Source organism: Alosa sapidissima, chromosome 14 (assembly GCF_018492685.1).
Source record: "Alosa sapidissima isolate fAloSap1 chromosome 14, fAloSap1.pri, whole genome shotgun sequence".
NCBI lineage: Eukaryota > Metazoa > Chordata > Actinopteri > Clupeiformes > Clupeidae > Alosa > Alosa sapidissima.
Window position 1 is genome coordinate 35,012,044 of NC_055970.1, and position 144,179 is coordinate 35,156,222.

At 39.5% G+C, this 144,179-nt stretch overlaps 2 protein-coding genes and 1 long non-coding RNA gene across 7 annotated transcripts; 1 reads left to right on the forward strand and 2 right to left on the reverse strand.

Moving 5' to 3' along the window:
* Positions 1-2,385: 2,385 nt before the first annotated feature.
* cenpt (centromere protein T) lies at positions 2,386-73,632 on the reverse strand. Of its 2 annotated transcripts, XM_042061051.1 has the most exons (13): positions 73,465-73,632; positions 73,172-73,301; positions 42,312-42,438; positions 42,088-42,217; positions 41,221-41,363; positions 36,265-36,310; positions 31,841-31,983; positions 28,182-28,907; positions 27,134-27,259; positions 25,869-25,962; positions 20,965-21,123; positions 5,472-5,576; positions 2,386-2,630 (listed from the first exon to the last, which is right to left on the reverse strand). In XM_042061051.1, the coding sequence occupies exons 1-13, from the start codon at positions 73,548-73,550 to the stop codon at positions 2,501-2,503; spliced, it is 2,145 nt and encodes a 714-aa protein (XP_041916985.1). In that variant the 5' UTR covers positions 73,551-73,632; the 3' UTR covers positions 2,386-2,500. The 2 variants fall into 2 exon arrangements, with proteins under 2 accessions (XP_041916985.1, XP_041916986.1); XM_042061052.1 differs by lacking the exon at positions 20,965-21,123.
* Positions 56,175-70,128, reverse strand: LOC121681372. The gene is made up of 3 exons (XR_006022093.1): positions 70,118-70,128; positions 66,139-66,148; positions 56,175-56,330 (listed from the first exon to the last, which is right to left on the reverse strand). It is a non-coding gene; the product is annotated as an uncharacterized LOC121681372 (long non-coding RNA).
* Positions 73,633-75,807: 2,175 nt separating the features above from the next.
* On the forward strand, positions 75,808-97,009 carry LOC121681350 (zinc finger BED domain-containing protein 4). 4 transcript variants are annotated; one of them, XM_042061056.1, is made up of 5 exons: positions 75,808-76,056; positions 82,950-83,447; positions 89,071-89,279; positions 89,397-89,562; positions 96,380-97,009. In XM_042061056.1, exons 1-5 carry the CDS (start codon positions 75,813-75,815, stop codon positions 96,712-96,714), a joined length of 1,452 nt encoding a protein of 483 aa, XP_041916990.1. In that variant the 5' UTR covers positions 75,808-75,812; the 3' UTR covers positions 96,715-97,009. The 4 variants fall into 4 exon arrangements, with proteins under 4 accessions (XP_041916990.1, XP_041916987.1, XP_041916989.1 ...); XM_042061053.1 differs by having other exon boundaries at positions 89,071-89,562; XM_042061055.1 differs by having other exon boundaries at positions 89,074-89,562.
* The last annotated feature ends 47,170 nt before the right edge of the window (positions 97,010-144,179 follow it).

A 144,179-nucleotide genomic window follows, 5' to 3' on the forward strand; every position in this document is an offset into this window, starting at 1 on the left:
CCTACCCAATTTTTTTTCTACAAAGTAGGCCTAAACGTAGGCTACTAAATGTTGATTATTCACATTACTGCAAACAAAAGGACTGAAAGTGAGCAGAGGACAATGGACATGGATGCATACGATCTCTTTCCAGAAAGCTTTGCTGGAAAAAAACATAATTAGTTAAGCTATTCGAACTGACGCATATAGGCTAGTTAACATCACATGGCATAGGCCTATACAATGTTTTCAATATATAATTTTACATAGGCTACAGCTTTTAGGCTATTGATTTCATTAAAACATATGTTAATGATATTGATGAGGGGGTATTACAAGGCGGAGACCTAAAACCATCCGGCTGCACACAAGTTGACGGTAATTTGTGATATATATTGGGCACATCTGGAAGGGTGGCGTACGTTCGTTTTCTATGAATCACACGTACGATCATTTCAGAAATGATCTAAGATCAAATGAAGGATGTTTTCTACGCAACACTTTTATAAATGAGGCCCCAGATGACAGTACGTGAGTTGAATAATGTAGGCTAAAATATAAAGGTAGGCCTAAAGCAAACAATGAAGGAAATGTTTAAGCCATTGGACATTATTGAAAGAAAACAATAGCAAAGACATGCAGAATGAATGAATAATGACCGGCGAACTAGGCTACTTTTTCAGCAAAAACATAAAAGAAACGTTAAGCCTACATGACATATCACGCTTAATTTAGTCCTCTGTTTTGTAGACTAAATCAGCATACCCTGGGTCATATTGGAAACCTACAGTAGCCTGTACCATAACGTACAGGATTATGCTGTAGGCCTAGAGGTCTTTCCTTCATAAGGTAGGCCTACCCAATTTTCTTTCTACAAAGTAGGCCTAAACATACTAAATGTTGATTATTCACATTACTGGGGCAATCCACTATCCATGCACTACAACTAGTCTTGCTGATCCTAGCACTTACCACCTGACTAGAACTGATTCTCGATTGTTTTTAAAAAAAAACAGCACTCACTGATGCACTTACATGTATTCTTATTTTTTAAATGGTCTTAGAATTGTTGAGAAAATTGCTTTAAAAAGCTTAAACTGTTAACCATGTTGTTAGTCACTTTGGTTAAAAATGCCTCAGCCAAATGTAATGCAATTCCATTCCAATCCATTTAATAAACTAGACATGTTTAAGAAACATAGTTGTGCTTTGTTCTACCTCGGGTGGAGGCATCTCAAAAACAAAGGCCTTTTTGGGGCTGTGCATGAAAGGCTTTCTGTGTGCTCTGGTGGAGCCAGCTGTGTTTGAACCTGCTACTATTATTAATGTAATTAGTGTCAGTTGGGTGTTGCACTAGACTAGGGAATCAGCATGTTACTATAAAGAAGGATTTATGCGTGTGTTCAAATTGTCGGAGTGTCGGAGTCAAAAATGTAAGGAGCAGAATATAACAAGATGCCGTTACAACACAGTTAACTATCCACTGGAATTAAATGTCAATTTATTTGTATAGCACATTTAAACAGTTGACCAAAGTGCTGTAAAAATAAATATAAAATTATAATGAATAATACAAAGTAGATCCCAGATCAAAACAATAATGATAACAATAAGAATATATACAAGGTAATAATCTACGGTATATGGTAGTGGTGTGTGTATAGAGTTTGGGGGCAGCAAAAGCACGGTCTCCTTCACATTTATATTTGTTTTTAGGAACAGTCAGCAGAAATAGATCATTAAGACTTGTGCACATGTATTTCAGTGTTTTTCATGATTGTTACACTTTTCCCTGTTTGTTTTGATTGATAACTGAGGTGATTCAAATCAGAGGAAGGTTTAAAATAAGTGTTTAAATTTAACTTTTTTTCCTTCTGGTCCTTATCTGAAAAAGGTCAAAAAAAAAAAAAAAAAAAATCAATAATTATCAATATCGATTGATATGAAACACTTATATCATGATTTACTTTTCAGCCATATCGCCCAGCCCTAATTGTAAATGTCATGTTTCATAGAAATGATAGATTAAAATTTAAATGATAATTCACAATCGGTGTTAGCTGTGAAATCATTTAAATATTATAAACATGAAATACACTTACGCATTTAAATTATATAAACATTTAAACAGTTAACTAGATGTATTTGTAAACCATGGGCAGATTCAATTAAGGATTTTAAATATGTGTGCTCAAGAATAGTAGATGTACTCAGTTTTATATATTATATTAAAACTTTTTAAAAAAAATCATACCTACTTTTTTTTTTAAAGTGTTGCATCAATAAAATTGAGTAGACCCTAGTATAAGGTTTTACAGTGTACATAACATCTCAAGTTACCACCATCTGAGTATAAAGTAATATGTAACATTCAGGATAAAAACAAATTTGTTTGATTTTAATGCATTTTTTTCTTGATGTGGTATAAGTCTTTTATTAAGAGCTTTTATAAAAATGTATACATTAAACAAATTTCAACAAAGGGTTAACATTAAACAAACAGAAAAGGGAACTGGAATCTTTAGTATCGTTCTTTTGGGATAACTTTGTTACCACTGGTTGCTATTGGAACAAGAAGTTTCCGATACTCCAGAGGGAGGAACTTCTCAATTAGAACATTCACCTGGGAACAGTCAATCATAAATCCCTGCCTGTGAAGAAAAAAAACATAATGAACACACCCAATCAATGAAAACACTTCACACAGTATAGCATCACAAACAAGCTTAACCTTTTGGTGCCTATATCAAACATTCAATTTTTAGTGCTGGATGACCAACAAACACACAAACACAAAGCATTTCTCAAGTAGGCCTAGAGGGTAGGTACTACATCCCATATTACATATCCCCAATTTGTGACTGGTCAAAAACTTTTCAGCTGGCTCAAAGCTCACTGGCAAGCCAACTGTGCATCAGATCAAACTTACAAAAGAGGGGGAAAGCGTACTAGCCAAAAAGCACAATCTGAATATAGGATAAACAACAATCATTCTGCTCCAGATCAAATTTAATGCCTGCCCTTATACAATTCCAGGCATTTTAAGGTCTTAAAATGTCTTCTATTTCATTTCTGATATTTAAGACTTTTTAAGGATCCATGAGGACCCTGCTTACAACCTTTTGGCATTTTCAGCTAGAACAAACATATTGGTCAAGAGAAAGTCAACATTAAATATTAATATTTGCCACGGGTATGAATAATTTTGCTCTAAACTATATGTATATAATAGATTTTGGAACTCATATTACTTGGAGTTTATATTTTTGATTATTAATAGTATTTTATGATCTGCATAATTACTTTTGTAGGTAATTTGAATATTTGGATAGGCGTTTCATAATGCTTTTTGAACCATGCACTTTATTAATGTCATTATGACGTATCAGTGGTAAATCTAATTAGGTGCCTTTCACTTTGAGTGTTGTAGTCTACGCTAATTTTCTCTGTGAGGACTTGTAGATTTCTGTGCCACCGTCCATGTTATTTAGGCCACTAGTGGAAATTACTTGTACATAAGGATATGTGGATGCAATTCATTAGGCTTTGTTTTTCTATGTTGAAATGTTGAAAAACCAAATAAATCAAAGACAACCTATCTCTTCTGTGATCCAAAAAGATTAAGTGTGGGATAAGTGTTTATTTCTGGTGAGCATTACATGAATGACAAGCAGACTTGATGTAGCTAACTGGATAGCAAAAAAAGATCAAGTTATTTCCAGATGAAACATCTGCCAATTATAGCCCAAGCCTAGGTTGTGTAGCCTTTTACTTGTGTCATTTAGTAGGCTAAATCAGTTGATGAGCTTAACAATGCTATTTGTTGACATTAATCCTGAGGAAGAACACCAAAATTTACTCGATTGCTGTTCCCGCAGTTTACAGTTCTCAATGTATTTTTTTCTTCTCACGTCCGGATCTTACGGAGCCCCTAAGGGGACATGAGCAAAAAAAATCTAAAGTTTGGTTTCATGTGCTCACGTGAAACTTTCATGTGCTCATCTGAAACTTTCATGTGCTCACGTGAAACTTTCATGTGCGCACGTGAAACTTTCACGTGAGCACATGAACGTTTCGTGTGCGCACGCAAAACCTTTTCACATGAAACTTTCACGTGAGCACATGAAACTAAACTTTAGATTTTCTTTTGCTCAAGTCCCCTTAGGGGCTCCGTAGGATCTCCTAATCAACAATAAAAACACGCTAACTTCATGCAAAGGAAAGGTGAGGGGCCTTGTTTAATTTTTGGGTCCCTACACACACACACACACACACACACACACACACACACACACACACAAGAAATGAATTAGTTTGACAGGACCTAACGTGCGTGCTGTCAAACTAATTCATTTCTGATTCTAAGTCATCACGAGTAAAATATCTCAGGAGATCCCCACTCAGCTTTACAGCTAGTAATCACAACTAGTAGCTACAGGTTACAGCTAGTAACTACTTGTCAGACGCAAACTAACGTGGATGAATTAACCACAAAATATTTCCACATGTGTAATATCAGAGAAGCAGCAAACGTTCGATTGATGGGTCTTAACTGGTTTCTGCTGAGGAGATCATGTTGACTCGCTACACATCAACGTGTGTGTGTGTGTGTGTTCTTGTTGGGGTTTTCCCTCTTGGAATACCTGCCAGACATAACATTGGCTACATCCTCAATTCCACCTTTGAAGTTTGAGATTGCATAGTAATTTTCATCGATATCCGACTTACAACCACCCTAATACTAATACACCAAGAAATAGTTCAAACCTGAAATATGTATTGTGGCTGTAACATGCTTCAGATGTTTAGGAACATGATTTTAGAAATTTTTACAAAGGAGGAACATAATTGGCTTAGACTTTTTAGATTACAAAACCGAAAGTCACCTCTATTCAGAACAGGTTAAATTTTAAAATAATATTCAGCATTTCCAGTAGCCTGGAAATCTAGACACAACCTAGCGGCAGAAAATGTCATTTGCAGCCAGGGTCGTCTAGCAACTCTCTCAACTTTGGAAAAACCAAACTCTGGTCAATCACATCGTGTATAGAGTCGGTGGGCGGGCTTAACACAGAGTTGCGACGGTTCTGTGTGAATTCCCTGCTACTTGAAATCAAAGATGATGGCTGCTGCTGCTGCTGGCGAACAGCAGTCTTTCAAATCAGCTTTCTGCGCGACTCTTAAAGACTTGGAGTTAAGCTTTACTTTACTTTGAGAAAAGAGAACAAAGTACGCCACTGAAGTCATTCCTAAAAAAGAAAGATTGGTTGTAGTGCCATCCTATTGCATGCAGAGGGAATTTGAAAGACAACCGTTTATCCCACCCCTTGGATTGAGCCCTGCCAATGGTGTGTTCCCAGACCCAACGTCTTGATGTGGGTCTGGCTTGTCAGACTACATTTCCAGACCTTATTATTGTTTCCCAGAAAATATTGTTTCGATGGGGGTGGAGGGCATCTGGTGGATGCACCTGGACCATGGCCTACACTGACCTTCTCATCAGGAGCTCCACATCGTCCTTTTCAATAGTTTTCCTCTTAGCATGGCTTGCAAAAGCCTCCAAGTCCTCAGCCACACGTCCAAAATACCTCTGCAGACTTAAAACAAATACAACAATATTTTCTGTGATATTCTGAACATACTTTTCATTTTGTTGTGCTAAAAGTACCCAAAAGTCAAAGGAAAGTCATCATGAGAAAAAGCATGTTACACAAATGTAGCTGTTTAAAATAGTCTGTAGTTCAAGGGAGAGAGTATCATTTGAATGGGGGGGGAAAAACAGTGCAATTAAACCCTTCCAATAGTGATGGGGACGAGACCGCCTATGCCGAGTCCGAGTCAAGACCGAGTCTTTGAAGGGTCGAGACCGAGTCGAGACAGAGCCTGTTGGTTTTCAAATACAGTCGAGTCCGAGTCAAGACCGAGTCTTTGAGGAAGCAAGTCCGAGTCGAGACCGAGTCCTTTAGGAGTCGAGACCAAGACCATAAAACAATTTCAGTTTTAATATTCATAATTTAATATCACCCCAGTTAATAATCAACAGTTAGGCCTACAGACTAAGCTAGATTGGGAATTGTTTAGAGGAGCAGTCTTAACGTCTTAATATGGACTATGCTGACCTACAGACACTCACCGGCAGCAGATCCATAGAGATAAATAAACGGCTCTGACGGCAGTATCTTTGCATTGCACCATGGGATGTCATTTTCAAATAATGCCGGTCAACATTGCATTTTATTATTATTGTTGTTATGTGTTGTCTGTTTTTTTATATGAACATAAAAAATGCGTTGGTCTCGAGGACTCGGTCTGAAATTACGAGTCCTTCTCCTCCCACTGTGGTCCGAGACCGAGTCAAGGCCGAGTCTTTGAAGGAACGAGTCCGAGACGAGACCGAGAAAGCAGAAATTGGTCTCGAGACCGGACTCGAGTACTACATCACTACCTTCCAAAGTAAGCCTTCAATGCTCCTGAACATTATTGATACAAAATAATGTATGCCTCAGTGCAAGCCTCTTTCTGTTTCACATTTACAGACCAGCCAGACTGAACAGTATAAGGATTGAGAAGACTAATTAGTTGAATTTAATGAAAACTGTGTTGGATTGATTCTTCAAATTCAAGATTTTTATTTTTTACAAAAACTCACATACAACAATTAAGAAGGGAAAGTGGCTTGAATGCATTAGGGACATTATATGAAACGGGTGTCATTTGATGAGATGCATAAGGCACAAACTAGAGCCAAAGTGTGTTTCTAAAGCCTAAAGCTAATAATGCAAGGGCTCTTGTTAACATGATGTACAAGAACATATTATTCTTAAAGAGTATCACACTATTTTTAACCATTTCTCACAAGTACATGACCATTTCTATGTGTCCGGGTTGACTAAAATATCACCACGTAAATGTTATATTCTTATCAAACTTTTGTTATTTTCAGAATTAAATGTATTTTCCTGATGACATTACACATATTTATTAAGAATAAAATCATGTTGTTTGGTAAATATCTTATGATTTTTTTTTGCGTCCCCTGGTTTCACTTACCACCCTGTCATATTAACTTATTTTGTCTGTAAATAGCATAGTTACTTGCAGGGATGCAAACACATGTGGTGAAAAAAGAGAGTAACACGACTGATTCTTTCAAGTCAACAATTTGATTATTTTCAATACTTCAAAATTTGTAATGATGCAATTCAATGTGATACTGGGGTCTGTTGTCGATAGGAAATTAGATATTTTTAAATTTCATGGATTCAAAAATGGCAATAATAGGCTAAACTATAGGCCTGTGACTTTGGAATCAGGTAGGTTACAGAGTTTGTTCTCCTTTTCTCCCTAAAACTTCTTGTCACTAGCTTCAGTAGATGCTTTAGAATTTAATAGAGGTGCACCGATTGATCGACTGGTAACCGTAATTGGCCGATTTACACATGATCGGTCATGACCGGCGACTGGCCGGTCAGTCTGAGAGATGCTGGTTTTATTCTGGTCAAATGCACTCGGGCGCTGCAGAAACAAAATCTCCCACTCAGGGCTGGATGTACAAAGAAAGTGCTAATACGCTAATACTAAAGCGCTAATCATTTTTCTATCCGCACCTGCTTTTAACAGGCAGATGTTTTTCACCGTATAGGCTACATATGGAGTACCTCCTCCTCTGTGTTTGCATATGCATCAATGCATATGGAAAACATGTTCCATGGCAGCAAGTTCAAATGAATCATTCAAATGAATTGTTTTTGTATTTTAGTTGGATATTGGATGTGAGAACAAGAAAATGGTTGTTCCATAATAACACAGTGCATTTATTAGTGTGTGAATGTCCCACACGGCATTATAGTTTGATACTGCAGCTGAAGTTCGGCTAAAATTGGTATCGGCAGGTCAAACTGAAAAATCGTAAATTTAACATGGTTTAAAACTCATATGTTGCAGAAGTGACATTTCTGACACTGTAAAAGGAAACTAGCCTATTTGGAATATTCTGTAGGCCTGTTGCTCCTTTATGAGAACACTTTAACTGACTAATCAAGCTTTCATTAGACTATTGAATGCTTAAAACGTGAATGCCATCTGTACTTAATTCACCATTAACTAAATTGGTGTGGCTCCTTTAAGTGCATGGAGCGAGTGGCTACTCAATGAGAGAGGAAAAGAGAGAAGAAGCTGCTGCAGAGCCCGTCTGATTGCTGCCAAAGCAGAGTTAGTGAAGGAGACTTTTAACTTTCTTCTTTTGATACAAATCTTATCATTATTTTCTTTATTAACCAAGCAACTGAAATTAATAGGTCATTTGTTTGATCCAAAATACTCTTTCCTGTAGAATTACAACTAATATAAACATATTTTTGAGCAGGGGTGCTGAATAACAAAATAATGGATGTCCAACGATTTCTCCCCTAGCATGATATTGTAACAATCTTGCAAAGTTGTTTTAGAAAGGTCTTTATTGGTTAAGAACCAAAACACACGAACCATAATGCCGGGCCAGACCTGGCCCTTATGCTCCAGCACTAAACATCATGTGAGGCTGTATCTACAACACACACTAGTTAGACCCGGTTATGAACACTGTAATCAACTATAAACATAAACACGACAGTCAGGACTCACAACATTGGTAACTTGCATGGTTAACATTAACATCCAACATAACACATCAACCGAACAGCATCATGGGAGCACAGTCATCAACAGCTAGGCTCAGCTCATTACACAGCCCCCCGAGACTTAGTCCATGTCCCCTTGACTCAAGTCTTACCCTACGTCAGTCCATGAGTCTGGCTGGGACGCGACGCTGGCATTGGGGGCGCCCCGCTGTCGCGGCGGTGACTTCCGGTGAAGGCTGCACGGTGATCGGTGTTAGAGCCACAGCTCCATTGTCACCAAGTTCCACAGAGTCAGTGTCAAAGTCTCCACGACCCTCAGCTGAGGCCAGGGGTCGATACGGGGCCAGTCGATCACGGTGGAGAGCCACAACTCTCCGACGCTTAATCAGTCTCACACGATAGAGAAGCTGTCTGATGTGGTCTAAGACATCGCACGGCCCGATCCACTGGCTAGTGAGTTTCGGGGAAATGCCTTTCTTTCTCTCCGGGCAGTACACCCACACTTTATCGCCGGTCTGGAACTCCTGGCCGCGACAGCGCGTATCGTAAGCTCGCTTTTGACGTATTCCAGCTTCACTCCAACTCGTGTACTCCGACATCGACAGCTACCCGCTCCATGGGAGCCCCGACTGCGTATTGCTGCAGCGGAGCGTGCGAGCGTCGCGTGGGGCCCTTCTTCGCTGTACAGGAGTCACAGCAGTGAACATGCAGTTCAACGTCCAGCCTGCATCCCGGCCAATAGAAGTGGCCTCTCAGCCGACGAAGAGTCTTTGCAATGCCGAAATGAGCCGCCCCCACTGCCCCATGCACATGTTCCAGTACACAGGCTCGTAATCCAGCTGGAACCAGCAACTGGAAAATGTCAGATTGTCTATCGGGAGCTCGCCAGTGTCTATACAACAGTCCTTGACGTGCTACTATTCCCGGCCACTGTGAATAAATCGCTTTGGTCTCTGGATCGAGTGCTGACACGTCAGTCCATGGCGGTCGCAGACCGGCTTCGATCCATGACCACACTCGGCCGAGCGTGGCGTCTTCCGATTGCGCCTTCCGGATCTCCTCCCTCGACATCACGTCCACCGGCGACTGCGCATCCGTGGCCCCAGCTGCCGCTCTGCAGTGCTGCGTTGTGGTGTTGGGCTGAGGTGCGTTGTCTCCAGTCTCTCGATCACTGTAGCTGGTAGCGGAAGGCGGCGAGACAACCTCGGGGTGCTGCTGGCGAGCGTTGACTCTCTCGCTGGCGTGCTGCTGACGAGCGTTGGCTCCCTCACTGGCATTCTGTTGGCGAGCGTTGACCCTCTCGTTGGCGCGACGCTGGCTAGCGTTGAAAACAGCGACTCTCTCTCTCTCTGCCAGCGGTGATGCAGCCTGTAGCCGACGAGCGGGCTCCGGTTGAGCCGCGGCCAGGCTCCTCTCCTCCCTCCGGTGGCAGTGTTGGCCCTGGTCTGCTGCACACGGACGCCTGGACAGGGCGTCCGCGTTGCCGTGAAGGCGACCCGCCCGGTGTCGAATCTCCATGTCGTAGTCCTGGAGCACCTCCAACCAGCGAGCCAGCTGGCCCTCTGGTTCTTTGAAGTTCAGCAGCCAGGTGAGCGACGCGTGGTCCGTTCTCAGCAGGAACCGTTTGCCGTAGAGGTAGGTTCGGAAATGGCGCACTGCCACCACCACAGCCAACAGTTCTCTGCGGGTCACGCAGTAATTCTTCTCCGCTCGGTCCAGTGAACGGCTGAAGTATGCGACCACTTGCTCGCCTGCTTGTGAGAGGATGGCGCCAACGCCCACGTCGCTGGCGTCGGTGTCCAGGATAAACGGCAGTCGAGGGTCAGGGAAAGCGAGCACTGGGGCCTCACATAGCGCCCTCCGCAGCCGCCGGAATGCCGCGTCGCACTCCCGTGTCCACTCAAAGAGTCGGCCCTTGTGCGTCAATTGATGCAGCGGGCTGGCGACTGTAGCAAAGTCCCGAATGAAGCGCCGGTAATATGACGCCAGGCCCAGGAAGCTCCGCAGCTCAGCACCGTCACGTGGAACAGGCCAACGTCTCACCGTCTCCACCTTAGCTGGGTCAGTGGCCACTCCGGCAGCCCCCACGACATGGCCCAGGAACCCGGTTTGCCTCCGGAACAGGTGGCACTTTTTCGGGTGCAGTTTGAGCCCAGCACCTCGTATGGCGTCGAACACCTTCTCCAGATGTCCTATGGCACCGGTGAAGTCCGTTGCATGACACAGGATGTCGTCCAGGTAAACCACGCAGCATGTTCGTGGAATGCCCGCCAGGACACGCTCCATCAACCGCTCCAAGTTCGCTGGCCCGTTGCATAGGCCGAACGGAAGTACCCGGAACTGCCACAGCCCTTGCCCGATGGTGAACGCTGTCTTCGGCCGAGCTTCCGGGGGTAGCTCAATCTGCCAGTAGCCACTGCGCAAGTCCAGCGAACTAAACCAGCAGGAGCCGGCAATGGTGTCCAGCGCATCGTCAATGCGGGGGAGCGGGTAGGAGTCTTTCCGGGTTACCTGGTTGAGGCGCCTGTAGTCAACACAGAACCGCCACGAGCCGTCCTTCTTCCGGACGAGTACAGCTGGCGCAGCCCAGGGACTACTGCTTGGCTCTATTACTCCTGCCGCGGACATCTCCTTTATCTTTTCTTCAGCTGCTTGTCGTTTGGCGAACGGCAAGCGATGAGGTTGAAGTCGGATGGGCCGGGCATTTCCGGTGTCGATATCGTGTTGGACCAGGCTCGTTCGGGTGCAGTCCTCATCTCTTGCGGCAAAGATGTTGGTGTACGCTGCTAGTAGCCTCCGCACCTGGCTACCCTGTGCTTCACTCAGCCCCTCACAGCTACGAGTGCAGAGTTCATTTACGGCTTGCTTTGTCTCTAGAGGGCCGCGCTCTCTGAGCGGAGAGTGGTGATTGCTCAACCCGCTCACCTGGCTCCTCTCTGGTGGGCGTGAACTGAGCAGTGGCGGACTCAGCAAGCGGACCTGGATGAGGCCTGTTGTTTTCGCGGGCTTGAGTTTCGCGGGCTTGTGTGGGGAGGGGCGGTGTCTTGGATGGCGAGCACTCTTTGCGAGTTTGTTTTCTGCGGGCTTGTGTGGAGCGAGTTGGTGGGTTCTTCGTCGCGCCAGCTCTCCGCACTTCGTTCTCTGTCTTCCCCGCCGTGTGCAACACTACGCTGCTCGTCCCTAAGTGTAGTGTGAACCGGGAAATGTCCACCACAGCCCCCCATTTCTCTAGCACGTCCAGGCCGAGAATGCAATCATCCTGAATGCTAGCCAACCAAAGCTGGCGGCTCGCCATCTCACCATTGATGCACACACACACACCACTTTTTGTCCATACAGTTCCGCTCGCTCTCCGGTAACTGTGGTGATACGTGTTTTTGTCTCTTCCCAGCCTCGGGGTCTGACTACCAGCGTGCCGGGTAAGAGACCGGGGTGCACCAGCAAGATGGTGGAGCCAGTATCGATCAAGGCGCGACACCGAGTCCCGTCTAGCGTACAGTCCACATAGAGTCCTCTTGTTTGGCCGAGCCGGCCCAGCCGTATGCAGTCCATAGCCAGGGAGGTAGTGAAACTCGAAGGTGGCATCCCTCCCGCCATGCCACCTCCCTCTAGTTTGACTGGGGCGCACGCTTAAGGGGTGCTGGGGCGGGACAGTACCTCGCAATGTGCCCCGGCTCGCCACACCGGTAGCATCCGTCTCCGCTGGCCGGCCTATTCTATTCGCGTGGGCGGCGTTGTGGTGGCTGTGCTGTGGTCTGGGGGCGCTCAGGCGAAGGTGTTCTCTCAGCCGCTCCGGGTGGATGCCTCGCACAAACGCTTCCAGTGCCATCTCTTCATGTAGACTCTGGCTGTACGTTGGGTAGCCCCGCCGGGCATACAGCTGCAGGTCAGCCGCGAACTTGCCCAGTCTCTCGCCCTTGTGGCGCCGTCTGGAAGAGAGTTGTTCGCGAGCATCGCTGGTGAAGATCCTCTGGCCGAATCGTCGTTGCAGAGCGGCCTCGATTGCAGTCCAGGTTGCTTGCTCTGCCGGAGGCAGGTCTTCTAATACTTGTAGCGCTTCCCCCTCCAGAGCCAATGCCACCTGTACGCCCGTTCTCTCCGCCGACCAGCCATTCAGCTCGGCTGCCAGCTGGACCTGCACCAGGTATGTCGCCAGCGGCCTCTCACCATTGTAGCGGGGCAATTTGGCGTTGGAGCACCCTTCTGCCGCCGTCGCACCGGGGACCAGCCGATTTCCATCGCTCCCGTGTGGAGCGGGTTCCAGTGGCGGAATGCTGCCATTAGCCCGGTTCGTCTCCTCCTGTGGCCGGGGGCAGGTTTCTTCGTTACGGTCACACTGCAAGCTGGCTCCGTCTGCTGGGCCCAGCAGGTGGCCACGGGCGAAGAGCCGTCTTCTCATCATCGCCGGGGTATCGGTTGCAACTTTCTCCTCCCGTCCAGTAGGGGTCGGCATCCCACTTCTGACACCAATGTAACAATCTTGCAAAGTTGTTTTAGAAAGGTCTTTATTGGTTACGCACCAAAACACACGAACCATAATGCCGGGCCAGACCTGGCCCTTATGCTCCAGCACTAAACATCTATGTGAGGCTGTATCTACAACACACACTAGTTAGACCCGGTTATGAACACTAATCAACTATAAACATAAACATGACAGTCAGGACGCACAACATTGGTAATTTGCATGGTTAACATTAACATTCAACATAACACATCAACCGAACAGCATCATGGGAGCAGTCATCAACAGCTAGGCTCAGATCATTACAATATGATTCGAATTTAGACAGCTAAATACGCCATTTCAGCGCCGTGTATGAGTAGACCTAAGAGCGAGAACAGCCACATTCCACTACAACTATGGGCAGCACTTGCCACTCAGACTCATCAATAAAAACTGCGCGCACACGCACACGCACACACACACACACACACACACACACCAGACCCATAGAAGCGCACTTGACTTTACATCATTAAACTATTTCAGTATATTGCTTTTCTGATTGTCAAAGCCACACCAGAGATGTTTGGCTTGAAAATATAATTAGGCTGCAATAACCTACAATGGCAAACAATTTCTGAGTAGCCCATCTTATTACCTGTTGAGGAGTACGGTCACAAATATGTGATCAGATGCAGCTGGGCCCCTGGGAGTACGATCACAAATATGTGATTAGAACGTTTTAGAAACGTTTTAGAAAAAGGTTCTATAACATGATGCAACAATTACCCTCAGGGACTTTTCTGCTATTAAACGATTTTAACACTGAAACTATAGAACGTTCATGTAGAATTCTAGAAGGAGCCAGGAAAATAATTCACTCTCTGGGGAACGGCATTGTCTTAAAGAATTCACTCCTCAACAGGTTAACCACCAATTACAGCGGTTTCTATCTGAGCGACTCCAATAGTGAAATGATTTCAGTGTCATATTTCGGTGGCACTAGCTAGCTAAGCTGTCGTGGAACTCGAGATGACATGTCTACTTATAGGCAACAGGTCTCACCAACACGAAATTCATGGATTTGGGCTAGATCAGCCACATTGCCTGACACTAACAGAAACTGAGCCGTAGGCCTACGTGAGGTCGTGGGCTTGCCAAAGACTAATTGCAAAAGATGCATCCTACCTCATCTGTTGTTGTTTGGTATTCGAAATTGGGCTTTTCACAATCCAACGATATATCCATCCAAAGTGCAAACTAGTTGGTGATGGTATATGTAACTGGCAGTATGCATGCTACACGGAGTTCTAACAGGGCAGTGCATGGCCTAATAAGCAGGCAAGATATAACCCACGATCGCCATGGTTTCGTTATCAATTCGTGTTCGTGGTAATAATGACAGCAACAATAAAACCATCTTGATCATCATTTTTGACAGATCAGCAGCCTGCTCTGGATGGTCATATGCATAGTTAGCCTATCTAGTTTACATTTTAAAACACTGAATCTACGGTCTTTACTGCCGGGAGAGAAAAAAAAAATCCTGTATTCTTTTCTGTAGCCTAGGCCTAATATTCTTTTCTCGAAGTCAACTAGCCTGGTTGCAACGTCTCTCCTTAGCGAGTCACGTCACTTTCACTTCTATAGCTAGACTATAACGTTTAATCTATGGTAGGGATGTCCCGATCCGATATTTGGATTGGATCGGCCGCCGATATTAGCAAAAAATGTGGAATCGGCCTGCACGGGAAAATCCCGATCCGGACAACCGATCCAGTTTGTTTTCAAAACTCCGGTCCGTGTTTTCCATTCCAGTTTTTTTTTTTTCAGCTTTTCCCCCCAAATCCGGTCCGCGTTTTTCAGCACACCTAGCGACCTGTCTAGCATCCCACTTGTCTGTGCATGTCCCACTAAGAATTTAAAGTTATCGAGCAAATATTTCATGTCACAGTTGAATTAATATAGCCTAATGTTAACCGCGACCGCGAGTGTCCGCGAGACCCTTTTACATTATTAAGGCTCTTATGCATGTTGCTGCTGACAGCTTTGCCTGTCTAACGAGTGTTATCTCTGCGATTTAAGATTGTTTGAGTAATGTATAGGCACAGCACGCACTTTAATTTCCCTATTTTTACAATCGGCTAGCCTAACAAACGCATTTCATTTCAAAAAGCAACCTGGTCAATCGCTAACAACTAAGTGCACCTAGGCCTACAACTCTACACATCCAAAAGGGTAGAAGCTTCCAGTAGGCCATCATAACTTTTTTTACCGTTTAGTCTGTGCATCAGCGCAGCCTACGACGATATGAATTAGTGACAGCTGTTGTCGCGGTAAACTTAATTAAGCTCCTGTCACTAAATAGTGTAGATAGGCCTACGTGCTATGTTGCTTGATTTTCTGTAATAAATGCAGCCTGTAGCCTAGGTTACTTCAGCAAACCCAGACCAGTTGTGGCATCAGTTTCGCTTTTAAAACGCAACAGGCTTTTTAGCGCAGTCTCACTTATCATTGATGAGCACAGGAGCAGGCTGACACCTGAGCATGTTGAAATGATCACCTTTGTGAATAGAAGAAGAATCTCCCCATCATGCTCAGACTGCAGCCAGGGCAAACAGTAGAAATTGAAGGGAGTATGGAGATGGAGCAGTAAAGTGTGGAGGAGATAGCAATACTGTAGAAGGCGTGACAGTTATTTGGGTTGTTATAGCCAATTCAGTGTGTGTGTGGTAATTTGACTATTTTCTTCTCAGGTTTTGTGTGTGTTGCTTTTATATATCATTTTATATTGTTTACAATATTGTTTACACTGATGGCTTTTTTAAGCCTTGGTTTACACTCTTGAGCAGAGCACTGATGCCAATTCAGTTTGTGTGGTTAATTGGGGGCCAAGCAGCGAAGCTGCGAAGGCACCCATTGTGTTTCTACCTTTTCTTATTATTATTACGCTTCCGCCAATGGAAGTCAATGGCAGCCCATAGAACCGTCTGGTGAAAAGTTGTGAAATTTGGCACACTGATTAGGGACAGTCCCATGATTAATGTCACCAAGTTTCATGATGGGACCTCAAGCACTCTAGCGCCACCAATAGGTCAAAATTGGACGTGCGTTCACGCACGTAACTTTTGACCCGTATGGCCGATTATCAAAAATGAAGTATCGTTGGAATCCTTGGACCAAGCCGAGTTCAACGCACCCTATGACGTCATTTTCCGCCATGATGGATTTTCCGCCATTTTGGATTTAATCAAAAACACTTAAAATGTATCAGGGGTCACATATTTTCTCTGATTCCCACCAAATTTGACACAGATCATCCTCAGACCAAGCCTCATTCAGCTCGTGCTTTTCGTCTTCGGAACTATTACCGTTCTCCCATAACAGCCTATCGAAATTTGCGGCGAAGCCGCCAAACAGGAAGTGAGCTCATATCTCAGCAATCCTTGCAGTTATCAAAACCAAACTTGGTAGGTAGACTTATGACCCCATCAGGAGAACACTTAAGAAATTTGGTGACCTTTGACTTCTAGAGGGCGCTGTAATTAAGAAACATGCTTTTTGGCCTGTAGCTGCAGTTGTGCTTAGAATTAAAACGCACTAGTGGTGTCTGGTAATACTGTTGGAGGTCCTTAGGCCGACCCAAGCCAACTTGTGATGTCATCGTAATTGATTCGGCCGCCACGTACAAGTTTTCTCAGGTCACAAATTTCATCTGTTCTTCACCAAAATTGGCAGAGACCATCTTCAGACCATGCCTGATGAGTGCATTGCTTTCTGGAACAATTGACAGAAGCATTGACCTGTACCAGCCAATCAAAATGTGCGGCAAAGCTGCCAAACAGGAAGTGATTTCATATCTCAGCAACGCTTTCATGTATCAAAACCAAACTTAGTACATGTACCTCAGACCACATCAGGAGGACGCTCAAGAAATTTGGTGACATTTGACCTCTAGGGGGCTCCGTAATTGACAAAAATGCATTTTGGCCAGTAGTTGCTGATGCGCATTATTTTGCAATGGAAGTCAATGGCAGCCCATAGAACCGTCTGGTAAAAAGTTATACAATTTTGCACACTAATTGGGGACAGTCCAATAATTCATTTCACCAAGTTTCATGCTGGCACCTCAAGCGGTCTAGCGCCACCAACAGGCCAAAGTTGGACTTGCGTTCATGCATGTTACTTCTGACCCCTTGACCCGATTGTCAAAAATGAGGTATCATTGGAATACTTGGGCCAAGCCGAGTTCAACACACCCTATGATGTAAATTTTTGACCTCTGTGTTTAAATCACAGCAAGTGTGATCATATCTCAGTCAATCTTTTATTTTTGATGTGAAACTGATGACAGCAAGTTCCATCTAGTTCATTCTAATGTGTGCGTGCAAGGGTGGGACGGGGTGGGATGGGCAGGGGCGGTTGCGGCGGTGGGCTGGCTGGGTGAGGGGGCAGCGACACTCAGCCCTGGTTCAGCCCCACAAAATCAGTTATGTTTTGATGTGAAACTTGACCTTGTAACTCAGCCAATCTTGGGTTGTATGGCATGGAACTTGCTGTGACTGCTTAAGGCTATATGTCTGATGCAACGGCATTGACTTACATGGTTAATCTGGCCTGCTGAACTGCCTGCTTGGCCCCCTCATTGCTGCTTGCAGCTATATTTGACTATTTATTTTCTACTCAGCTTTTCTGTGTGTTTTGCTTTTTTTATACAGTTTACAATATTGTTTGCACTAATGGCTTTTTAAGCCTTGGTTTACACTCTTGTTGTTCAAGAGCAGAGCACTGATGCCAATTCAGTTTGTGTGGTTAATTGACTATTTATTATTTTGTGTTTATTTAACCCTGTTAAGAATAAACAGGTCAGCTTCTCATTACCAACCACTGTGGATTATTCAAACTAACCTAATTAAGTTGGCTAGTTGTTCTTAAGAGTAAAACCTTTTTCAACATGAGTATAACAACAAAATAAGTAAATATCTTTCATCTTTAATACATGCTTGGATCGGCCGGTATCGGCCGATGCTAAAAGCTACAATATCGGTATCGGATCGGAAGTGCAAAAAGCTGGATCGGGACATCCCTAATCTATGGATAGCTATATTCAAAGCTATCCATAATCTTTTTTGCTATTTGCCTATTTGATATACAACAAATATAATGAAAAACTGCGAATTTGTAGGCCTATATTGACAAAAAGCAAGGGGTGCTGCAGCACCCTCAGCATCCACCTTCCCGCGCCCTTGTCTGACATGGAACCGTTCCTTCAAATTTCTTATTGGATACTGAGCAGCAGAGTCAGCTCCAGTGACTGGTTCATTGATCTAAGCGCTAAACCCAGAACTTCTGACTGCCATTTATTATGGTTATGGAATTTAGAAGACAGTTTCGTCCGAAGCGACTTACAAAATAAATCAATACAATAGTTACAAATTAACAGTAAACCGTTTTAAAAAGTTGATAAGACTACATTAAGGACAATAGCAATAATAACAATAATGTCAATGCAATATCAACATTGCAATATTAACATAAACAAATAAAATAAACATACAAACCATAACTTATAAGAACCACTTCAGTGTAATTAATTAATTTACCCCCATGTTACTCACAAGCCGCTGTGGGTTCGGAGTGTTTATACTGGATGTATATAATTGTGAGACATGCAGTAATTTTTAATTATGAAAAGAATAAAAAAAGAAAAAACTATTTGGTAAAGCTTAATGCACCAATTTCAGTGTACCATCGCTGCTGGTTGCACTCCTGAAGTCGTAAAACAGGAAGTTCAGAAACATGTGTCAATGGGGATCTTTCTAGCTGAAAATCCCCTTCCTCAATGGAAAAGTCTCGTCTGTTACTACATACGGCTCATTCTAATGTCACTCAGCAACTGTAGGATGACCTCAGAAAACATGTGCAGTAGTCTCTTATTTTTTTCCGGAGCTGTAGTATCAAATGGTTACAATTACTTACTACATTATCTATGGGCATTAAGTCACAGGACCAGATGGAGGGTGGGCGATATGGACAAAAAATAATATCTCAATATTTTTTGTGATTTTGACGATAACAATAATTAGTCGATATCCAAAATACAAAAAAATTTAAAAGTCTAAGTCTTACTTTACAGTTCATTATTTATGAATAGCATCAATATAATAATAACCAATAACTTAACCTGTGATTTTTTAACCAGATCAACCAATGCATTGTCAGTTTATGACACATTTCTAATTCTGCCCCCACTTGTGTGTGTGGCAATGACATGGTCTAGCCAGCTACATAAGAGAAGATGAATAGGCCTAACAGTTTCCCAAGAGAAAGTCTGAAGCTGACGTTCCTTTCAAAAACCTTTACTTAGAATTCACTGTAAAACTAAGCAGACCAACAGAGCACATCTCAGTTATTTCCTTTGAGGTTTTGTTTAAGAGCAATCTTGTAGGTATATATAGGTGCATGGGTGTATGCGTAACAGAATGTGAATACCATGCCTGAGTAGGATTGTAAATTGATAATAGTTAATATGTCTGTACTGGTATAAGCAATTTCTGTTACATGTATGAAATCAAATAAATATAATAAAAAATAAATAAATAAAAAATAAAAAAAAGAGCAATCTTGTAGGCTAGTATTCCAAGTTGCAGAATAGAAACTAATGTGTTAGCTTATGGCTAATGTATATGAGAAATCATCCCATAGAGATGCTAACGGTTAGCATAATCGATAAATGTAGATATTTAGAGCAAACTTCAGTCCATTTACAAAAGGGTTACATGAGAAGAGTCCTTTGTTTACAACTGACTATTAAAATACTCAAAGGCTAGCCTAATGTTTACATATAATACCGTGTAGGAAAAATGTGACTAACTCATCTATGCTACTTGAACAGAAGTACGCGCACAAAATCCCAAGTATGTCTCGCTGCACAAAATAAACATTATAGGCGTGCGTGTGACAACGTGGACCCACTAGCGATCATGTGACACTTGATCTGCTGCAGCCAGGGGCTTCTCTCGCATACACATCATGGATTTAGTGAATGTATGGGGTTTCAATACGTGATAAGTGTTTTTTCCCCATAAGTAATTTAAAATACTCGATAATGTCAATTTGCACATCGTTAAAGCAACAATCACGATATTATCGCAGATGATATATATCGCCCACCCCTAATGTGAACAAAAACTATAATTATAGCTGAAAGCAGCAATGAGGGGGCCAAGCAGGCAGATCAGCAGGCCAGATTTGCCATGTAACTCAAGGCCGTTGCATCAGACATATAGCATTAAGCTGTCACAGCAAGTTCAATGCCAAACAACCCAAGATTGGCTGAGTTACAAGTTCAAGTTTCACATCAAAACATAGCTGATTTTGTGGGGCTGAACGTCGGCGCCCCCTCCCCCAGCCAGCCCACCGCCGCAACCGCCCCTGCCCATCCCACCCCGCCCCACCCACCCTTGCACGCGCGCATTAGAATGAACTCTATAGAACTTGCTGTAATCAGTTTCACATCAAAAATAAAAGATCGACTGAGATATGATCACACTTGCTGTGATTTAAACATAGAGGTCAAAGATTGACGTCATAGGGTGTGTTGAACTCGGCTTGACCCAAGGATTCCAATGATACCTCATTTTGACATTCGGGTCAACGAGTCAAAAGTTACGTCCATGAACACACGTCCAAATTTGGCCTGTTGGTGGCGCTAGAGCGCTTGAGGTGCCGCCATGAAACTTGGTGAAATTAATTATTTGACTGTCCTGAATCAGTGTGCAAAATTGTATAACTTTTTACCAGACGGTTCTATGGGCTGCCATTGACTTCAATGACAGAAGCGTAATAATAATAATAGGGAAGAAAACATAGAAACACAATGGGTGCCTTCGAAGCTTCGCCCCCAATAAAATTACTCACATGTCATTGACAACAGGATAGACATCACTGGAGACCTTGGTCTTTGCAAAGTGTCTGAACATGGTCAGAACATAGGTTTTAGGAAGGATGGCTCTTCTGAGGATTCGATCAACAGCAGGTCTTCTTTTTTGGTGAGGTTGGGATTTACCAGCAACTGGTCTGACAAGCAAAAACATTATTTATGTAAAGTTAAGTCATGAACGTCAACAATTGGTCATTAAAAGCAACAAAATGGGACAGGCCAATTTAGTAACTAGTCCAGTCATTTTAAGCCAAAATCCCGATAGGGCAAAGTTTCGAAAAATATACCCTATTCATGCGCCTATACAGTATTTTTCTCACGCAAATAGGGGAAAAAAAAAAATTAACTTTCACATATCACCATGAAAATTACTGAGTTGATTACTTACATCAAGACAAACAAAAAATGTATTATACGTTTTTTGAAATTGTTTGTTAACATGGGCAAACAGGGCATAATGTAATTATGTATAGTTAATTTGTATACATACTACAACAGAGCTAATAGTCCAGGCAAAGGTCTGACTCAAAACTAATTGCAACAGAATTTATTTTCACATTTTAATATTTCAATTGCTGATCTTTACACCATAGTAAAAGACCATGAAAATCCAGTTGGTTGAAATATGTTAAAATGAGGGTTGTTTTATGCATTATTATTCAGCAAATACTGACAAAACTGTAATTAGAATGTTGTAGAATACACATTCTAAAGAATATCTGACCCCATCCAACTTAAAGGTGCGATTTATAGGATTGTTACCGAACGTTCTGTAGGCCAAAATCAAAACACTGTTTAACGTTCTCAAGACTACCAGACGCGAGCCTCTTCTGGGTTGCCAGATGTAATGAAGACTTAGCTAGTGGACCTGCAGCTGCTTTAACGTTTCTCCAACCATGTCCCAGCTACACATTACGGAAACAGTGAAAACAAAAAATACCTCGTAACATATTTAGCTGAAGTTAGCGATGCAGATGAAGTTTAGCCTAGTCTGTTGTGGAGAAATATGGCCAGCTCTGCGTCAGACTTGATATTCTTCGTTTGACCAAGACGTTACCATCTCAGGAAGCTCCTCCGATGTCCACTTAATTTGTTTCTTGTTTTAATTTTGGAAATTAAAATTTGCCTGCCTCTCGTGGGCGTTCATGACTACTGACAGCTGTTGACAGTTGGCCTTTGCTAATTTGGCAACCCAAATAGGACGACGCGCTAGCCCATTATTAATACGCTATTCTAGAATTAATCGTTCAAAACATAAACGAAAATTCCAAGAAATTCCGCCCCGTAACTCATTTTTTTTTCATGGGTTTTACGGGGTTTTACGGGTTAGAGTAATGTTGTCAAATAAGCCATTACTTCAATTCATCGTGTTTCCTTACTCTCTGACAACATATGGTGATCATTTTTGGAATGGTTACAGTTTATTTTCCATTATTTCCTACATACTGGACCTTTAACATGGAATTTTAGAATCTTGCATTGTTGAGGAACATTTTTTTTATTTTCAAAGAGTGAATTCCTTTGGCTTATTTCATACTGGTTTGTTGCAAAATTGGTGTCTATTTTTACATTGTGGCCCTTTGAATCAGTGGAAATGGTTGTTGAATCTTTAAATAGAGCCAAGTGGGTTTTTGCATGTAAGTGTTCCACAATGTGTAATCTGTACAAACACATAGTTAGGCATTATTCAGCCTAGGAAAGTGGTTTTGGTCACTGAAACATACAGTATATCACACTAGTATCAGTCCATTTTGCAAGTCTTATAGTAATTGACCTCTTGCCCAGGGGTTGACTGATATACTGTCTGTCCAATCAGAGGGGCCTGTATGATGCACCTTTACTTTGCACAATTTTTGTCTAAAACAATAATCGGACAGCACAGTATGTTTATGTTAGTGAACGCAGGAAAATTGTGAAGGCAAAGTTGAAGATGGACATGATAATGTCCTAATTCGACAGAAGGGTGCAGACGGGATAACTGCAGTTAGCCTCCAAGTGTGACTATTGTTGTGACATCTGGCAAAAATGCTATACTAATAAATATAGTTTAAAATTAATAATTAACAATGCATGCCTATGCATGGATCATGGTTTTACCAAAGTCATAGAACAGTCAAAACTATACATATTCTAAAAGTATATGCACTGTACATGAAATATAGCATCAATCAATTTATGTCCCATCTTCTTCCATACCATGCATAACACATACTCCTCTATTCTGTATAGGCGAATCAAGTGAACAGCTGATACATTTTGGCCTGCACTATTAAGGGAAACAAATTAAACACCCTAAACTATATATTTTCTGAAAGCATATACCCTCCGGAGGAGATATAACATCATTTAAGACATTTCCCATCTTCCTCTATGCCATGCACAATACATTGCCCTCTATTCTGTAAAGGCAAATCTAGTGTAAAGTGGATACATTTTGGCCTATACTGTCCAGGGAAAACAAATTAAACACCATAAAGTACATATTTTCTATAAGCATATTGTAGCGGACCGCTCCATATTCTTGATAATAAAAATGTATTACTTTAGGCTTATCCAACCGGGTTGCTTAAACGCCAATTAGGTTAACTTCACGCAGTCAGCTGACGATAAAAGGCTGCTTGGCCTAACCTGCAGAGGGAGAGCGCTAATTACAGGAAGCTCTATCGGAGAGAGTAGTTACCGAGGGCATGTGAGACATGGCGGGAGCATTTTAAAACAGAACATTCACACTGGATAAGTTACATTGGATTCCTTGGATCGTACCGTTGTGGATTAATCCCTTTGAGGAATTACTATGAAGCAGCGCGGATCCTGAGCAAAATAGGACCGGCTCAAACTACTTTGTGTTGCGCACGACGGAATGGATCGGCAGCATGGCAAGATGTTTTCCTTTCTCTTGTCGCGGTGTTGCGAAGATCCCTGGTTCAAGTCGTAGGCCTACTCTGCAGCTCCCCTGGCTAGTCTCCCGCTGGTAACTCAACACTCATCTCCGAGTTCACGTTTCCCTTCCACCAGTATACAACTAATTCAACATATTCCACAACTCACTTTCCTTCAGTGACTCAGACTTTCATACTTTCCCTTTTTGTTTAAATAGCATTTTTGTTTTTGATTGTATGGAGGGATATCGATTATTTAAGTTGTGTATGAATATTTTTGGTTTAATTTAAACTATCACAATATATGATTTGAAACTTATAAAACGTGTTTGTGTTGTTTGATTTGTGTGATAGTTTCGCTCTACCGGTGACCTACATTTGAATCGGCAGCAAATACTGCCTGGCACCCCAGAGACAATTGAATCTCTAAATTTAAAAATAAAAGATTCAGATTAGTCACGTTACAATATACACTCTAGAGGGGATATAACACCATTTAAGACATTTCCCATCTTCCTCTATGCCATGCACAATACATTGCCCTCTATTCTGTAAAGGCGAATCTAGTGTAAAGTGGATACATTTTGGCCTATACTGTCCAGGGAAAACAAATTAAACACCATTATCTATATATTTTCTATAAGCATATACCTTCTAGATGATATATAATACCAGTTAAGACATGTATTATCTTCCTCCATGTCTTGGACAATTTGTTTGTCAAATGTTGCAATTAGTTTTGAGTCACTATACATTAGCTATACTATGTATAGTGACTCAAAGCTAATTACATTATGCCCTGTTTGCCCATGTTAACAAACAATTTCAAAAAACTTATAATACATTTTTTGTTTGTCTTGATGTAAGTAATCAACTCAGTAATTTTCATGGTGATATGTGAAGGTTAATTTTTTTCCCCCCTATTTGCGTGAGAAAAATACTGTATAGGCGCATGAATAGGGTATATTTAGGTCTTTTTCTAAACTTTCCCCTATTGGGATTCTTCGGGGCTTTTTTTCCCTTACTCAGGACATATTGAGGATACAAAATCAGTTAAGTTTGCTTGTGTTGCAATTTGTTCAACCCTTTCTCCTAAAATGACTGGACTAAACCTCTTCAAATTCATTTTGATGGTATATACTATACTGCTCAAAAAAATTAAGGGAACCCTTAGGTTTTCCACAATTGTTAAAACACATATTTTGAAACCTCCATTCTCAAACTACATTCACAGAATGTCTGACAGTTCTTGCAAAATAAAACACTCGCCTCAAAAAGTTTTACTTGTGCTCAGAACCAAACAGTGTCAGAGTACCGATCCAGTGTATGATTGCAGTGTTCCCTTTTGAGCAGTATATATAGTCATGTGTAGGACTGAAATGTGTGGTTTCCAACAGCCATCCAAAATATCCACTATGCAGTTCTGCGTTCCGTACAGAACACACTGCAAAAATGACAACATAGCTGACTATATTGGCAAAAGACACCAGTTAGTAAATTAGGGGCAGCCGTGGCCTACTGGTTAGCGCTTCGGACTTGTAACCGGTTGCCGGTTCGAATCCCGACCAGTAGGCACGGCTGAAATGCCCTTGAGCAAGGCACCTAACCCCTCACTGCTCCCCGAGCAGCCACTGTTGTTGCAGGCAGCTCACTGCGCCGGGATTAGTGTGTGCTTCACCTCACAGTGTGGGCCGAGTGTGTTTCACTAATTAACGGATTGGGATAAATGCAGACACCAAATTTCCCTCACGGGATCAAAAGAGTATATATACACACACAATACTATACTACTACTATATTGGTAGTGCAAATAAGGCTGTGAGTAGTATATCTATGATTTTCTGTATCTGGCGTGCTAGTGTAAGACCAAAAATTGCATAGTGCTGACCTAGTAACAAAAAAAGTACATGAAAACATTCAGGGAGATGGGACATCACTGGCCCTTTCCAGAAACTGGCAAGTTTACACCTCAAGTCTTCGGTGATCCCACTTGATCAATTTACCTGGGATTCCCGCTGTTAACAACTGGAGGGGACAGGGCAATAGTTGGCTCCTCCTTCCTCTGTCTCACAAAAACAGGTGTTTGTTGAGCCAACTCTACACACATTTAGAAACATAGTTTTTAGTTCAGTGTTTCACAAAATGCTTTAGTTATTTCACAGAAATGTATTTATGCATAACTATTTTTAACATATCATGCAATAATAACTGTTATACCAGTGTTATTCCGGGAATTTTCAAAGTTGGAAACTTTCCATGGGAATTAACGGGAATAAATAGGAATAAACTGGGAATTTTTAATATGGCAAGTTAGTCTATAACAGGGTACTTTCTACCCTGTATACGTCAATCACATGCACACAGCGATCAACATAGGCTACTAGACATAATGGAAACCTATGGTGTGTTCATGTGCATAGGAAAAACAATTCCCAGCGAAAAAGTCACCTCATGTGGGAATAACTGGTGTGAAACTGAGGGAAGTTTGCGAACAGAGTTGCCCAGTTATGAGCTTGTCATTTTCTTTCATTTAAATGGGTGTACGCCATTTTGCATAAGCTCTAATGGGACGATTAATCATATTGCCTCTCTCATTAAGCTTAACAACTTCATAAATAATCATAATCTATGAGGTTTGGGGTATTATGTGGTGTCATTATTTTGTATATATTGTTTTACTTGTTTTACCATTTTCTGAGATTCTAACTGGACAAAGTGATGTTCCAACCAATCGGATTTTGTTGTTGAGTGGTGTCGTGTATCTTGGGCAGTTCAGTGGTTTCAGAGTTGCTAACTTAACACGCTAGTAAACCATATATAGGCAGATAATGGGATTCCCGTTAACATGCTAGCTAGTTTTGTATGCCAAGCGAAAATACGAACAAACAAATCATATTGCTTATTATGAAACAAAATGTTAATGTTTGTTTATGAAACAGTCTGTATGAATTACCCAAAATTACCAGTTAATTCCTGAAAACTCCAAATAAATCCCATAATTTCTTTTAATTCCATTAAACTTTCCAATTTGGAATATTTTCAAAATTCCCCATCTTTACTTCCCATGGAAAGTTTCCGGAAATTTACCAGAAATGTTCTGCCCCTTTGCAACCCTAGGTAATGGTGATGGTTTTGGTGTCCCAATGAAGTATTGCAATAACAGTCACTGCACATGCATAAAACACTGCCATAATTTCCTGTATATTAGACACACTGTAAATTAAACAAATGGCAATCAGCACAAATAGCTGTGTGGAATGCATCTAACCTTGGCAATCATTCTCCTCTTCTAACTCCTCATTAGTCCTCTCAGACAGCATAGAAGGCAGAGCAGAGTCAGGATCCAAAACATGATCTGATTGCCTTCCAGTTTTACATTTCAATTGCACATAATCTATGAAAGGAAATACCTCATTAACACAATACAGAAACATTGCTATTAGACAACAACAATACATTCCCAATGCTATGAAAAGGCCAAAAAGCATGTAAAGTTATTTATCTACCAATAATTATTTATTTACCATTAACAATTCGTAGACATGTTCTTTCCTTTCTATAGTTTACAAAAAGTGTTTTGAATTTAATTAGATTAAACTGAATTTCAATGATATGCTGATGACATCCAGTGATCTCTCAGCATGTATTCCCCATGGGTTCCCCTTCCAACACATTGTAGACTGTACACTTGTACACCCGGACGCAGTGTTGATCGTAAGAGGCAAATTTCAATAACTGCAATTTACTATGCTAATGAGGCAACTATGAAACTGAAATATCCCAACCAAAAACCCTGGATAAAGTCTGGTCCATGTTACAATGCCTATGAAAAAGTATTCACAACCCTGGACATCTTCCCCCTTTATAAATGGAATCATGGTAATTATGACATCACACATGCACGTATAGTGGGCCCTTTAGGTCCTCCTCCTAAGAACTATTTTCTGTCCCCTATTTACTTGGCTTCTTTTATTCAGATCTATGCTCCATCTCTGCCATTGCTTTCCTCAAGTGAAAGACGCTACTATCTCTCCATTTACACCTACTGCGCTATCCGGGGCCCAGAGCGCTTGGATGATGTTCCAGGAATGCATGTTTTGATGGCAGCTTTTTTTGTATATTGATGTACAGATGACTGAGGCTCATTTCCCTCACTATACGTCATAAGCACTTCTTGTATTAAGGGATGTCTAACCATTAATAAATAAAACCTGTGGATAAGCACTAACGCTATGATTTCCTCTTCCTACAAAGAAGCTGTGCAGGTACAAATAAAATGTGGTGAAACCTCAGAGAGCATAAATCATATGACTTACCCTTTTCTGCTCCAACATTAAACATGCAACCGCTTTTCCTTGTTTTTGTAGATACTTCAGACGTGGCCCCATGTTCAGAAAAGTACACACTATTGTGGACAACTTGCTCTGGGTACTGTAGGGTGTCCATCTCCTTATCATCAGGCAAACCCCTAGCCATTTGTACTACCTCAGATCCATTCTCAATTTCTTCTGACTCAATGGCCGGTGTCAGAGTTGTTCCATCATAGCACTCCACAATCTTAGCTTGTAACTCCTCAACCACCAGACTCAGAGATTCAGGGATCACACCACTCGAGTTGGCAGTTGACTTGTCCAACTGCTGTTTCTCAGCCTCCTGCCCGCTATCCTGGACCTTGCATTCGGACATAGGCTCTACCCTCACATGATCCGGGTCATCCATATGTGTAATCTCAGATGTCGTCCCAGACACAAATTCCTCCTCCTCTTGGGTCTCAGGAACCATCTCATTAGGATATGTACAGCCCACTTCTGTAATGGTAGTCTGTTTCATATATTCCAACTCTTCTTTCTCAGAGGGATTTGTCTGTAACTCTTCCACACAGTCAACTGTGGCTGGTCGGGAGAGGGATTGGGTGTAAAGTGCAGTTTTGTTCATTATGATATCAGTAGTTAAGTCAGGAACAGTGACATCACTCATGCCAAGAGTAAATCCTTGCCAGGAAGAGTCTCTTTCCATTTTGCTTGCAAGTATCCCAGATGGCTCTACAAGACAGAGAAATATAATATAATATAATATAATATAATATAATATAAATATATATATATATATATATATATATATATATATATATATATATATATATATATATATATATATATATTTTTTTTTTTTTTTTTTTTTTCCAGAAACGCGCAACAAAACATTAACAGATTTCCCTAACATTAGTTATTTGTAGTTATTTATGAGTATTGACTAAAATAATATGATAATGCATTTTTTTTTAAAAACTTGATTATTTTTAAATATTGTCACAGTGGAACAGAGGAACATCAAAATTGATCAAAGACTTGGTAAGCTTCATAAATATAACTTTGAACGACTTAGTAATAATGTCATCATTATTTTTTGTAATTATCATCATCATTTGTATTATCATTAAACAAGATAAAGGTCACTCCTAAATGTTTGAGTGTGCGTGTGTAATAATTAGTCCCTATTGCCTTATAAGCTACCTTATAATTACAATGTCAGCTTGCTTATCCCTTTACCTGCACTTTTAAAATTATTTCCATCAAGCTACATCAAACCATTTTCAATCATCAGTTGCTGCCTGCCTTCTAAAAACTACTATTTAGTGATCTAAATCCATTATGTAACTCGTTAATGCTGCGGCTGAACGACAGTCTGAAACGCACACTTGGCGTCATTGGATTTCACACACGTGTAAAAGAAAAGCTAACTTTTATGCACAAGCTACGTTTGATACTTTTTCTCTATGTATAAATGTTCAATACAGTTCAATACAGTAATGATTACTTTATTTAGGCAGAATAGAATAGAATAGAATAGAAAAGTTCGTTGTGGTTTCCAAGCTCATTAATGTTAACGTTAGGGGTCTTCCACTGATAGCTAGCTTTGTGGTTAGCTAGTCTATGATGAGCCATAATTTAGCAATGGATAACGTCATACTGCAAATTGTAAACATACGCGTTCAAAATAACAGGCCGGGGAGAGATGATACGTCTCACTGCTATAACCGTCACGCTATTAAAGAAATACATCTTCAGTCACATTGTCAAAAGTTAAAAGGACAGACAGTCAACTACACTGTAACAACGTAACGTAATTACTACCGTTCGGGCTCTATAAGCAAGTGTAAAGGGGACATCGAGATCCGTGGGCCATCAGAAAAAAAAAATATTGGGCACATACAGGGCTCTACAGTGCGCCCATTTCACTCGCGAGTAAAAATGATTGCGAATGACTTCTAACCATGTCAATGTTTGTCTACAAAATACAACGCAATATCGAGAAACATTACTGTGCAAACCATAGAATCACGTCGCGAATGCAGCATAAAAACTACACCTCCCGTTAACGCTAGCAGTTTCGCGTTGTGACTTGCTAGTAGTCGCTTCTATCAAATCCAAGAGCGCGCAGAAAAAGCGGAAAGTTAGACTAGCCAGCCAAGATGCAAAGATTGAAGAAATTAGTTCTTCTATCCACCGAATTCATCTTATATAGGAGGAACAGGATGATATTCTGAGAATGCAGTGAGAGAAGGAAAGGTAACCTAACATGCCTTTTAGCCCAGTTGACGTATTGGCTGCAATATACAAATTATAGCTGTAGCGAACATGCAGACCGAAGCTGCAGCAAACAGGTGATATTTAGAAATTTATTTCACAAAAACCAAGAACAGACAGACTATGTAACTGGACACATGCAATGCAATCAAGCATTTTGAACTACTGTATATATTGGCACAAGCTGGCAGCAGAACAAATGCTCGGCTAGCCACCTCCGAGAAAGCGAGAGAAAAAAAGATGCACATTTAAAACCAGGGCCTACATTTCAGCGTGGGATTGCGGGTACTGCGCATAAGTTATTAAGTATTGACCATAATAATAAAAGTCCATGGCTTGTATTCGAAGCAGCTATAGGCCTTTATTTCTTACGTGGTGCGTTTTATTGTGAGACATAGGCCTACTTTTCGTTTAGAGCGGTATACCGGTAGGCTATCAAAAGCAGATGTTCAATTTGGGATTTAATTTACGTTTGGACTGTTTGATTATATTGATAAATATCGGGACTGATGACCACTGAAATCTGTGGGGTATTTGATGGTTCACTATTAAGTTTGATGTATAAAAAAGTGTGTCGGGATTTCCATCCGCTAATTGCGAGATAAGGCATCCGCTTTCATTTATCCATGGAACGTGTGCTGTGCTGCAATGGAAACCTTATTCCGTATAGCCAAAGAGGTCTACGATAGCCTAAATTTAGTTTTTTTTTTTTTAATTATGCATGATTTACTTTTTTATAAAATTCCTGGCAGCAACAATTATGTTTAAATGTAGGTTACTGCTTCAGCCTTTGGCAAGCTCAGAAGTGGGCGGCATGCGACTGCAACTGTTGGAGACTTATGGTGTAGGACAATTTTCAAGACTTTTCATTGGCAACAATATTAAACCAACCAACAATATAAAATATTAAGAAGAGCTCTTTTATGAGTTATATTGAAACAAAATTATTACTGGTCTTTATTTGTCAGAATCTGAGGCCCGGCTATAAATAGAATCCCGGACATAATTTGAGGATTTAGGTATGCACGTGTGTTTCAGGCATAGCGCAAGCACTAATCTCTGATTGAAAGTGCACAGAACTTGTGCATTTGAGAGCGCCCTCTCGCGGCTGTAGACGGTAATGTTTCAAGTAGGGTTCATGCCAGTTAATATGAATTAACATTTAATAACATGTTCAATTATATATTTTTTCATATATAAGTCGCACCTGACTATAAGTCACCAACCAAACTATAAAAAAAGTGCTTATAGTCCAGAAAATACGGTACTTATACTCCGGAGCGACTTATACTCGGAAAAACGTTAAATAACTAAAACACAAATCTTACATATTTACTGTATAAAATAAATTTTCTTAATTATACCAAAGCATAAGATGATTGACCTACCAGGACATTCTTGCAAACGGATGTGGACAGCTTTATCAAACACCTCCTCAGTAACTAGTTCCCGACTGACTGGTTTTCGCTGCAGGTGCCCTCTTTGAGCGGTCACGTGAAGGCTTGGTGTATTTAGAGTAAGACTGGGTGAACTAAAACAGAGGAAAAAAGGTGAACACTATAAAACATGGAACACTGAAAATACGCTCACATTCCCCTTGTTATGCCAAAACCGTGCATATTTTTAGGGGCCCTTAATTACAGTGCATGAAAATGCACCGTTCTGTTATCTGAAGTCTTCTTATTATTCTTCTTCTTCTAACCAAAATTTCTGTGTCTAATTCAGTTTCAACTGTTTAATGTAGAGACTCTACAAAGTTCAAACTTTGCACAGGTGTCATTTTTAAGACCAACATTACAATGTACTTTTCATTTCTGTAAACTTTATACGTTTGAGATATTAACAAAAAAACAAGCTTATTTTCCCCCCATAGACTTTGCATTGGAACTAAGACATCAAAAAGTATAAGTATATATACTCTTTTGATCCTGTGAGGGTAAATTGATCTCTGCATTTATCCCAATCCGTGAATTAGTGAAACACACTCAGCACACAGTGAACACACAGTGAGGTGAAGCACACACTAATCCCGGCGCAGTAAGCTGCCTGCAACAACAACAGCGGCACTCGGGGAGCAGTGAGGGGTTAGGTGCCTTGCTCAAGGGCACTAAAGCCGTGCCTACTGGTCGGGGTTCGAACAGACAACCCTCCGGTAACAAGTCCGAAGCGCTAACCAGTAGGCCACGGCTTCCCCAAAAAAAGGGCTAATTAAACTGATTCGCAGCTGTATAAACTGCCAGCTGCTCAAGTAGGCCCTCTCAAAAAGCCAATTAAACTGACTGCACCTGGATCAACTGCTTTCTACTCAACTAGGCCAACTCTCTCCCTGTGTCTCTCCATTCTACAAGGATATAAGGCACATTCTTTCCAACTTTCTACCCATCCATCTTCTTCAGACAATTCACTCGTCCACCCTTTATACTATCTATTAACATCCATTAAACAATCTGCCCATCAACATCCATTAAACTTTCTGTCCATCAACATCCATTACACTATCTACATTCAACTTTTAAACTATCTACATTCAACTTTTAAACTATCTACTCGGTCTCAGGATTTAAGCATTCAATCTGGCTCTCTTAAGACTACAGATCATGTTCAATTGTTTCCTCTGCCCACAACTGTTTCAAAATAAAAGTCATCACTACAATATTTCACTATTAAATAATTTAACTATTTAAACTATCCAACTATTTTGATGCACTCTAAAAATGAGAGTTGGTCTAGTTGAGCAGAAAGCAGTTGATACAGGTGCAATTAGTTTAACTGGCTCTTTGAGGGGGCATAGTTGAGCAGCTGACAGTTGGTACAGGTGCTAATCAGTTTAATTAGCCCTTTATGACGTCATAGTGCCCATGCAAAGTCTATGGGAAAAAACTAGATGTACCGCATATCGGTACGACATATGACCGCCGCTCAGTCCTGTACATCCGTTCCGCGAAAATAAATCATACTATTATCATACAATTTGTCTCCATCTTTTACTTCATCCCCCACTCTTGAAACTTTTGTGTATGCTTGTTTGGCATGCCTGTGTGTGTGTGTGCAGCTGCACAGAAAGTAGCCTACTGGCGCTGAAAAGGTGAATAGATTTTATTTATTTATTTTTCCCCCCCCACCCCACACCGGTGCACATGAAATTTCGTGGGTATGTAGCCCCAGGGTATGTAGAATAGCCAAAGAAGTTGTAGCATTGTTATAAAACCTTTAAAATTTCTAAACAATCACAAGTAGGGCAGTTCATCACAGTTCATCCATTGCAACTGGATTGATGAAAGGTCACTTACACCTGTAGGCTACATTGTATTCGGGAAAAGCAAAAGGTATCAGCATAATGTTATATTTTTATTTATTTATTAATAAACAAAAACATCTCTGTCAGTTCCATGCAGTTTTCAACAGCTATCAAAAACAAAAGGTAATTTTTGGATGGATGGATTTTTTGTGAATGTTTCTTCTTCTACATAAGATTTTAGTCATCTTTAGTTCATGTGATAATTTGTGCATTGACAATAAAGTAAGTTACAGTAGTCTGAAACAAAATGCCGTTTTACATCTAACCAGTGGTGCAAATAACTGACATGTCCAAATGGGCCTTGATGAAATGCGTTGCTAGACTGTTCATAGGCCTACACATTTTAAGGGGCCAAAGTTGAAGAGCTGTTGTCCGTTATTGTTCGTGCAAATATAGGCTGATTCATGTTCCCTTGCACTGTGTAACTGAGGTCCATGGCTAGTCTGGCTTTCACCAGACCAAGCTCAATCTTAAGAAATCAAAAAATAAATAGCGGGCAGATCAGGCTGGGTTCACCCAGCCTAGTCCATAGGCACCCGATATTGTTTAATTTTCCGATTGAGATATCCACTCTCTGGCTATTCTAAATGAAAAAATGCATCAGGGAGTTATGACAAAACTGTAACTATCAAACTAGATTCTTATAGAAAGCTGTTAGCTTCCCTAAGCTACAGGTAGGCCTATAAGGTAGGCCTATTTACAACATAAATTGTCAATAGGCTATGCTGGCGACACAAATAAAATCTCCTTTGGAAACCAATGGCTTACGCCTTACAGCATCAAGTGGACTTAAACTGCCATATCGTGGCGAAAAGTTGTAATAAAATTCACGCAGCTCCAGGAGTCAAGGAAAGCGCGAATGAAGTAGCCACTTCTAAATGGGACCCACTACACAGTAGCTTAAGGTATGTTGCTAAAGCAGCCATAATGAAATGAAGGTGTCATTGTTTGGATACTTCACACACACGTGCTTTTTAATCTCACAGACTACAACTACCAAGCTGGAATCAAAGCACATTGATTCCCCTCGCACACCCTGCATGCACTTAAAACAAATAAACAGGCGTCTCAGTCTCACGCATGTATAGGCAAAACTGTATCAGACCGGTGTAACGTTGGTAAATCTTCCATTGCACAGAATGATTTTTGTAGCACGTGCAACAAATGACAGTCGAAAGATACAATTACAGTGCTGCTATCAATTTTCTTGGTATAATAGCATTTATAGTTTTCCACAAATGCAAGCAATCAAATTGGCCTCCATCACTCAACCAACGCTAACGGTAACATTATTGTACCTAGGTCCTTATTGATATAAGATTAACGTACCTGTAGTAAAAAAATTCTCAGATTTATTTCGGCTTCAAGAAGAAATGGGAATTATATTTCATGTGTACATCTTCCTATCCTTATTAGACGTTCTCTGCGGTAAACTACGGTCCTTGTAGGAAGCGTCCATTGTTTTTCCAACCCACTTTTAACTTCCAACAAAATTACGTCTCACTGCAACGATGCGCCATCTAGTAGACAAACGACTACGTATCGCCAAATAATGGAAATGCAGCCATGATGATGAAGAGTATTTGGCTTTCTTTTAATCCTACTGAATTTGTAATTATGTATCGGCCATTCTAATACCGATAGTATGTGCGTGCCTCTGTGTGTGTGCGCATGTGTATACCGTCATCTACAATGGCAAATCAGAAATGAGTGATTATGGGCCAGGTTGATGTGGGCCCTTGAGACCAACATACCATAAAAGATTCTTCATCCTCAGTGCCACGGTTCAGGTAGTCATTTAGGAAAAACTGCTTTTTTTGCGGTTCGGCGGCCCCCGGGGACGAAACGAAATTTTTCCGTAAAAGTCTAGTGGGGCTACATACCCACGAAATTTCATGTGCACCGGTGTGGGGTGGGGGAAAAAAAATAAATAAATACAAATTTAAAAATTTAACAATCATTATATGACCGCTTCGCTAGCAGCGGTCATAATAAGCTTGATTTATGTTAATCTCAAAAAGTAGTTTCTGCATTAAACGGTTGAAGCTCAATTAGACGCAGAAATTTTGGTAGAAGACGACGACGACGACATTTTCATGCATTGTAATAAACATGTAAGCACTTTTTGATGATGAACCCAGAATTGACCGGCACACAACAAAAGTGCACCAAATTCAACAGAAATGACCCAATACACCTGGATCCTTTCTTTTCCAGATAATTATGGTATCATGACTATGGTATGGTATCAACACTAGTGCCATTTTATGAGAAACTAAGCATGAAAACAGATTAAATTTAGGCCAAGAACCCCCCTCCCCATTATTTACTTACCACCTAACCACTCCCATCAGAAATCCCAGGAATAAACCGAACCGTGGCTCAAAAATAGAGCAGCACAGTTTCAGGCATCTCATTTACAAGAGAGACATGTCTACAATTGACGGCTACCACCACATGTATAATTCAGATCTGTGGGAAACACTGGACTCCTAATTTTATGAAAGGGATCACCTGTTTGAAGAGAAATCCTCCAGTACATCAGGTTCTGCTACTGCTTCTGCAAACAAACAGGCCATGAAATAAGTAATAAGAACATATTTAAGATTTCAATTGTATGCAAAAGTATAGCAGACTGATCAAGAAACCGGTGCTGCCTTAAAGTGTAATTCCGGAGTAAAAACAACCTAGGGTCTATTTACAGTAACTTAGTTAACAACTTTTCATTGAAGGCAAAATTACGTTAATTGGTACCGTTTATTTGCATCATCACTGAATAGACTTACAGTGAATGCTAAAAGAGCAGGGAGCACGTCGCTGACAATGCTCAAATCAGCAGGCGCATTTTCTATCTCTATGGCAAAGCATGTTCATAATCCGGTTTTGAGATCCTAGCAAATTCTTGCACGGCATCCAATTCAAGGCTCACATTGCATCCCAATTTGTTCAACAAAGAAACACCTTTTTTGCCTTTACTTTGTTCATGGCAATGCATTAAAAAGCTGAGGATCATTATGAGTGCATACACCACAGGCTAACACGCAAACTCGGGTCAAGTCAGGTCAGATCAGTTCGTGTCACAGATATGGAGCGCAGAAAGGTCATTTTTCCATCACTAAATAAAAAATGGCATTTATTTCCGTAAATCACACACCACATATTTCTGTAAATTGCTCAGCCCCACAGTATCCCTCCAACATGGCAATGATATTGCCCGATTCAGGACAGTCTGCCCTACACACACATGAAATGCATGTAGAGCTATGAGCTTGCTGTGGTGAAATATGTCAAAATATAACAAGTTTTATAATACGCTTTTTGTATTTTAATTCTTTAAAAATCAAAATAAAATCAATGCCAGTACTAATACATGCTATCCATGATAGCAGATCTGGATAGCCTAGACTCTGCTGAAAAAAAAACAATATATAATAGGCCCTATGTGTGTGTGGCACGTGCAATGACCAGAATAAATCCTTATGAATAAAGGTAGTGAAAATGCCCTAAAAACAGCTTAGGGTGCTAAGGGTTAGAAGAACTGGTTAGAACCACAACATGGATCGATGGATGGCAACAGGTTCTCTGAAGAGAAAAGAGGCAGATGTTAACTCTAGTTCTACTAATAATAAGGAGATTGACAGTGGAGTGTGAAAAGAAAACTTATTCTCTTTCTCTGTCTCTCTCTCCCCATTCTCCATCTCTCTCGCTCTCAGACAGACAGATGTTCTTATTACTGTAACGTTATACATTTAATAATATATTAAGGAAATACGTTGTTGAAATTAACTTGATTATGCCATCGGGCGCTTGAGTAAATAAATAAATTAAATACGTGGCAACCGTTGTGTGCAGTAAACTTTCTTTTAACAAGCCTGTTGTATCCGCCCTTTTACGAGTAGCCTATGCGTCAATTAATATGTACAGTGATTCGAAGAGTAAAAACCGCTTGGAGCTCCAGTGGAATTTTTTATTTCACGACGAGAATTCAAACTCCGAGCAATTTCTTGGGCAGTAAAAGCTCACGCTAAGAACCAACCCAGATTTTGTTCAAATCTACACACATATGGCTAAATGGCTAAAATGTAAGGTTAATTTATCAAATGCTATTTTGAAGTATTAAAAAACATTTTTGTTTTAGACATATTGGTGCTTTTACGATAGCCTACTGATGTGATGCCCAGTTATAGGCCTAGTTTTAGTGCTAGTAGGCCTATTAAGAGGTGCAGATTAATTCAGGAATCGGGTACAGTAGGGCTGTGTATAGAATTTTCGTGGACCACCTCAGAATACCCTTAATAAAATATTAAGGGTATTATGAGGTGGTCCGGGAAAATTCTTTATTACAAATAGTGGTCCACACACACAAAAAGTTTGAAAACCCCTGGTCTAGGTTGGCTTGTCCCATTGATGTGGACAAACCTTCGTGCACAGATTCATCAATAGGCCCTAATTGTGCACTCCAACCTCGCTTAGCTGCCTCCTCTGACATTTCAGTGCATTTCCCTCTCTTCAGCTCATTGGCCTCTTCCACTGTCTTCCCAAGGAACAGTGAGTTCAATGAAGTAAACTATCTTCTCTGAATCCGACCATAGAATTAAGTCGGGTCTTAGTTCAGTACTCACTACATGTGGAGGCCATCTGCTGGCCAAGATCAACCTTCATTTCCCAGCCCGCTCCATTTTCCAACTAGGCGGTTTTACACCTGGCCTTTGAAGAACGAGTTTTATCCCCCAGACGTACAAAGTTAATTTGTTAATAAGTTAACCCCTTTACTAGCTGCTAATGAATTGACTTCTCTCTTTTTATCTTCAATTGCCGCTGCCACACATTTCAATACCTGGTTATGACGCCACGTATACCGCCCCTGGGTGAGACTTACCCTGCACCCTGATAGGATATGGTGGAGGCTGCCCACACGAGCAAAGTATGCATTTATCATCCTCACCAAACCATTGACTTAAATTCTTGGGAGATGGGAGCACATCATATGTAGCATGTAACATAAATCCAGTGTTTCCCATACATTGACTTTTTTGTGGCGGCCCACCACAATATCAACATTTACCACCACACAATAATTTTCTATGTTGTACTAATTTACACAGTATAGGATGAAAACCTTTCATTTCATATCTCTCTCTCTCTCTCTCTCTCTCTCTCTCTCTCTCTCTCTAATTAAGTTATGTGCAAGCATATAAGAAGCAATGTCCCCACCCACTACCCATTTTGAGGCCCCAATGATGACCTCCATTGCCATTGTAAAAGCAAGTGGGGAGATGGTACATCCCACCATGATTCCTATCTCGAGTTGTTGCCACCCTGTGGTGTACTCAGCTGTAGTAAAACATAATTGAATATCCAGAAAGACAGAAAATACTGGCCATTTAAGTACAGTAGGCTACCAAAACTAGTACATATAACACACTGAACAAAATATGGTCCTGATACAGGCTCCATTTTAACTCCTTGAACCAGTGTATCCTCTACGTTTATTTTAGCATGGCAGCCCGCCACGGTTTAAATTAATACCGCTATGGTATCAGAATCTGGGCAGACGCACAATGTAGTTGCAGTTGCAGTCAAAGGTTATTATGGCATGTCCAGTTTCACTTCACATTTTATATATTGTATTGATGTAGCCTATTTAAAAAACATTAACTTCAGTGTTTCCTCTTCATTTAGCGGTGCCACTGCTTCAGAATTAGGGGAGACGCACAATATTGTCCGGACGCATAGTAGGCTAAATGCCCTTCGCTGGCTGCAGACAATTGCAGTTTAACAATACACAGCCATGCTAATCCGAGGTACCTGTCTAGTATCTAGTTTTATTCCATAAATATATTGTTTTTATAGACGTTAGTGGCATGCGCCATCAAGAGCTTCCATGTGTTACGCATGTTTGTCAATATCGCAAAAACGGTTAAACTGTTAAAAAAAAAAAAAAAAAAAATCTAGAGGAAACCCAATGTTTTTTGCAGTAGCCTACCCTAGGCTACAAATTATTTCTTAGGGGCAGCCGTGGCCTACTGGTTATCGCTTCGGACTTGTAACCCGAGGGTTGCCGGTTCAAACCCCGACCAGTAGGCACGGCTGAAGTGCCCTTGAGCAAGGCACCTAACCCTTCACTGCTCCCCGAGCGTCGCTGTTGTTGCAAGCAGCTCACTGCGCCGGGATTAGTGTGTGCTTCACCTCACCGTGTGTTCACTGTGTGCCGAGTGTGTTTCACTAATTCACAGATTGGGATAAATGCAGAGACCAAATTTCCCCTCACGGGATCAAAAGAGTATATATACACACACTTAAAAAAGTTATTTCTCCACCACTGGCTCATTTTATCAAATGGGTGCTTTCTCTACATCCTACGCAAATTTAGCCACAGGTAGTTCAGTAGAGAGACGTTTGAATTAGCGTTTGCAATTGACAACGTGATTGACAATGTTGTGATAAGTAGGCTATACTAACTTTACTTTAAGTTAACTTGAATGCATCAAAGTTGTCTAGGCTACACCGTACGGTCCTTGCAGAAGTGGTGCAGGCTGAAGCCAACTTATTTGAGGGAGAGTGGTGCGAGGAGAGAATGCGTGCTCTTACCTGTGCACTACAATGAAATAATGTATCTACAGTAGGCTAATCTATATTTTAAATAAGCAATCACTGCGTGCTGCTATGGAAACAACAAGTCAATATATTAGAGATACACTGGAATGGAAGTTCCAGTTATTCAGTAACTGTAACTAATTACTGAAATTTGAGTTGTAATGCGTTACCTTACTTCGTTACCTTCGTTACTGTAGCACATAACTTTGTAACTCGTTACCCCCAACACTGCTAGTAGGCTATCTGGGTTATCAACATCAATTTTGTTTATTTCCTGTCACACTAGTTCGACGATGCTGTAGCCTCGAAGGCTTTCCGAACTAGGCTACCGCGCTCGCTCCACCAGTGAAACACGTGACTAAAAGGCACTTTGTCATTAGCTGAGGGTGAAGCCCTGAACTTTGTGAGAACCTAGAAGGGAAAGCATTGCAGCGCCTGGGAGCGCTTTAAAACTCACAGAAGAAAGTAATAGCGTTTGTGATGCAGTCGGCTCGTAAATTAAATGAGAATAGAAGTCATTAAAAAATTAAATCGCGTGCAGGGGTGAAGAGATTTTATAACAATTTATCGTGCAGGCCTAGTAGAAACCCTAACCACACTACCACAGAAGTGTAATTATATTTTATGCAATGTCAGTGGTAAGCATTGTCGTCATTGTGCTCCCTGCCCTCTTTGATTTGATGCTACCGGACCAGGAAGCCAGGGAATTTTCTTCTTTTTTTTCCCCCCCTTCTAGGGCTGGGACAGTAAGGATCCCATCCACCCCCACCACACACACACACACACACATGTGAATTTTGTGCCACGATCACACCTAATTAAACTTGATTACACAGTCACTGACAAGGTCTATATGTGATGCTTTGTTTCTACCTGTCAGATGCTCAAGCTGTCTCTCAAAAGCAGACACACTGATGGAGGTCGGGGCTCTCTTGCGGCTCAACCCCTTTGGGATAGGCTGCATCAGCTCCAAGGTAATGTTTGACAAATCCAGCTCAGACTGGACCTCTGGATCTCTGTTAAGTAGAAGCTTAAAATCAATGTCAATGCAATTCAACATCCACCTGTAAGAAAAGGTTTTACAGAGAGCCTCACAGTCCAAATAACACCCATAGACTATATGACAAAGTGAAGATAGTTGTGTCATACCACGTGAAATTGGATTAAATGGTGTGTGAGTATGGGGCGGGCAGGGAGGTATGGTGTAATGGTGCTTGTGTGTGTGTGTGCGTGGGTGTACCGCTCTGTGTGTGTGTGTGTGTGTGTGTGTGTGTACGTACACGTATGTGTGTGTGTGTGTGTGCTAGAGTTAGAGTGTGTGATTCTATGTGTGTGTGTGCGCGCTCTTGAGTTAAGGGGGGAATTCTCCCATGTGCGTAAGGGTGCGCAAGTAAAAAAAAAACAAAAACAAAAAAACGCGTAACTACGCACATTTCACTCTGCGCCAATTCTCCCCTTCACTTAAATCTGTCATTTACACACGATAGAGGGAGTTAAGCGTTTTTGAGAGGAGCAATCCCAAAATCTGGTCGTTTCTTGGTCACTGGCTACCTGTAGTCACATTGACTTCAAAATATTACTTCTAACATACAAAGCCATAAATGACCGGGCACCTGAATATATTAAAGATCTCCTAGCCCCATACAACCCACCTAGACCGCTACGATCACAGAATACTGGACTTCTTGGGCTGTAAAGGTCCCGAATAGTTGGTAACTCAATCAATCATTATTGACTTACCTCTGACAGTCATAATACAGATTGGACTCTGAGGAAAGCGGCCTCACTTCCTCTGTGCAGGGAGTGTGTGACATTATAGGGTTCACATCCTTTGCATCTGGCTGATTTGACACCATGGGTGCTTCTGCTTCTGTCTTACACATTCATACAAATCATTAGCATACATACAGTATTTAAGCAAAGAGAACTTGATCACTGTACTATTGTCACTTTTCATGACTCACGTGTTTGTATGATGCGCCTCAATAAGACACGAGGTGTAGCAAGCTGATATTCTAGAAGTGGCTGAGGAGGCTTTTTGGTCGATTCCTTGTTCTGCTTGCTGGTAGGTGGTGGGGAACATGATGCACCCTAAGTGAAAAAAACATTTTCCTGTATTGCAGTCTATAGAAAATATTATTGAACTTCACCATTCGTCACTAAGGATTCTCAAAAAGGCTCATCTTTAAGATTATCCCTAAATGTTTTCTTGCTATAAATGACTATAGTTAAACACCATGTTGTTTTTACCTTAAAATAAGTTTCAAACTCATTTGACACATACTTACAACAGGGAGAATAGCGTATGTTATTGCTGACGCACCCTGGTAATATCTGGAAATACCTGCGATACTGATCTTTACCCAGGATCACCTCACAGATGGTCAAAACTCCACTGAAACTTTTAATTGTCCCAAAATCATCCATGTCAAAGCAAAGAAGCGAAAGCATGGATCTAGAGGGGAAATGGGCTCAAATGGAGAGAAGCCATATCCCTTTCCCTACAATCGCCCTATCTATTGTGCGCTCACTACAAAACAAGATGACAAGTGCCGTACAAGTGCAGAGATAGGGCTGGGCGATAAAACAATAGCCATATATATTGCGATAGACATGTAATCGTTATCAATTAGAGATGCACCGATTGATTGGCTGGTGACTGGAATTGGCCGATTTTCACATCATCGGCCATGACAGGCCTGTAAATCTGACATGGCGAATTTATGCCGGTGTTATACGGTAACTGGCTTTCATGTTAACTGGCTGGACTCCTTACTTTGCCTCTGGAGTTAACGTAACCGCCCCCTTCTCTTGCAGGTGTGTTCAGCTGATGATTTAGCCTCCGATACCTGGCCGCAGATTCGTCTGTTTAACTGAAGTTCAAATAGACATGTTTGTGATGCTGCACTTTGTTGTTTAATAAAGCTTTACAACACGATGTGTCGGCGTTGGAAGTATCAGGTTGTCTGTAGTAGGCTAGGCTACATGCGCTGGACCATGAATATGCCACCAAATAAATAAAACTAAATAAACTCCACGTGGGTCTTGCACCACTACTAAATTAAACTACTTGCATGATAACCTGACATTAACCTGCTTGCGCCACTAATCAGGCTGACACTTCCCAGCGAAATTGGCCATACTTATTTACTAGGCCTACAAGTAAAAGAGGTCACCTAGTATGTTATTGTGTTTATAGCAGGTTAACACAGTAGATCATGGTAACTGGCTACTGTGTCATCTTGCTACATTGCCCAAGCCATTTAGACCTTCAAAGTATAGCCTAGGCTTAATGGTTTTTACGTTTCACTGACTGCTGGTCAGGCTGTCCGCGGCCACCTAGTCCATCTTGTGGGGGGTAAGAGGGTTAAGGCTGCCAGTCTTATGACGTCATTTTCTATATTTTTGATATGTTGCTGAGTAGATCATAAACAGCAAAGAAAAGTGATTGATAATGACTGACTGACTATTATTGTGTTACATACTTCAAATGTAAAGCACTTTGAGCTGCATTCTGTGTATGAAAGGTGCTATACAAATAAAGCTTATTATTATTATTATTATTATTATCATTATCATCATCTTCAGCCTAAATTGAGGAAGCATTGCTGGTCTAAAAATGTATAAATTTAAAAAACTGTGAATGGCGAGGATTGAACCCGTAGGCTAGTCTAAAAAAACATTGTCAACGCATTAACCTGTTGAGCCACATGCAACTTATCACTTGATAAGAAATAAATTATTAAAATATAAATCCAATACATCTCAAACCTATGTTAACATGTCAAAACACGAACGTAAATAGCCTAGGCCTACGTGTATCTTGTGATATTTGATATTACATATCTTTTGTGATATGTAAAATTGTGTAAAATGAAGACATCGACTTCTGCACATTGTGCGTTTCAATGCGTGTTTCACGTTTGTTGTGATATGCATCAGGTTAATATGCAGATTATAGTTCTAGTTTTGTCATTCGAGTTCGAATCTCATAGTTGAACTTTATTTTATTTATTTGCTGGCGTTCATAATAAGACACTTCAAGTAGAGGCGGCCACAGCCTGGCAGCAATCAGTGAAACGTTTGTAAACTGAATCATGATAGGCTACTTTGGGCAACATTGCAAGATAACACAGCCAGTCACCATAATCCGCTGTGTTAACCTGCTAAACACAATAACATACTAGGTGACCTCATTTACTAGTAGGCCTAGTATTACCAATTTCGCTGGGAAGTGTCAACTGGTTAGTGGCGCAAGCATGTTGGTGTCAGGTTATCATGCAAGCAGTTTAATTTAGTAGTGGTTCGAGACCCACGTGGAATTTATTTAGTTGTATTTATTTGGTAGCATATTCATGGTCCAGCGCATGTAGCCTACTACAGACAACCTGACACTTCCAACGCAAACACATCGTGTTGTAAAGCTTTATTAAACAAGAAAGTGGAGCATCACATTTCTATTTGAACTTCAGTTAAACAGACGAATCTACGGCCAGGTATCGGAGGCTAAATCATCAGCTGAACACATCTGCAGAGAAGGGGGCGGTTACGTTAACTCCAGAAGCAAAGTAAACAGTCCAGCCAGTTAACATGAAAGCCAGTTACCGTATAACATCGGTCAAATGCACTCGCGGGCCGCACTTGAAACAACAACATCACCCATCTGAGTTTGCAAAGTTTGAAGGAGCTAGCAAAGGCCAGCACTCAAGGCTGGATGTACAAAGAAAGCGCTAATACCGAGTTTTTCTATGCGCAGAAAGTGAACGCTGTGCTTTGCGTGGAATTAACTAAGCCGTCACTTCATTAGGCTACATAAACAGCGCTCATCATCACCCGTCCCTGCCGCTGCGTGCCCACAGCTGAACCACAAGCGCAGCTGAACGGATTCAACCGATTGCAACATAAAAAATAAAATAAAAAATCAATGTTTAGCGATCATAGGCTGATAATAAGATCAATCTACATGAATGAATGCCTAATTTGCATATATAAACATAAAAATCTCAAAAGTACATTTTTTTATGTCACTAATCAACTGGAAAAGTTTCATAGTGATGGCTATTAATTGAAAAAAATATTCTACTCAATTTACTTAGTGTTGGGCACAACTTTAGCCTTTCATCTCGAAAAAATATATGTTCCACTCACACAAACTCGCGTCACAGACCAACATCACACACCACTTGGAGGTGCAAACAATCAGAGTTTAGTTAACTTAGTTAACTTCGAAACAGGTATTTTACTTTGGATAGACAATAGCAATACATCATAGGAGTGATTAACATCAAAAATTCTAGACTGGAGAAACTCAACATTTGACACCTCCACCTGTTTAGTGTTCTAAAGACGTCAAATAGTCCGCTTTAGTTACCAAATTCATAGTCAAAGAGCCAGAAGGGAAGACGCATTGATGGCTATAAAAGCTGTGCTTTCATTATACAACTAAACACGACAAAATACATTTATAACCCTTGAGCCAGCTCCTTACTATGTAATCTCAATGGCAATGCACCTCCAAAAACATGGCGTACCTGGGGCCTCATGTACAAAGCTTGCGTATCCACAAAAATGCTGCGTACGCCACTTCTCATGCTCACGTCCGGATGTACGAAGACTGACTTGAACGTGAGAATGTGCGGTCCTCCACGCAAACTTCCTGTCTGGCGTACGCACATTTCCAATGTGTATCGTCAGTTGGCGACACTTGGAGGCAATGCAGCGCAACAAAATTAGTTGATCGTGAATCTAGGCCTTTATTTGCACAGTATTTTGTGAAACGTGGATTATTAAAAATGATAACACTTCGAAAGTAGGCCTATGTTTCTATATAAATGGACATGCATCATGCTCAAATTCTACTAAGTTATGCAACAACCTATCTATAATGACAACTGTAGTCTTATTAGAGGATACGAATTAAAAGGGAATGTGAAACCTATAGCCTACACATATAGATAGAATAGATAGGCTGACTAATAAGCGCGAATATAAGCCATTTCCCTTAATATGATTGACTGCATAGGATACTTTTGACTTTCCTCGAGTAAGCATTCGCATTATTGTTGTCACACTTCTGTGCAAATATAGGGATATGATCCAGAAATCGTAATGTTGTGGCGATGTGGCCTGGATCAACTTTGTTTATTCCACCTCGAGTGCGCGATGCGTGGTAGCCTACTTGGACACGATTGATTTAATGTTTTTTTTTTTTAATTAATGCAGTTGTGTTGTAATGGTTCAAATGCATCAAACCCAGTTATGCGAACCCTGTCACCTACTTGCAGACTGACCAATAATTCTGCCACGGTCTCTGACCCTATAGCTAGCCACTGCTACGCTCTGCCACTACTGTTTTTTGTTGTTATTAATACAGATGATAAAGACGTAAGGTTCTTGCCACTTCGTTGGATAAACACTTCTACCTCGCATTCGCTGGAAATAGCCTAAACTTTTTTGGTTTTTTTAATTTGATGATTTCAATTATTAAACTTTGGAGCAGGTTCGAGTATGAATGGATCCATAAATGAGTTTTCATTGTTATTAATATTACGGGATAGGCCATTTTGTCTTCGCGGAGGTCTGCGCTCTCGAGTGGCCTTTAGTTAGCATATTAAAATGAGTGTGATTGAGGGAGGAGAGGGGGTGGGGTGTAATAGAGCATCACAGTCCCGCCCCTCCTCCGAGAGAGCTTAGTTTCCGGAAGTAAATTTCCCATTCATAGTATGGGGAATTGTGTTATTTTAGGAACGATTCATATAGATTTTTGCAACTGGTGTTTTTTACTTGCTAGGACCCCACTGAATACAAAACAACCTGTTTCCAATTTTTTTCTTCATTTTCAGTGCCAAAATTCAAGATGGCGGACAATATATGCGGAAAAATAATATAAAGGCTTAAAGTGGTCAACTTTTTGATAAATATACACCTAATAAGGTAGACAAGTGAGATACAGACTATTTTCAAAAGATGTATTGCATCATTTGCCAAAACATTTGGAGAAAAAAATGAAAAAAAGATTTTAAAAAATCTGCATCTTGTTTCATTATTGAAGAGTTCAACAAAACATTGTCAGTCATTCAAGCATTTATCCTCACCACTGTCACTGTCTCTTTAATATTGGTGTACATCTCCTCAGAGCCTTCACACCTGCAAAGTTGTGTGAATGGTAAGTTGTTACTCTTGCAAGAACACCTTATACTGCATTGGCTGGCAAGACAACAACACTTCACAAGTTCCACAACAGCCTCTGGTGCTGGTGGAAGTTGACAGAACAGAAGACCATTGCCCCTCAACAATTTGTCTCCATCCCAGTGATAGTGAGTCAAGAATCTTTGGAGCAGGCACTGTATCTTGTGCCCAAACATTTGCTTGCCTGTGTGCTTTCAGAATTTCAATTTAATTTCAGTTATACAGTGGGCATCGCTTTCAAATGACCACTTCATTCGCGCATTACGCGGCGTGAAGCTGCGTGAAGCTTTAGTACCACTTTCAGCCACTGTGCGTCGCTCTGCCACTGTACATCGCTCTGCCTGCCGTCCCTTCTGAAGCAGGATCTACCATTAAACATAATTGTTGCCGAGAGTAATCCCAGCCTACGAATTCAATAACAAAATAAATCATGCATAATTAAACATTACCTCGATTTAGGCTACTTGGGTATGGCTTAAGGTTTGACTACACGGTGGTAACGAAAATCGAAATTTGCTGTCTACATTATTGTCAGTGTTGGGGTTAAAGCAACTACGTAAATCAAAACAGTGGTGTGACAATTGAGCCAGTAGAGAAATAACTGTTCAGAATTAATCTGTAGCCTTGGGTAGGCTTCTGCAGAAAACAATGTTGTTGCCGATTTAATACTATCTGACGACGTTTTTAACAGGCTACGCAATAGAGGCTTAGACAACTATGACCCACGTTTTGGTTTCGTAAATTAATTTGCCCTACTTCTTGACTGCAATGTAGTCAATTGACTGCTTGACATGTAATTTTTATTTTTCTGTACAATAAACAAATATATCTGCTTTATGCCGCAGAATTACATTCATATTTGGCTGACTGCAGACGCGCCACTTCCCTCCCCATATTCCAAGATTAAGATAGTAGCCTATACAGAAAGCACTTCATACTATCATAAAAAAAATAGTTAAAAAGAATAGCTATTTGCAATTTGACAAAACACTGGTCCTCATTTTGCGAATGTGAGGACGATATGAGCCTGTTGCATTTAGTTAGATGTCCGAGTCACGCATAATGTTTGAAAACCACTGGCTCGTAATCACAATAATTTAACACAGTTGGATAGCCTACTTCATCATGTCCCCATGCCTACATTTTTGTGAGTAGCATAGAGATCGTTAAAAACAATAAAGTATGGCTCTCCGTTTGGGACATCGAAAACGTATATTTTTAATAGACTACCGTCGAAGATGCTGACTTGCAAAAGCCTCGGGATAACACGTTATCTCCACTATCATCAGTCATGGCCCTTGATCATTGTGGGGAATGAAATAAAAGTTTGAGAACCACTGGCTTAACAAGTTACCTGCAGTCCAGAACACAGAATCTGTTGCAATATTCTGATGATCGGCGATGATATCAGCAAATGTTTGTTTTCCAAAGTAAGAATTTCACTTCACCATGCACCTTCGACAATACCTGGCCTACCTGGTATCATTACAAACATTATTCTGTGTCCTAAAACTGGCATATTTTATGGCATTGTGTCATGTAAGTTCGTTGCAAAATCTAGAGAAATGTGTGAGGTGGTCAGCGGGGGACAATTGACACACATTGGATTGTGTTATTACTTGAACATTCCACACTATCCACAGCTGTGGTTGGCCTATCAGGGGCAGGAGGATTACTGTCAGCGCAGGCTTTATATAAAATTCTTCAACAGAAGGCCTCGAATGTTGTCTTGTTTGTGGAGCGCTTTGCTTCTGTAATCTCGGCTTCATTGAAAATGAGGGCTTCCCTCAATGACCCTCCGAGAATAAATAAAGGTTGAATGAATGAATGAATGCCCAAAATAAAGGCCTGTGGTTTGCGCAGCCTACAGTAAATAACAGACCCGCCAGAATGTGCGTTATGATGCTTTTTTACGAGCAAGATGTTTTTAGTACCCTACGCACACTGCATGTTCTTAAATAACAATGATCATCAGCATGGGCGTAGATTTAGGGTGGGACACTAAGGACTAGTCCTAATCAATATTTTAAGATGACAAAATTGTCCCCACCAATATTTTAGCGAACTTATTTGTGCAGCTGATCATTCCGACAGCCAGCACAACAGTACAAGAAATGTCGTCATATGATTTGTTGAAAAACAGAGGGGGAGGGGGAAGTGTTATCTGACATGCACGCTACAGGCCTACACGCACGGAGTGTCAAAGCAGGCTACTGTACTTGCACCGCGAGCGGGTGTGTCTATGGGTGTGTCAACGACAACGGTAAGTTAGGGCTGTCTGCCAATACATAGCCTATCCCAAAAAAGGCCAGAGTAAAACATTGTGATATTCCCTTTGCCCTTCAGCATGTACATGTTTGCCCCTTTTTGTGGTTTGTAGATCAGCTTTGCCACCCAAAAATACGAAGCTTTTTCATTGCAGTCTAGGCAAAATAGTTAGCCATACAAACTGGCAACTGGTGATCAGGCTTTCAAATGCGGATTTTACTGTGTAAAATAGCACTAGCTGTTAGGATATTACCCAGGATATTGTCACAGACATTTTCCTGTTCCTATATTCTGTTTATGTAGGCTAATGTATTTGTGAATGTAGCCTGCACAATGCAAAGAAATAAAAGATAAACTGGTGCATTTCCATACTCATAGAAATTAACATTGCGAGACACTTATCTCTTCTATGATCTCATCCCAGAAAGATTTTCTTTGAGTAGTTTTTTTTTACATTTATTTTATCTAATGACATAGCAAACACTGAATCCACATTATCCTTGCACTTGTGAAACTATTTTTCAGCATTCACGTTCCTCTTAAAGTGGCAGGCACTAAATTAGATTTACATGATTTACAAATGTGATGATATAGACAAGTGTAGCCTAATAATTTAAATATCGATATGATGTAGCCTAATCAAATTACTAAATATGTTTAGCTATTAGTAATCATGCAGATCATAAAATACTATGAATAATTTTCAATATAAATTTATAGTTTATATGAATTCCAAAATATGAAAAAGAAACCTAGCCTACAACCATCACTTTCTGTGTGTGTGTGTAGGGTCAATCAAATTCTATGATTGCCACTGATGTAAATGATCTCACAAATCACACAAACCAAATCAAATTTTAAAAAATCGCAATAGTATCGAAATCGAGATTCTTCACTTGCTTCACTTCACTTGTATTGAAACAATAATGTTGGTTTCGTGACAACAGGAGTTGTGGATGTGTCCCCACCAAAGCTGAGACCAAACCTACGCCCTTGATCATCAGTAATATTCGACCATTAATTTGGGTAAATGGGCAAGCGTGACCACCTTGATTGGCTGATGATTGTAACGCGGGCATGATTCCAAACACCTCCCTTGATGACAGGTCCCTCCTTACAGGTGACAGGTCTCAGAATGCGTGCGCTACACAAGGACGGAAGATGATGAATAACTGGGGCCGTAGGCTATTCACAGAGGCTTTTATCTTACTACTAGGAGTAGGCTACTCCTAAATCGCACTTAAAGATTTTAGCTTGGAGTTTTCTCTTAAAAGTTATTCACAAAGCCTTTCAGACAACTCCTAAACGAGGAGTGAGTCTTCGTGGCTATGGATGACGTCATTACTCATGCGCGAGCTTGACTGAAGTGACCACCTAGCCTGGGTGTTCCCATGCTGCCTTGCGCGCGATTTGATTCACGCTGCTAAGGCAGCCTGGAGACCATGGAGCAAATTTTCGCCTGAGATAGGGAACCAATCACAGAACAGGGGGGAAAGCAAGACGATGATGAGCTATGCACAGATGCATTTGATAGACATCCGTGGCACCCAATAAACGGATCTGGGCATTTTTTTCAAATACGAGAAAATGAACGTTTGGTTCCCAGACCACGTCTCATTGAGAAGTGGTGGCGCTAGCCAGGCTAGTGACCACCTTGATTGGCTGACGATTGTAACGCGGGAATTCCAAACACCTCTCTTCCGATGATGACTGACAGGTGACAGGTCGGAGAATGCATGCGCTACACGAGTAGTGCGAAGGACGGAAGATGATTAATAACTGAATAAAAAGGCCTAGCCTAAATGAATAAAGAGTAAGGCAAAACAAATAGCCTAGTAGCCTAAAGAAACATAGGCCTATGGATTGATGCAGTAGCCTACCTTTGCAACATTATTAAATGAATCTGTCACCATATCCCTAGGCTACGTTTGCAAAGAGGAGAACATTTTAATTTGATTCACAATGAAACGTTACATTTCATTTACATGTTAACAATGAGTAGTTTTGGTTGTTGTTGGTGGCGTTATTGCATCCCTTTTATGAATGCAAAATTGTTTCCTCGCGATTGGAAGCTCCTGTTGCGCATAGGCTACGCATTTCAAAACATTGCAACGTAAAATGCCACAAAAAAGCTGTTTATGAATAGGTCTTAGTGAGTTAGGGGTCCTCTCGACTTAAGCTGTCCCAGACTTAGGTGCTACTTTTAGGTCTAAAATGCTTCGTGAATTACTTTGTGAAAAAAGGAGTCCTAGGAGTCCTTAGGAGTCCTAAAGTTAGGAGTGACACGCCCATTATTTTTAGGAGTTGCTCCTAAATTCGCCAGTTAGGAGCTACTTTTTGCCTTAAAATTCTTTGTGAATACGGCCCCTGAATAAAAAGGCCTAACCTAAATTAATCAATGCAAAACAAATAGCCTAGTAGCCTAATGAAACATAGGATTGATTTAGTATCTTTGTAACATTATTAAATTATTCTGTTACTATGCCTACGTTTGCAAAAGAGAACATTTTAATTTGATTCACAATAATGTTACATTTAATTTACATGTTGACAAAGATTAGCCTAGTTTTGGTTGTTGTTGGCGGCGTTATTGCATGTTAGTTATGCCTACAATGCAAAATTGCTTCCTCGCGATTGGAAGCTCCTGTAGCTGCATAGGCTTTCAAAACACGGCAAAATTCCGCAGGTTTGTGATATAGGTCTGTGAGTAAGGAGTCCTCTTGACTTCTTAAGCTGTCAGAGGTGGGAAGGTGTGATTTTTGGGGGGCAGGGCCGGATTATGGGCACAAATGTCTGATGGCCCCCCTTCCCCCCAGCCAACGTGAATCGGGTGGTTAGTTAATAGGCCTATCGTGAAGATTTTTCCTGCCATCTAAGGCACGAGCGCATGTGTGAGGCCAAGCCTCACCAAGTAGCTCGTTTGTTTACAACTAACATTCCATTTAATTAAACTGCTTTATAGGCTATGCAAAATAGTTTTCAACATTTTGAATATTAGTGTCGGGTGAATTGAAATGTTCTCAAAGTAGCCTTATGGCTGAAAGCTGCTTGGGATCCCCCCCGTCAAGCAATTGTTTCAAAAGGAGTAATTTTGGCTTTGTCAGAACTGAAGAGCTGTGGACGGCACGGCACGGTATGCCCAATGAAAATAAATTAACGCAATGCAACACAACACAGACCCCGCTTCTCTCACGGCAGTCACTGACAGTAACCTAGAATAAATGCATGGGGAAAAACACTTCCCCATGACAAAGACATCGTAAAACACTGAAAGTTAATATTTTGTCACTAGCAACATACATCTGTCCTTTGTCAAATGTATTATGTTCCAAGTAGGCTAGCCTATGCATAATTCTGCTTCAGTTGAACAAATACATTTGCTTATTTCACAGAAAAATATAAATAGCCAGTTAGGGTCTACAGTGCAGAGTTGGTAAGTTATGGTAGGCCAACTTGCAGTGAACATAAACAGGGGAAATTATTTCTCTTGCAGCTGAGTAGCCTCAGGTGCGCACGTAGACATAAGGCCGAACATGCAAGCGCCAATCATGCGCTCACGACAATCACGCCGTTAAACTTAAATAGGTTAACGTCACTCTAAGTTCGCCTTCAAGCAAGGAAAACGATGATTTGAAGACATCTGTTTCGTTGGAAGGGCAAGGGGTAGCAACAGGGCAACACAGAGACAGGCCCGATGGCAGGGCTGTTATGAGAGTATTAAAATATGGGATGTTGTACGGGAAAACATTAAAACGGCAAGACAGGGGAAAGTTACATACATGATAAACATGGAAAAAGTTGGCATGCATTGTTTCGGTCCCCGTGCACAGGGATTATGTGTCATATTATTAATCACATATGATTATTTGTGAAATTGTGCAAACAGGCGCAACACAATTTGAAAAGGAAGGGCTGGTAGCATGCAAGCTCACGGGAAAGATTGATTTAGTTATCACAAAGTGTGTGGCTGTGGCGCGGGCGGAAGTCAGCGACAATTGGCAGGGGATGGTCATGTCTTTAACAATTCTGTCGGAGGGTCATTGAACAATTTCTAGCAGGCAAGAGAGGGTCATGCAACTTCCAACTGAAGCACTCAAAATTCCTCCGGTGGCCCCTTCAATAAATAACGAACAGTCCCGAGATTGCTGCTGGGCTATATGTCTTGGTTCTGTTAACAACTCATTGTCAAACGCATAGCCTATCTCGCGGTTGCATCCATTACAAACAAACATGCAATGTGAACGTCTGGGATTGGGGAGAGCACTGAATGCTCTACTGAATAAGCACAAAGTCAAACCTTTAAATGAAAAACACTCTTTAATAATCCAAAAAAAATAAACCGCTAATGAAGTAAACTTGTGACCATCAAAAATCGTTTATCGCTTGTAACTCCGTGATACCAGGATGAAACAGGAAGGCATTTGGCTGAGCAACGGAGGTTAATATGCTCTATATTTTGTCCAAATGATGTCTGTCTATCATCGTTGCACTCGGAGAAAACCAGAATGTTTAATTTGTCCTGCGTCTCTACGGCTGCAAACGGGATTCACTCGCAGTTAACCAAATATTTCTTTATTAGGACAGGGCAGGCATATTTCTGGCTATTACATTATTTCTAAACCAGTCTGCTAAAGTCTGTAGTGAAGTCTGTGTAGGGTTTTCCAGGCTCCATTTCTTTTTACGAGACACCCTGCTCACTTGAGCCATCTACCGGTTGTTTGGGTTGTTGCAGCGTCTCATTGGAAAAATACAAATTAAAGTCGCGTGATCCCAAGCGCGGACCGCGAGTGAAGCTGGCCAAGTCGAAGCACTGCCCACTGTAGAGCATCAAAACATTACACATGTCTCATGGCGCTTTAACACTCTGTAAACATTCAGACAGAGCCCATGAGTAACAGGGTGAGGAAAAACTCCCAAGAATGGGAGAAACATATAGGAAGAAACCTCAAGCAGATCCACGACTCAAGGGCCTGACCCATCTGCCTGGGGTCAGTTACAGGACAGTAAGGTCTATATACAGAGAATAGAACATGGTATTTAGAGCCACCTGAGGTATATGTTACAAAGTGGTTGGATGGTTACATAACCAGTATGATAATGCATGAATCCTATTTAGTGTTCAAATAGTCCAGTGTAGGGGATGAATTGTCCATAGGAATTAAGAGTCGTCATCGGGCAAATAGTGGGTCGCTAGGCTGTGCGGGCAGGAATCAGAGCATGGGACAGCAATAGACGATGGTAGGGCAATCATAGGGATTGGATTTGCCTAGTTTTTCCACTCCCTGGTTGGGTTTTAGAGTTTTAAACATGTTCCACCGAAGGGCTTTAGCTGTTTGAAAACCATGTTTTGAGGAGCTGACACAAATTTCTCACATCCAGCTAACACGTCTGGAGATGGATGAGGACCTACTACAAGCCTACAAAGTGTGTTAATGACTATATTGACTTGAAACAGAAACCTTTCCTTTCCCACGGGATAAACGGTAAATGGCGGGTCAAGCGGTTGACTTTCAATTTCCTGATAGGATAGGATACAATAGGATACCCGATAGGTCCACCGACTCTATACACGATGTGATTGTCCTGAGCGAAGTTTGGTTTTTCCACCTCACAAGCCAGAGAGTTGCTAGACTATCCTGACTGCAAATTACATTTGCTGCCGCTAGGGTGCGTCAAGATTTCTAGGCTGTATCTTTTGTCGACGTTCTCCAGTGCCCATGACAATGAGACCGTCTTTGTTGATGTCTGGTACCCTGTGAAGGGCAAACACCAAGACATCTGTGTGACATGTAGATATATGGGGTTTTGCCAAAATGACTTACTGCTACTGCCACCTTTGTGTGTGTGAACTGTGACTGGCAGTTTACATAGTTCAACAGCTTTATGACCAAGGTATAGGACGAGGTTGGCTTTGGTTTCCTTCGATCCCAGGAAAGCTTTAAAGTTTTTGATTTGTGTGGAGTCTTGTATTTTGTATCCCTCATCATCATGCTTTTCCCATTGTATGGACCTGTCTCGTCCGGTCTTTCATGGAGTTTGTGATGGTATAATTGTTAAATAATAAGTACATGTCATTGTAGCCTCATGCCTTACTTTCAACATTTTCAAAGAAGCATTCTGCCAGATCTTGGCAACAGTTTATGTCACTTTTCCTGACAACCATCTCCTGCACAACAGCCATGCCATTAAGATGCTATCCAATGTGTGTGTTAATTGCACTGAGCTACTCGGTGTAGATTGTTCAGAGGATGCTGTTTCTGAAACCAGTCACAATTCATGGATGAAGGCAGACTTAGCTGTAGTGGGCAGCATTAGACTTGCATATAATCAACAAATTCATATGTTCCGACAATTTCTCCACAATAGAAATTCTCCACAAAGTCCTGTTAACAGAATTATTGAAGACCAAAGAGCTCATTGTGGACTTCAGGAAGTCTAAAGCTAGCACACACACCCATTATCATCAATGGGACTGAAGTGGAGTGTATCACCAGCTTCAGATTTCTGGGTGTCCACATCTCTTGGACCTCTCTTGGACCCTCAACACCTCTACCCTGATCAAGAAGGCTTACCAGCATCTCTTCTATCTGAGGAGGCTAAAGAAGGTCCACCGGCCTCCTCAGATCCTGGTGAACTTCTACCCCTGCACCATCAAGCGCATCCTTACCAATTTAATTTAATTAATTTATTGTGCTTATAGAGCGCCAAAACATTACACATGTATCATGGCGCTTTACAGAATGTAGGCAATCAGAGAAAAAGGAAAGAAAGGAAGAAAAGAAAAAAAAGAAAGAGAGAGGCCCATGGGTAACAGGGGCGGGGAAAAACTCCCTAGAATTGGAGATGTATATAGGAAGAAACCTCGAGCAGATCCACGACTCAAGGGCCTGACCAATCTGCCTAGGGTCAATACAGGACAGTAAGGTCTGTATACATGACAAATCCATATGATAGTCAGGTGTAGAGAATAAGACATGATTTTAATAGCACTTGAGCTGAAAGTTACAAGAGGTGGGGTGATTACGTATCTGGTTTGATAATTCATTAATCCTGATTTAGTGACAGAAAGTTCAAATAGTCCAGCGTTGGATTTGTCCAGGGGAAGGGAGTTGTCAAGGGGAATGTGGTGGGTCGGCAGACGGGCCAGGAATCCGGGCAGAATTGTCATAGGCAGGTGATGGGCCGCTAGGCTGTACAGGCCAGGAGTCCAGATAAGGGGACAGTAGTAGGGCAGTCGAGGATGGGACTTCAGGTGAGATGGGTGAGAGGAGACCTGTGTCACAGCCAACACAAACCAACTGTGTTACAGTTTGGTATGGCAATTTCTCTGCCCACAACCGAAAAGCACTGCAGAGGGTGGTGAAAACTGCCCAACGCATTTCCTCACTCCCCTCCATTGAGGCCATCCAGGGCAAGCGATGCTTGCATAAGGCGCACAGCAGGTTCAGAGGAAGCTTCTTTCCTGCAGCTGAAGTCTAGCTCTCCATTTCAGTGACAACCAACCAACTAAGCCCAGCCCTGTCCAATGCCTCCTTGCCTGTGCCTGTTGAGGTGTCCATGACCATGGCAACCTTGACAGGGACAACAAGGAGGCAGACCCCCCCCAAATGTATGTTGTTCATACATTGTTCACATTACATAGCCATATTTATTCTGCTCTTATAAGGTAACTGTTAATACACCGCACATATTTATATTACTCTAAACCTCTCTACTTTATACAAATCAACTGTATACTACTGTCTACACTGCACTATAGAGAGAGAGAGGCTTTGCAAAGGTGCCCATAGCTCTACAATGAAAGGATTTCATCCAATTTAAATAGTACAACATGGCAAATCATTGTGTGGTGGTCAAAGTTGATATTGTGGTGGGCCGCCACAAGTAAGTCAATGTATGGGAAACACTGCTTTGTATATCACATTGCACTTTTCTCCTTTTTTGCACTTCTGGTTAGAAGCAAATCACATTTCGTTGTCTTCATACTTGTACTCTGCAATGACAATAAAGTTGAATCTAATCTAATGGGGGGCAGAACATTACTTCTGGAGTGCAGAACATTACTTTAATTCAAATGATTATTAGGTTATGTGAAGGAAACTTTTAAATCAGTCAATGTGTTTTTCCGGGTATGCCAATAAATAGCATAATGGTGGTTACACCAATCACTGGTTGATAATCATGACATCTCATGTCACCCATGGTCATATTTATTACCTCAAGTCATTCAATTTTATTAGAAAATGTATGTATACAATGATACCTAACATATATCCATTTAAAATTTTTAAAAAGGCAATTATTTGCAATTTTTGGTGATATATCCACCATCTTGGATTTTGGACCTGTGCAGTCCGGGAAAAAATTGGAAACAGGTAGTTTTGCAAACTATAGGGTCTGAAGAAGTGAAAACATAATTTGCAAAAATCTATATGAAATGTTCCAAAACACCTTTTTTTGCTACATATCGCCCTGCACTATCATTTCTCCCATTGACGTTTTGGAAAAATCCGTATCTAAAGAGTTTTAGAGCATGTCTTAGGCTAATCAGCTACGGCGTAACTCATAAGCATACAACAGATCATTTCAAGTGAAAAAACGAAGAGAAAGTCCAAAAAAAGTCAAAAGGTACAAGACTGTGTACATATTTTCATTTCCGAGCGAAGGAACTACTCATCCCATAAACCACCGCGCCTCACTGAAAAATATATAAGCAGCACAAACCAGTACGAAATCATTTCCAACCAGCGACAGCACGCGAACCCTTTCCTCCAAACAATGATTTTTATATAGTTAATAGCAGTTATTTCAGGAGTAATCGTGTAAATAATAGGTGTTTTGGTATTGAATGTTATATTTACCATCGTGTATTTTATATGTGTGTGTGAAAGCGGTTAACGTTAACGTTAGCAACATTGTGCAGTGCTTCGTATCTGACTGCCATCCTGTTGCATGGACCGGTGCATGGTCTGCTCTTGGACCACCATATTCAGTTTATTAACGTGCTGTGAATTATTACACAAAATGTTCATTAAATGTACGAAGAAGTATTTCTAGGTTAATGATTGATGATATGGCTCGTACAGTATAAAGGCTACAGTAGCCTAGCTAATGTTAACTAACATTACCAACCTCCCTGCAAAACTCACCACACAACTTCGTAGGTTTGATAGGTCTTGTCCCTTATGCTGGCCCATACAAAACCCACAAGCTGACCCTCGACACACAAGTCAATAATGTCACGTGTAATGTAAATACTGATATACAGACTGAAGTGGTCATCATTGAAGTGTGGGTTAATAGAACTAAAATTAAAGTAGTTAATCTTTACAACCCCTGTCAAAAGCTAACAAAGGTTATGCTAGAAGGTATATGGGAAAGGGGAAATGGTAAAGTAATAATATGTGGAGACTTTAATGCGCACAGCTCACTTTGGGGCAGTACGAGAACAGACGAAAATGGGAGTATCATTGAGGAGTATATGGATGAGCAGCATCTAGTATGTTTGAATGATGGGAGGGGTACAAAATTTGATGTAGGTAGAGGAACGGAGTCAGCTATTGATCGGACTATAGTGTCAGAACAAATAGCAGGGAGAAGCCAATGGGAGGTTTTTTGTGATAATAGTTTGGGAAGTGATCATTATCCTATTTGATGATTTTGAAGATGAGAGACCAAAGGGTACATTTAGAAGGTAATTGGTTCCCTAGATGGAAATTGAAAGAGGCCAACTGGGGACTTATAGTATGGTAGCGAGTGGGAAGTTATTGGAAATCATGTCACATCCAAGTGATGATGTTGAAGAGTTCAATTCTACGATCACTGGCATATTGTATGAATCAGCAGAAGAGACTATAGGTAAGTCTACTGGGATGAGGGAAAATAAAATGGTTCCATGGTGGTCAGAGAGGTGCAAAGAAGCGGTCAAGGCAAGGAATAAGGCATTTAAAGTCATTAAATCAAAATCACACTTTCAATAATTTAATTGAATATAAAAAAGCACAGGCCCAAGCCAAGAGAGTGATTCGTAAGGCCAAAAGGAAATACTGGAGAGATTTTTGCAGCAATATTGGGTCAGAAACCAAGGTTAGTGAGGTATGGGGAATGATAAAGAAAATGGGAGGCATTAGAAGGGACTTCTCATTACCAGTAATAAGGGGGAATGATATGGAGGCGGTAACTAATGCAGAAAAGGCGGAGGTACTGGCTAGGGCCTTTGTTAAGGTACACAGCTCACAGAATCGAACAAGTGAAGAGGTAGTGTGGAGAGTAAAGGTAATTGAGGAAAATAGAGACATATTGGGGAGGAAAGGCACAAGTGACTGTGCAATTGATACAAATTTCTCATTATTTGAACTGAAAAGAGCTTTAATAGGTGCTAAGAATACTTCACCAGGGAAAGATGATTGTGTGCTACAAAATGATTGAGCAGCTATCTGATGAGGCTAAGAGTGTTGTTTTAAAATTGTATAAGGTATGGGAACAAGGGAAGTTGCCTAGAATGTGGAAACATTCTGTAGTAGTCCCGATAGGTAAGCCAGGCAAGGATAAAACAGAGGTTAAGAGTTATAGACCAATAGCTCTTACATCCAATTTATGTAAAGTTATGGAGAAAATGATTACTACAAGACTAAGATACGTAATTGAAAAGAGAGGACTGCTTTCCCCTTACCAGAGTGGATTTCGTAATGGGTGCACTACAATGGACCCCGTTATTTCATTTTTGTAGAAAATGAAATCAGGAAAGCTCAAGTAAGTAAAGAATCTGTGTTGGCTGTACTGTTTGACATTGAAAAAGCATGACATGTTGTGGAAGGAAGGGCTTTTAATCAAATTAAATAAGATGGGCATAGGTGGCAGGATGTTTAATTGGGTTCAGGATTTTCTGAATAACAGAGGTAAGAGTAGGGATGGAATTCTCAAACATTTATCCAATAGAAAATGGTACTCCACAAGGAAGTGTATGTAGTCCATTGCTTTTTAATATAATGATTAATGACATTTTTAATGGAATAGACCAGAGGATGGGTAGAGCATTATATGCTGATGATGGGGCAATATGGGTGAGAGGTAGGAATACTGACAACTTGAAGGTTAAAATGCAATCAGCTATTGTTAAGGTCGAGAAGTGGTCACATGAGTGGGGCTTTCATTTATCTATTGAAAAAACACAGTTTATATGTTTATTCCAAAAAAAGAGCGAACCCTACTCTAGATCTAAAACTATATGGGCAACTACTTAAGCAAGTTGATAATATAAGATATTTGAGAGTATGGTTTGACGTTAAGCTAAATTTTAAAATACATATTCAGAAAGTGATTGATAAGTGTAAAAAAGGAATAAATATACTAAAGTGTTTAGCGGGATTTAGCTGGGGAGCGTCAGGCCTGTCCCTGAAAAGGATTTATACTGCACTGGTTCGCTCTGTTTTTGATTACGGAAGCATAGTATGTAGCTCAACAACTATCAAACCTCAATGCAGGAACTAGATAGGATACAGGCCAAGGCACTTCGAATATGTTGTGGAGCGTTTAGGACACCACCAATCCCATCTCTACAAGTGGAAGTAGGGGAAATGCCTTTAGACCTCAGGCGGTTAAAGTTATCAATGTCTTACTGGACAAATCTAAAGGGTCATGAAGTAACACATCCCACAAAGCAGGTGCTGTTAGAGTGTTGGGAGTATGGGCGCCAATCATGCAGTTTTGGGTGGCATGGAAACAGACAGGCAAAGGAAATGGGAATTGACAGCATTGCATGTAGTAAAGCAGTTAGCATACCGACAATTCCACCCTGGGTGTTTTGTTCTCCCAGGATAGATTTGGAGGCTAAGAATATAATTAAATCAGGGGTATACCAAAATGTTCAGCAATATATGGATATAATGTATGATGACACAGTTCAAATTTTTACAGATGCATCAAAAGATCAGGCAGGGAAAACAGGGGCTGCAGTCCACATTCCGAGATACAATGTTAATATTTAAAAAAAAGGACACCAGACCACCTGGCCATTTTTACAGCAGAAATACTAGCAATAACTCTGGCTCTACAGTGGGTGGAAGAAGCAAAACCTAATAAAGTGGTAATTTGCTCAGACTCAATATCATCACTAACAGCCATTGAGAGTGGAAGAGTGGAAAGTCAGGACTTAACAGATGAGAAAGTAGACAGGACTTAACAGATGAGATTTATCAACACATTTTTAAAATATCCCAACAGAGAATAAGAGTAGAGTTGGTATGGGTTCCTGCACAAAGGGGAGTGGAGGGAAACGAAAAGGCAGACACACTAGCGAAAGAAGCAATTAAATCAGAACTAGTTGAATTGGAAGTCACTTTAAGCAAGTCAGAAATTAAGAGTATTATAAAGGACAAAATCAACAGAATGTGGCAGGAGAGATGGGATAAGGAGGGAAAAGGCAGACATTTATACAACATACACAAAGATGTAACATCTAGTAAGATCAGTGGACTGAAAAGGCAGGAGGAGACAAGGCTTACCAGAATGAGGATGGGACACACAAGTTTAAACAGTGGATTACATATTACAGGGAAACATCAAACGGGGGTATGTGCACACTGTGGCGCAATAGAAAGTGTTAAACACATACTCATAGACTGCACATATTATAACAGAGAAAGAGAAAACATGAAGGGAGTGGTTAAAAAAGATCTAACCATGAAAAACCTACTAAGTATATCTAGCACACAGTCCACAGCTAAGGCTGTTATAGCCTTCATAAAAGAGACCCAACTAGCAAATATAATTTATTTATTTTTTTCATTTAATTTAAAAACTGGATATTAATAGCATCCCGTTGGATCACACCTCAGCCCGGAAGATGGCGGTAGTGCACGAAGTATGCAAACTGCCACTAAACATTATAGAAGAAGAACTGTGTGGAATAAATTTGCTTCACGGGAGTGATACCACGGGCTCTGGTGATACAAGCTTCAGTGCCTCAGTGTCGAATGTCCCATCACTACGGTCCCGTATTTCCGCCGTCTTGCGTGTATAGTCACTTAACCAAGACGGCGGACTGACTCCTAAAGAAACGCAACCACCCACACCATAGGTGTATCTAAATTAGCTATGTACCAAAATGACAGTGTTGTAAGGCTGCGTGTACAGAACCGCTTGGAGCTCCGGTGGATTTTTAATTTCATGACGAGCATTCTCGGTCTAGAAGCTAGCTGCTAACCGTTCATGTGCCGTTGAAAACCGCTGTCTCGCTATCCGGCAAAAGATTCTTTGGACGCCGCCATTGGCCGAATACCCACGCCCATTGACTTACATTGAACACATGTAAACAAAACCTCAATTATGTGCTCAAACTAACGCCGCTGACTTATGACGACAACCATTCCACTTTGATACGAAACTACATTTTTGTACAATATTTATCCAGCAAAAATTACAGAATTTGGATCAAGTAATGTGGAGAAATATTGATATTAAGAAAATTGCCGCTGCGTGACGCCGAGTTAATGGCATTTCCCCTTGTCCATTAGTCACGTCGGTAACCGTTATCCTTCACATGTCAGAGTAATGACATTCAAAAACGTACCTTTATATTACATTACAATTTATAAAGGAACGAAATGTCAAAAGAATTAAGCAATATGTTAGCTGGATGACACGAATATTAGTAAGGAAAAACAAGATTTTTACCGTAATGTCCAGTGAAATTACATATGTTGTGGCGCTATTGCGCGGCACGGCCAGCAGATGACATCATTGCACTACAGCAACCAGGAACCAGCAATAAACCTAGACACTAGAGATTTTAGGGCATCTGAATTGTGAAGTAGACCTACTCCATAGTCACGTGTGCCTGTTCATTCATTCCATGTCAATAGAACAAACCAAACTAGAAAAGCATTTCCTGAAGGAAATACAGTGCATGAAAATGCAAAAATATGATGTAAAATATCATACAGAGTAAAAACAAACTATATTGGTTGCTAAGTAGATGAGGTTTAATATAGTTGGAATGACTGAACAGTTAAATAGGTGGATAGTTTAAATGGTTAAATGGTTAAATTATTTAGGTAGATAGTTGACGATAACTGACAGTTGGAATGGCTCTAATGTTTGCTAGCAGTTATGCTAACTATGTTAACAAAGATAATAATGTTAACAAAGTTACTATGCTAACTAGCATGCTAACATGCTAGCATGCTAACTATGCTAACCATGTTACTTAGCTAATCGTTTTTAGTAGTTTTGCTAAAAATGCTAACTAGCATGCTAACATGCTAGTGCTAGCATGCTAACTATGCTAACCACGTTACTTAGCTGACTTAGCTAATCGTTTTTAGCAGTTTTGCTAAAAATGCTAACTAGCATGCTAACATGCTAGCATGCTAACTATGCTAACCATGTGACTTAGCTAACTTAGCTAATCATTTTAAGCAGTTTTGTTAAAAATGCTAACTAGCATGCTAACATGCTAGCATGCTAACTATGCTAACCATGTGACTTAGCTAACTTAGCTAATCATTTTAAGCAGTTTTGCTAAAAATGCTAACTAGCATGCTAACATGCTAGCATGCTAACTATGCTAACCATGTTACTTAGCTAACTAGCTACAGTGGGTAGGAGTCATAGTTGATGACAAGTAACAGTTACAATGGCTGAACAGTTAAAAAGTTCAGTAGTTTAAAGGGTTGAATTGTTTAACAGTGAAATATTGTAGTGAGGACTTTTATTTTGAAACAGTTTTTGGCAGAGGAAGCAGTTGAACAGGATGTGTAGTCTTAATAGGGCCAGTTTGTATGCTTAAAGCCTGAGACTGGCAGTTGGTCCAGGTGGCCCGAACACCTGCCATAGGATTCTAATTGCTTAACGGCCGTATTGTGATGTCATAATCATAATGTTAAGTCAATGGGGAAATTTTGATTAGTTTTTAATTAATAGTTTAAAAAGTATACAAGTTACAAAGTTGAAAAATACATAGCACCCATGTCCTAAGTAAGACCTACGTAACATAGTTTGAATGAAGTTTCTACGTTAAACGGTTGAAGCTGCATTAAATGCGTTAGAAGAAGAAGAACTAGAAAAGCATTTCCTGAAGGAAATACAGTGCATGAAAATGCAAAAATATGATGTAAAATATCATACAGAGTAAAAACAAACTATATTGGTTGCTAAGTAGATGAGGTTTAATATAGTTGGAATGACTGAACAGTTAAATAGGTGGATAGTTTAAATGGTTAAATTATTTAGGTAGATAGTTGAGGATAACTGACAGTTGGAATGGCTCTAATGTTTGCTAGCAGTTATGCTAACTATGTTAACAAACATAATAATGTTAACAAAGTTACTATGCTAACTAGCATGCTAACATGCTAGCATTCAACTATGCTAACCATGTTACTTACCTAACTTAGCTTATCGTTTTTAGCAGTTTTGATAAAAATGCTAACTAGCATGCTAACATGCTAGCGCTAGCATGTTAACTATGCTAACCACGTTACTTAGTTAACTTAGCTAATCGTTTTTGGCAGTTTTGTTAAAAATGCTAATTAGCATGCTAACATCCTAGTATGCTAACTATGTTAAACACGTTACTTAGCTGACTTAGCTAATCGTTTTTAGCAGTTTTGTTTAAAATGCTAACTAGCATGCTAACATGCTAGCATGCTAACTATGATAACCATGTTACTTAGCTAACTTAGCTAATCATTTTTAGCAGTTCTGTTTAAAATGCTAACTAGCATGTTAACATGCTAGCATGCTAACTATGCTAACCATGCTACTTAGCTAACTAGCTACAGTGGGTAGGAGTCATAGTTGATGACAAGTAACAGTTACAATGGCTGAACAGTTAAAAAGTTCAGTAGTTTAAAGGGTTAAATTGTTTAACAGTAAAATATTATAGTGAGGACTTTTATTTTGAAACAGTTTTTGGCAGAGGAAGCAGTTGAACAGGATGTGTAGTCTTAATAGGGCCAGTTTGTATGCTTAAAGCCTGAGACTGGCAGTTGGTCCAGGTGGCCCGAACACCTGCCATAGGATTCTAATTGCTTAACGGCTCTATTGTGATGTCATCAGCCCATGTTAAGTCTATGGGGAAATTTTGACTAGTTTTTAATTAATAGTTTAAAAAGTATAAAAGTTACAAAGTTGAAAAATACAAAGCCCACATGTCCTAAGTAAGACCTACGTAACATAGTTTGAATGAAGTTTCTACGTTAAACGGTTTAAGCTGCATTAACTGCGTTAGAAGAAGAAGAAGAAGAAGAAGAAGAAGAACTAGAAAACGCAATTCCAGGGAATTACCAGTGCATGAAAATGCAAAACATATGGTGTGAAATATATTGTTAAAACAGATGATGTGCTAATTGGCAACCAACATGATGAGGTTTAATATAGTTCAAATGACTGAACTAGGTAGATGAGGTTTAATATAGTTGGAATGACTGAACTAGCTAATCATTTTTAGTAGTTATGCTAACTATGCTAACCATATTATTTAGCTAACTTAGTTAATAATTTTTAGCAGTTATGGTAACTATGCTAACTAACATGCTAACTATGCTAACTATGCTAACCATGTGACTTAGCAAACTTAGCTAATCATTTTATACAGTTTTGCTAAAAATGCTAACTAGCATGCTAACATGTTAGCATGCTAACTATGCTAACCATGTGACTTAGCTAACTTAGCTAATCATTTTAAGCGGTTTTGTTAAAAATGCTAATTAGCATGCTAACATGCTAGCATGCTAACTATGCTAACCATGTGACTTAGCTAACTTAGCTAATCATTTTAAGCAGTTTTGCTAAAAATGTTAACTAGCATGCTAACATGCTAGCATGCTAACTATGCTAACCATGTGACTTAGCTAATCATTTTAAGCAGTTTTGCTAAAAATGCTAACTAACATGCTAACATGCTAACTATGCTAACCATGTGACTTAGCTAACTTAGCTAACTAGCTACAGTGGGTAGGAGTCATAGTTGATGACAAGTAACAGTTACAATGGCTAAACAGTTAAAAAGTTCAGTAGTTTAAAGGGTTAAATTGTTTAACAGTAAAATATTATAGTGAGGACTTTTATTTTGAAACAGTTTTTGGCAGAGGAAGCAGTTGAACAGGATGTGTAGTCTTAATAGGGCCAGTTTGTATGCTTAAAGCCTGAGACTGGCAGTTGGTCCAGGTGGCCCGAACACCTGCCATAGGATTCTAATTGCTTAACGGCCGTATTGTGATGTCATAATCATAATGTTAAGTCAATGGGGAAATTTTGATAGTTTTTAATTAATAGTTTAAAAAGTATAAAAGTTACAAAGTTGAAAAATACATAGCACCCATGTCCTAAGTAAGACCTACGTAACATAGTTTGAATGAAGTTTCTACGTTAAACGGTTGAAGCTGCATTAAATGCGTTAGAAGAAGAAGAATAAGAAGAAGCCTAGGAAGAACAGTACAGTGCATTTTCATGCACTGTAAAAAGCCTTGGAATAACAGTACAGTGCATTTTCATGCACTGTAATAAGAAGAAGCCTAGGAAGAACAGTACAGTGCATTTTCATGCACTGTAATAAGAAGAAGCCTAGGAAGAACAGTACAGTGCATTTTCATGCACTGTAATTAGAATAGGCTAGTAATGCAATACTACATACAATACATATGTATGCGTAGATAGATAGGAGAGAGAGAGAGAGAGAGAAATACAGAACAGGTTGTCGGTCTGAACTGAAGTTAGTGCTGCATGTAAACACACACTTGTCACGCTTCATTTATATGTGTGTATATAATATCACACACATATACATACACACACATACATATGTGTGTGTATAGATAGACAGACAGACAGACAGACAGACATACACACACATATATATGTGTCTATCGAGAGAGAGAGAGAGAGAGAGAGAGAGAGAGAGAGAGAGAGAGAGAGAGAGAGAGAGAGAGAGAGAGCAATACAGAAGAGTTTTTGCTGTATGTAAACACACTTGTCACGCTACATTTATATAAATGCACAAATAGGCTGACATCAGACATAATTTCACTGCATTTCTTACTTCCAGTAAAGCAGCACAGCTGTTACATGTACACTGAAGACAATGAGGCCTTGACTGGAGCTAAGAATGGTTTGTATATCAAATCTATCATGACCAGATTTACCCCATCCAGCAGGTCTCGGGTCAGCTCTTTGCCTCTGATGAAAATTTAGGCAAATTGGCAACGTTTTGTAAAATCACTCAGTATTACAATGTAACAACTATAGCCTATGTAGGTACCCACAAATACATAATGCAAGTACAATGATCGTACAGTACCTGATAGTACATGTTACACAGGTTGTACCACTGTACCTAATTAGGTAGGTACACTGTAACAGTGACACATTAAAATAAAGCGTTGCCGATGAATTTCCCCAGTAGTGGACAATAAAAGACTTCTCTTCTAGCCTACACATCACATGTAGCCTACTAGAAGTGATGTTTCAGCTAGAAGTGATGGTTCATAAATTAACCCTCCAACTTTGCTGATGCACAGAACAGGTGTGCTGAGCTTTGTTTTTGGCTCTTCAAAGTGTTGTAAGTAAGGTAGTGTAAGTAGCCTATAGGCAGGTGGTGAGACAGGTCAAGACATATGGTGCAGTGAAACACTATACAGTTGATTTTCAGAAGGTGGTTTAGAGTAGTATAAATTAAATATAAATATGTGCACTGTATTACCTTATAAGAGCAGAATAAATATGGCTATGAATAACAATGTCAGTTGATATTATTTTAAATGTTGGTGACAATACATTAATAAGGAGAATACCAATAATAAACAATAATGTGAATGCAATATCAATGGGCAATAAATGCAAATTATCAAATACTATAACATACAAACAATGACTCAGAACAGCCTAAGTGCATGGTGAACAAATATGTCTTTATACCCCTGTTGACAGGTGTATGCAAAAACACAGAAAGCAGACAAGGATTTTGTTTTTATAACACATGTAATAAGCAATGAACATTTGAAGATGTATTGTTTTGTTCTTCTAACATCAATAGTAGTTGTTCAGAGGTTGTAACATAATGATAAATACATGCTGCCTGTCACATTATGAATATATACCCTGTCTTGTCTTGCACATCAGAAGCAGCAGCACTATGCTATTACATCGTTCACCGTAGGGACTAGTATGAGGGAGACGGAGTTGCCAATCTCTCTTAACAGGTCCTGCATCATATCTACAAATATCTGTTCTGCTCTGCACAAACATAAGCAGGGTCTGATTTAGCGTGGCAGAGTGCTGATTGACAATAACATGGTTCCCTGCAGTGTTTGGTGGATTCCCATTGATGTTTGTGCATTCTGTTTGACTGTACATTTTGTGTGTCATCTCATTCCTCAGTTGTCTAACATGTTTTCTGACGGCCACTGATTGCATTAGCAGCTGAAAGACCAACTTGTAACAAGGTCCCAATTGTGGATACACCCATTAACAGTCCTTGCGACCAATGACATCTGGATCAACTACAAACTTTTGATTGATTTTCAACAATGAACAATTAGTTCAGTGTAATTTGTTCAGCTCTCTCCCCCATCTTAATAAGTCAACATTATATGATATGACCCTATTTTTACATTATAGCCTACATATGTTATAGCCTAACCCTTATCTATAGGTGACTGATGAGATTCATGTTAGCATATATTCATTGGCGGCACAATTAATATTGGAGCTATTTCACTGTCGCAGACCCAGACGTGCTTGGTAGCCTAGGCTACGTAGTCATAGGCCAACATGAGACTTAAGCCCCTGTGTCGTCATGACTTAGGTTAGCCTATGTTCTTACTGTTGTTATTATCTGTAGGACATATTGTCTGTGGAACACAATTGTAGGCTAGGCCTATATTTGATTTTTAGTAAGCTTATATATCAATGATAAAGCTTCTTTACTTTTTTGGTGTAATTATTTAGGGTAACATTTTATTTTAATGTGTCGCTGTTACAGTGTACGTACCTAATTAGTTACAGTGGTACAACCTGTTCAGGGCTTAAATTTCACTGCGGGATTGCGGGTATTGCGCATAATTTGTTCAAGTCCCGCAACTCTAGCCATCATAATGCGAGAAATTCCCGCATACACTTTTACAGCCTGTCTGATGACGTTAATATAGCCTAATCATTAAGTGGCGTGAATGCGGTGCTATTGACCGGACTGATCAACTACCGAGTTGAATTGAACATAGCCTCATGCAGACGCACACACACACGGAGAGAGAGAGAGAGAGAGAGAGAGAGAGAGAGAGAGAGAGAGAGAGAGAGAGAACCACTTTGCGCTTACGCAAATAGGCTACGCTACCATGGCAAACTTTTACATCTGGAAAGAGCTCCTTGGTAACTATCCTGCTAGCTCAGGTCACGTCAACACTTGATCCCAGAAAGATTGTCTTCGACATGTTAGTTTTTTGAACATTTATTGTATCTAATGACATAGAAAACATAATGATTTGCATACACATACCGCACTATGCACAACTTTTATTCACTAGCGACTATTAACGTTTTTCATGTGACGTATTATAGGTTCTATAGCTTTGTTTACATCCAGCTGGTAGGCAAGGGACAAGTTGAACCCATTGAATATCGTTGTCTGCAGCTGCCTCTCAGTAGGCTACATCTCTGTATTTCAGCAATGTCAACATTTCAGGCATCAATAAAGGTGATGATGAAACGTTATCCCATTGTTCAATATTTGATAGCCTGTCACAGGAACGTTGTTTCGCTAAAATCGCCCTGATTTGGTGCATTGATCTGTATCGGAGAACCTGCATGTAGCCTAATGGTAGCCTAACTTTTTTTCTCTGTTCAAAACTCGGTTTACACGAAGACGATAGCCTTTCTTAGAAGCTGTGAAATTTGACCAGAAAGGAACATGTCTTCCTTCTGAAAGCTGACACAAAATCAAACAATATTGGATCATTTAACTTCAACTGAACAGCGACAGGTTTTGGTAGGCAGTAGACTCAGCAGACTTTAAAACGGTAGCCTAGAAGCTACTGTTATAGCCAGCGTCAGTCAGCATCATAACATTAATGGCGTTAGTCATGAATCCTGTAACATATTATATCATATAACAGCGATGGCTTATTCCAAGACGATCTGCATGGATATATAACCACCCAGAAAAACTCAGAATGTGAGTGATAAAGTTCATTAATTGTGTGAAACTTTTTATTAGTTATCCATTGCAGCATCGCCTATATTAGGCTGTTATGCTAGCTCAGCCTTTAAATATGTTGTTATTTTGGTCATGTGGACTTGATTAAACGGGTAAAGATAATTCATAAACTGCTTATTTCTTACATGACTGAAGCAGTAGCCTAGGTTCAACAGTGGTGTTTGAGGTTGCTGTGTTAAGTTGTTGTGTGTGATCGCTAAACTATTAGGATCAAATCAGTTTATTTTGACATACGGGAGTTAGCCTAAGTGACCTGTAACGTTAGCCTATAGCACAAAAGCCTATTCTGTTTTCATTTATTAGCATTTGTTGTGATTATATAATCAAATGACACACATGATAACTTGAAATAGAAGGACAGAAGATAGGTGATGTCCACAAGCACGAATTTCACGAGACAAATTAGAACAAACTGTTCCGGTAAAAATAATCTTGCCATGTTTAAAATGCTGCACTTTTTCCCTTCATAGCCTGTCTCTGGCAATTCATTTTTGGATGACTGTAGATAGTTGTATTTTAGCCTACGTCTTCGTAGACAGTAGGCTACACCATTAGGCTATCTTGAGAATAAAAGACTTCACAGCTGCTAACGATCATCCTCCACAACCACGAGGATAGGTAGGCTAAACGGTCGTTCGTCGCCTTTTTGCTTCTTATTGCAAAAACCAACTGTTAGGGCCTACACAAGCTTCAATTTTGAAGCTATTTGTAACTATGTGTAGCCTATGCAACCCGACTGTTGTAGGCTTGCCTACCACTCTAGTTGTAAACAAACGGTCACATGACATTATGACGTAGGTGCAAAACCTTAATAGCCTAAAACCGTCAGGTTGAAGGGGGGCTAATTACTCCATAGAATTACTCTCACGTATTTTCTTAAAGTGACAGGCACTCAATTACACCTACTCATCAGCAATGTGCACTCAATTGAACCTACACACCACATTAAAGATATGCCTAAGTGTTATAGGTTAAACGTCAATATGAGGCATTCAAATTACTAAATATGTTTAGCTACTAGTAATTACTAGTAAAATGCTATACTTTAAAAAAATGCATTATTAAATAAATACACTCTATATGAATTCAAAAATATATGATAGAAACACATCACATAAGCTATCATTTTCAGTGTGTGTGGAGAGAGTCAAGCAGAATCTACTGTAGGATGTCCACTGTTGTGAATGATCCCACTACAGTATATATTACTGATGACATCAGGGTGGTGGGGGCCCCAAAATCAAACACTTTTTTAAAAAAAGTATCGAAGTATTGAAATCGCAATTCTTGACTTGGTATCAGAATCAATCGTTATCTGGTGGTCATACAATTCACCCGCTATTAGACCCGAAGTGCAGAAGAAGTGGATATTCAACCACGCCATCCTTCAGGTCGCAGCGACACGTATGCGTCATGCTGCCATCTAGTGGTTGTGTATTATTTAACACCCATTATAGTTCTGGGAATAGATGTGCCCTCGAATAAATGTACTTTGTTACACATTATTTGGGTAATCCATCTGATGAATTGTGTTTTTCCTTTTTATACTCGTACCTTTATAAATTGAAGTGCATCATGAAGGTCATTACTCTGACATTCGACATTAGTCGACCCTAAATTTGGGCAATGGGCACATTGTTAGGGGTTGACACTTTGCATAAGATTTCTCCACATTACTTGATCCAAATTCTGTGATTTTTGTTGTATAAATGTTGTACAATTATGTAGTTTCGTATCAAAGTGGAATGGTTGTTTTCATAAGTCAGCGGCGTTAGTTTGAGCACATAATTGACGTGTTGTTTACATGTGTTCAATGTAAGTCAATGGGAGCCGGAAATCCATAAATAGCGGCGTCCAAAGACTCTTTTGCCGGATAGCGAGACAGCGGTCCGTTGAAACGGTGTAAATTGGCGACCCATCAGGCCAGCACTATAACTCAGAGCGTGGTAAACAAAATCGGATATTTCAGGCAGTAAATACTCCCGTTAAGAACCAAACCAGATTTTGTTCAAATCTACACACATGTGGCTAGTGAAAAATGTAAGGTTCATTTAACAAATGTTATTTTGAAGTGTTAAAAACAGTTGTTTTAAAATTTCTGAACAAAAGTGGTGATAATTGGGAGTGTTACGATAGAATGCTTGGGTATGATCATACCTCCCGTACTCGTTGCTTTAGTTTCTGCTGTAGTGCAACCAGAGGGCTCCGGGCGCCAGATGTCTTCCGCCCCGTTTTAATTCTTGACATTCGGCGTTGTGTAGCGGGCTGGGACTGCAAGCGTGTCACCCTGCAATATAGTGAAGACATTCCTTTAGCTGCTAATGTTATTTACATCCCAAGCAGCGTTCTAGACAAGTAACGTTTTCCTACAATTGAGCAGTTAGCTTCTAGTTGGTCTTAACGTAACTGTTAACCTAGACTAACAGTTCTGCTGTTAACCTTAACGTTACCTTTCTTTTACTGGAGACTTGGCCTTCTCTGTTTGTAGGACATTTCTCAGAATTAAACGAGCGGAGACGTCCTCCAAGGAATCCATTCTGAGTAAGTTAATGTTAACTTAAGAGATATCCAAATGCACCTTACGTCCGTAGCAAGCCAACGTAAATAGATGGCAGAGGCGGAACTCCCGCCCGAAAATTGAAATAAAACTCGCGAGATCTGGCAGCGAAACTTCACCCAGCAGCTTTTCGTATGTCTTTTTCTTTCTTTTACTGTCTATGATGTAACCTATAACCATAACCCTCTCTGGTCTAATCAAAGTCAAATGTTAATTCAAAAGGAGCTTTTTTAGCATGACCATAACGTTGTACAGTATTGCCAAAGCATTTAGGTCAAATACATCAAATGGGGAGGAGAGGAGGGGGAAACACAAATAAAACAGAATGATGATAATTGTAGGCTACAATTATGAACTATGGCAATGGAGAACAGTGTGTGTGTGTGTGTGTCTGCATGTTTGTGTGGGCATGTGTGTGTTTGTGTCTGTGTCTGTGTCTGCGTATGTTCATATTTAGGTAATGTAAATTTCACCTCAGCAGGTCCTTTCATTATGGCATATAGGCTATATTGAACGGCAAGGAGGAGGCATTTCTCTCTTTATCTCCAGTGAGCAATGAAAGCCTCTCCTCATCGCTCGCTTGCAGGAATTCAGGGAGGACATTTGCCATCTTTTCAAAATAGTTTCTCCTAATGTGTACATATTTCGCGCACTGTGTTAGGAAGTTTATCTCTGTTTCTACTGTGTTTAGGTCACAGTGGTGGCACAGTCTATAGTGTCTTTCGGCAGCCATGTTTGTCTGTGCCTTCCCACTTCTATGGCCAGCTGTGTTCACTCACTGAGTCTGTACTTTGTCAGTGTGATTATCAGATTTTTGTCTTGAATGTGTGTCAGGTAGGATTATGTGATTTTGTTGAATAGTTTTTGTAATTTGGTTTAGCCTAATTTCAGTTGCTTTGAGATTCAGATGCTAATGTAATTACAGTAATACATTGTTTTTTGCTGTAATGCAGTAATGTAAGGCATTACCAATACAATTCCAGTAATATTTTACTCGGTACAATTCTCAGTAACTGAAGTTACTTTGCTTTTTAATCCAAAATTGAGAAATGCTCAATTGGCACCAGAGAAGATTATTCAAGAATTAAAAAAAGTAATCTATGCTGGTCCTGGAATTTGATTGCCTTGTTTAGATGACTGTAGAAAGGGAATTTGAGTTATCTCTGCCATTCATGCAACAGATCTAACATGGTTAGACTATACTTCTCATTTCAAGCAGTGAGAATAACTAAAATGTTGCTTTTAAAGACAAAGATCGTAGCCATTATTCTCAAACTATTTGCATTAAGTCTAAACCACTGTAAGTGGAAGGAAAGGCAACCAGCAATGATGAGAACCATTTAAAGTCAACATACTATTTCACTATGGCTATATTTTACTATTTTAAGTTGTGAGTGACCTTTGGCCTTTGGGGCCTACATTGTCCCATGAGCCATAACTGCAACCATTATATTGTTCTTTTGTTAGCCTTAAGCCTAGCTAAGTCATTATGCCATACCACATCACCTCCTGCTGTGTAATGAGCTGCATTGAACACATGAAGATCTATTGAGAACACCAAATCCATATTTCCTGTTATTTTGGTGAAAGTAATGTAAACATAGTGTAATGCCTTACAATTCAAAGACAGTAATATTGTAATGTAACAAATTACTTTGAGATGACAGTAACAAGTAATAAATAATGCATTACGCTTTTGAAGTAACTTGCCCAACACTGTTTGTGGTACATCTGTGTACTTTTAAGATGATTTTGTAAAACTCCGTATGGAGGGTCTCAATAGGGTGCTATTCCCATTTGTTGAAATCTTGGTTTGTAAGTGGGCCTCACACATCACTACCATAAAGGGCAATTGGTTCAACCATTGATTCAAAGATTTTCAACCAGATTGGATTGGGATTTCTACAGGGATCTGCCGTTTTATGGCATAGAAAGCCCTGCGTGGCCTGTCTCATATCATTCACTGCAACATTGAATTTTCCATTTGAAGTTATTTTTAGGCCTACATATTTGTAGTAATTTGTGTGTGATAGTGTGTGTTCTGATTGTGAAATTATGTTTTTGTATCTGAGATCTGGATCTCTTTTCAAATAGGCCTACCATTATTTTGTTTTTGTTTTGGTGCTCCAGCAGATTTAGGTTTTACTGCAATCCCCCTACTCACCCCTAACAGTTGGTGGCGGTAACACACCAAGTTATGCCAAACGCCAAAAGTAAAATAAAAGAGGAAGAAAAAACAAAATGGCGACAAGGAAGCGAAGTATTGTGTGGTCTTTCTTTAAAGAGGAGGATGATAAGCAAGTAGTATGTTTGATTTGCATGAGGACTATCCATCATTTTGGAAAAACCACAAACATGCTTCGACATTTACGATCAGAGCACCCTGGCGAGTTCTCAGATTTCAACTTTGAGAGCATCGTAACAGGACTGACGGCGAAAACCGCAAGGAATACAAAAAACAACATTTCCAACGGGTTGGTTGAGGGTAAGAATTAAAACTGATTTGTTGGTTTGCGAAAATGTGTCTGGTTGACTTGAGTTAAGCGACGCGTAACTATGCTTAACCTACTGAATACTCGCCCACGGTACTGAACATAACTCACTGGTTGTTGCGAGAGTTAAATGTTTGTTTTAAATGAGTTAACTTGACAAAAATATGCTCTTATGATCGTGATACTGTTTATCCATGATATTACCCAGCAAAAAAAAATAACGTTCCTGTATGGTTCCTTTTACGTCCCTCGGACGTCTAAGGGACATTGCACGGACTTTAGATGCGTTCATGGTAGTGCTGCCACTAACGTAATTGACCAGATTTCTAACACAAAATCCGGGGACATTTTCAATTGAGAAGCGTACATACCTACAAAACGTAATGTTTTAATCTTTGTAAACATAAAATGGGGACACTGTCCCATGGGCGTCAGACCTAGAGCTGCACTGGTGTACAAGGGGCTTCGGAGGCATGTTGAATTATAGCCGATATGCCGATACAAGCTCATTTTGGCCGGATGACGATACTGATATGCCTACACCTCTAATTTAATTGAAAAGTATCTTCTGTAACCTAGGCTAGCCTACTACAATTAACCTGTTATTATGATAGTGTACTTGCTTATGTGTATGATTGACCTGGCATTCTCTGGGGGTATGCCAAGTTTTGTAGAATTTCATCCATGGGGGGGGGTCTAAAAAAATTTAGGTTATGTGTACATGTGTAGTGACTGTACACTCATTGGCCTGTAGATGGCGGTGCACACATATACACATGCACACACACACAGGCACGCACATACTATCTATCGGCAATTAGAACGGCTGATACATAATTACAAATTCAGTAGGATTAAAGGAAAGCCAAATATTCATCATCATCATGGCTGCATTTCCAGTATGGGCGATACATAGTCGTTTGTCCACTAGATGGCGCATCGTTGCAGTGAGACGTAATTTTGTTGGAAGATAAAAGTGGGTTGGAAAAACAATGGACGCTTCCTACAAGGACTGTAGTTTACCGCAGAGAACATCTAATAAGGATAGGACTATTTTCACATGAAATGTAATTCCCATTTCTTCTTGAAGCCGAAATAAATCTGAGAATAAATCTGTCTATCGGACATGCTTGGTTTTTACTGCAGGTACGTTAATCTTATAATATCAATAAGGACCTAGGTACAATAATGTTACCGTTAGCATTGGTTGAGTGATGGAGGCCAATTTGATTGCATTTGTAGAAAAACTATAAATGCGGTTATACCAAGCAAATTGATAGCAGCACTGTAATTGTATCTTTCGACTGTCATCTCATTCTGGCCTACTAACAAGCTAAATAAGTTAGCCACAATGTTCCCTAATGCGATGGTTTTCTAATGGAAAATATACCTGAAAGATAACCTGTCTATGATGCAAACACCGGGCTGGGACATTTCTGCTTGCTAAATAGGTTTTTTTCTGCTATTGATTTGGTCACAGTCCTTGGTGGCCCTGTCAGTGCTTTGTAAAGTGTTGCATTAAGACCACAAAAAGTCATCTGAGCTAACGTTCATTCCCAAACACCCACTAGGCTACTTCAATACTCTATTTTCAAAATTAACGCACCCGTGATGATCTACATCTAAACCAAATATTTTAGAGCGCACTTTGAGAGATGTATCCAAGGCAGGGCTGTACACATAATCCTAATATTATTTGTTGCACGTGCTACAAAATCATTCTGTGCAATGGATGATTTACCAACATTACACTGGTCTGATACAGTTTTGCCTATGGCTATACTGCCCTGCAAAGCCAAAGTGCAGTATCTACGAAAATTCCAAACTGAGAAAAACAGCATTGTTGTTTTGTCTTTAACACTGTATTTTGGCAGATACTATGAAATGAAAATCCCTATATATTTAGGAAATGTTTCAGTAGATTAATGAGATTTTGATAGCTTGATCAGAGAATATGGCATTTTATATTGGTGTAAAAAAGTGAATTTCACAAAAAATGTAGTTACTGCACTTTGGCTTTGTAGGGCAGTATAGACTACATACGTGAGACTGAGACGCCTGTTTATTTGTTTTAAGTGCGTGCAGGGTGTGAGAGGGGAATCGATGTGCTTTGATTCCAGCTTGGTAGTTGTAGTCTGTGAGATTAAAAAGCATCCATTAAAAATCCAAACAATGACAGCTTCATTATGGCTTTCATTATGGCTGCTTTAGCAACACGCCTTAAGCTACTGTGTAGTGGGTTCCATTTAGAAGTGGCTACTTCATTCGCGCTTTCCGTGATTCATGGAGCTGCGTGAATTTTATTACAACTTTTCGCCACGATGTGGCAGCTTTAGTCCGCTTGATACTGTAAGGTGTAAGCCATTGATTTCCAAAGGAGATTTTATTTGTGTCGCCAGCATAGCCTATTTATGTTGTAAATAGGTCTACCTCATAGCTTAGGGAAGCTAACAGTTTTCTACTAGGATCTAGTTTGTTAATAGTTACGGTTTTGTCATAACTCCCTGATGCATTTTTGCATTTAGAATAGCCAGAGCGTGGATATCTCAATCAGAAAATGGGTCATTCCACGTCAATTGAACCAGGGCCCACGCACTTAAGTCTCAAAAAATTCTGAAAAAATTACCAGGTCTACCCATGTTACCCAGGAGACACACTGTAAAATTACTCTTAGGTAAGATCAATACTTTCCAAGATCAATTAATCGGATAAAAAATTTTTTTGCATTTTTAAACAACCAAAACAAATAATGCATGACGAAAATTACATGGCTGTAAAATGATCAAGCAGTTGGCACAGAGGTATTTATTCTAACTCCAACATTAGGCTACAAAACTAAGCCCATTTATTGCAATTTACCCATTTAGTGTTTATAAGTGTCAGTGCCAACAATTAAATAATGTTCAAAATGCTCTCTGTAAAATTGCAGCCTCTTGTGCATGACTTAGCCGGGCGAGCAAAGCTGTCCATACTATGTTGTTAAGTGCTGGGAGGGAGAAGAGGGAAAGCAATATGTATTAATATGCACAACAAGTTTCATGCTGTAATCTAGACCTGACATCAAAGTAAATATCTGTTTTATGTAGAATTCTACACCTGCAGCATTTACCATTAGGCTACTAACAAATAATTTTACCATTAGGCTACTAACAAATAGCCTACCATTAGGCTAACAAATAATTTTACCATTAGGCTACTAAAAAATAATTTCTGGGGTGAGCCTATTTGCTATGGTAACCTAGAAACCTGTGTGTGTGTGTGCACGAGTGCTGTGCGTGAGGGAAGATGAGGGTGCATGCATGTGTGTATAAGAAGGGGTTCTTTTTTAGGCATTCGGTCTTGCAATTGAACGTGAATGAGTTTACTTTTTAAAAATATCAAAGCTAAACATTATATCACGACATCGCTACAAATACAGTATGTGATTAAAATCAGCCAACATCAATGTAGGCTATATACGTAGATAGATGATAAATAGGCTAGATAGATTGATAGATAGCCTATTTTATTGACGCTTGGTGAAACAGCATGGACTGGATGTTTTCGGTTCAGATGAATGATCCCAAAACTTTACTTGAAAACTTTAGACATTCTCTGCCATATATGGACACCTTGACTCCGCCATCGCGCCAGCTATGTACAGTAGCCTACATGTATCACGATTCACGCGCTAGTGGTGTGCTTCCTGAACAACGGTCCGTGTGGAACAATCAGATCCCTGCGCGTATAGTGCGCGTCATAGGAATTTAACAAGGCTTCGAGGCAGGGTTTTTGCCTCGAGTAATTTTTGTAATCGAGTTATTAGAGTAACTCGATGAATCGTTTCAGCCCTAACACACACACAGTCACTGCTCCACTCCCCTCCCTCCCATACACACATCTTCACTGTCATCACTCACATACATCATACATACAGTACTCTGCTTGCAATAGTAAGTCCCTTCACCATACTTGCAGTACACTCCCCCCCCCTCTCCCCTACATACACAGCACATTATCTCATGAGGAAGCTTCTCCAACACACATATTATTGCACACTGCCCTCTCCCCACATACACAGCACACTATCCCAACTCCCCTGTCATCCCCCCAACACACACACACCATGACCCCTGACAGTTGGGTTAGCCCCTTGAGCCGTGGATCTGCCCAAGGTTTCTTCCTTGGTAAGGGAGTTTTTCCTTGCCCCTGTTGCTCTTGGGTATACTATATCCAACAACCCGGTCTGTCCCCTTTACTAATAGCTCAGATAGCGTCAAAGGAAAGTTTCTGATAATGACAGCAGTTACAGACTCTTGAAATGCCTGGTTGCTAGAACCACATACACCTGAGGGATGTGCGCCTCTATCAGTAAGTTTAATTTGTGTTGGCTTACCGTAAAACTTCAAATAATAGCCCAGTCCCAAATAGACGCCTGTATCTTTTAAAAGCCTGGTGTGGCTACAGGTTTGGGTTAAAGGCCGGTATCAAATAGAGGCCTGGTCTGTTTTTTAGTTTCGAGTTGTATTTCATCTTCTAAAACCCGTCAGATCGTCTGTTTAAGCCAGTATGGTGCAGACTGCGCACGCTAACTTTATAATTAGATGGCATTAAAAGACTGCGGTGGGGAAAAGCTAGAGTTCCAAATGGTGTAACTTTTTTCAATATGAACTATGCCTATATATGTCCGACTTCGACATCATTAATCCCTTTTGTTTCAAATTTGCGAAATTTGAGAGGCCGATGTTAAGCTTGTTTTTATGCTGGCAACAAAACGGTTAACAAACGTTATTCTTTATTCTAAATGCGTACCGCCATGGCGATAAAGAGAAAGAAGTAGGCAATGATTTGAAATGTAAGCTGACTGTTGTCAAAATTGCCAAAGAAAATGATAGAAACGATATGGTTCATGTTCTCTCATGCTGTTTCATTTGTGCAGTAAAGGAGGGAGAATGAAACATTGCGCACGTTACACTTTTGCATAAATAATTCCTGAACGGTTTTGGTCAGGGCTGAAAATGCTACTGTATTTGACAGAGGACAGATATAGGTTGCTAGTGACAAAATATGAGCTGTCGGTGTAATACAATCTCTTTGTAAATTACGTTTGATTAAACGTGTTTCATCTGGTTATCCCTGCCATTTAGATCTTATTTCACTCAATGAACAACATCTCAACACTAAATGAATGATGATAGCCTAGTCATATGGGTAAACGTTCAGTGTGTTTGCAATAATTAATTTGATAATATTGTCAATAATGATTACGGTAATTTCATCTGCCTGCAAATGTAGGTTTAACAAGCTGCAAATTCACATTGGCCCTCATTTATGAAATATGCGTACGAAATAAAACAGGTGTAGGACAGGTGTAATATGGCTAAGTATATGGATATTTAACTCATTGAGTGCCAAAAACGTAATATTATGTTTTTCCTTCCCATGCGTTGAGTGGCAAAAACGTAATATTACATTTTTAGCTCTTTTTTTTTTTTTTTTTAAATTACGAAACTAGACACTCTAACACACCTTATATGTGATTTTGGGAACACTGTGATGAATGGTAATGAAATATCATGAACTCATAACTCATGAAAACGCACAATCTGGACATTTTATCTGGACATTTTATCATAACTCAGTTGCCGCTTTGGGTCGAATCAGTGACGCATGCACGTCAGCTCAAAACCAGGCCATTTTCGTGGGTTTATCACTAGGTAGCAGTCTCGCCAGGTCACTTCCCGGAAACTTTACAGGCAACACTTCATATTTCATGAAAGACGTTATATCTCCATTTCTAGAAAAAAAAAACAACGATTTTGATGAAAACTAGCCACTGTTTAGCTTGGGATTTCTTAGGAACAGAGGCGTGTAGAAATACACGGTTTGCACCCACTGAGAGCTTAGTCTCACCTTTCAAACGAGCCATTGTATGTGTTCATAGCTATAACACAGAATATGCTGTGGCTGTACAAAAATCATCAACAATGGTCTAGATTGCTGGCACTCTAGGACAAAGCTTCCGAAAACAGCTTGGCATTCAATGAGTTAACGTGTAAAGTACCAATATTGTACCAAGTCCCATTCACAGAGTAAATGCATGTAGTTACAGGTGTTTTGGGAACACCAAAATAAACATGTACAATAAGGTGAAACACAACATTTTTATGGTCCTACTAGCTACCCCACATACCATTTCAGTTGAATGAAAATGACACAAATATACAAACACGCCTTGTTTTATCCCTATGATTGTCATGGCCTTTTATTTTGGAGATTTCACATTTTGGGACAACATTGACAAAGGATTATTTCTAGAGAAAATACTGATTGATGGCAGGTGTGTCACAATAAAGGAGTTTTGATACCCTCAATATCACATTTTATTTTTGCATGTTTTTTCTGAAACTAGGGACTTCTATAAAACCAATGAGACTGGTACAAACTTTTAATGATTGAATCGTACTGAGAACATGTTTGTCTTTCATTCTACAAAGGTTGGTCAGGCTAGGAATAATACAATGTCTAAACATGGCCTCCAAGATCAGGCCTTTTAGAGAGTGTAAACAATCAAGGGCAAAAAGACTATGAAAACAATAGAACTGAACAAAAATATTTTACATGTTTTTGTTATGGAACCTAAACATTGTGTAGAGAAACTTTGAGGAAAATCACAGTCAGTGCTGCAACCATTTTCCATGATTTTGTCTGATTTGACACGGAATGACTCAAATAGTAAACCAGAAATATAAAGTCCAAACCGTAATGAAATTGATTTGACTATTTGGGGCCATTGCTGGGAAATCTTTTTACTCTGAAAACTACTGCTTCTTTTTGGGTCAGAGTGATTTGTTTTTAACTATACAGCAAGTATCTTAACTTGTCCTTTTCTATGTCTTTTTCTCAGTAGCTGTGATGCTGGGAGAACCAGAGAGGGCTCCACAAGAGAATGGTATAGAAGACATGGAAGTGCATGGTGTGATAGAGGGCATTTTATGTGCATCAGCTGGACAGGGGCCTAGCAGTGATCAGAACAGTGAGTTGGGCAATGCTGACGAAGTTACAGTGACCACACATTCCAGAAAGCGGAGTGCAGTGTGGATGCACTACCAGAAGGTAGATGATGAGAAGAAAGCCTTGTGCATGCTGTGTAAAGAGAAAATTCAACATCAGAGCAGCACCAGTAACTTACTACGTCATCTACGGAAGAAACATCCATCTAATTTTTCCCAGCTAGAAATGAACACTCTCCAACATGCTGGTGGACAAAAGATCTACCACATGAATACACCTCAGGCATCCACAGATTTGATTGTGAACTGTCACACAGAAGCACATCAAAGCAACCAAACAGGAACATCTGTCAACTCAGCTGTCCGCAGACCTAATCACCAACTAAATGCAGGTTTGTTTGGAAGTGTTTCATATTTTACCCAACTAGGGTTGCAAAATTCCAGGAATTTTCAAAGGTGGAAACTTTCCATGGGAATTAACAGGAATATACGGAAATTAACGGGAATAAACTGGGAATTTTTAATATGGCAAGTTAGTCTAACAAGGAAGTTAAATGTAGTAGACAAAACCTACTTGCAGCATAATATTAGTTAAAACAACCTGATTTAATGCAATTTCAGTCAAATTTCTACCCTGCACATATGTCAATCACATGCACACATGCATATTTTTATTTGTTTTACCATTTTCTGGGATTCTAACTGAACAAACTGATTGTCAGTCAATGTTCCAACCAGTTGGATTTTGTTGTTGAGTGGTGTGGTGTATCTTGGGCAGTTCAGTGGTTTTAGTGTTGCTAGCTTAGCACGCTAGTAAACCATAGGCAGAGAATGGGATTCCCGCTAGCATGTTGGCTATCTTTGTATGCTAAGCTAAGCGAAAATACGAACAAACAAATCATATTGCTTATTACGAAACAAAATGTTAATGTCTGAAACAGTTGGAATTACCAAACATTCCCATTAATTCCCATAATTTCCTTTAATTCCATGAAGGTTTCCAATTTGGAATATTTCCAAAATTCCCCATCTTAACTTCCCATGGAAAGTTTCCAGTAAGTTTCCGGAAATTTACTGGAAATGTTCCGCCCCTTTGCAACCCTATACCCAACATACCCTACATGAGATGGAAAGATTGCTATTCAGAGTACTTGTACATATGTATGGAATTATCAATTACTATTTGAATGAAAATGTTGAAACAGTCTGGAAGTTTTTCTCATGAGAAAAAGTCCTCACTATTATGAACCTATATGAATGCACTGGCCCCTTTGTTTTTTTGTTGAATGTGAGATTTTACTGGAGCACAGCTTATAAATACTGGGGCCTATGGTTTATTTATGTGAAATAAACCATAGGCTATTTTCTATGATATTTACCTCTGTTACAATAAGTCGTGACTTATGCCCATTAAACGGTTAACTAACAACAGCCTAATTTAGCCTGTGAAGCCCATGTCTGTATCACTGGGCTATTGATGCATGAAAGGCCTCTGCTATAATATCTATTTTGTAGGTAAATGTAAGACATAGATTAGGCTAATGACAACTGTAGGCTCTAAGCTAAAATTCAAAATAAACTTTTGAAGCCTGCCTCAATAAAATATTTTTGCAAAGGGAATATAATTGTGTCATATAAGCAGGTTTCAATTCCAAGACCATTTTAAGTATAGTAAGTATATATACTCTTTTGATCCCGTGAGGGAAATTTGGTCTCCTAATCTGTGAATTAGTGACACACTCAGCACACAGTGAACACACAGTGAGGTGAAGCACACACTAATCCCGACGCAGTTAGCTGCCTGCTACAGCGGCGCTCGGGGAGCAGTGAGGGGTTAGGGTGCCTTGTAGAGCCCGACCGATAAAGGATTTTGAAGGCCGATACCGATACAAATATTTGTTGATTTAAAAATCCGATATTCCGATGTATGAGTATGTGTATGTGTGTGTGTGTGTGTGTATATATATATATATATATATATATATATATATATATATTTTTTTTTTTTTTTTTTTTTTTTCAGAAACGCGCAACAAAACATTAACAGATTTCCCTAACATTAGTTATTTATGAGTATTGACTAAAATAATATGATAATGCATTTTAAAAACAAACTTGTTTATTTTTAAATAATATTGTCACAGAGGAACATCGAAATATATTAAAGTTCTGATAAATAAAATGTATAAAAATAGAAACTTAAGATATGAAACTTAGTCTTTTGAACAAAAACACAATAACAACAACAACCAAATCAAAGTTACCAGTATTAAAAGACTTGGTAAGCTTCATAAATATAACTTTGAACGACTTAATAATTACAAAAAATAATGATGACATTATTACTATCATCATCATTTGTATTATCATTAAACAAGATAAAGGTCACTCCTAAATGTTTGAGTGTGCGTGTGTAATAATTAGTCCCTATTGCCTTATAAGCTACCTTATTTTTACAATGTCAGCTTGCTTATCCCTTTACCTGCACTTTTAAAATTATTTCCATCAAGCTACATCAAACCATTTTCAATCATCAGTTGCTGCCTGCCTTCTAAAACCTACTATTTAGTGATCTAAATCCATTATGTAACTCGTTAATGCTGCGGCTGAACGACAGTCCGAAACGCACACTTGGCGTCATTGGATTTCACACACGTGTAAAAGAAAAGCTAACTTTTATGCACAAGCTACGTTTTGCACAAGCTACGTTTGATACTTTTTCCTCTATGTCTAAATGTTCACTCCTCGCACGTCTAACTTACATTTTACAATGCAGGGACTGTAACTACAGATATACTAGTTATAAATACAGTAATCATTACTTTATTTAGGCAGAATAAGTTCGTTGTGGTTTCCAAGCTCATTAATGTTAACGTTAGCAGTCTTCCACTGATATTCATTGCATTAGCTAGCTTTGTGGTTAGCTAGTCTATAATGAGCCATAATTTAGCAATGGATAACGTCATACTGCAAATTGTAAAACCATAGACTATAAAGTCTATGTGTAAAACATACGCTTTCAAAATAACAGGCCAGGGAGAGATGATGCGTCTCACTGCTATAACTGTCACGCTATTAAAGAATCTATAAAGATCTTCAGTCACATTGTCAAAAGTTACAGTCAACTACACTGTAACAACGTAACGTAATTACTAGCTAATTCCGCTTCACTCTCAACTTATTTAACAGCAGCTAAACTGGACATTGTTTTCACGAATTTTGTCATGCTTATTTGAGTTAAGAGAACTGATGGGGATGTTCTTTTAATTATTATTCAAGCAATGTACGTCTCGTGACCAAATCACCATGAACACACTTCATGATCTCACTCGCAGATAACTCGACTCTGGCTGGATCATCAGGTTGCAGGATGTGTGCATAGACAGTAAAGGATGTGTGGCGCGTTATACACGAGTGTTGCCAGCAGGGACGGTGTAGAGTGCCCTCTGGTGGACAAACTATACAACGCCAACACTCATGACATGGTTGAAGGTTGTTTCGTCCGTTTTCATTTTATTTTTAAAATTTTCATTGATCGGCCATTATAAATGCCGATACCGATAGTTTGGAAAATGCCTAATATCGGCCGATAATATCGGCCCGCCGATAAATCGGTCGGGCTCTAGTGCCTTGCTTAAGGGCACTTCAGCCGTGGATGTGGGCATGGGAGAGCAGTGCTCAACCACTTCCCCCGTCCACATTTTTCCTACTGGTCGGGGATCAAACCGGCAACCCTTCAGTTACAAGCCCGAAGCCCTAACCAGGAGGCCATGGCTGCCCCAATTTTTGTTTTTATTGGACTAGCCAGTCTCTTCTTGGACAGCAAAAATCTGCTTCATTCGTTGTTTTAAATGTTATCTCCAGTGGTTCAGTTTCACTTGCACGTACACACGCACACATTAAATGAGCACTCACATCACTACCCCCTATTGTGACCTCCTTATTTGATGAAATTAACATTAATTTAAGAAATATTTCCTAATCTGAAAATCATCATAGACAGAGAAAGCATACACTCTGGGAACAGAAGTTGCATGTCCAGTGTAGCCTAGCCATTGGTCATATAGCCATTGGAAATATATGGAATGCAGACAGCTACAAGCTCACACTTTGCCTTGTCTAAAAGCCTATGTTTCGTTAGCTTCATTTAACTCACTTTTTATTTTACACAACCGCCGACCGGCGGCAGACTCAAACAAGTCGTTTTGGGTGTCTAGGCTCATCACTGTTGCATTTTTTGGCATTTTATTTAATCTAAACCAACAGTAAACCTGACGACTAGAAAATACTGATGTTAGCCTAGATCACTTTGGCTAGAGTTGTGTCCATAACAGACTTTTTCAAAGTTGCAAAACGTAGCAAACACATCCATATAGAAACTACTGGATACTGTTGGAGCATTTTAAATACACTGGTACTGCCATTAAGACATTTCTAATATTAGAAATGCATGCATTTGACCGCTAAATGCACTGGGACAGGGTAGCATCCTATCAGGGTTATCACAGCATAGTAGTGTAATGTAGGAAACACGTTTTCTCCCCTCAATGGCCCTTCACACAGTGTTTTTGTTTTCATGTTCCGGTTCCGGCACCGACGAGAGTGGCAGCACGTCAAGTAGCTCTGTGTCTTTGTGTTTGGATTTTTTTACACACTTTGAGGAGTGTTTTTATTCTATCCTATGGATACAGACATATTACAACGCTCCAGCGGCAGCAAACTTCTTGAATTTCCCCTAGGGATCAATAAAGTATCTATCTATCTATCTATCTATCTTTTGCATTTTTATATCCGTGGATGAGGGGGAAGTCAAATTTTGTGACTCAAGTGTATATTTATGTAAAACTAGAAAATGTTCGAAAAATTCGAGGAAATTACCAGTGCATGAAAATGCAAAACATATTTTAACATAAAATGCAAAACAAACTTTTATTTGGAAACAGTTGGCGGGAGTCATAGTTGATGACAACTGACAGTTGAAATGGCTGAACAGTTAAATAGTTGAGTAGTTTAAATAGTTCAATTATTTAATAGTGAATTATTGTAGTGAGGACATTTATTTTGAAATAGTTGTGGGCAGAGGAAATAGTTGAAGAGGATCTGTATATAGATATAGTATACTGTATATAGTATATAGTTTAAAAGTTGAGCGTAGATGGTGTAATGGGTGTTAATAGACAGAAAGTTGAATAGATGTTGATAATAGGGCTGTTGGAACAAATTTCTAAAGTCGAATATAAATCGAATATTTAAAAAATCAATACTATTCGAATTTGGAAATTACTATTCGAATGTGTTGTTTTGGGGAGTTTTTTTTTTTTTATGTGGTGGCTAACTTTAGCGAATATGTGAAAAGAAATGCTTGTCACGTCTAATGCACAATCTAAATATGGCAGAAGCGATACACCCACGGAGATCACCACTCCTGATCATTTCAGCGATGTGTGGAACGTTTTTGGATTTCCATCAGAAAACGGAAAAATAACAATTAGCCTAACAATGTTGTAATCTGTAGAATATGTAGCAGCAAGCAGCCTGAGTGCACATCTGATAACGCTACACCCTGACAAGCTGGGTAGGTAGGCCTAAACAGTCCGAGGACGATGAACCGCGCAGCTAAAGCAGGCAAGAATTAGGTTTTTTGCCCCCCTCCTCTTGGCTATGTCCGGTGCTTTTGTCACTTCTCTGATAGGCATAATGGTTCATGCACAGATATCGTTGGTAGACTGAGGTTTTGTTCAATATAACAAGTCAACCAAGCGTTTATAGTGGCATTGGTAATGCATAAGCCCGTTTATACATTGAGATGCATGCTACTGGCCAGAACGGCATTTTTCCTGCCAGTGGGTTAAAGTTCTGTTTTTGTGACTAAACCGCTACATGTCTATTCCTGTATGTGGAGGGCTTAATCTTTTTCAAATGTGTTCACTCTGAAAATTGATGCTTGTATTTTGGTCAGGGTGATTGTTCTTTATTACGTATCAAGTATCTTTGTGTCTTATATCTTTTGCTCAGAAGCTGTGATGCTGGGAAGTCCAGAGAAGGCTCCACCAGAGAATGGTATAGAAGACATGGAAGTGCATGGGGCAATCCAGGGTATTTTACGTGCTGCAGCTGGACAGGGGCCTAGCAGTGATCAGAACAGTAGCAAAGCTGATGCTGAAGGAGTTACAGCGGCTGCACCTTCCAGAAAATGTAGTGCAGTGTGGGTGCACTACCGGAAGGTAGATGACGAGAAGAGAGCCTTATGCTTGTTATGTAAGAAGAAGATTCAACATCATAGCAGCACTAGCAACCTTCTGCGTCATCTTCAGAAGAAACATCCCTCTCATTTTTCCCAGCTGGAGGTGCACTCTCTCAAACACACTGGTGGACGCAAGACGCACACAGATATACAGCGAAGCAACCACACAAATGCACCAAGCTCAGCTGTCAACAGTCCTAATTGCCAACTTGTTGTAGAACAGCACCTGCAATCAACCTGCTACAGCAGCAACTCTTGCCCAGGTTTGTTTGGAATTGTTTTGTATTGTACATTGAATTAACATGGGCCGTAGGGTGGTCCTTATTTTGATAGAAAAAAATACCTGATTTTATTATGCTCTGACCCCCTGAATATGTTATATTTGTTGAAAAAACATTATTTGCAAAGTTTTATGAGTTTTGGAGAATATTTAGAAGTAGCTCAATTGACTTAAAATTAGTTAATAAAAGTCAATGGCATTTTCATGGGCAACATCAAAAATGACAGTCTGAAGTAACATGTTTTCTTTCTTCTGCTTTGTTCTTTTGCCGTTCTTTTTCAAAGCCGTCCATTCTGTGAACAGTTTTTCAACCTTCTTTATTATATCTTTCTTGTGGCACAGAGGAATTCTAGCCCTATCCCAGAATTCCTCCACTGTTCTAGTAGCAGCTAACCTAACTGTCTCCTTCTGCTGCAAATGACAATGGAGGAAGTAGCTAAGGACCTGCTGTTTAGAAGGTAGCTTTGCTCCTGTAATATTATCTTGAGTGGTTGGTTATCAAATACAACTTTCTTCTCTTTTGATGCTATCCCACACAGGAATGACCACTGAACAGTTGTCTGAGTCAATGTGTGCAATACGTAAGGGATAATGTATATAACGCCGGTCATTATTGGGGAAAATAAGTCCTGACAGGGTGAACCGGACCCCGACGCACAGCCTGAAGGGACTTATTTCCCCAATAATGACCGGCGTTCCCGCTTATTACACGGCTACTTGCCAAACTCCCCACGATATGACTCTTTAGCCTACACAGCCTAGGCTATAGCCTATTTGTTACCGTTTCATCGTGACTTTTGCTGAGAAACAAATAGTTCGCAACAGCACACGCTGAACTTTCTCAAACATTCTTTAGAACACAGCTGATCACCGTCCACTTTCACTTTTACTTTTAAATGAAGTTCCAGTCCTTGCGTAGTAATATGAAAGACGTGAAATAGAAGCACAAAACCCATTTTCCTTGACAGCGGTCTGTTAATACTTATTGAGAATTAGCAGACCACCGAACAGGCTTGGAATTTCACCATTCTGGGGGCAAGGCCACTTGGCCTTCAGTTGGGCATATTTGGTGGGGGGCACAAAGGCCTAAGTTAACTATACAGTAGTAGGCTATAAAAATTATCAAAGTTGTATTTAGCCTATTCACTGCAGTAGACCTGCATCACTGTATTAAACATTACACAAACATGACATTACATGTAAATCATCTGATCATCTAATAAAAACAGATATCTAGGCTATATATAAAATTTATTTTATATTTGGCCTGCTATGAAATCATGTATTGAACAATTTAAATGTAGCACAGCTCAGCTTTAAGAAACTCAAATAGCCTAGATGCATGCTTAGCATTATTTGATCATTAAGGCTACTTTCACAAACTCTTAGTCAGCTGTCCTCTGATTTATCAATATCTAGGCGATATTTGTAACATTTATTTTGTATTTGGCCCGTTATGAAATCATGTGGAACAATTTAAACGCATTGTAAAACTTAAAGCCCAAATTTGGAGACATCCATGCATGTCGACATTTACTGCAAATTCAACTGGATTACTCTGAAACGGCTAACTGTACAGGGGACTGCTTTACACCTTTGTGTTCGGTAAGGTCTGCTGTTTATTCTGATATATGGTTTGTCATGTGTTAAAAGAAGGGTTCGTGAAGTATTCCACCGAGATGAATGGGTAGGGAGATCATGGACGCAAAACCTTCAGTAGAATGTATGATTAAATTGAATTATATTATTTACTTTTCTCGCGAACCGTTCAACACAGCAATTATCGGCTAACATCGTTTAAAAGCTGAGAAAAAGCTCTTTCATGTGATACTTGTGATGTCTGTGTGATGAATAGGCTACTTCGCGAGTAGTTCAACTGAGAAGAATGGGTGAATTTGGATGCACTTTCTTGCGCTGTCACTTTCTCCACTGCGTAAAAGACTAAATTAATTTGCGCTGTGAATGCTAAGATTATGACAGGCCACAGGCTAAATAAAAATCGCTATCAGTAGGACACAAAGCAGAATATTGAAAGAAGGGGGCACCAAGGCCACCGTGGCCTGTAAACCTATAATTTTCAAAGGGGCTCACGGCCAACGCAAGGGGCTACGACGGCCATGGCCGTCATGGCCGCCGTGAAATTCCTACCCTGCCACCGAACGTTGGGAAGGCCCATTCAAGTGAATGGAGCATTCTTCAGCATTATGAAGAGCCGTGTAATAATGTTCAATGTGCTTAACAGTTTTGTAAATGTAAATCAGATTTATAGGCCAAGTGTACTTGTGGAGAAATTGGAATAGTCTCTGCATTTATCCCATCCGTGAATTAGTGCTCGATTTGAAACACACATCGAGCACACACTAGCCCGGAGCAGTGAGCTGCCTTGCTACAGCGGCGCTCGGGCAGCAGTGAGGGGTTAGGTGCCTTTCTCAAGGGGCACTTCAGCCGTGGATATGGGCATGGGAGAGTGGTGCTCAACCATATCCCCCGCCCACATTTTTCCTACTGGGATCAAACCGGCAACCCTTCAGTTCCAAGCCCGAAGCCCTAACCAATAGGCGACGGCTGCCCCCATTTGCTGTATGCTATGAGACAAACATTAGTGAAAGTTTAAACACTAAAGTACTATTATAACCAGGCAACATTCAGAAATTACCTGGCTTCATGAGCCTTGATAGAAGAATCAGCAGCTAGCCATAATTTAATGGTAAAAATGCAACGAGTAAGAAATTTCAACCTCTTTGAACTACCTCTAAATTTTAATTGATTTGATTTACATGAAACTTTTTCTGGTTACTTTTCTATGAAAAAGAAATACACTTAGGGGGTCAGACTTCAGAAAGTACAACCTTTTAAAATAAGGACCACCCTAATGGGCAGAGATGGAACGTTTTTATATCACTATTTTATAAACCAAAAGAGATGCAGAGAAATATTGTAGGTTGGTTTATTATGGAAGAATATATCACTCAAATGTTTTGTACGTGTGTATCACGTTTTGAAACTACTAATTATTTGTAACTGTAAAAATGATCTGTACAAGTAATTGTCAATATTACAAATATGCCCTACACTTACAAATCTATTCTACAGGTACGGATCGGTTTTACAGCTACAAATCATCCTACAGCTAAAAATATTTTACAAATTACAACTATATTCTACAATTACAAATCAATATTCTATGCACAAAAAGCTGTCCTACAGTTACAAATCTTTTCTGCAGGTGCACAGACTTTTGCATCACCTTAGGGATGAGAAGCGTCTCGTATGTATTGTGTGTGTGTGTGTGTGTATCAGGATTTGTAACTGTAAAACCGATATGTGATTTAACAAAGTAAAGGTACTAAACCTTCCACAGTTGCTGTCCTTCAATTACGAAGCTATTCTTCTTATTACGAATCTCTGCCGCTCACACAAGTACATTTTCTGCAAGTACAAATACTTTTGAGACTGTTCTGGCACTTCGTGTTGAAAGGGCAATGGCGATGCTCAGGTTTGGCTAGCCAATCAGGAATCTAAGTTCACTATCCAATTACAGAGTCAGGAGTGTGTACCAATGTGGGTTGTGTTGGTGGTGTGTTGTGCTTGCGCTGTGCACGTAAACTCCATCTGTTAACTTAGCTTGCTCTTGCATCTCGAACGTATAATGACCATCCACATCATATTGAATGGTTTCCGGGCAAAATTATGTCCTTTTTTCTCGCAATAGCTGGCCAGTGTCATGTAATGTGGATCTTGGTAGCGATTAGCAAAATAACCTAATTATCAAAAAGTAAACGCCATAGGCTAGTCACCTAGGCTTAACATGCTGAGACTTTTCTGTCATGACAATCCACAGCACAATTAATGTTTTCCGGAGCAAACGTAGGCCTATGGTCTTTTCTCTCCCAATAGCTGGCCACTCGCAAGCATAGCCTAACCACTTTGCCATTTACCTTTTATAATTAGCTAACTATGCTTTTCGAAAACTAGCATTTAGCTAACGTAAAAGGACAGACGGGCTCTAGGCATACACCGGTGCTTATCTTCTTTTAGCCTACATTGGGTTCACTGTGACTCTCATGAATCTGCTTAGAATAGGGGACAGTTGTTCACAGAAGGAAGTAGCCTAATTTTAATTAACGTCATTGACAGATAGATCACAAGACTGAAAGCAAATATTCCATCTATCTGTGTTGAATTAATCCCATGCAGGCTATATTGTTTGCCATTGTTTTTGCCAGTGTTTCTCCCGTGTGCCTCCTCGAGTTCTTGACAGTCGATCCTCTTCAACCCACGTGGGGTGGGGTGCGCAACCTCATGAATCTGTAATTGGTTAGTGAATTTAGATTCCTGATTGGCTAGCCAAACCTGAGCATCGCTTTTGGCCTTTCAACAGGAAGTGCCAGAACAGTCTCAAAAGTATTTGTAGCCTACTTGCAGAAAACTTACTTGTGCGAGCGGCCAGAATTAATTAGTTTTTTTTTTTTCGATGAAATTTTCGTTTTTTTAAATGAAAAATTGTCATTAGCATTACAGTTAGCTTTTGTTTACTTGGCACAAGAAAAAAAATGTCACACATTTCAGTGTCATACAGCCATACCGTATATGACCAGCTACACTATATTGCCTAAAGTATTGGGTTATCTGCCTTGACTTGCATATGAACTTAAATGACCCATGCCATTTTTAATCCATAGGGTTTAATATGACGTTGGTTCACCCTTTGCAGCTATAGCAGCTTCAAATCTTCTGGGAAGGCTTAGGAGTGTGTTTATAGGAATTTTTGACCATTCTTCCAGAAGCGCATTTGTGATGTTGGACGAGAAGCTCTAATTCATCCCAAAGGTGTTCTATAGGATTGAGGTCAGGCCAGTCAAGTTCATCCATTCATGGTTCAAAAGGGTTGTTATTATGTTTCTTAATTAAAGCATAACTCTTGCCAAAGAGTTTGTGAATTTACCTGAGTCAAACTTTCGTTTAAAAGCATAATTACGTCAGAAGCGCCACTTTGTGTACACAGAGTTTACTAAAAAAGAGAGGTTTTGGACAACTCCCTTGACTGGCAAGATGGTGGCGAGCGGAAAAACCAAGTGAGCTGTTCAAAACCTTTCTTTTAGTAAACTCTGTGTAGACAAAGAATGTTCTCAATGCTCGAGTTCATGTGTAGAGACCCTAGTGATACTTCGATCAAAGTTTCATGCTGTGTGGTAGTGCCAAGAGTTGGTAGGGATATGGACCTCCCTAAGAGGAATATAAGGGCCACCGTTTTTGGAAGTTGCATTGCTGGTTTTCTCGGTAGCGACTTGTGTATTACTGTATAGCTATGCTAGGTGAACCTATTACAAGTTCATTTACCATCGGAAATGTTATATTAAGGTGAAAATCTATGATTGTAAAGTTTAGGCAAAGTAGGAAATGACGTTAGGAATCTCTGATCCATGTGATTGGCCAGGCTGAACCAATGATTTCAAAATTGGTGCTTGTCGCACTGCAAGTGTTGGAAAGGAATCCCAATCATGAGTCACTAGACTTTGCACTTTGTGAATGAGTTTGAATTTTTCCAGGCTTCAAGGCTTGGACCAATTCCGCAAAATGCTTTATGAATTTTGAAGAGAGAAATTATTTTATTTAGAAATATACTGGAAAGATTTTAAAAAATGAATGGTGAACTAGGCCTGTGTCAAAGAACAATAATGAGGTTTGAGGAATTGACTATTCACAAGTCCCACATCTCTTAGTTATTGTTGCTTCATCTCTCAAACATTGGAGAATCTTCACGTGTTTGCCATTGAGCATGGGAAGTTGTCACGTCTTGCCAAGTATCATAATTTTAACAAGGAGCCACCTGAGGAAAAGGGTCTTGAATTTGACTAAGCTAGAAACTTATTTGTCACATAGAGCAAACAACTCCTCACCATCCGCTAGCTGCCTGTCCCTGAGGCTGTAAAAAAAAATGCGGCCCCCTATGGACACCCCAGGCTCCAAAAACTGCAACAAAAACAGCCTGGTCCAGTCTGGACCATGAAACATAACAAACAGTGTTCCAGCCAATCACCTACGTGCGTGCGTGTTCATTAGTTTCATCATATATTTTCAGTTGCACGGGAGGGAAAAGGAGGGAGGGGCGAGCTACTTCTCTGTTTTAGTTTGATAATACTTCAAACGTCAACAGAACTTGCGTCACCCAAACGTGCTAAGAAATTTAGATCAAATTTGTCAAAATGCCCCTACTCATGAAATCTGAAATGAAATTGTGGCGCAAATGTATAATAATGTTATCTGGAATGAAATTGTGGTGCAAATGTCTATTTATTTATTTATTTATTTATTTATTTATTTATTTATTTATTTATTTATTTATTGATGTAGATAGAATGGCAAAGAACTTGCCTGACCATCTTATTGCTTTGCTTGTATTCGCTTTATATGTAAATACTTTTGAAAATGCTTTCCCTGAGCAAAAAACAAACATACAAAAACAGTTGTCTACCAAGTAAATATCCGCACCTTAATATGATCACACAATTTCGAGGGTAACAATATCTTGGTCCTCCTTCCTGATTTGGTTTAACTTTAACATTGCTAGATAGGGTGAAGATTTGCACTTTTTAGTTTGCTAGTGGTTAATTTTGAAATTTGCTGTAGCTGCATGAAGTACCATTATGGAAGCTGCCTACAAACTCAGTAATTTACATTTAGCTTCATAGAAAAAAATAAATATGTAATTAAAATCCATACAAGTTATGGGAAATATGCCATTAAATGTAGAGGCTTTTTCTGTGAAATGTTGTAAATTTGACTTTCTATTGCCACAGGATTGAGTGAGAGCCATGTACTGCAGCGTGAACGAGAGCTAACAGAGGCTTTAAGACGAGTCCAGCGTGAAGAGGGAAAATGCCTGGAACAACAAAGAGAGTTACTGGAAAAGAGCCGTGAGCTCCAGGCAGAAACGCATGCCCTTCACACAGAAAGATGTGCACTCCAGGAAGAGGCCAAAATGCTACAAAAAGAAAAGGAGGAGATCCAAGCAGACCGTGAAAAGCTACAGAATGAGAAAAATGAGGTGGAAAGGCTTAAACAAGAATTGAAGGATGAACAGGCCATGTTGTTGGGCCAGAGACCTGAGGCCAATTTGATGTGTGATTTATGACTACTCTATTCTATGGGTTGTTGCCTTTGGATCTGTTTTTTAAATAAATTAACAATTGTGAAAAAAAATATTAGTGCTGTATAATTGCCATGTCAAAAGTTCCAACACCTGCAGATTTATTATATTATTAGTTTTGATTATGCTTTTAAAAGCTGTTATTACTGTACCCTCCCATTATTGGCACCTCTGCTTAAGTTGACTAAAACTGGTATAAACAATGATCTGTTGGTGATTTTATTGTAATCTCACAATGAAAAGCAAATAGGAAAAATCCAACCTTGAAGGGAAGCAAATTTTATTTTGAGTAAAAGGAAAATCTCATAAAGAAATAAAAAATGTTTTAACAAAAACACGTCGCTCACAATTATTGGCACCCCTGCTTGTAATACCTTCTTAAGCCTTCCTTTGCCAATAAAACGGCTTGTAATATTCTTCTATGACTCCCCATTAAGTTGGAGAATACAAAGCAAGGGATTTAAGACTGTTCGTCTTTACAAAATCTCCCCAGATCGTCCAGATTCCTAGGTCCACACTCATGCATTCTCCTCTTTGACTCACCCCACTGTTTTCCTATGGAGTTTAGATCAGGGGACTGAGATGGCAATGCCCGAAGCTTGATTTTGTGTTCAGCAAACCATATTTGTTTAGATCTGGACATTTGTTTTGGTTCATTGACCTGATGAATGATCCAATCATGACCAACTTTTAGTGTCTTGGCAGAGATTGACAGATTTTCTTTGAAAATGTTCAGGTTTTTCTTGGTGTTCATGATACCATGCACCTTAATTAGGTTCCCAAGGCCTTTGGGAATAAAAACAGCCCCAAAATAGCACAGCCCCTTCACCATAATTCTCATTAGGCATGGGGTTCTTTTTAGTATAGCCATTATTCTATGTATGCCAAACACACCTAAAGTGTTTCTATCATTTTCATTTAATCTGACAATAGACCACACTTCCAGACAGTCACTATACCATCTCCTGGCGTTTACACTGGTAATTAAAAAACTGGACAGGCTTTTACCTGGGATACCCTCTAAATAATCTATTAGCAGTGAGGTCACTTTTAAACATTTTTTTTTGGGGGGGGGGGGGGCTTGGTGACCCCAAGATGATTCAAGATGTTCATTCTCTAGACATTCTCTGATTTACAAATGTCAACACTTTTCTTTTTTTAATTTAGTGTATTCTCTTGTCTGTTTCCGATGTTGAAAAATAACTAGAGGATTTAGCCTCTGTGTGACTTTATTTTCATACCATAGTGAAAAAGAAAGTCATGAACTACTTCTGAAAGTTCACAGACACTCTGATTAACTTAAATAAATAGAAATAATTGTGAGCAACATGTTTTCATTAAAAATATTTATAAGATTTTCCTTTTTCTCAAAATACATTTGCATCACTTCAAGGTTGGATTTTTCCTATTTTCTTTTCATTGTGAGATTACAATAAATCACCAACATATTATTTTTCATACTGGTTTTTAGTCATCTTTAGCAGAGGGGCCAATAATTCTGGAGGGTACTGTAAATCTTCTATGCTCCAAGCCCAACGTTTATGGGGGTTTAGGTTTATGGAGACATGTTTCTTATAATCTAATCTTCCCACTGAAAGTTATAAATCACACAAGATGTTCTCATAGTAGGCCTTTCAGCAGTAGGACTAGCGTGCGGTGATCATACATTTTGGTAGGGCAGAAAGCCTTGTCTGACTTTTTTTTTAATAGCCTATCATTTTGGGCTACATTACAATTACATATTTTACAGGACTTTGCTGTATGCTTAAATCATGTCACAGTCAGAAATGCAAGTGGATTAAAATTGTAGGTCAGTAGAAGCCCATTAGCCCAAAACTAATTTTCTGTGTTCTATCTGGCCTAATACTAAGGGGCGTCTAGACATGCGTCTTTTAGCGCGGATTGCAATCCTTATTGAAGCCGCCAGAGTTATGCGATAAATATATGGAGGAATGCGATCGTCAAGGTGCCCTGCACCAACATTGCATGACACATTAGACTCAACGAGAATCACCACCATCATCCAAAAGTTGATTTCAATAGACAAAAATAGTTGGAAAGCCTACAGAAACTATAGACAGTTAATGTGAATCACATTATTAAAAATAGATTTGGAGCTATGATTTACTGAGGAACTATTTTTTGTGGAGGATGCTTATAGTTCGCTGCCCCACCTGCCCATATGGACCGCACGCGCCTGTCTATCAATAATAAACATAGACCTGAATATGCTAAGTCAGCCTTTTTTAAATCTTCCAGTCCTGATCTGTTTAAGCTTTCATGATTTTATTAGTGTGACTGAGCTCACAATATTTTCCCATCCACAAAATATTCAGATGGTGATGCGTAGTGTTGCCACCTTTTCAGACTAAATTGGACACCTCTATGCTATAACACACTTAGGCCCCTATCTTGGCGATCTAAAACGCATTGTCACTGGCGAATAGCTTATATAAATGTATGGGTTTGTCCAGCCCACGTGGGGGGTGGTTTTATTATCAAATGTCAGGCGCCTGGCACAAAAAGGTTGGTCTTATGTTTCTTAATCAGTTATGGGTTAGGCTTAACATCCTTTAAACGGGGGTCTCCAACCCCCGGTCCATACTATACAAAGCAACTGCACAGGCTTTCTCTTTTTTAGGATCTATATGGTCTGTCATGATCTTCATCAACTATGAGCCTCCTCGATGAGTAGATTGTTATTCCACTGAGCCACGAATTTAGGCCAGATTATCCCGGTGCTTCTATCTGTTAATTTGCGGCACAACTGAATGGTGTTATGGAACCCCGGACTGAAAGAAAAATAAACTTAAATGTTTCCCTGATCAATAAATAAATAGTTTGTAATTCATAAAATATAGAGGCATAACATTAAGTGGTAGTGGTAGACTATGATTGCCCATTCAATGTGTATGTCTGCGCAAGTAGAACTGACAAACTGAACCACTCATGGGTAGGCTAGAAGCAACGATATTAAAACAATGAATGAAGTACATCCATGTCATGTTCATGAAAACAGCATAGTGATTGGATAGTCTAATTCACTGCATAAAAAAAATGGAAATCGCGACTTGTTGTAGGCCTAGCTTATCGTAGCAAATAGCTTATTGTAATGACAGATTTAAAAACATTTATTTCACTCGTCTTGCTGGAGTGAGCGCATAATGTGGGCTGTTGCGCAAAGAAATGAATTAGAGAGATAATCTGCATCTCCTTTACCAAACGCTATAGTTTTGCTAACATCTCCACTGTTACCGTGAAATATATCTCCATGCAGGATGGTGTCAAGCAGCAGTGAAGTGATAACCTTATGTTCACATCACCTGAGTCAGACAGAAGACGGGCCCTGCTTGCTCTGTTAAAATATTTCTGCCCCTTCCAAACTGCGTTAAAAGGGTGTATTTAACAGCCAGAATTTCTAAATTTTCCCAGGGGAAACAAACCCCAAATCCCGGTATTATGATCAGCACCACCTCTCACCAAATACTACCAACGTCCCTGCCACGGGTCCGTCAGAAATATGACAACTATTGTCCGGTCCATGTAATGAAAAAGGTTGGGAACCCCTTCTTTAGACCAATGAAAATGACATTTGTCATTTAACAGCAAGCAGTGCAACTTCAAACAGCGCAGCGGTATTTTGATAGTCAGCGGTGCATTTGAAGGAATCTGCTTGCACATTAGACTGTATGGAACAGGTATTCCACTAAACCATGCTTTACTAAAACCTAGCAGATAGCCTACACACATCTGTGTAACCTGTGTTGTGTTGAACCTGCATGATATATATATTTAACAGGAGTAAAATGGGGTGGGGTGAGAAGGGTTCATGTAACAACAACATATTACAGTTATAGCACTTTTCTTGACACTCAAATTGCATTCACAGGAGAGGCGGAATCTCACTAAACACCACCAATGTGTAGCACCCATCTGAGTGACGCACAACAGCCATTATGTGCCAGAATGTTCACCACATACTAGTTTCAGGTGGAGAGTGAAGGAGTGAATGAACCAATTAAATGAAATCAAATCAAATGTTTATTTGTCACATACATTATACAGGTAGCCTATAAATGCAGTGAAATGCTTGTTCCACTGACTCCAAGAGTGAAAAGGATATATATATAAAAAGGGAGAAGAATAAATAAAGAAAGTGCAAAGTGTTTAGGCTATGCTGGTGCTCCTGCTACAATCCTCATTTAGAATCCTGATAGCCTGGGGGTAAAAAAAATTCTGCATTCTCTCTGTGTTGGACTTCAGGCAGCGGTAACGTTTCCCAGACCGTAGGATAGAGAAGAGGCAGTTGTTGGGGTGACTGGGATCCCTGATAATTAGGGCCCGAACACCAACGGTCCCGGCCTCGCGCACCAAGAGGTGCGAAGCCCTATTGTTTGAAAGATTATTATTAGGGCCCGAGCACCGAAGGGCGCAAGGCCCTATTGTTTTTGTAAGGATTATTAGGGCCCGAGCACCGAAGGGGCGCAAGGCCCTATTGTTTTTGTAAGGATTATTATTAGGGCCCGAGCACCGAAGGGCGCAAGGCCCTATTGTTTTTGTAAGGATTATTATTATTATTGAGTATTATTATTGTTATTCTACTTTTTTGCTTTCCTGTTTTTGAGGTGGGTAACATGGTCGAAAACTCTTGAAATGGCACACACGTCAGGTGTCACGCATCGCAGTTAGGTACAAGAGCTTGACCCCGGGCGTGGCCCAGGGACTCGCTAGCGCCCCCTTAGGTGACTGATCCCGTGGTTGGCAAATATTTAGAGATGGTTAACATAATCGAAAAGTCTTGAAATTTGGCACACACATCAGGTGTCACACAAAGCAGCTAGGTAAAAAAGCTTGGCCCCGGGTATGGCCCATAGACTCGCTAGCGCCCCCTTACGCCCCCTTAGATGACTGATCCCGTGGTGGCCATATACTTTCAGCTACAAACACCAAATTTGGTAGGTGTGTGTATCTCCCCTAGATAAACAACTTTCGTATGTACAATGCATTAGCCACGCCCAACAGGAAGTGAGGTATTTGGGATTTTGTGCGGACTAAAATGTGATGAATTGTGATGCCAAAAGAGGTGTTTCCCATCGGTGAAAACGCATGAAATTTGGCACACACATCAAGTGATACAGTGAATAGACAGGGATAAAAGCTTGGCACCGGGCGTTGCCCAGGTACTCCATAGCGCCCCCTTATGTCACTGTGACTTGTGGTTGGCATATAGTTTTAGATACACACACCAAATTTGGTGGATGTATGTAACTCCCAAAAACAAACAACTTTTGTATTAACATGCCATTAGCCACGCCCACAGGAAGTGAGGTAATTGAGATTTTGTGCGTTGTGGACATGATCAATTTTAACGTACTCCTCCTAGACGGTTGATCCGATTCATGTCAAAGTTGGTATACATGACGCCGAGATGTTCCTGATTATAAATTGTGAAGCTTTTTTTTGATATGTTGTAATTTGACGAAATGGCGAAATTATTCATTTTACTACCCTTCCGCATAAACAATAAATGTGTCATAATTCACCATGCATGGCTTGAAATGTTTTACATTTCACAGGTCATTGAAGACCATGTCAATGATACTATTCACAGGCCCATAATGCATGTTTGGCATAGCGCCACCAACTGGCAACAGAAAGAATGACAATTATACTGATGTCATATGATCAATTTGAACATACTCCTCCTAGAGGGTTTGTCAGATTCATTTGAAATTTGGCAAATATTATGCCAAGATGTCGCTGATGTTAAATTGCGAAGGGATTTTTGATAAGTTATATATTTAATATGATTTTAATATCTCACCACAAAAACAGGAAATGTGTCAAAAATCACAGTGCATTGAATGAATGGTCTGAAACTTCTCAGGTTAATAGATATCATGCTTATGATGATATCCAGACACCCAATGGGCCTGCCTGACATAGCACCACCACCTGGCCAAGCAGAAAATGTGCCAGAAATGGACAATGCCTTAAGTGATTGATCTGAAACTTTATAAAATATCGGATATCATTATTGTGATGATATTCACATTCGTAATTCACAGGCCTAGCATAGCGCCACCATTTGGCCAAGCAGGAAATGTGCCAGAAATGTTCTATGCTTTGAATGAATGGTCTGAAACTTCTCAGGTTAATAGATATCATGATTATGATGATATCCAGACACCCAATAGACCTGCCTGGCATAGCGCCACCACCTGGCCAAGCAGGAACATGTGGCAGAAATTGGCAATGCCTTTATTGATTGATCTGAAACTTTACACAATATTGGATATCATTATTGTGATGATATTCACATGTGTAATTCACATGCCTAGCATATCGCCACCATCTGGCCAAGCAGGAAATGTGCCAAAAATATTCAATGCTTTGACTGATTTATCTGAAATTTTACACAAAATTAGATATCATGATGATTAAATTCAAATGTCTTATTAACATGCCTTACATAGCGCCACCAATTGGCAAGATAAGGAATGTGTTTTTTCCACGTCTGTTGGAAATCACCATCAGATCCATCAGATTAATCAGATTAGCACACACATCAAATATGTACATTTCAGAAGCGCACCACGTCGGTGCTTTGTTGGGTTCCGAAATGTCACGGGTTGCGGCCCGCAGGTGCTCGGGCCCACCATTGCCGCTTGCGGCTATATTTATTATTATTATTATTATTATTATTATTATTATTTGTTCACCTTTTTGCTTTTTTTGAGGTGGTTAACATGGATGAAAAGTCTTGGAATTTGGTACACACATCTGGTATCACAATGGCTACACAGGCATAAAGGCTTGGCCCTGGGCGTGGCCCAGGGACTTAGTAGCGCCCCCTTAGGTGATTGATCCAGTGGTTGGCACATACTTTCAGCTAGACACACCAAATTTGGTAGGTGTGTGTATCTCCCCAAGATGAACAACTTTTGTATGTACAACGCATTAGCCACGCCCAACAGGAAGTGAGGTATTTAGGATTTTGTGCGGACTAAAATGTGATGATTTGTGATGCCAAAAGAGGTGCTTCCCATTGGTAAAAACGCATGAAATTTGGCACACACATCAAGAGGTACCGTGAATACACAGGGGAAAAGCCTTGGCACTGGGCTTGGCCCAGGAACTCCATAGCGTCCCCTTATGTCACTGTGACTTGTGGTTGGCATATAGTTTTAGATACACACACCAAATTGGGTGGGTGTGTGTAACCAGAGACTTTCTAATGTGGAGACACAGCACTCAAAAAATACTCCATAGAAATGCATGGGGCTAGTTTGTCACGCCAATATGGCCGTTGTCTACACATATCCCACCCCTTCCTCGGCAAAACGTCGACATGTGAATACATTGAGCCAATCATGTGGTGTGATGTGAATACATTGAGCCAATCATATGGTGTGTTGTTAAGACATCATGCATATCATGAGTTGTGATCTCGCCGCTGGAGCAAGATTGGTGTCGTGAAGCCTTGCGCACGCGCATTCTGCCAAAATGGATGCCCGACGAGTGCCCAAAAAGCGTTGTCAAATGGCCTCCGAGTGGAGGGACTTGCCTAAAAGGACTTTGGTGTAACTCCCAAAAACAATCAACTTTTGTATTAACATGCCATTAGCCACGCCCACAGGAAGTGAGGTAATTGGGATGTTGTGTGTTGTGGACATGACCAATTTTAACGTACTCCTCCTAGACGGTTGATCCGATTCATGTGAAAGTCGGTATACATGATGCCAATATGCTTCTGATTCTAAATTGTGAAGCTTTTTTTGATATGTTGTAATTTGACGAAATGGTGAAACTATGAATTTTAATACCCTTCCACATAAACAATAAACGTGTCTTAATTCACCATGCATGGCTTGAAATGTTTTACATTTCACAGGTTATTGAATACCATGGTAATGACAATATTCACAAGCCCATAATCCATATTTGGTATAGTGCCACCCACTGGCAACAAAAAGAATGACAAGAACACCGATGTCACATGATATATTTGAACGTACTCCTCCTAGACGGTTTGTCAGATTCATGTGAAATTTGGCAAACAAGATGTTAAGATGTCGCTGATGTTAAATTGTGAGGGGAAAATGTGGAAAATGTTGTGATTTTAATATCTTGCCACATAAACAGGAAATGTGTCATAAAGTCACAGTGCATTGAATGAATGGTCTGAAACTTCTCAGGTTAATAGATATTATGATTATGATGATATCCAGACACCCAATGGGCCTGCCTGGCATAGCGGCACCACCTGGCCAAGCAGGAAATGTGCCAGAAATGGACAATGTCTCCCTATCCATACAGGGTCGGCATTCCCATCATCTTGTGATAGACTATGCATGGCCTAATGGCTCCCCTGCCCCGTGTCACCACCTTTGCTCCTGCTGCGAGCAGCATGGCCAAATCTTCCTCCCACGCGCGCCGAGTGGAGAGAATTTGCGCAGCTCGGACTAGGCCTACCGTCATTCTCATTGCGACTCCCCACACTGCCTCTACGTTCCCCCCCTAACAGTCCTATGAGCACTTCGACCTCGTCTAACATACCCAGTGGCATTAGACAAAGGCTCCACCACGTTACTGTCGCTGCGATTGCGGAGAGGCACATGGTCAGAAGACAGAAGCTAGCGCTACATGGACATTACCTCCAGCCTCGTTCGCCACACCACTAACACCCTGCTAACTTATTCCCACCACTGACATTGGGCAAACGATTCAATGTTTGTGCTTGGTGTAAGCTAAACTCTCACTTTGTCCAGCTGCATCATTGCAAGGCAGGGACGCATCTGAAGCCTCACTAAATGAATCACCGTCATTTTCTGAAGGCAGATATTCCCCTTCAGAATCAGGGTCCGCGAATAGAAGACCCAACACTTCATTTGGGGTAAACGTTTTTGATGCCATTAGAAGATAATCTAATGCAAATACTCGCTGATGTTGACAATATCGCTCTGATAAAGTAGCTCACACGCACACTAGCTCCGGTACTGCACGCACTGATTAAAGCGTATCCTTTTTTGGACTCGGGATGACGTATGACATGTCTGCCATCTAGTGGAGTGGAGGTCGAACGAAATATGACACCCTATTTGACTAAATCGGCCGTTTTATTCAGTACCGCATCTTGTCGAGTAAACTCGACCATGGCGCCTAGAGGGTTAATAGGGCCAGTTTGTATGCTTTAAGCCTGAGACTGGCAGTTGATCCAGGTTGATCCAGGCCTGGCCACCTGGCAGAAGATTCTAATTGCTGTGATGTCATAAAGGGCAATGTTAAGTCAATGGGGAAATTTCAATAGTTTTTAATTAATAGTTTAAAAAGTATAAAAGTTACAAAGCTGAAAAATACATAGTACCCATGTCCTAAGTAAGACCTACGCAACGCAGTTTGAATGAAGTTTCTACGTCAAACGGTTGAAGCTGCATTAAGTGCGTTAGAAGGAAAAATAAGAACTAGAAAAGCATTTCCTGAAGGAAATACAGTGCATGAAAATGCAAAAAGAGCATGCTAACTATGCTAACCATGTGACTTAGCTAATCTAGCTAATCATTTTTAGTAGTTATGCTAACTATGCTAACTAGCATGCTAACTATGCTAACCATATGACTTAGCTAACTATGCTAACTAACATGTTAGCATGCTAACTATGCTAACCATGTTACTTAGCTAACTTAGCTAATCATTTTTAGCAGTTTTGCTAAAAATGCTAACAATGTTAGCAATGCTAACATGCTAACTATGCTAACTATGCTAACTAACTACAGTGGGTAGGAGTCATAGTTGATGACAAGTAACAGTTAAAAAGTTCATTAGTTTAACGGGGTTAAATTGTTTAACAGTGAAATATTGCAGAGAGGACTTTTATTTTGAAACAGTTTTTGGCAGAGGAAGCAGTTGAACAGGGTGTGTAGTCTTAATAGAGCCAGTTTGTATACTTAAAGCCTGAGACTGGCAGTTGAGCCAGGTGGCCTGACCACCTGCCATAGGATTCTAATTGCTTAACGGCTCTATTGTGATGTCATCAGCCCATGTTAAGTCTATGGGGAAATTTTGAACAGTTTTTAATTAATAGTTTAAAAAGTATAAAAGTTACAAAGCTGAAAAATACATAGCACTCTTGTCCTAAGTTAGACCTACGTAACATAGTTTGAATGAAGTTTCTACGTTAAACGGTTGAAGCTGCATTAAATGCATTAGAAGAATAACTAGAAAAGCATTTCCTGAAGGAAATACAGTGCATGAAAATGCAAAAATATGATGTAAAATATCATACAGAGTAAAAACAAACTATATTGGTTGCTAAGTAGATGAGGTTTAATATAGTTGGAATGACTGAACAGTTAAATAGGTGGATAGTTTAAATGGTTAAATTATTTAGGTAGATAGTTGACGATAACTGACAGTTGGAATGGCTCTAATGTTTGCTAGCAGTTATGCTAACTATATTAAAAAAGATAATAATGTTAACCAAGTTACTATGCTAACTAGCATGCTAACACACTAGCATGCTAACTATGCTAACCATGTTACTTAGCTAACTTAGCTAATCATTTTTAGCAGTTTTGCTAAAAATGCTAACTAGCATGCTAACATGCTAGCATGCTAACTATGCTAACCATGCTACTTAGCTAACTTAGCTAATCGTTTTTAGCAGTTTTGCTAAAAATGCTAACTAGCATGCTAACTATGCTAACCATGTTACTTAGCTAACAGCTAATCATTTTTAGCAGTTTTGCTAAAAATGCTAATTAGCATGCTAACATGCTAGCATGCTAACTATGCTAACCATATTACTTAGCTAACTTAGCTAACTAGCTACAGTGGGTAGGAGTCATAGTTGATGACAAGTAACAGTTACAATGGCTGAACAGTTAAAAAGTTCAGTAGTTTAAAGGGTTAAATTGTTTAACAGTAAAATATTGTAGTGAGGACTTTTATTTTGAAACAGATTTTGGCAGAGGAAGCAGTTGAACAGGATGTGTAGTCTTAATAGGGCCAGTTTGTATGCTTAAAGCCTGAGACTGGCAGTTGGTCCAGGTGGCCCGAACACCTGCCATAGGATTCTAATTGCTGTGATGTCATAAAGGCCCAATGTTAAGTCAATGGGGAAATTTTGAGTAGTTTTTAATTAATAGTTTAAAAAGTATAAAAGTTACAAAGTTGAAAAATACATAGCCCCTATGTCACAAGTAAGACCTACGTAACAAAGTTTGAATGAAGTTTCTACGTTAAACGGTTGAAGCTGCATTAAACGCGTTAGAAGAAGAAGTATAATAAGAATAAAATGCCTTGGAATAACAGTACAGTGCATTTTCATGCACTGTAACTAGAAAAGCATTTCCTGAAGGAAATACAGTGCATGAAAATGCAAAAATATGATGTAAAATATCATACAGAGTAAAAACAAACTATATTGGTTGCTAAGTAGATGAGGTTTAATATAGTTGGAATGACTGAACAGTTAAATAGGTGGATAGTTTAAATGGTTAAATTATTTAGGTAGATAGTTGACGATAACTGACACTTGGAATGGCTCTAATGTTTGCTAGCAGTTATGCTAACTATGTTAACAAAGATAATAATGTTAACCAAGTTACTATGCTAACTAACATGCTAAAATGCTAGCATGCTAACTATGCTAACCATGTGACTTAGCTAACTTAGCTAATCATTTTAAGCAGTTTTGCTAAAAATGCTAACTAGCATGCTAACATGCTAGCATGCTAACCATGTGACTTAGCTAACTTAGCTAATCATTTTAAGCAGTTTTGCTAAAAATGCTAACTAGCATGCTAGCATGCTAACTATGCTAACCATATGACTTAGCTAACTTAGCTAATCATTTTAAGCAGTTTTGCTAAAAATGCTAACTAGCATGCTAACATGCTAGCATGCTAACTATGCTAACCATGTTACTTAGCTAACTTAGCTAACTAGCTACAGTGGGTAGGAGTCATAGTTGATGACAAGTAACAGTTACAATGGCTGAACAGTTAAAAAGTTCAGTAGTTTAAAGGGTTGAATTGTTTAACAGTGAAATATTGTAGTGAGGACTTTTATTTTGAAACAGTTTTTGGCAGAGGAAGCAGTTGAACAGGATGTGTAGTCTTAATAGGGCCAGTTTGTATGCTTAAAGCCTGAGACTGGCAGTTGGTCCAGGTGGCCCGAACACCTGCCATAGGATTCTAATTGCTTAACGGCCGTATTGTGATGTCATAATCATAATGTTAAGTCAATGGGGAAATTTTGATTAGTTTTTAATTAATAGTTTAAAAAGTATAAAAGTTACAAAGTTGAAAAATACATAGCACCCATGTCCTAAGTAAGACCTACGTAACATAGTTTGAATGAAGTTTCTACGTTAAACGGTTGAAGCTGCATTAAATGCGTTAGAAGAAGAAGAAGAAGAAGAAGAAGCCTAGGAAGAACAGTACAGTGCATTTTCATGCACTGTAATAAGAAGAAGAAGCCTAGGAAGAACAGTACAGTGCATTTTCATGCACTGTAATAATAATAACTAGAGAATGTAATTCCAGGGAATTACGAGTGCATGAAAATGAAGCTAGGACAGACATAGCATAGCTTAATAAAAAGTTGATAGTTTAGACGTAGACAGTTTAAAAGTTGAATGTAGATAGTTTAACAGTTGTTAATAGACAGATAGTTTAATAGACAGATAGTTTAATGAATGTTGAAAGTTTAAAAGTTATATGTAGATAGTTTAAAAGTTGTTGACAGACTGATAGTTTAATGTGTGTTGATAGACAAATAGTTTAAAGGCTCTATATAGGTAGATAGTTGACGATAACTGACAGTTGGAATGGCTCTAATGTTTGACCAAGTTACTTAGTTAACTTAGCTCATGTTTTCTAGCAGTTTTGGAAAAAATGCTAACAATGCTAACATGCTAACTATGCTAACCATGTGACTTAGCTAACTTAGATAATCATTTTAGCAGTTATGAGGTAGATGAGGTTTTAAAAGGTTAAATTATTTGCTAGATATATGAGGTTTAATATAGTTGGAATGACTGAACAGTTAAATAGGTGGATAGTTTAAAAGGTTAAATTATTTACTAGGTAGATGAGGTTTAATATAGTTGGAATGACTGAACTAGGTAGACGAGGTTTAATATATTTGGAATGACTGAACAGTTAAATAGGTGGATGGTTTAAAAGGTTAAATTATTTGCTAGGTAGATGATGTTTAATATAGTTGGAATGACTGAACTAGGTAGATGAGGTTTAATATAGTTGGAATGACTGAACAGTTAAATAGGTGGATGGTTTAAAAGGTTAAATTATTTGCTAGGTAGATGATGTTTAATATAGTTGGAATGACTGAACTAGGTAGATGAGGTTTAATATAGTTGGAATGACTGAACAGTTAAATAGTTGGATAGTTTAAAAGGTTAAACTATTTGCTAGATAGATGAGGTTTAATATAGTTTGAATGACTGAACAGTTTCTCAGGCTTATAGCATAGAATGAGACTGTATGCTTAAAGCCTGAGAAACTGACAGTTGATGCAGGTGGCCTGACCACCTGGCACAATATTCTAATTGCTATGATGTCATAAAGCCTGAGAAACTCAGAGTTGATCCAGGTGGCCTGGCCAGAGCCATATATGCTGATCCAGGTGGCCTGAACACCTGGCATAGGATTCTAATTGCTATTGTGATGGCATAATCTAATGTTAAGTCAATGGGGACATTTTAGTAGTTTTTAATTAATAGTTTAAAAAGTATAAAAGTTACAAAGTTGAAAAATACATAGCTGAAGTCACGTAAGTAAGACCTACGCAACGCAGTTTGAATGAAGTTTCTACGTTAAACAGTTGAAGCTGTATTAAACGCACAAAAAGCGTTAGAAGAAGAAGAACTAGAAAAGCATTTCCTGAAGGAAATACAGTGCATGAAAATGCAAAAATATGATGTAAAATATCATATAGAGTAAAAACAAACTATATTGGTTGCTAGGTAGATGAGGTTTAATATAGTTGGAATGACTGAACAGTTAAATAAGTGGATAGTTTAAATGGTTAAATTATTTAGGTAGATAGTTGACGATAACTGACACTTGGAATGGCTCTAATGTTTGCTAGCAGTTATGCTAACTATGTTAACAAAGATAATAATGTTAACCAAGTTACTATGCTAACTAGCATGCTAACAAGGTTAAAATGCTAAGTATGTTAACCATGTGACTTAGCTAACTTAGCTAATCATTTTTAGCAGTTATGTAAACTATGCTAACTAGCATGTTAACCATGTTACTTAGCTAACTTAGTTAATCATTTTTAGCAGTTATGCTAACTATGCTAACCATGTTACTTAGCTGACTTAGCTAATCATTTTTAGCAGTTTTGCTAAAAATGCTAACTAGCATGTTAACATGCTAGCATGCTAACTATGCTAACCATGTTACTTAGCTAACTTAGCTAATCATTTTTAACAGTTATGCTAACTATACTAACTAGCATGCTAGCATGCTAACTATGCTAACCATGTTACTTAGCTAACTTAGCTAATCATTTTTAGCAGTTTTGCTAAAAATGCTAACTAGCATGCTAACATGTTAGCATGCTAACTATGCTAACCATGTTACTTAGCTAACTTAGCTAATCATTTTTAGCAGTTTTGTTAAAAATGCTAACTAGCATGCTAGCATGCTAACTATGCTAACCATGTTACTTAGCTAACTAGCTACAGTGGGTAGGAGTCATAGTTGATGACAAGCAGACAAACAGTTACAATGGCTGAACAGTTGAAAAGTTCAGTAGTTTAAAAGGTTAAATTGTTTAACAGTGAAATATTGTAGTGAGGACTTTTATTTTGAAACAGTTTTTGGCAGAGGAAGCAGTTGAATAGGGTGTGTAGTCTTAATAGGGCCAGTTTGTATGCTTAAAGCCTGAGACTGGCAGTTGATGCAGGTGGCCCGAACACCTGCCATAGGATTCTAATTGCTTAACGGCTCTATTGTGATGTCATCAGCCCATGTTAAGTCTATGGGGAAATTTTGACTAGTTTTTAATTAATAGTTTAAAAAGTATAAAAGTTACAAAGTTGAAAAATACAAAGCCCACATGTCCTAAGTAAGACCTACGTAACATAGTTTGAATGAAGTTTCTACGTTAAACGGTTTAAGCTGCATTAACTGCGTTAGAAGAAGAAGAAGAAGAAGAAGAAGAAGAAGAAAAAGCCTTGGAATAACAGTACAGTGCATTTTCATGCACTGTAATAACTAGAAAAGCATTTCCTGAAGGAAATACAGTGCATGAAAATGCAAAAATATGATGTAAAATATCATACAGAGTAAAAACAAACTATATTGGTTGCTAAGTAGATGAGGTTTAATATAGTTGGAATGACTGAACAGTTAAATAGGTGGATAGTTTAAATGGTTAAATTATTTAGGTAGATAGTTGACGATATCGGACAGTTGGAATGGCTCTAATGTTTGCTAGCAGTTATGCTAACTATGTTAACAAAGATAATAATGTTAATAAAGTTACTATGCTAACTAGCATGGTAGCATGCTAACTATGCTAACCATGTTACTTAGCTAACTTAGCTAATCGTTTTTAGCAGTTTTGCTAAAAATGCTAATTAGCATGCTAACATGCTAGCGCTAGCATGCTAACATTGCTAACCACGTTACTTAGCTGACTTAGCTAATCATTTTTAGCAGTTTAGCTAAAAATGCTAACTAGCATGCTAGCATGCTAACTATGCTAACCATCTGACTTAGCTAACTTAGCTAATCATTTTAAGCAGTTTTGCTAAAAATGCTAACTAGCATGTTAGCATGCTAACTATGTTAACCACATTACTTAGCTAACATAGCTAATCGTTTTTAGCAGTTTTGCTAAAAATGCTAACTGACATGCTAGCATGCTAACTATGCTAACCATGTTACTTAGCTAACTTAGCTAACTAGCTACAGTGGGTAGGAGTCATAGTTGATGACAAGTAACAGTTACAATGGCTGAACAGTTAAAAAGTTCAGTAGTTTAAAGGGTTAAATTGTTTAACAGTGAAATATTGTAGTGAGGACTTTTATTTTGAAACAGTTTTTGGCAGAGGAAGCAGTTGAACAGGATGTGTAGTCTTAATAGGGCCAGTTTGTATGCTTAAAGCCTGAGACTGGCAGTTGATCCAGGTGGCCCGAACACCTGCCATAGGATTCTAATTGCTTAACGGCTCTATTGTGATGTCATCAGCCCATGTTAAGTCTATGGGGAAATTTTGACTAGTTTTTAATTAATAGTTTAAAAAGTATAAAAGTTACAAAGCTGAAAAATACATAGCACCCATGTCCTAAGTAAGACCTACGTAACATAGTTTGAATGAAGTTTCTACGTTAAACGGTTGAAGCTGAATTAAAAGAAGAAGAATAAGAAGAAGCCTAGGAAGAACAGTACAGTGCATTTTCATGCACTGTAATAAGAAGAAGCCTAGGAAGAACAGTACAGTGCATTTTCATGCACTGTAATAAGAAGCCTAGGAAGAACAGTACAGTGCATTTTCATGCACTGTAAAAAGCCTTGGAATAACAGTACAGTGCATTTTCATGCACTGTAAAAAGCCTTGGAAGAACAGTACAGTGCATTTTCATGCACTGTAAAAAGCCTTGGAATAACAGTACAGTGCATTTTCATGCACTGTAATAATAATAAAATGCCTTGGAATAACAGTACAGTGCATTTTCATGCACTGTAATAAGAAGAATTCGGATAACAGTAGAGTGCATTTTCATGCACTCTAATAAGAAAAAGCCTTGGAATAACAGTACAGTGCATTTTCATGCACTGTAATTATAAGAAGAACAGCGATAATAGACCATTGCATGCAATAATAATAATTCACTCGAGAACTGTCAAACATTACCTCATTATCAGGGTCAATAAGTGGGAAAAGTCCATGTTCATATGACATTCTTAGGCTTTGGTATAAGCTATTATTCCCTGCAATTTGCGTGTCTGTTTATTCTAGCCTAAGAGGTGATGCACAGCATCATCAGTAATGTAATTGACATATCTTAAAAGTGATGTGAGTGTGAGTGAGCAGGACATCTCATCTCTCATATCAGTAGGCGAGTTCGACTTGCGGCAGATCTGTGTAGATCTGACTTGATGTGATGCATGCTGGGTTGAACACAATGCATACTGGGATGGATGCAATGCTTGCTGGTTAGAAATTCTGTCCGACTTCTGTCAGCCGGGGAGGGACTTACCACCGTGACACCATGTCACATGGCCTTAAAATATCGCGGGAGTCTTAGCCTGCAGACAGATGCCTTCCACGAGCTGCACGAGCTGAAACACGCCCTCATGACGTCAGTTCAAAGACGTGATAGGGCCATTTGGGAGGAATATCCTGATGACGATTATGACGGGAGGCTCATGCTGCTTCCTTATGTTGGAATATGCGAAAATAAACAGAAATCGAAGGGATACCTTCTTATATGTGATTTCTGCAACAATGGTAGGCTAGCCTACTGAAAACGTTTGGATATTCTGTTATTTTCTGCTGTTGGCTAAATAGATAGACACACATATAGGGGAAACACTTGATATTGAATTTATGTGCTACAATGCAGGCCTGTTAACTGTATGACAGCAGTGGTTTATTTAAACTACATCATAAGAATTTATTTCGTCAGTCATCATGCTCATTTTAATGAGTAAGAATGAAAGTTCTGCTGTGTTTATTGCAAACAAAATTCTGCGATATCTCCCACGAGTCACGTCAGGCAGACTGTAGCCTGCCTGTCCGGGATGAGCTGCCCTCTGTTGTAGCTCCTCCCGGCTAGCCTCTGAAGATCACGTTTACGTAGAAAGCCAGACCAAGTCAGACTCAGTCGAAGTCGAACTCGCCTATTCTCTCCTTCATTCCTCCATCCTCCTATCATTCCTTCCTTGTTTCTTTCACAAATTAATTAGAAGGAGGGGCTACTGGAGAAAGGAAGGAAGGGAGGGAGGATAGACAAAAAGACAAATGAGAAGAGGCCCATGTGCAATGTTGCCAGGATGTTGACAGGCACTTCAGCAGAGCGTTGCGTGATTGCCTGGTGCAATCTGGAAATATTTCTGAGAAAAGCAGTCCGACAGACATTATTCTCAACATGCATCAGTTAATTTCTCCGATTCTCTACAATCCTAGCCAGGATGCCATTCCGAACTTAGTCCCGCCCACAACATTTGAGGTCGGGAAGTTCGATCTGGCATTGCTCCATTGTGGAGCAAGTATGCTCGCCCTAGATCAGGCGGACCAATCAAATCGGGCTTTACGATGATGGACAGGTGATCAACAGCGCCTGGTCTATCACGTCATCTGAGCACGCTTAGATTAGGCTTATGTTTGAAACAAAAACGCTGTGGCTAGAAGGATACATGGCTTTTAAGACCCCATATAGAAAATGCATATTATTTATTGAGGTTTTATCACTGAAAATGAATATTTCTGAAAACTTTGGCCAAAGTTGAGATATGGGAAAACTTGTGGTTTCAAGGGACACCAGCGCTGTTGCATTGCGACATGTTCCCTCGTTCATTTGAAATCTCTGATTGACCACCTGTTTGAGGGATTTGCGACAGCCTTTCCCAGTTGTTCAACATGTTTGTAGCATATCGGTGTTTTGTTTTTTTTAGAACTTGTTTTTTATTATTTCCATTTATCAAGTGCAGTCATACAGTATGTACAATATGTTACAGTAAGATGCCACAGGTAAGCCTACAGGAAGGTTAACAGTCCATAGATGTCTTTCATCCTAATCATAATGTGAGGTAGGATCTTTATCTTAGCAGTATCACATTCTTACATATTACATTTAGTTTCACATTGCAGATGTCCATTGTCTATAAAGAATAAACAAATTAATAAAAAAAAAAGGTGTGCATAAACCCAGATAGGGAGAAATAATTAAATTATAGTATTCTGTACATCATTCATATCAAGTGAAAGTGTAAGGCAATGGGTGACCATTTATTTAGGAATACATCTGCTTTCAGTTGTAACAATGCTGTTGTATACTCCATATTGTAAACGTCCTGGATTCTATCCCTCCATTGTGTAACTGTTGGAGGGTGTGGCTTCAGCCAAGAGGCTGTGATTACTTTATTCTCTCAGCAAATATGCTTGGCTATGCTCTTCAAGATCACCAGGCAGTACCCCCAGCACAAAATGTGATGGTTCAAGAGGTAAATCTATCCAGAGACATGTTCTTATTTCTTCTTGTACATTTTGCCAGTAGGCTGATACCTTTGGGCAGTCCCAAAATATATGTGTGTGGTCTCCCACCAAGCCACAACCTCTCCAGCACCAAGCCACAACCTCTCCACAACCTCTCCAGCACCAAGCCACAACCTCTCCAGCACCAAGCCACAACCTCTCCAGCAACAATCTGAGGTGTTGCTCCATTTTGATGTTATAGATGGAGTTCTAAAGTATCTCATTTTAATTTTCCATCCAAATTCCTTCCAGTTCGGACTGCTGGTTGCCCAATGTCCTTGACTACATGACGTCTCCCACTGCTCATCTGGGATTATTGTGTTCATTTCTAGTTCCCATTTTTGTTTAATATCCAAGTTATTTTCTGTAAGTTCTTCCTGCAGTATCTTGTAAATATGTGATATGAACTTCGTCTTTACTATTCCTTTAGTTATTGATATAAAGAAGTGTTCTATTTTTGTTGGCAAGGAGCAGAGCTTTTCCCATTCCTGATGCTTTTGTAAATAGTGCCTAATTTGCAAATACCTAAAAAAGTCCTGGCCAGGTAAATCATATTCTTCTTTAAGCTGTTCGAATGATTTTAGGACTGGACCATCAAACAGCTGATCCAAAACCACCAAACCCCTTTCCTTCCATTTCAGGAATCCTTTGTCCAGCCTAGCTGGGGAGAACTCACAGTTGTTTGCTATCATGATAGCTCTGGAAATGGTCATGGGAAGTTGTAGTTTTTTCCTCACAATTGACCATATTTTCAAGGTATTTTTACTCCATACATTAACTATCTTCTTTTCCCCCCATATATCTTGGTTTAAGAATGGAATTGAATTTAATGGCAAATTTGGGCATTCACTCTGCTCCATTCTAACCCAAACAGTGTCAGTGTCTTGGGATATCCAAGCAACCATTGATCTGAGTTGAGCTGCCCAATAATAATTGTTCAGATTAGTCAAGTCTAGGCCTCCATTGTCTTTTGGACAGAGTAGTCTTTTAAATTTAAGTCTTGCCTTGCCAAATAAACTGAGACATTTATCTAATATAGTAAAGGTGGACGCAGGAACATAGATAGGTAATGATTGAAAGAGAAAAAGCAACCTAGGTAAAATGTTCATTCTTATAGTTTCTATTCTGCCTATCAGGGATAGTGGTAAGATTTCCCATCTTGTAAGGTCCGCTTTTATGTGGCCCATCAATTTCCCATAGTTGGCTTTAAATAATTTTGATAGGTCCGCTGTTACAATAATTCCCAAATATCTAAACTCTTGCGACCAGCGGAAATCAAGCCTTCCTGACAGTTGAATTGGCCAATGTCCAACTAACATCATTGCCTCTGATTTTGATTGGTTAATTTGATAACCAGAGAGTTCTCCATATTTCTTTAAGGTGTCTATCAGTGCAGGAACAGAAAGGACTGGATTATATAAGTGAGGATATCGTCCGCATAAAGAGATATCTTGTGCTCCTTATTACCCATGTCATAAATGCCTTTTATTCCCTCGTTTTGTCTTATATACGCTGCCAGAGGTTCAATATTTATGGCAAAGAGCAGGGGGCTAAGGCAGTCCCCTTGCCTCACCCCTCTCTGTAGGTCAAAGAATTCAGAACAGCATCCATTTACTCTGACACGTGATTTTGGATTTCTGTAGATAACCCTGACCCAATTTACAAATTTTGGGTGGAAACCCATGACAAGTAGCGTTCTGTACAAAAAGTCCCACTTTACAGTGTCAAATGCTTTTTGTGCGTCAAAGCTTATTAACATTAATGTTTGCTTGTTTCTTTTAGCGCAAGTAATGATGTTCAGAGTTCTCCTTATATTGTTATCCTTATTGTGTAAGGCAACCAGTGTTAACAGCAAAATGAGGAATAGTGTCATGCCATATGAGGATGTATGAACTGAACACAACACAGGCAAACAGGGACACAGGGACAGGGTAAACATTAAACAGTAGTAAAAACAGGGTTAAAACCATTTCATTTAAATTTTCTGTGTAATTATGGGGTTGTTAACCAAGATCATCATTCCATCTCTAATGAAAACGAGCACAGAACTCCTTCCATACTGACTCAGAAACACTCATGTGCCTAGATGTGACAGGTTGTGGCTCTGATATAAGGCCAATAATGTTCTGGGGTTCATACCAGATGATGTCATTCCGTGGCCTAGGCCAGTAAAATCTATTGATTCCGATCCTGGACATCGTTTTCACTAAAGCACCACTTTCGCTATCAACATCCTGAACAATGCCAGGGTAGGGATCGCCATCATACACAACGGCACACCATTTACCCACCAGCTCCTTGTCAATCACAGACACAGGTTGTATTGCCTGTGCTTCTTTAACAACCTCAAAGTCAAAGTCAAAGTCAGCTTTATTGTCAATTTCTTCACATGTTCCAGACATACAAAGAGATCGAAATTACGTTTCTCACTATCCCACGGTGAAGACAAGACATATTTTACCAATTTAGGTCCACAGACAAACATAACATTCAAGTAAACAAAAAAGTAAGTAAATAAGTAAATAAGAGGGCACATATAATAATGAAAAAATAAGAGCAGCAAAATGTGGTTGAAATTGTGCATAGACAGTCAATAAAAATACTAGTGCAAATTCAGGCCAATAAAAGGCTTGGGTAGTTCTGTTTGACCTAAGTAAGAAGAAAGTGGCATAGTGGTGCAAGTTATGTAAGAGCAGCAGAAGTGTTGTGTTTTCAGGACAACAACACCAGTTGTAAAGTGTGCAAGTGTGCAAGTGGAGTAGTGCAGGCGGCCATTTTGGGTCCAATGTCCAGGATGTTATGTAGCTGAGGGTGGAGGGGGGAGAGGAGGGAGAGAGTTCAGCATCCTTACGGCTTGGTGTATGAAGCTGTTGGTGAGTCTGGTAGTGCGGGAGCGCAGGCTTCTGTACCTCTTCCCAGAGGGCAGTAGATCAAACAGATTGTGAGCGGGGTGACTTGCATCACTCACAATTTTGGTCGCCTTGCGGGTGAGGTGGGTGGTGTAAATGTCCTTCAGGGAGGGGAGTGAAGTACCAATAATCCTTCCAGCTGTGTTCACTATGCGCTGCAGGGCTTTCCTGTTGTATTCAGTGCAGCTTCCGCCCCACACAGCGATACAGCTGGAGAGGATGCTCTCGATGGTGCCTCGGTAGAATGTGGTCATGATGGCTGGTGGAGCACTTGCTCGCCTGAGTTTCCGCAGGAAGCATTTAGGATGCTTTTTGGTGACTTGGACCAACGCCTCCTCAGATGCAGATGCCAAGATCACCTGTTGTGGTTTGAAGCAAGTGCATGGCTCTGGGTGGCTGCAAAAACAACTCAGCACTCTCCAGGTTATTTGGCCAGGTACAGTTGTGTGGATCTGAAAAGGTATAGGACAGATAGGGCAGCATATGAAATAATTCTGTGTAAATATGTATGTGTGCATGTATGGAGTGACTGAATGATTGATAGACTGTCTAAAGGCCTACACATACCTGGTGGATTTTCATGGTGCCTTTCACTGTCAAAAGATCCTCTTTCAGTACTTTATCAACTTCTGAAATCTCCTGATCAGTAACATTGAAGAGTGTGACTGATGATTTCAGCTTCAAAAGCTCTTCATACATCTTGGGTCCAGTTTGAATGTCTATCCCTTTGGCAACAAGGGCATCTGCATTCCTTTTTACCACGGCTCCAACACCATCTGCTGGCCCCTTCCCATGGCCTGCTTCAAGGAAATTCCAAGTTATCATCTTGAATCCCATCTTGAATGGCTCAGTGGACAACAGGAAGAAGTTCTTCTTAGACCTGTATTGGGTTGTTGGGCCATCACTAACCATATGGAGAACACTGGTAGCAGGGTACTTCTCTAGCAGATGGTGCAAAACTGGACGAAGATGGGCCCATATGGCTGATGGATCATGGCGGTAAGAGGCAGACAGAGTGCAGCATGCAAAGTGCTCTTCTTTTGTGTAGGCCACAGCTGTATGCAAGGTCACCTGCTGGTGGGAATCACCATAGTATGTTGCCTGTATTTTTTTACCATATTTGCAGGTGTAGTTCTCAGCAAAATCGACATGCAACAGTCAAAGTCAAAGTCAAAGTCAGCTTTATTGTCAATTTCTTCACATGTTCCAGACATACAAAGAGATCGAAATTACGTTTCTCACTATCCCACGGTGAAGACAAGACATATTTTGCCACTTTAGGTCCACAGACAAACATAACATTCAAGTAAACAAAAAAGTAAGTAAATAAGTAAATAAGAGGGCACATATAATAATAAAAAAATAAGAGCAGCAAAATTTGGTGGAAATTGTGCATAGACAGTCAATAAAATACTAGTGCAAAGTCAGGCCAATAAAAGGCTTGGGTAGTTCTGTTTGACCTAAGTAAGAAAGAAAGTGGCATAGTGGTGCAAGTTATGTAAGAGCAGCAGAAGTGTTGTGTTTTCAGGACAACAACACCAAGTTGTAAAGTGTACAAGTGTGCAAGTGGAGTAGTGCAGGCGGCCATTTTGGGTCCAATGTCCAGGATGTTATGTAGCTGAGGGTGGAGGGGGGAGAGGAGGGAGAGAGTTCAGCATCCTTACAGCTTGGTGTATGAAGCTGTTGGTGAGTCTGGTAGTGCGGGAGCGCATGCTTCTGTACCTCTTCCCAGAGGGCAGTAGATCAAACAGATTGTGAGCGGGGTGACTTGCATCACTCACAATTTTGGTCGCCTTGCGGGTGAGGTGGGTGGTGTAAATGTCCTTCAGGGAGGGGAGTGAAGCACCAATAATCCTTCCAGCTGTGTTCACTATGCGCTGCAGGGCTTTCCTGTTGTATTCAGTGCAGCTTCCGCCCCACACAGCGATACAGCTGGAGAGGATGCTCTCAATGGTGCCTCGGTAGAATGTGGTCATGATGGCTGGTGGAGCACTTGCTCGCCAACAGCACTTCGTTTGCAGGTAAATTATCTTTTAGTCTCCTCAGGGTAGCATATTGATGCTTAATGTTGAATATATGCTGCCCCATCTTTGTGTCCAGTGACCTTGAGAAGTCATCAAGAAGTTGTTTTAGGGTTCCATAAATCTTCTCTTTTGTCGTCAAATGAACCATGAACTTCTTAGTGGTACCATCCCTTAGCGTCTTCTCTCTCTCCTCCACTTTGCTTTTCCACTGATGCCACCACACCTGGCTTTCTTCTTCAAAAGGATGGACTTGGAGAGGTGTCCAGTGGCATCTCACACACTCTCTGTACATGCACTCTTTTGAAAGAGTGCAGCACATAGATATCACTAAGGCCTCCACCTTGCTGGTCAAAAGTATGCTTTGCTGGAAGAGCCTGTCTGCCATGAACTGGGCATTTTCACATGTCTTACAAAGGCATGTGTCCCTGTCTCTTATTGTAGGTGGAACGATCGAGAAGGGCTTTCTCTTGCAAAACTCACCATAGGAGATGTTAATGTGTGGATATTCTGCCCTGAATTTTAAGTGTAGATTTTGGAGAGTATCACAGAGTAAGCGCTTTTGCATTTTTTTTTTTTTTTTTGCATTTTTTGTGTCAAAGCTCTTCCGGATACAGCGTGTGACGTCATCCACTCCACAATCGCAAGGCTTCCAACCCAACACACTGACGCCTTTTTTGTGATCTCTGGCGACTTCAATCACATAACACTGGATTCCACACTCACAAATTTTTACCAGTATGTTGACTGCACTACAAGGAAAAACAGGACAATAGACCTCATGTATGCAAACGTGATGGATGCATACAGTGCAAACCCCCTCCCCCCACTGGAAAAGTCAGACCACAACCTCATTCGTCTCCAGCCAATGTACAAGCCCAAAGTACAGAGGCTACCAGTTCCCACACGCACCTTCAGGAAGTGGACACCCGAAGTGGATGAGGCTCTGAGAGACTGCTTTGAGTGTACTGACTGGAGTGTGTTACAGAATGGAGAGGACTTGGAGGAGGTCACACAGTGCACAACTGACTACCTGAACTTCTGCATGGACATTGTTGTTCCCACCAGAACTGTACGCTGCTTTCCCAACAACAAGCCTTGGATAACCAGCAATGTCAAGACCCTTCTCAACAGGAAAAAGATGGCGTTCAGAGAGGGGGGCATGGCAGAGCTGAGGCGTGTGCAAGGGGAACTCAAATTCAAGCTGAAGGAAGCTAAGGAGGATTACAGAAAGAAGGTGGAACAGAAGCTGCAGGAAAACAACTTGAAAGAGACATGGGACTGCATGAAGGTTATCACTGGCCTGAAGAAGAACTGCAGCTCTGTGGAGGGGGACCTGGACAGGGCGAACCAGTTGAACCACTTCTACAACAGGTTTGACTGCCCTGCTCCAGCTCCAATGGCGGTGGTCTGTCCACCATCCCCCAGCCCCCACCCTCACACCCCCTCAATACCAGCGCAACACTCACCTCCATCATCACAGGCTATCGTACCCCCACCATCACTGGATTTTGCACCCCTCCCCCACATGGCGATCACGAACAATGAGGTGACAACGACCTCAGTCAACAGCCATCAGACACACAGATCCCAGATGCACCCCTCCCCCTCCCCTCCCCTTACACCCCTCACCATTACAAAAGATCAAGTGACAGTCCAACTTAACAAATTGCGCAGCAATAAAGCAGCTGGGCCTGACAGACTGTGCCCAAGGCTACTCAAGGCCTGTGCTGCTGAACTGGGGGAGCCACTGAAGCACATCTTCAATTTGAGCCTACGCCTTGGACAAGTTCCAACACTGTGGAAGACATCATGTCTCACCCCTGTCCCTAAGAAACCACACCCTAGTGAGCTTAATGACTACAGACCTGTCGCTCTTACATCACATGTGATGAAGACAATGGAGCGATTGGTCTTAGGCATGCTCAGACCCCAGGTACGCCATGCACTAGACCCGTTACAGTTTGCTTACCAGGAGAAAGTGGGCGTGGACGATGCCATCACTTATCTTCTACACAGGACACATTCCCACCTGGACAAGGGGAAAAGTGCTGTGAGAATCACGTTCTTTGATTTCTCAAGTGCTTTTAACACCATCCAGCCCCTCAGATTGGGAGACAAGCTCTTGCAGATGGGTGTGGACGCTCACCTGGTAACCTGGATTACAGATTACCTGACTGAGCGACCACAGTTCGTCAGACTGAAGAACTGTCTCTCTGACACTGTGATCTTCAGCACCGGAGCGCCACAGGGAACTGTGCTCTCTCCAGTCCTGTTCACCCTGTACACGTCTGACTTCTGCTACAACACCGAGTCATGCCACATGCAGAAGTTTTCTGATGATACTGTAATTGTGGGGTGTATCAGGAACGGGCAGGAGGAGGAGTACAGGAGCCTGGTGGAGGACTTTGTGCAATGGTGCAAACTCAATCATCTTCAACTTAACACTTCAAAGACCAAGGAGATGGTGGTGGATTTCCGCAGGTCTAAACCCACTCTGCTACCAGTCCACATTGATGGGGTCAATGTGGAGGTGGTTAGCACCTACAAGTATCTGGGTCTCCACCTGGACAATAAACTGGACTGGTCAGCCAACACTGATGCACTCTACAAGAAAGGGCAGAGCAGGCTGTACTTCCTGAGGAGGCTGCGGTCCTTCAATGTGTGCAGTAAGCTCCTCAGGATGTTCTACCAGTCTGTTGTTGCCAGCGTCCTCTTCTATGCAGTAGTATGCTGGGGAGGAAGCACAAGGAAGAAGGATGTGGGGCGAATTGACAGGCTGGTAAGGAAAGCTGGCTCTGTAGTGGGAGCTGAACTGGAGTGCATCACTTCACTATCTGACAAAAGAACCCTGAACAAACTGATCAACATCTTGGACAATGAGTGTCACCCACTCCACAGCACTATTGTTAAGCAGAAGAGCCTGATCAGCTGGAGACTTCGCTCACTGCCTTGCACAACTGACAGACTGAGAAAGTCATTTGTCCCCAGGGCCATTGAACTGTTCATTGCCTCACTTAAGGGAAGAGGAGAGATAGGCTTCTCTGCATAGTCTGTCTGCCTCTTCACCCCCTCCATGTTTGGTACTGTCTGTTGTCCACTGGGCATAAAAAAAAAAGGTTTGGTTCCTGTTGGTTGTCAGTTGAGGCCATGGTGACAGTCATTATATGATGACTGTTATTATATGATGACTGTATTGCATGATATTCTCAGGGTCCCTGCAATATAAATGGTACTGACAGTAGTTTTGAGAACATGCCGGGACCCAGTAAGCCCATGACATTCTCTATTCCTGTATTGACAAGAAATAGAACACAAATGCATCGAGCTTATAGGGTAAACCAGTCCAATCTCCTACCCGTACCACATCAACCTCAGATTTCCCCCATGGATCATATTTCCCCAACACTTAAACTAACAAAACTAGCACTCCTAAATATCAGATCTCTTTCAAACAAATCATTCTTAATTCATGATCTAATTTGCACACACAACCTTGATTTTTTACTTTTAACTGAGACATGGTTAGATCAAGCAAACAGTGCTGCTACTCTCATCGAATCAGCTCCCCCAAACTTCAGTTTTTTGAGTGCTACCAGAGCAAATAAAAGAGGTGGGGGGATAGCCACAATTTTCAAGACGTCTTTTCGGTGCAATCAGTCGTCATTCGGTGACTTTACTTCATTTGAATATCTGTGTGCATGCATTAAGTCTTCTCCACAGATTTTATTACTGACAATTTACAGGCCTCCAAAACATTCAGCTAAAGTTTTTCTTGAAGAGCTAGGTGAACTGCTATCAGTTGTTTGCATAGAGTATGACTGTCTTATTATATCAGGGGATCTAAACTTGCATGTGGATAATCCTGAAAACAATTATGCCAAGGAATTCATTGCACTAATCGATACTTTCTCCCTAACACAGCATGTACAGGGGCCAACACACTCTCTCGGCCATACCCTCGACCTTGTTATCACAAAGGGTCTCAATGTCTCTACAGCTGTTAAAGACCTGGCCTTATCTGATCATTTTTGCGTGTTTTTTGATGTGTCTATGTCCCCACACACTCAAAACACAGCTATGATGGTAAAAAGGAGAATCATAAATGATCAGACAAGTGCTCTCTTTGAGCAAGCACTTTCACTAAAGTCAAGTCAACTGTCAGACTCTGAAGACTTATTTGATCACTTTAATGCAAAAATGGCAAACATTATGGATGACATTGCTCCATTACAATTCAAGAAAGTTAAGGACAAACAGAAAGCACCATGGAGGCAAAATCCAGCAGTTAAACTTCTAAAAAGAGAGTGTAGGAAGACTGAAAGAAAATGGCGTAAATACAAACTTCAGATCCACTATGAAATCCATAAAGAGATGCTCCGCACATATAACTCTGAAATATGCAAAGCAAGACAGTCTTTCTTTTCTAACATTATCAATAGAAGTTCAAATAACACTCATATTCTATTTTCAACTGTTGATAAGTTAACAAATCCCCCCTCACAATTAGCGCCTGAACTTCTCTCAACTAATAAATGCAATGAGTTTTCATCTTTTTTTAAAGGTAAAATTGACAAAATCAGACTCAACATATCTGCTCAATTACAAATTCAACAACCTGAACTTCCAGCAACAAACAGAGGGAAACTAAACTTGATGTCAGAGTTCAGCTTGATAGACTACGAAACACTTGAAAAAACGGTACAGAATCTCAGCCCTTCCACATGTGTCTTAGACACTCTGCCTACCAATTTCTTCAAAACTGTTTTTCACCTCATATCGGCGGATGTCCTTCAAATTGTAAATGTATCATTGCTGTCTGGCACTTTTCCTAAGTCACTGAAAACAGCTGTTGTAAAGCCACTTCTCAAGAAGAATAACCTGGATGCCTCCATGCTAAACAATTACAGGCCCATATCCAATCTACCTTTTATTGGCAAAATTATTGAAAAAGTAGTCTTTAATCAATTAACCACCTTCCTAACATCAAATGGGTATTTTGATTACTTTCAGTCTGGTTTTCGGGCAAATCACAGCACTGAAACAGCTCTCATTAAAGTTTCCAATGACATACGCCTCAACACAGATTCAGGTAAAACATCAGTCCTAGTGCTACTGGACCTTAGTGCAGCATTTGACACTGTTGATCACAATATTTTACTACACAGACTAGAACACTGGGTTGGATTTACAGGCATAGTTATCAGCTGGCTAAAATCATATCTACAAGAAAGGAGCTTCTTTGTTGCCATCGGAAACTGTACCTCAACACCAACGTCCTTGACCTGTGGTGTTCCCCAGGGGTCGATCTTGGGGCCACTATTATTCAACCTCTATATGCTCCCACTTGGACAAATCATTCAAAATAATTTGATTTCATATCATAGCTATGCAGATGACACACAAATTTACTTAGCTCTATCACCAAACAACTATGGTCCTCTTGAATCTATGTGTCAGTGTATAGAACAAATCAACACCTGGATGTCTCAAAATTTTCTTCAGCTGAACAAAGAAAAAACTGAAGTAATTATATTTGGTAAAAATGAGGAAAGACTTAGGGTTGCCACTCTCCTTGACACAAAAGGGTTGAAGGCAAAGGATACTGTTAAAAACCTTGGTGTATTAATTGACAGTGATCTAAATTTCAACAGCCACATGAAAGCGATAACTAAATCAGCTTTTTACCACCTCAAAAATATTGTCAAACTCAGAGGGCTGATGTCAAAACATGACTTAGAAAAACTCATTCATGCATTTATCTCCAGCAGGGTTGATTACTGCAATGGACTGTTCACAGGCCTTCCTAAAAAGACTATTAAACAGCTTCAGGTGATACAAAATGCAGCAGCTAGGACTCTAACAAAAACTAAAAGAACTGACCACATTACTCCAATTCTTAAGTCCTTGCACTGGCTTCCAGTAAGTCACAGAATTGACTTTAAAGCACTATTGCTTGTTTATAAATCAGTAAATGGAGCAGGACCTAAATACTTGTCAGACATGCTTCAGCAGTACACACCTTCTCGTCCTCTCAGGTCCCAGGTGAAAAACCTGCTAGTAAAACCTACAGTTAGAACTAAACATGGTGAAGCAGCTTTTAGCTGCTATGCGGCTCAGCTGTGGAACCAACTTTCGGATGACATTAAAAAGGCCCCAACTGTAGCCAGTTTTAAATCTAGACTTAAGACCAAACTGTTCTCAGACGCTTTCTGCTAACTGTGCCGAGTTACAAATTCTGAATCTGCCTCGATAATTATTCTACTTTGTCTTTTATTACTTTTTTTTACTACTTTTGCCTTTGTTTTTGCTTACTAATTATTCTTTATTTTTAAATGATTTTACCTTGTGTTTTATGTTTTCCTTTTATTATGATCTTTACCTTTTAACTATTCTTTGACTATATTGCCCTTCTATGCTTTTATTTGTTATTATCGTTTGGTTTTGTTTATGTAAAGCACATTGAATGACCTCTGTGTATGAAATGTGCTATATAAATAAACTTGACTTGACTTGACTTGACATGGGTCGGTAGGAAATTTATTTTTTATTTTTTTCCCCAGTGGCAGTAAGGGATAGGTAGAAAATCAGTCCCTCCGGGATTTCACGAGGTTTTTTGAGACTGTTTCGACCTAAAATGCCTGGATGGAAGTTGTGGTGTTTTTAGCTGTTTCTTGTGGAGAAATTGCGGGAGGAAGTGAAAATTGCAAAAATAGTTGCAATTTTTTTTTTTTAATTTAGGGCAAATTAAGGTTATAAGACCAAAATCACACTGATAATCTTGATGCTTATTAAAAAAGGATAATCAAAGGTAAACAGTAAGGATTACAGAAAATCAAAGTAGGCCTACTTTATTTGTGAAAATGCTTTGACTGAGGTAATTCACAAAGCAGTATAACCTTTCTTAGAACTGTCCAAAAAAGACAGTCACCTAAAGAGATGGCATCGTGTCATATGTTTCAAGACATTCATATATTTTGTAATTCATATTAAGTTCATATCTTGATAATTCATAGTCTGCGGCCTGCATAATTACTAATAGCCAAGTAAGTATCTAGTAATTTCATATTGATGTAAACTATTTGACTACACTTCAGTTTAATGTCATTACATTGGTGGTGTACGTCTAATTGACTGCCTGCCCCTTTAAGGACGTGAGAGTAGCCTAATTACATTTCTGAGTGGATTGGAAGGCTTGCATCTCACTGTGTTCGGCTACGAGTGTAAATCACTTTTTGCATAGTGCATTACGATATGTGGATGCAATTGGGAATGTCTTCTATGTCATTAGTTAAAATAAATGTTAAAAAAACAACTCGAATGAAATCATTCTTGGATCATAGAAGAAGTACTGTAAATGTCTTGCAATTTTATTAATTTCTATGATTTTGGTAGCACTACTCAAACTAAGCCCACAAGCTAGCAAACATGACATAAGCTAAAAGGACATATCCAGGTAAACGTTTGCCAATGGGTTGCATAGCCTACTCAAATGTCAGTAAACTAAGTAGGCCTTAATTAACTTACTTTCATAGCCTAGGTAGGTTAGCAACACCAGGTTGAGAGATGCAAGTAAGCAGATCATTAACGTTAGCCTTCTATTTATTGTCATCAAAACTGCAGAGGAACGAACACGTTAGGGCAGTCTTTGGTGTCATATGCAAAAGGTGCAGAAGTAAGTGTGCCATCTGGCTCAATATTCTGCGCGAGGGACTGTTGTGGTAGGTGAAATTTCACGGTGAAACTACGATGATTGGTCAAATTTGCGAAAAAGTTGCGGTGTTTGGACAAAATTGCGAGTGCCTTGGTAAGTGACGAAAACAATCGTCTTCGTGAACAGCTGTGCATAGGCTACATCCCTATACATAACGCAAGGGGTAATTAATGTAATTACAGTGCATGAAAATGCACTGTACTGTTCTTCCTAGGCTTCTTATTACAGTGCATGAAAATGCACTGTACTGTTCTTCCTAGGCTTCTTCTTATTACAGTGCATGAAAATGCACTCTACTGTTATTCCAAGGCTTTTTAGAGTGCTTGAAAATGCACTCTACTGTTCTTCCTAGGCTTCTTCTTATTAGAGTGCATGAAAATGCACTCTACTGTTCTTCCTAGGCTTCTTCTTATTACAGTGCATGAAAATGCACTGTACTGTTCTTCCTAGGCTTCTTATTACAGTGCATGAAAATGCACTGTACTGTTCTTCCTAGGCTTCTTCTTATTACAGTGCATGAAAATGCACTGTACTGTTCTTCCTAGGCTTCTTCTTATTCTTATTACAGTGCATGGAAATGCACTGTACTGTTCTTCCTAGGCTTCTTCTTATTACAGTGCATGAAAATGCACTGTACTGTTCTTCCTAGGCTTCTTATTACAGTGCATGAAAATGCACTGTACTGTTCTTCCTAGGCTTCTTCTTATTCTTCTTCTTCTAACGCGTTTAATGCAGCTTCAACCGTTTAACGTAGAAACTTCATTCAAACTATGTTACGTAGGTCTTACTTAGGACATGGGTGCTATGTATTTTTCAACTTTGCAACTTTTATACTTTTTAAACTATTAATTAAAAACTAGTCAAAATTTCCCCATAGACTTAACATGGGCTGATGACATCACAATAGAGCCGTTAAGCAATTAGAATCCTATGGTAGGTGTTCGGGCCACCTGGACCAACTGCCAGTCTCAGGCTTTAAGCATACAAACTGGCCCTATTTAAGACTACACATCCTGTTCAACTGCTTCCTCTGCCAAAAACTGTTTCAAAATAAAAGTCCTCACTATAATATTTTACTGTTAAACAATTTAACCCTTTAACCCTCTATACCCCGTAACGGCCGTCGACGGCCGTTCTGTATTCTCCTGTAACGGCCGCGGCCGGCCGCAATTCTTAAAGAGACATCTGCTACAGTATAACCTTCATACATGAAATAATACAGCGTTAGTGGATAAATAAACACCAGACTTTTATTTTGACACACTTAAATGGCTAGGTCGCTATTGACATTTCTCCGGTATTTTTGAGTTTAGCCTGTTGACTGACCGGCTGAGGACTTACGGTGCCTCTGGAGTTATGGCTTCTAACAAGCGTCCGCGTCTTTTCTAATTAGATGAGATGGTATTGATGTGCATCCACCATGTTTTGATGTAAGTGACGATCATATTGATGTAAGAAAATGACAAAATAAAAACATGAAAGTGTAATAAATTTAACGTTAGCATCCTCCCGTTTGTCATGACTGACTTAGCTGCCTCTCTGGCATAAAAAAAATCGTATGGCTGTCACTGTGAAAGTCAGTTTGAGTTTAGTAGCACCAGCAAAATATAGGCATAATTCAATGATGGGTCATGGCCTAATTAACAATAAAGTTTATGATAAACCCATGCCAGGTTTATTTGCAGTTATATCTTAACACATAACATTAACATTACCCCTTTCTGGCATGTACAGTAAAGCTAACATTATCGTTATCCCACTTACAGATAGTTATTGCAAACTACTACTTATGTATGTCTCTCTAAATGAGTTTTTGTTGACTAATAACCAAAGCGGGAACCACCGTTGTGTTTTCTGCTTATGGATGTCAGGAAAATGTATTTGTATACAAGTAGGCAAATGTCTCGTCATCTTCGTGATTACAAAAAAGCCTGCTAATTTGCTACCTTCACTGATGTAACGTTAACGTTAGTCTGAGACTTGTAATGTTAGCACAGGATAGGTTGAAGGTTAGTGAACGAGTGCAACAGGTTCATTATCATCAACTGATCAAGTTTAGATAAATTATATAACATGATGTGCATATAAAACAAAACGTAAATCCATGTCAGGATTAACAGTCCCTGTTGTTGGTGACATGCTTATCAAATGAGTCACGATTTCATGCGCTATGCTTCATGGCCTACGTTAGTTCATATCCTCATCATTTTTTAGCTGTAAGGCTCACTGTCCAGCTAAATCCCAAATAAGTGCAAGATATGCTAGTCTATTTCAATGAAATCAGTACTCATATAGTATCTTGTTTCCCAGCTTCTAATACAGAAATATGAGAACCATATTTATAACTTTTTGTTAGTGAAAAACTTTGAGACTGTAAGTGAGTAGGCCTATGGCCGTCTATGGGAAACATGAATATTTAATTTTTAATGGATCATATATCATTTTAAAGAGCAATTTCTAATCTTTAAACTGAAAGAAACTTACAATTGACACTTTTCATTAGATTTTTAGTTATTCTTGGTTATTTGAAATGTTTCTCAAAATGCCCTTTTCTCTTAGAATTCCCAGGAATCTGGGGCATTGTTGTAGAATTCCACTGGGGTATAGAGGGTTAAACTACTAACTGTTCAGCCATTGTAACTGTTACTTGTCATCAACTATGACTCCTACCCACTGTAGCTAGTTAGCTAAGTTAGCTAAGTAACATGGTTAGCATAGTTAGCATGTTAGCATGCTAGTTAGCATTTTTAGCAAAACTGCTAAAAATGATTAGCTAAGTTAACTAAGTAACATGGTTAGCATAGTTAGCATGCTAGCATGTTAGCATGCTAGTTAGCATTTTAAGCAAAACTGCTTAAAATGATTAGCTAAGTTAGTTAAGTCACATGGTTAGCATAGTTAGCATGCTAGCATGTTAGCATGCTAGTTAGCATTTTCAGCAAAACTGCTTAAAATGATTAGCTAAGTTAGCTAAGTCACATGGTTAGCATAGTTAGCATGCTAGCATATTAGCATGCTAGTTAGCATTTTTAGCAAAACTGCTTAAAATGATTAGCTAAGTAACATGGTTAGCATAGTTAACATGTTAGTTAGCATAGTTAGCATAACTGCTAAAAACGATTAACTAAGTTAGCTAAGTAACATGGTTAACATAGTTAACATGTTAGTTAGCATAACTGCTAAAAATAATTAGCTAAGTCACATGGTTAGCATACTTAGCACTTTAACATTGTTAGCATGCTAGTTAGCATAGTAACTTGGTTAACATTATTATCTTTGTTAACATAGTTAGCATAACTGCTAGCAAACATTAGAGCCATTCCAAGTGTCAGTTATCGTCAACTATCTACCTAAATAATTTAACCATTTAAAGTATCCACTTATTTAACCGTTCAATCATTCCAACTATATTAAACATCATCTACCTAGCAAATGATTTAACCTTTTAAACTATCCACCTATTTAACTGTTCAGTCATTCCAACTATATTAAACCTCATCTACCTAGTTCAGTCATTTGAACTATATTAAACCTCATCATGTTGGTTGCCAATTAGCACATCATCTGTTTTAACAATATATTTCACACCATATGTTTTGCATTTTCATGCACTGGTAATTCCCTGGAATTGCGTTTTCTAGTTCTTCTTCTTCTTCTAACGCATTTAATGCAGCTTCAACCGTTTAACGTAGAAACTTCATTCAAACTATGTGACGTAGGTCTTACTTAGGACATGGGTGCTATGTATTTTTCAACTTTGTAACTTTTATACTTTTTAAACTATTAATTAAAAACTAATCAAAATTTCCCCATTGACTTAACATTATGATTATGACATCACAATACGGCCGTTAAGCAATTAGAATCCTATGGCAGGTGTTCGGGCCACCTGGACCAACTGCCAGTCTCAGGCTTTAAGCATACAAACTGGCCCTATTAAGACTACACATCCTGTTCAACTGCTTCCTCTGCCAAAAACTGTTTCAAAATAAAAGTCCTCACTACAATATTTCACTGTTAAACAATTCAACCCTTTAAACTACTGAACTTTTTAACTGTTCAGCCATTGTAACTGTTACTTGTCATCAACTATGACTCCTACCCACTGTAGCTAGTTAGCTAAGTAAGCTAAGTAACATGGTTAGCATAATTAGCATGTTAGCATGCTAGTTAGCATTTTTAGCAAAACTGCTTAAAATGATTAGCTAAGTCAGCTAAGTAACGTGGTTAGCATAGTTAGCATGCTAGCATGTTAGCATGCTAGTTAGCATTTTTAGCAAAACTGCTTAAAATGATTAGCTAAGTTAGCTAAGTCACATGGTTAGCATAGTTAGCATGCTAGCATGTTAGCATGCTAGTTAGCATTTTTAGCAAAACTGCTAAAAACGATTAGCTAAGTCAGCTAAGTAACGTGGTTAGCATAGTTAGCATGCTAGCATGCTAGTTAGCATTTTTAGCAAAACCGCTAAAAACGATTAGCTAAGTCAGCTAAGTAACGTGGTTAGCATAGTTAGCATGCTAGCGCTAGCATGTTAGCATGCTAGTTAGCATTTTTAGCAAAACTACTAAAAACGATTAGCTAAGTAACATGGTTAGCATAGTTAGCATGCTAGCATGTTAGCATGCTAGTTAGCATAGTAACTTTGTTAACATTATTATCTTTGTTAACATAGTTAGCATAACTGCTAGCAAACATTAGAGCCATTCCAACTGTCAGTTATCGTCAACTATCTACCTAAATAATTTAACCATTTAAACTATCCACCTATTTAACTGTTCAGTCATTCCAACTATATTAAACCTCATCTACTTAGCAACCAATATAGTTTGTTTTTATTCTGTATGATATTTTACATCATATTTTTGCATTTTCATGCACTGTATTTCCTTCAGGAAATGCTTTTCTAGTTCTTATTACAGTGCATGAAAATGCACTGTACTGTTCTTCCTAGGCTTCTTATTACAGTGCATGAAAATGCACTGTACTGTTCTTCCTAGGCTTCTTCTTCTTATTCTTCTTCTTCTTCTAACGCGTTTAATGCAGCTTCAACCGTTTAACGTAGAAACTTCATTCAAACTATGTTACGTAGGTCTTACTTAGGACATGGGTGCTATGTATTTTTCAGCTTTGTAACTTTTATACTTTTTAAACTATTAATTAAAAACTGTTCAAAATTTCCCCATAGACTTAACATGGGCTGATGACATCACAATAGAGCCGTTAAGCAATTAGAATCCTATGGCAGGTGTTCAGGCCACCTGTCCCAACTGCCATTCTCAGGCTTTAAGCATACAAACTGGCCCTATTAAGACTACACATCCTGTTCAACTGCTTCCTCTGCCAAAAACTGTTTCAAAATAAAAGTCCTCACTACAATATTTCACTGTTAAACAATTTAACCCTTTAAACTACTGAACTTTTTAACTGTTCAGCCATTGTAACTGTTACTTGTCATCAACTGTGACTCCTACCCACTGTAGCTAGTTAGCTAAGTTAGCTAAGTCACATGGTTAGCATGCTAGCATGTTAGCATGCTAGTTAGCATTTTTAGCAAAACTGCTAAAAACTATTAGCAATGTTAGCTAAGTAACGTGGTTAGCATAGTTAGCATGTTAGCATGCTAGTTAGCATTTTTAGCAAAACTGCTAAAAATGATTAGCTAAGTTAGCTAAGTCATATGGTTAGCATAGTTAGCATGCTAGCATGTTAGCATGCTAGTTAGCATTTTTAGCAAAACTACTTAAAATGATTAGCTAAGTTAGTTAAGTCACATGGTTAGCATGCTAACATGTTAGCATGCTAGTTAGCATTTTTAGCAAAACTGCTTAAAATGATGAGCTAAGTCAGCTAAGTAACATGGTTAACATTGTTAGCATGTTAGTTAGCATAGTTAGCATAACTGCTAAAAATGATTAACTAAGTTAGCTAAGTTACATGGTTAGCATACTTAGCATTTTAACATTGTTAGCATGCTAGTTAGCATAGTAACTTGGTTAGCATTATTATCTTTGTTAATATAGTTAGCATAACTGCTAGCAAACATTAGAGCCATTCCAAGTGTCAGTTATCGTCAACTATCTACCTAAATAATTTAACCATTTAAACTATCCACCTATTTAACTGTTCAGTCATTCCAACTATATTAAACCTCATCTACTTAGCAACCAATATAGTTTGTTTTTACTCTGTATAATATTTTACATCATATTTTTGCATTTTCATGCACTTTATTTCCTTCAGGAAATGCTTTTCTAGTTCTTCTTCTAACGCATTTAATGCAGCTTCAACCGTTTAACGTAGAAACTTCATTCAAACTATGTTACGTAGGTCTTACTTGGGACATGGGTGCTATGTATTTTTCAGCTTTGTAACTTTTATACTTTTTAAACTATTAATTAAAAACTGTTCAAAATTTCCCCATAGACTTAACATGGGCTGATGACATCACAATAGAGCCGTTAAGCAATTAGAATCCTATGGCAGGTGTTCAGGCCACCTGGACCAACTGCCAGTCTCAGGTTTTAAGCATACAAACTGGCCCTATTAAGACTACACATCCTGTTCAACTGCTTCCTCTGCCAAAAACTGCTTCAAAATAAAAGTCCTCACTATAATATTTTACTGTTAAACAATTTAACCCTTTAAACTACTGAACTTTTTAACTGTTCAGCCATTGTAACTGTTACTTGTCATCAACTATGACTCCTACCCACTGTAGCTAGTTAGCTAAGTTAGCTAAGTAACATGGTTAGCATAGTTAACATGCTAGTTAGCATTTTTAGCAAAACTGCTAAAAATGATTAGCTAAGTTAGCTAAGTCACATGGTTAGCATAGTTAGCATGCTAGCATGTTAGCATGCTAGTTAGCATTTTTAGCAAAACTGCTTAAAATGATTAGCTAAGTCAGCTAAGTCATATGGTTAGCATAGTTAGCATGCTAACCATTTAGCATGCTAGTTAGCATTTTTAGCAAAACTGCTTAAAATGATTAGCTAAGTCAGCTAAGTAACATGGTTAGCATAGTTAGCATACCTGCTAAAATGATTAACTAAGTTAGCTAAGTAACATGGTTAACATAGTTAGCATGCTAGCATGTTAGCATGCTAGTTAGCATTTTTAGCAAAACTGCAAAAAATGATTAGCTAAGTTAGCTAAGTCACATGGTTAGCATAGTTAGCATGCTAGTTAGCATTTTTAGCAAAACTGCTTAAAATGATTAGCTAAGTCAGCTAAGTAACATGGTTAGCATATTTAGCATGTTAGCATGCTAGTTAGCATAGTTAGCATAACTGCTAAAAATGATTAGCTAAGTCACATGGTTAGCATACTTAGCATTTTAACATTGTTAGCATGCTAGTTAGCATACTTGGTTAACATTATTATCTTTGTTAACATAGTTAGCATAACTACTAGCAAACATTAGAGCCATTCCAAGTGTCAGTTATCGTCAACTATCTACCTAAATAATTTAACCATTTAAACTATCCACTTATTTAACTGTTCAGTCATTCCAACTATATTAAACCTCATCTACCTAGCAACCAATATAGTTTGTTTTTACTCTGTATGATATTTTTGCATTTTCATGCACTGTATTTCCTTCAGGAAATGCTTTTCTAGTTCTTCTTCTTCTTCTAACGCACTTAATGCAGCTTCAACCGTTTAACGTAGAAACTTGATTCAAACTATGTTACGTAGGTCTTACTTAGGACATGGGTGCTATGTATTTTTCAACTTTGTAACTTTTATACTTTTTAAACTATTAATTAAAAACTAATCAAAATTTACCCATTGACTTAACATTATGATTATGACATCACAATACGGCCGTTAAGCAATTAGAATCCTATGGCAGGTGTTCAGGCCACCTGCAGTCTCAGGCTTTAAGCATACAAACTGGCCCTATTAAGACTATACATCCTGTTCAACTGCTTCCTCTGCCAAAAACTGTTTCAAAATAAAAGTCCTCACTACAATATTTCACTGTTAAACAATTTAACCCTTTAAACTACTGAACTTTTTAACTGTTCAGCCATTGTAACTGTTACTTGTCATCAACTATGACTCCTACCCACTGTAGCTAGTTAGCATGGTTAGCATATTAGCATGCTAGTTAGCATTTTTAGCCAAACTGTTCAAAATGATTAGCTAAGTTAGCTAAGTAACGTGGTTAGCATAGTTAGCATGCTAGCGTGTTAGCATGCTAGTTAGCATTTTTAGCAAAACTGTTAAAAATGATTAGCTAAGTTAGCTAAGTAACATGGTTAGCATAGTTAAGTCAGCTAAGTAACGTGGTTAGCATAGTTAGCATGCTAGCGCTAGCATGTTAGCATGCTAGTTAGCATTTTTAGCAAAACTACTAAAAACGATTAGCTAAGTAACATGGTTAGCATAGTTAGCATGTTAGCATGCTAGTTAGCATAGTAACTTTGTTAACATTATTATGTTTGTTAACATAGTTAGCATAACTGCTAGCAAACATTAGAGCCATTCCAACTGTCAGTTATCCTCAACTATCTACCTAAATAATTTAACCATTTAAACTATCCACCTATTTAACTGTTCAGTCATTCCAACTATATTAAACCTCATCTACTTAGCAACCAATATAGTTTGTTTTTACTCTGTATGATATTTTACATCATATTTTTGCATTTTCATGCACTGTATTTCCTTCAGGAAATGCTTTTCTAGTTCTTATTCTTCTTCTAACGCATTTAATGCAGCTTCAACCGTTTAACGTAGAAACTTCATTCAAACTATGTTACGTAGGTCTTACTTGGGACATGGGTGCTATGTATTTTTCAGCTTTGTAACTTTTATACTTTTTAAACTATTAATTAAAAACTAGTCAAAATTTCCCCATAGACTTAACATGGGCTGATGACATCACAATAGAGCCGTTAAGCAATTAGAATCCTATGGCAGGTGTTCGGGCCACCTGGACCAACTGCCAGTCTCAGGCTTTAAGCATACAAACTGGCCCTATTAAGACTACACATCCTGTTCAACTGCTTCCTCTGCCAAAAACTGTTTCAAAATAAAAGTCCTCACTATAATATTTTACTGTTAAACAATTTAACCCTTTAAACTACTGAACTTTTTAACTGTTCAGCCATTGTAACTGTTACTTGTCATCAACTATGACTCCTACCCACTGTAGCTAGTTAGCTAAGTTAGCTAAGTAACATGGTTAGCATAGTTAGCATGCTAGCATGTTAGCATGCTAGTTAGCATTTTTAGCAAAACTGCTTAAAATGATTAGCTAAGTTAGCTAAGTCACATGGTTAGCATAGTTAGCATGCTAGCATGTTAGCATGCTAGTTAGCATTTTTAACAAAACTGCTTAAAATGATTAGCTAAGTTAGCTAAGTCACATGGTTAGCATAGTTAGCATGCTAGCATGTTAGCATGCTAGTTAGCATTTTTAGCAAAACTGCTAAAAATGATTAGCTAAGTTAGCTAAGTCATATGGTTAGCATAGTTAGCATGCAAGCATGTTAGCATGCTAGTTAGCATTTTTAGCAAAACTGCTAAAAATGATTAGCTAAGTTAGCTAAGTCACATGGTTAGCATAGTTAGCATGCTAGCATGTTAGCATGCTAGTTAGCATTTATAGCAAAACTGCTTAAAATGATTAGCTAAGTTAGCTAAGTCACATGGTTAGCATGCTAGCATGTTAGCATGTTAGTTAGCATTTTTAGCAAAACTGCTTAAAATGATGAGCTAAGTCAGCTAAGTAACATGGTTAACATTGTTAGCATAACTGCTAAAAATGATTAACTAAGTTAGCTAAGTCACATGGTTAGCATACTTAGCATTTTAACATTATTAGCATGCTAGTTAGCATAGTAACTTTGTTAACATTATTATGTTTGTTAACATAGTTAGCATAACTGCTAGCAAACATTAGAGCCATTCCAACTGTCAGTTATCCTCAACTATCTACCTAAATAATTTAACCATTTAAACTATCCACCTATTTAACTGTTCAGTCATTCCAACTATATTAAACCTCATCTACTTAGCAACCAATATAGTTTGTTTTTACTCTGTATGATATTTTACATCATATTTTTGCATTTTCATGCACTGTATTTCCTTCAGGAAATGCTTTTCTAGTTCTTATTCTTCTTCTAACGCATTTAATGCAGCTTCAACCGTTTAACGTAGAAACTTCATTCAAACTATGTTACGTAGGTCTTACTTGGGACATGGGTGCTATGTATTTTTCAGCTTTGTAACTTTTATACTTTTTAAACTATTAATTAAAAACTAGTCAAAAATTTCCCCATAGACTTAACATGGGCTGATGACATCACAATAGAGCCGTTAAGCAATTAGAATCCTATGGCAGGTGTTCGGGCCACCTGGACCAACTGCCAGTCTCAGGCTTTAAGCATACAAACTGGCCCTATTAAGACTACACATCCTGTTCAACTGCTTCCTCTGCCAAAAACTGTTTCAAAATAAAAGTCCTCACTACAATATTTCACTGTTAAACAACTTAACCCTTTAAACTACTGAACTTTTTAACTGTTCAGCCATTGTAACTGTTACTTGTCATCAACTATGACTCCTACCCACTGTAGCTAGTTAGCTAAGTTAGCTAAGTAACATGGTTAGCATAGTTAGCATGCTAGCATGTTAGCATGCTAGTTAGCATTTTTAGCAAAACTGCTTAAAATGATTAGCTAAGTTAGCTAAGTCACATGGTTAGCATAGTTAGCATGCTAGCATGTTAGCATGCTAGTTAGCATTTTTAACAAAACTGCTTAAAATGATTAGCTAAGTTAGCTAAGTCACATGGTTAGCATAGTTAGCATGCTAGCATGTTAGCATGCTAGTTAGCATTTTTAGCAAAACTGCTAAAAATGATTAGCTAAGTTAGCTAAGTCATATGGTTAGCATAGTTAGCATGCAAGCATGTTAGCATGCTAGTTAGCATTTTTAGCAAAACTGCTAAAAATGATTAGCTAAGTTAGCTAAGTCACATGGTTAGCATAGTTAGCATGCTAGCATGTTAGCATGCTAGTTAGCATTTATAGCAAAACTGCTTAAAATGATTAGCTAAGTTAGCTAAGTCACATGGTTAGCATGCTAGCATGTTAGCATGTTAGTTAGCATTTTTAGCAAAACTGCTTAAAATGATGAGCTAAGTCAGCTAAGTAACATGGTTAACATTGTTAGCATAACTGCTAAAAATGATTAACTAAGTTAGCTAAGTCACATGGTTAGCATACTTAGCATTTTAACATTATTAGCATGCTAGTTAGCATAGTAACTTGGTTAGCATTATTATCTTTGTTAATATAGTTAGCATAACTGCTAGCAAACATTAGAGCCATTCCAAGTGTCAGTTATCGTCAACTATCTACCTAAATAATTTAACCATTTAAACTATCCACTTATTTAACTGTTCAGTCATTCCAACTATATTAAACCTCATCTACCTAGCAACCAATATAGTTTGTTTTTACTCTGTATGATATTTTACATCATATTTTTGCATTTTCATGCACTGTATTTCCTTCAGGAAATGCTTTTCTAGTTATTATTCTTCTTCTAACGCACTTAATGCAGCTTCAACCGTTTAACATAGAAACTTCATTCAAACTATGTTACGTAGGTCTTACTTAGGACATGGGTGCTATGTATTTTTCATCTTTGTAACTTTTATACTTTTTAAACTATTAATTAAAAACTAATCAAAATTTCCCCATAGACTTAACATGGGCTGATGACATCACAATAGAGCCGTTAAGCAATTAGAATCCTATGGCAGGTGTTCGGGCCACCTGGATCAACTGCCAGTCTCAGGCTTTAAGCATACAAACTGGCCCTATTAAGACTACACATCCTGTTCAACTGCTTCCTCTGCCAAAAACGGTTTCAAAATAAAAGTCCTCACCACAATATTTCACTGTTAAACAATTTAACCCTTTAAACTACTGAACTTTTTAACTGTTCAGCCATTGTAACTGTTACTTGTCATCAACTATGACTCCTACCCACTGTAGCTAGTTAGCTAAGTTAGCTAAGTAACATGGTTAGCATAGTTAGCATGCTAGCATGTTAGCATGCTAGTTAGCATTTTTAGCAAAACTGCTTAAAACGATTAGCTAAGTTAGCTAAGTCATATGGTTAGCATAGTTAGCATGCTAGCATGTTAGCATGCTAGTTAGCATTTTTAGCAAAACTGCTAAAAACGATTAGCTATGTTAGCTAAGTAACGTGGTTAGCATAGTTAGCATGCTAGCATGCTAGTTAGCATTTTTAGCAAAACTGCTAAAAATGATTAGCTAAGTTAGCTAAGTAACGTGGTTAGCATAGTTAGCATGCTAGCATGCTAGTTAACATAGTTAGCATAACTGCTAAAAATGATTAGCTATGTTAGCTAAGTAACGTGGTTAGCATAGTTAGCATGTTAGCATGCTAGTTAGCATAGTTAGCAAAACTTCTAAAAATGATTAGCTAAGTTAGCTGAGTAACGTGGTTAGCATAGTAACTGTCAGTTATCGTCAACTATCTACCTAAATAATTTAACCATTTAAACTATCCACCTATTTAACTGTTCAGTCATTCCAACTATATTAAACCTCATCTACTTAGCAACCAATATAGTTTGTTTTTACTCTGTATGATATTTTACATCATATTTTTGCATTTTCATGCACTGTATTTCCTTCAGGAAATGCTTTTCTAGTTCTTATTTTTCTTCTTCTAACGCGTTTAATGCAGCTTCAACCGTTAAACGTAGAAACTTCATTCAAACTTTGTTACGTAGGTCTTACTTAGGACAATTGGGCTATGTATTTTTCAACTTTGTAACTTTTATACTTTTTAAACTATTAATTAAAAACTATCAAAATTTCCCCATTGACTTAACATTATGATTATGACATCACAATACGGCCGTTAAGCAATTAGAATCCTATGGCAGGTGTTCGGGCCACCTGGACCAACTGCCAGTCTCAGGCTTTAAGCATACAAACTGGCCCTATTAAGACTACACATCCTGTTCAACTGCTTCCTCTGCCAAAAACTGTTTCAAAATAAAAGTCCTCACTATAATATTTTACTGTTAAACAATTTAACCCTTTAAACTACTGAACTTTTTAACTGTTCAGCCATTGTAACTGTTACTTGTCATCAACTATGACTCCTACCCACTGTAGCTAGTTAGCTAAGTTAGCTAAGTAGCATAGTTAGCATGCTAGCATGTTAGCATGCTAATTAGCATTTTTAGCAAAACTGCTAAAAATGATTAGCTAAGTTAACTAAGTAACATGGTTAGCATAGTTAGCATGTTAGCATGCTAATTAGCATTTTTAGCAAAACTGCTAAAAACGATTAGCTAAGTCAGCTAAGTCACGTGGTTAGCATAATTAGCATGCTAGCATGTTAGCATGCTGATTAGCATTTTTAGCAAAACTGCTTAAAATGATTAGCTAAGTTAGCTAAGTAATGTGGTTAGCATAGTTAGCATGTTAGCATGCTAGTTAGCATTTTTAACAAAACTGCTAAAAATGATTAGCTAAGTTAGCTAAGTAACATGGTTAGCATAGTTAGCATGCTAGCATGTTAGCATGCTAGTTAGCATTTTTAGCAAAACTGCTAAAAATGATTAGCTAAGTTAGCTAAGTAACGTGGTTAGCATAGTTAGCATGCTAGCGTGTTAGCATGCTAGTTAGCATTTTTAGCAAAACTGCTAAAAATGATTAGCTAAGTTAGCTAAGTAACGTGGTTAGCATAGTTAGCATGCTAGCGTGTTAGCATGCTAGTTAGCATAGTAACTTGGTTAACATTATTATCTTTGTTAACATAGTTAGCTAAGTAATGTGGTTAGCATAGTTAGCATGCTAGCGTGTTAACATGTAAGTTAGCATAGCAACTTGGTTAACATTATCATCTTTGTTAACATAGTTAGCATAACTGCTAGCAAACATTAGAGCCATTCCAACTGTCAGTTATCGTCAACTATCTACCTAAATAATTTAACCATTTAAACTATCCACCTATTTAACTGTTCAGTCATTCCAACTATATTAAACCTCATCTACTTAGCAACCAATATAGTTTGTTTTTACTCTGTATGATATTTTACATCATATTTTTGCATTTTCATGCACTATATTTCCTTCAGGAAATGCTTTTCTAGTTATTCTTCTTCTTCTTCTAACGCGTTTAATGCAGCTTCAACCGTTTAACGTAGAAACTTCATTCAAACTATGTTACGTAGGTCTTACTTAGGACATGGGTGCTATGTATTTTTCAGCTTTGTAACTTTTATACTTTTTAAACTATTAATTAAAAACTAATCAAAATTTCCCCATAGACTTAACATGGGCTGATGACATCACAATAGAGCCGTTAAGCAATTAGAATCCTATGGCAGGTGTTCGGGCCACCTGGATCAACTGCCAGTCTCAGGCTTTAAGCATACAAACTGGCCCTATTAAGACTACACATCCTGTTCAACTGCTTCCTCTGCCAAAAACTGTTTCAAAATAAAAGTCCTCACTACAATATTTCACTGTTAAACAATTTAACCCTTTAAACTACTGAACTTTTTAACTGTTCAGCCATTGTAACTGTTACTTGTCATCAACTATGACTCCTACCCACTGTAGCTAGTTAGCTAAGTAACATGGTTAGCATAGTTAGCATGCTAGCATAGTTAGCATGCTAGTTAGCATTTTAAACAAAACTGCTAAAAACGATTAGCTAAGTTAGCTAAGTAACGTGGTTAGCATAGTTAGCATGCTAACATGTTAGCATGTTAGTTAGCATAGTTAGCATAACTGCTAAAAACGATTAGCTATGTTAGCTAAGTAACGTGGTTAGCATAGTTAGCATGTTAGTTAGCATTTTTAGCAAAACTGCTTAAAACGATTAGCTATGTTAGCTAAGTAACGTGGTTAGCATAGTTAGCATGCTAGCATGCTAGTTAACATAGTTAGCATAACTGCTAAAAATGATTTGCTATGTTAGCTAAGTAACGTGGTTAGCATAGTTAGCATGTTAGTTAGCATAGTTAGCAAAACTGCTAAAAATGATTAGCTAAGTTAGCTGAGTAACGTGGTTAGCATAGTAACTGTCAGTTATCGTCAACTATCTACCTAAATAATTTAACCATTTAAACTATCCACTTATTTAACTGTTCAGTCATTCAATTCAAATTCAAAGTGTGCCACTATATTCATTCAAAGTGTGCAACTATATTAAACCTCATCTACCTAGCAACTAATATAGTTTGTTTTTACTCTGTAGGATTTTTTTACGTCATATTTTTGCATTTTCATGCACTGTATTTCCTTCAGGAAATGCTTTTCTAGTTCTTCTTCTTCTTCTAACGCATTTAATGCAGCTTCAACCGTTTAACGTAGAAACTTCATTCAAACTATGTTACGTAGGTCTTACTTAGGACATGGGTGCTATGTATTTTTCAACTTTGTAACTTTTATACTTTTTAAACTATTAATTAAAAACTAATCAAAATTTCCCCATTGACTTAACATTATGATTATGACATCACAATACGGCCGTTAAGCAATTAGAA

Excerpts from the sequence above, each read along its gene's own strand:
- LOC121681350 (XM_042061053.1), top strand. The coding sequence starts at position 75,813 with ATGGCGACAAGGAAGCGAAGTATTGTGTGGTCTTTCTTTAAAGAGGAG. Across the intron at positions 76,057-82,949 it reads TTCCAACGGGTTGGTTGAGG|TAGCTGTGATGCTGGGAGAA; the intron begins GTAAGAATTAAA and ends TCTTTTTCTCAG. Across the intron at positions 83,448-89,070 it reads TAATCACCAACTAAATGCAG|AAGCTGTGATGCTGGGAAGT; the intron begins GTTTGTTTGGAA and ends TCTTTTGCTCAG.
- cenpt (XM_042061051.1), bottom strand. The coding sequence starts at position 73,550 with ATGGATTCCTTGGAGGACGTCTCCGCTCGTTTAATTCTGAGAAATGTC. Across the intron at positions 5,577-20,964 it reads TATCCTGTTGTCAATGACAT|TCTGCAGAGGTATTTTGGAC; the intron begins GTGAGTAATTTT and ends ATTTGTTTTAAG. Across the intron at positions 2,631-5,471 it reads GTGGAGCTCCTGATGAGAAG|GCAGGGATTTATGATTGACT; the intron begins GTCAGTGTAGGC and ends TTTTCTTCACAG.